Source organism: Schistocerca americana, chromosome 5 (genome assembly GCF_021461395.2).
Source record: "Schistocerca americana isolate TAMUIC-IGC-003095 chromosome 5, iqSchAmer2.1, whole genome shotgun sequence".
NCBI lineage: Eukaryota > Metazoa > Arthropoda > Insecta > Orthoptera > Acrididae > Schistocerca > Schistocerca americana.
The window spans coordinates 336,071,260-336,215,438 of NC_060123.1; the positions used below are offsets into that span (position 1 = coordinate 336,071,260).

Here is a 144,179-nt window from a genome sequence, read left to right on the forward strand (position 1 = left end):
CCTTCACTGCTTGCTCAATATACAGATTGAATAACATCAGGGAGAGGCTACAACCCTGTCTCACTCCCTTCCCAACCACTGCTTCCCCTTCATACCCCTCAACTCTTATAACTGCCATTTGGTTTCCATACAAATTGTGAATAGCCTTTCGCTCCCTATATTTTACCCCTGCCACCTTCAGAATTTGAAAGAGAGTATTCCAGTCAACATTGTCAAAAGCTTTCTCTAAGTCTACAAATGCTAGAAACGTAGATTTACCTTTCCTTAATCTAGCATCTAAGATAAGTCGTAGGGTCAGTATTGCCTCACGTGTTCCAATATTTCTATGGAATCCAAACTGATCTTCCCCGAGGTCGACTTCTACTAGTTTTTCCATTCGTCTGTAAAGAATTCGCGTTAGTATTTTGCAGCCATGACTTATTAAACTGATAGTTCGGTAATTTTCAATTCTGTCAACACCTGCTTTCTTTGGGATTGGAACTATTATATTCTTCTTGAAGTCTGAGGGTATTTCCCCTGTCTCATACATCCTGCTCACCACAGGGTAGAGTTTTGTCAGGACTGGCTCTCCCAAGGCTGTCAGTAGTTCTAATGGAATGTTGTCTACTCCCGGGGCCTTGTTTCCACTCAGGTCCTTCAGTACTCTGTCAAACTCTTCATGCAGTATCATATCTCCCATTTCATCTTCATCTACGTCCTCTTCCATTTCCATAATATTGTCCTCATGTACATCGCCCTTGTATAGACCCTCTATATATTCCCTCCACCTTTCTGCTTTGCCTTCTTTACTTAGAACTGGGTTTCCATCTGAGCTCTTGATATTCATACAAGTCGTTCTCTTTTCTCCAAAGGTCTCTTTAATTTTCCTGTAGGCAGTATCTATCTTACCCCTAGTGAGATAAGCCTCTACATCCTTACATTTATCCTCTAGCCATCCCTGCTTAGCCATTTTGCACTTCCTGTCGATCTCATTTTTGAGACGTTTGTATTCCTTTTTGCCTGCTTCATTTACTGCATTTTTATATTTTCTCCTTTCATCAATTAAATTCAATATTTCTTCTGTTACCCAAGGATTTCTACTAGCTCTCATCTTTTTGCCTACTTGATCCTCTGCTGCCTTCACTACTTCATCCCTCAAAGCTACCCATTCTTCTTCTACTGTATTTCTTTCCTCCATTCCTGTCATTTGTTCCCTTACGCTCTCCCTGAAACTCTGTACAACCTCTGGTTTAGTCACTTTACCTTAGTATCGTAGTGTTGCGTTTAATATTGTACATATAAAATAATGTCCGAAAATTTATACTCTAAGTACTGTACATCATGAGAAAAAAAGTTTAATAACGTGTTCAACATAAATCTGTGCTAGCGAGCGAGGCGGCGCAATGGTTAGCAAACTGGACTCGTATTCGGGAAGATGACGGTTCAAACCCCCTTCCGCCCATCCCGATTTAGGTTTTCCATTATTTCCTTAAATCGCTTCAGGCGAATGCCAGGGTGGTTCCTTGAAAGGGCATGGCTGACTTCCTTCCCTACTCCTATGGGATCGGCGACCTGGCTGTTTGGTCCCCTCCCACAAAACAACCAATCAATCATAAACCTATGCTGGTAAAATTAGTGTTAAAAAATTATGTAACTATGTATAATACAAGCCAAAATCTGACATGACGATATACGATCAGAAGATATGTAAAATGTATGATCTGAGACGAATGCAAATACAATACAATACAATAATCCATTGGCCTATCTCAGGTGGCGTTAGTAGAACAATATGTTGTTGATTAAGAAGCAGCATAACTTTAGTTTTCTCACTGATATTCTGTCATATCCAGAGGAGCTGGTACTTTCCAAGGGTCTGATGTTTTTTTTTTATAATTTCATTAGACTTTGCAGGTTTGAAGTGTGGTGTAATCGTCGTGGAATATTGGGAAAAATAAAGTAATTTTATGGTTCTAGTGGCGACTGGGTGTTTTGTGTATGATTTTCCTTATGGATGTATTGTTGAGCTCATTTGATGTAGTCAAACATGGCAATAAAAAGAGTTATCAACAGTTGACGCAGTATCGTTCGAAAATTATTTTCGAATGAATGAAACTAATTTTGAAATCCTTCTGAAATTTATTTATTTCTTCTTTATAAAAATGTCAAACACACTTATAGTTGAAGACAAAATTGAGGCATGCATCTGCAAGTTTTCAATGCCCCGTGGAAACTTGTATCCAATCATGAATCATGACAGCCACAGATAAAAACATACAACAAAAACACGCTTTACCAGAGATGTACATTGGTCAGTAGCGGTTGCTTAGCAACTGCGTCTGCTTTCAGCAATAGAGATTTGGGTGGACTGTATGTGCATTATGTTAGTAAGAACGTGTGTACCTTCCTTCGTTTTCGCGATTCTTAGCTTTGTTTCGGCGTTTGCTGTCGAGACGGACGAAAATGGATACATTCTTTATTGTCCGTGCATGGGTAAGAAGAAAACCGCTGTTGCTATGCTACCAGAAATGTTACTATACTGCAAAGATTCTTTTACTTATGTTAAATAATATGATTTTCAGGTAGATTCGGCAACCAGGCTGACCATTTCTTAGGAGCTTTAGGTTTTGCGAAAGGTCTGAATAGGACTCTTGCACTACCACCATGGGTTGAATACCGGTACGGAGCACCGCGATCGGTGAGTGCATGAAACAGGGTAAAGCTCCTTATGCGGATTAATTATGTATACCCATGCAGTTATAATTGCCCGCGCATTTCAGCAATGTATGACTGCAACCAAATTCACACATACTCACTAAACAAGAAAATAAGACACCTTATAGACAGTACATATGCGTTCGTATTATACGATTTATAATACAATTCCCTCTCATTATGAACCTACTTGGATGGAAAGCGGCCCATTTTTCTATTAGTGTGATTAAGAACTGTGGGCCTGATTCAATTTTTGGACTTTTGTAGTAACTATACTCTGTCCAAGCTACCAATTTAATCGCAGTTAATATTTAGTTGATTTGCTACCAAAGTTATTCGTGTAATGAGAACTGCCAGCAGATGTTACACAATGAAAAACATGTAAAAAAATTTTACAGATACAGGTTCCATTTGACACATACTTTGAAGTGGAGCCTCTGCGCAAATATCACAGAGTTATAACCATGGAAGAATTTATGGACAAACTTGCACCTAAGATCTGGCCTCCAGAGAAGAGAACAGGTTTGTTTTAAATGGAAATTCCAGAAAACATTCAACCCTTGACCTGTAGTAGCATCAGATTTCTTTAGTGGTAGATAGCCAAATTGTAACTGTCATAAAGTTGTCAGTATGGTTTGGGAGCTGTTGCGCTCATTTTACAGTTTTCTTGATACAGTGTGTGCATGGCACTTACAAATGAGCATTCAGCTGTGTTCTTGAATGTTCAAATTATTATTTGGAAGATAGTTTACTAATAACCACCAAATATCACACTTGTAATAATTTGTACTATTGGGTGTTATAATATTTATGTTAATAGATACCAGGTTTTGAATTCTCTCTCTCTCTCTCTACTTCTGCTTTTAAGAGAAATGAGAAGTGAATCAGCAGTTGAAGGAAGCAGTTATGTTCACTTTAGTGAACAACACATCCCATCAGTATTGTCTGGAGTGTACTGTTGTGACATAGATGTCATCTGGGATGTTTCTTTTTGTATGTTTTAGTTGTAGATATCTGTTAATATTAATTGAAAGGCATAAGCTGGATAAAATAATGGATATGTCACAACTTAAACAATGTTTATGGTACCTGCTGATCTGCAGCTGACATGAGGCCTAAGTTTGTTATGAGTTAATGAAGCCACAAATCTGTTTTCTGCTGTATACATTGTTACTTGCCATATGGTATTAGCTTCAACCACAGATTATTTGTAGATATGGTCGACTGAAGCTTTCTGTACCTATCGTCTGCTTTGACCTGTGACTTGACTGTGTCATGTTGTATATCATGGCATTCCGGCATATTTGAAATGGATCATGTTTGGAGAGGTTGTGTGGAGTATACAGTAGTGTGCTGTATTGTGGGGCGTTGGGTGTTTGTTTCTAATTATTTGTGAGTGCTGTTAGTGAGTCATTGGACTTTTGGTAGAAGAGTTTGTAACAGTTTGCTAGTGAGTCATTTTGATTTCGGCATTTATGGAAATAGATTCATTGTCGGGTTTGGAATTGTTAATGTGTTGTGTATATGGTTGGAGATTTAATTTGTGTTTTGTTTTTCATTATTTCTGATGTAACAAAGTTAACAAGTAGGTTCAAGCATGCCACAATGGGGGATGAAATCTTGACTGTGATTAAATACCTACAGTTGTTTGAGGTAACTGCAGAATATGTGAAGTGTTAAGTTTGTGGAGAAGGTACGAGACTGACGAAAGTTGCTGCATCTCGGACCACAGACCAGTACATGCAGCATTGTATCTGGAAGGTTCATGATTTGAGAACTGTGGGCTGGCCATTTGAGACTGTGTTGATGACACATTATTTCTCTTATTGCTAGATTTGTTGGCCTACTTTGGTTAGCAATGATATTTTTTTGCTTTTATTTCTTCATGTTGTGTTAAAGTCACCTCTCTGTGTTTGTTGATATGAAAAATTCTGAGTTGCACTGTGGTTCAGAATTCACTTTAAACCGTAGGTCACCCTATAACTGACGGGGGAAACCTGTTAAAAAGTTTTGAGGAAAGCATAGGTGAACCATCTCCAACTTGACCATGCCAAATAAGAACTGTAGTGTTTAAAACAAACTTTGGATTGACAACAACTTTATTTTATTTTTTGTGTATGGTATGTGTGTTTATTTGCATAATCGAGTGTTTCTTCTTTATTGAAACTGGTGTTAGTGCAATTTGTTTTATAAATTTTTGGTTTGTGTAATTATGTTGGATTTTGATTGGTAGGTATCACAGAATTTTTTTTACTCTCATTGGTGCAAAGATAAGTTTTTGATCTTAATTATATGCACAGGTTTTGATTTATTATACTGTGGACTTTGCTTTAGCTGTAAAGGTCAAATTGAAATACCAGGTATCAGTTTTGTCCCCCCCCCCCTTTTTTTTTTTAAATATCATGGCTTTAGTAACTGCTGAGGATGTAATTTGCTTGATTTTTGTGTTAGTATTTGTTTTGGTATCTTTTCTGTGACAGGTTTGTTGAATATTTAGTTAGTCCCGACCCAAAAGCCCCAATTCTTGTGAGTGTCCTGTTAGTTTTATGTTATTTCAACAATTAAATATGTTTTGTATTATTTTTGCATATTCATGTATGCAGTGGTTGACAATATAGTCACCATATTTTATATGCTTGAAATAAGGGTGTCCACCATGTTGATGATGTCACAGTCAGTCGACAAGTTGTACTACAATCTTCAGTTGTGTCCATAGATGGCACAGTTTTCTTTGGGAGTGAATTACGAACATAAAACTCTATATATCTACACTTTTAAAACTTAAGATTTCAGCCTGGAATGTAGACTGATAATCATCTCAAATTGCACTTACTGTAGCCACAAAGAAGTCTCAGGAGCAACAGTAAACATATCTGACAGAGTAACTCTGACTGTTTTTATGATCTGAATTCCATATAGGTTTGTTTTGTACACTACTCTACAAGTCCGAGTCCTAAAGGAGGATTGTTACTGAGGACAGCAACATCTTTCTAGTAACTCACAATGCCAGCTGTCATTCAGTGTCCTATTTTGGCTGTTGCAGCTTCTATTTGTGTAACTGTGGCAACAGTAGAGTTCACCAAGAGAAGTGCCCCTGTAAGTTCTGTATATTCTGTACCGAGGCTTGGAAGAGAACTGGTTGCTTTGTCAGGTGATATCTTATTTTTTCCTCTTCATTTGGAACAAGCAAGCAAAAATGCTCTGCCTTGTCTGAGAAGGTAATAAGGCACCAATTGGAGACTGGCATTTCATTTTCTGGCTGATGCAGTGCTAGTCAAGGATTTCTGTGATTGATTGATTTACAATTACAATTTACAATTGATTTACAATTTGGCATGGTGTAAGTGTCTTCCAGATAGAGTGTTCATGCCAAATTGTAGTAGATAAGCTGTTTTCTTGGTGGTTCCTTCTCCCATAATTCTCACTGCAGTGTTTGGTTTCAATGCCACATGAAGTTTTCAAAATATGTCTAAACCAGCTGTGACCTGTTGCTCTTAAGCAACATACTTTCTAAACTTCCACCTGTAAAGTGCATCTACTGAATTGAATAAAGGCCTTTGCATGATAGGCTGCTGGGGATATTGAAAGAACAGCAGAACACTTAAGTAGGAGCTCCAGAAATCTGTTTACTTTGACTGGTGTTGCGCGAAACAAAAAACAGAAAGGAAATGTATTGCTATTATTTTTCTTGTGTAGGACTGTGTTCAACGTTTGTTTGAAGGTTTACAGCATTTCTGTTGACATTTTGCACCTTGTAGTGTGCTTAAATAAAAGTTGAAAATATAACGTAGTTGGATGGATAAAAAATCTACTCACCAAGAGGTGGCAGGAGAACACACACATATAAAAGGTATTAAAGTTTGCAAGCTTTGGGAACCAGTGGCTCCTTCTTGTGGTAGAAGGGTTGAAGAGGAAGGAGGAGAGGCGAAGGAAAAGGCCTAGTGAGGTTTAGGGAAAGGGTAAAGTTCCGAAAAATCACCCAGAACCCCAGTCAGGGGAGACTTTAATGGACAGGATGAGAAGAGAAGATTGATTGATGGTGACTGTGCCAAACAAGATTTGAAAACCTGAGACTTAAAGATGGAAGATAAGGTAATATGCAAGACGGAGATTACCGAGCGAGGTGGCGCAGTGGTTAGTACACTGGACTCGCATTCGGGAGGACGACGGTTCAATCCCGTCTCCGGCCATCCTGATTTAGGTTTTCCGTGATTTCCCTAAATCGTTTCCGGCAAATGCCGGGATGGTTCCTTTGAAAGGGCACGGCCGATTTCCTTCCCTAACCCGAGCTTGCACTCCGTCTCTAATGACCTCGTTGTCGACGGGACGTTAAACACTAACTACCACCACCACCAAGACAGATTACTGCCAAAATGTTGTGCACGAGTTAATAAGATTGAAAAGCTACATGCATTGAATGTGATAGAGGTGTGCTGCAAAAAACAGACAGGTCATAAAATGAAAAATGTAGAAAACAGGAATAGTTACTGTGAAGAAATGCAGAGACCAAAGAAATTAACATAAATTAAGGCCAGGTTAGTGACAATAACTAAGGACATGTAGTGTCAGTTCCTGCCTGCTGAGTTCTGAGAAACTGGTCTCTGGGGTAAGTATAGAGCTGGTAATCTTAACTGAGAACTTGTAGATAGTCATGCCAACGTAAAAGGCTGAACAGTGTTCACATAATAGCTGGTATACGACATGTCATTTCACAGTTGGCTCTCCCTTTGATAGAACATGTTTTGCCAGTTACAGAGCTGGTATAAATGGTGGTAGGAGAGTGCATGGGGCAAGTCTTAAAGTGGGGGTTTGTCCTATGCACCCTCCTACCACTGCCTATGTGAGCACTGTAAGTAACAAATCATATAATAGCAATAGCCACCTGTGAAATGTCGTACACCAGGTGTTGTGTAATCACTGTTCAGCCTTTTACATCCGCATGACTGCCACCAGTTTATCAGTTAGCAGTTGCAGCTTTCAGTACTTCTCTGAGATATGGGGTGCATCTTTGTTCTTCATTATACAGACTAGTTTGACCACACTAGAGACATCTGTACCACGTAACCACTGTCATATGACTGTTCATTATCGCCATACACACCTGACAACTCAGCATGGATTGTTGCAGTGTTATTCCCCCTCAAATTCAAGAAATGAATTACCACACAATATTTCATTTTGTCATTGGGCTGTGCCATTTTGCTTTGGCTCCTCCAGTGGTGTGCTACAGTACTGTGATGTGTAGATTCCTGTGCACAGACATGAATCTGCAAACATGTAAAAAGTAGTTACATAACTTTATTTTTTCGAGTTGATGATTAAGATGCTATGACTTCCCTTGTAGACTTCAAGGTCAGCAATGAGTAGCATGGACACTTGAGTTTCAAAGTTGGTTATAGCTATTGGATAACAATATTGGTCCAGTAAAGCTTGATGTGTGTGTTGAGAAAGTAGACTGGGCTTGGTTAGCTGGCAATATTGTAATCTGCCTCTTCTCTGTGACAGTTCATATTTATGTTGATGTATTAGGGCTAGGTTGAATCAATGAAGGGACACATGTAAGCATTGTGCCTTCTGAATTGAGACAAAGTTGAGTGCTGTTTCTCTTGACTTGCCTCAGCTGCAGTTCTACTAATTTCCAGTTGCAGGCAGCCATGAAATGCACAGTAATCCTGTGCTGCCTGGCTCTTACCACAGTCCAAACAAATGCTTACACTCGCTGCAAGTGAAAGGTACTTGAGAATGAAAGTACATCATTGTTTAAGTGGAGTGAAAATATAAGTAACTGCATAGACAAAAAATCTACTTGCCAACTGTCGACAGGAGGACACACAAATAAAAGGTATTACAGTTTGCTAGTTTTCAGAGCCAGTGGTTCTTTCTACTGGCAGAAGGATTGAAGAGGGAGGAAGAGGGTCGAGGGAAAAGGAATGCTGAGTTTTAGGGAAAGGGATAGAGTTTGGAAAAGTCACCCAGAAGCCCAGGTCAGGGAGACTTACCAGATGGGATGAGAAGGAAAGACTCATCGGATTTGAAAACACGATAGCGAAAAAGTGAAAGATAGGGTAACATGCAAGACGGAGATTACTGCTAAAACATGTGCACGATTTAATAAAAGTGAAAAGCTGAATGCATTGTATGTGATAGAGATGGGTGGGGGATGACAAAAAATAGACATGTCAGAAAATGAAAGATGTAGAAAACTAAAAGGGAGTGAAGAAAGGGTAGTCTCTGTGAGGAAATTAATGTAAATGTAGGCCAGATGGGTGGTGAGAACCTAGGAAATGTACCACCAGTTCCCACCTGTAAAGTTCTGAGAAACTGGTGTCTGGGGGAAGAGTCCAGATGGCACATGTGATGGAATAGGCACCAAGGTCACAATTGTCATATTGTAAACTACGCTCTGCAACAGAATATTGAGTTTTGCCAGTATACACCCCCTGCCTATGCCCACTCATTCTAATTGATAACTTTGTGGTAATCATGCTAATTTAACACAGGGGTAGGAGCCATAGGGGAGGAAGATTTGTGCAGAAGGAGCATGGGGTCTGCCAAAGATATTGCAGAGATTGGGAGGGTGACGAAAAGCTATTCTAGGTGTGGTGGGCAAAATTTTGGACAGAATGAACCTCATTTCTGAGCATGATTTTGGGAATTCATTGCCTTGTCAAAGTAGCTGATAAATACATTCAAGACCAGGATAATACTGAATGAGAAGTAGTGTCCTTGTAAGTTTTTAAGGGATCAGCAATACCAAGATTAGATGTAGTGGCCCAGCAAATCTGTTTTTGAACTAGGCTTGTGGGGTAATTATGTCTCATTGAACGCTGGGGTGAGAATGTCTGCAGCTGAACAGATATGTTTGATTCAAATGCTAAAACTGTATGGGAAGGAACATTTGACATGGAAAGGTTGACAACTGTCAAAATGTAAAACACACGTGTGTGTGTGTGTGTGTGTGTGTGTGTGTGTGTGTGTGTGTGTGTTGTTCACTCACCCCACTTTAATATTGATTTTATTTCATTTTCGTTTTTCACTATAGAGCCTACTTATTCAGGTTGCACCTTTCTCGCTATGCTTCATCTATTTAGTCTTTTTATGATTTTTCCCATGAATTCATACCCAGTTGTATGTATTTTTATGTGTTATTTATCCTTTGTTATGGACCCTTGCACCATCCATCTGCACCAATACAAAGGACTTCCCTATCCGTTGACAAAACCTAGCACTGCATACTATTCCTGCATTGTTGCCTCGCTCATGTAATCTCCCCAGATGGCCTGACCATCAGATTGCCCACCTCTGGTTGCAACCCATTCTTCTCCAATTATCTATCTGTTCAAATTCTATCAGCCAATAGCCCTTACTAACCTATTCCTGTAAATCAATATAAATCAAGCCCAACCCACCTCGTACTACCTCCTCTCTACCTTTAAAATGCTTCTGCTCTGCAATCCTAATTCCTGCATCCCATCTCCCAGATTAAAACCTTTGCCATCCAGGAACTACAGCGGTACACACAATGACCCCTCAAAAAACTGTCCAATTTGTTCATCTCATACTTTTGCCTTGGACTATGATTATTCACCACCACTACAAGAACCTCCACGAAGCCCCCTCAAAACCCTTAATTGCCACCAAACCTGGCTTTGCAGACATACTGCATTTACCACACCCTCAGAAACTCGTTCCTTCCACCCTGCAGGACCCAGAGCTTAAACAGATCCAAAACACAGTTATAAATACTTTTGCACCACTAACCCTACCAATCAGAGTCAATCCAGAATCAATATTGAGCTCCGTCTGACTCAGTTTACTCCTCCATCTGACTGTGATTTACCCTCACAGACTCCAATCATCCCTTGTTAACTTACCAGAATTTCCTAACTTTGAACTTTGCCTCACAGTCATTCCCCAAATTCCTCACCATGGAAACGAACCTGACATCCACAGATTGAGCTGCAATCCACCACATACGAGGGGGGACCCAAAAATAACCGGAATTTCTTTCTAGAAAGCATATACTTTATTGTTTTCAAATACAACCTTAATCTCCTTCGAAGTACTCTCCATTAGCATTAATACACTTGTCCAAACATTCATTCCAGCGTTCGAAGCACCTTTTAAATTCGTCCTCTTTGCTACCTGCTAGCACTTTCATGACATTGCGTTTTACATCTTCCACATCCACAAAATGCTTCCCTCTCAAGTCTCTTTTCATCCTCGGGAATAGGAAGAAGTCCGAGGTGCTAAATCTGGTGAGTAGGGTGCGTGGGTCAAGGTAGTCGTCTACGTTGAGGACAAAAACTGGTGAATGCTGAGCCGTGTGTGCAGGAGCATTATCGTGATGCAGGAACCACATGCCAGAATCCCACAAAGCCGGACGTTTTCGCGACAAACTTCTGCGAAGCTATTTCGTAATCTCCAAATAGAATTGTTGGTTTACTGTCTGGTTTTCAGGGACAAATTCAGAGTATACAATCCCTTTGATGTCAAAAAAACAGATCAACATAGTTTTCGCATTCGATTTCATTTGTCGAGCAATTTTTGGTCGAGGTGAGCCAGGTGACTTCCATTGTGATGACTGTTGTTTACTTTCGGGATCGTACCCATAGCACCATGACTCATCACTTGTAATGATTTTGTTGAAAAAATGTGGATCATCTTTGAACGCATTCTTCATTCTGAGGCAGGCTTGAACACGACGATCCCTTTGATCACCGGTAAGAAGCTTCGGCACGAATTTTGCTGCCACTCTTCGCATCCCCAAATCAATGATCAAGATGCGCTAAATTGAGCTCCAGGACAATCCGGACAAGTTCTTGAGTTGGTCGATTGTCCTGCGTCGATCTTCACTGATGAGATCATGGATTTTGTTGATGTAGTCTTCGCTTCAAGCAGTTGAAGGTCGACCGGAACAAGGCTGATCTTCAACCACCATTTCTCCCTTTTTAAACTAAGAAAACCATTCGTACACTTGTGTTTTATTAAGAGCATGGTCTTTGTAGGCTGTCTGAATCATCGCAACAGTTTCTGCTGCTGCGTTCTTGCCGAGCAACTTGACTGCTGCACGTTCCATTTCCTATAGTCACATCTGCACTGTACGTACACTGAAAGAACTGCCAAAGAAGCCACACTTCTCATTGTTGGGTGACACTGCATGGCAGAATGACTCGGCAGAGCTCTGGGGGCGCAACCTGCTACAATGTGCAGCATTACGATTCCGGTTACTTTTGGGTCCCCCCTTGTAAAAATAGACCCCGACCTTATGATCACTCCTGGCAATAATGGTTTCCTACTGTGGTTATGGACCAAGGATTACCTGGTGGATGTACCCTCCCAGTGTTCACACATCCACATACAAGTTCTGCCACAGTGACATCCTTCCAGAAGCCCAGCATGATCTCAAGTCTCTCCTCACTCGAATTCTCAGGTCCATGTCAGACAACCCTCTCCCCACTCCCCTCCCCCAAGTCACTTCCCCTCCCTCCTCCCTCCCTCCCTCCCTCCCCCCATTCACCCCCTCTCCACACTCACCCCCCACCACCTCTCCTTATCCTCTCCACTCCCCACACTCATATGTTCGACATGCTTCCCAAAGTACATAAATCCAGCCAAGCAGATACCCTAATGTGGCCAGGTACTGTGCTCCCACATAGAATCTCTGTCCTTGTGGGCCAAAACCATCAGCCAGCTATCCATAAACTGCCTTCCTATATAAAAGGCATCAATCATTTCCTCCATCTACTCTCCACAGTTCCACCCAGGGCCCCGCTCATCAGTGTTGATGCCACTCCTACACTAACAGCCCAAATGCTCATGATCTTGTCACTATTAAACACTACCTTTCCCAATGCCCGACTGACTCCAAGCCTACAACTTCCTTCATGGTTAGTGTGACCAACTATAGACTCACCCACAGTTACTTTTCCTTTGAAGGCATCACCTACAATCAGATATGTGATACAACGTTGGGTGCATGGCATCATCCTGTGCCCACATATTCGTGGTCCATCTAGAGGAATTCCTCCTAACCACCCAGAATCCCTAATCTTTCATCTGGTTAAGAGTAATTGATGACATTGTCATGATGTGGACTGAGTGAGAGTACACTCTACCCACATTCTTCCAGAACCTCATCTTACTCATTCACTTCACCTGGCCCTCTTCAGCCCAACAAACCACCTTGCTTGATGTTGTTTTCCACCTAAAGGATGGCTGCTTCAGTATGTCTGCCATGTCAAACCTACCAGCCATCAATAAATATCTCCACTTTGATGGCTGCCATCCACTCAACACCAAGAAGTCCCTTCCATACTGCTTAACCACCTATGGTTGTTTGTTGCATCTGTAGTGATGAACAGTCCATCTCCAAATATGCCACGTATCTGACTGAGGTTTTTATAGATTGAAATAGCCTTATTCAGAAACAGATCTCCCATGCTTTTTCTCGTAGTCACCTACCATCCCCCACATACCCACTGTCCAGCCATAGAGGAGCACTCCACTCATGACTGAAGAATATTCTCTGTGAATGTTTCAACTGCATCATTGTGCTCTGGAATGAGGATATCCTCCTTGTCTCACCCACCCCTCACACAATGATACTCCTCTGCCCACTGAACCTTCACAATATCCTCTTCTGTCCCTACTCCACCCTGCTCGCAACCCCTTGCCTCATCACTCATATTCCTGTGATAGGCCTAGTGCTGGCCCAAGCCCTTGCTGGCCCAAGCCCTTACATTCTCCCACTACCACCTACTACAGTCCTGTCACAGCCACTCTCCTAACCCATCTACAAACTTAGATGTAATCTACAAACTTAGCTGCAACCACTGTGCACATTCTACTTCAACATAACTGCTAAGAAGCTGTCTGTCTGCATGAATGGTCACCACGAAACTGTGGCCAAGAGACAGCTGGACCACCCAGTTGCTGAAAATGCCATCAAACATGATTTGCTTCACCTTAAGGACTTTTTGCAGCCTCTGTCATCTTGATTCTTCCCACCAACACCAGGGAACTCTTCTTTGTTCCCATGAAACCCCTGGCCTTGGCCTTTGCTAGTCCATGTTCTCCATCTGCCTATCCCCATACCTACTCCCACTCCACTACTGCACATGCCTTCTATCCTGTTAAAGCACTTACATATTCCTTTCTCCTTGTCTATTTCTCTGCTCTTCCCTTCTGCCCTCAATCAGCCTGCAGCACAGCTGCACCCACATGCAACACGAATGTCTTTTCCCCTACCATTACTCTGTTATCCTTCACCCTCTCTGCTCCACAGATGTTCTGTATCCCGACTACCTACCCAGCTGAATTGCTGCTCACCTCAGACGCAATTGTATTCAGACCTTAATGCCTGGAGGTGGAAGTGAGCATGTGTGCGCGAGTTGTGCTTGGGTGTGTTTTCTACTTCTGATGAACGATGTAGTCTAAAAGCTAAATATTTCTGGCATTCCCTTTTATTGCGCCTGTCTGTGACTCAGTGTCTGTTTGGTATGTGATGAGTAGCAAATAAGTAAATAAAAGGTTGACGAAATCATCTTCACTGTAAACAAAAACAAAAAAAGAACTTTCAGACAGTTAGTAATTATATATGTATGAGCACTAAAGCCTAAGTTCCTGCAGAGCAGCCACAGATTTTTGAAACTGGTCATTTATAGATTCCCTTTGCTGTATGCACTGAAACAAACTCCACCAAACTACCAAGACTAGGATGTGTGTAAACGATGACTCCAGATTGCCACATCAAGGATGCCAGATTGTCTTCCTACATGAGAACCAATGCACCTAGTTACATATTGTCTTTTGCTGATGAGCATTTAGTTCTGTGCTGCAACTGTGGTCAGTAGTGCTTTGACCACCATTTCCACACATGCTGTTTACCCTCCTCAAATAGCGGCCATCATGGCAACTTGGATGATGACTCTGAAAGCAAGACTCTGGCTCTGCTATCAGGTATTCACTGATAAGAAAAAGCTTGCAGTAGGACGTATAACTCAGCTGGGCTATCTGAAAGTTGTGTAATGGGTTGAGAATTTAATTCTTTATATGTCAGCACTTGGTCTCCCACAATTCTTCTTAAATGTGCCTTGATAGATTTTATACTTGCTTCTCCCAGCCCACCAAAATGCAGGTCAGGAGGCAGGATAAAATGCCACAATATCGTTATTTTGTGATGCTTAGTTCTGAATTAGTGTTGCATGGAACTGAGTGCTGAACAGCTTGTGCAGCTCACACAGCTCATTCCTTACTACCACTAATGTTTTCTCACTGTTGCTGAACATGTCTGTGCAAATGGCTAGTCATAAAATGAATCTTTGAAGAGCAGCAATGAAAACTTGGGAGGATACCAGTGACCAGCTCAATGTGTACGGCCTTTGTTGCCACACATACAAACAAGGCAAAGTAGACTTTTGTCCTACTTCTGCTCCTCTTTCTTCTGTCCCTGACACATAGTCGTCCTCCATATTCAACCTCACAGCTACAGAAATGGCCATATTTGCTCTACACAAACCAGAGGAACTTGCTCAATGAGCTGGGTTGCAGTGGTTGCCTTTAGGTTATAGTAAGGCAGGCACATGTGAATTACTTTCATAATTATAGGTCTTCCATGGGGTATCCAGAACCTTTTTCTGAGGTTTGCTAAAGGAATAGATATTGTGTGTTCAACAACCAATTATGCTCACCCATGACAATTTAGTTACATGATGTTTAGGCAGAAGAATCTTCTGATTGTAAGAAGCTTTTGACTCGTCCAACCTGATGCCCATCCTTAACAACTGTTCTTCAACGAGAATGGAATTAAATGAGTTAAGTTTGCTTTCCTAGAGAAAGGTGTAACCGCTTCTTGCTTTCTATCATATCCATAACTGGCTTGTTTCCACAGGACTCTGCAAGGGGACACAAGAAGATGCATTTGTCTCCTTTTAAAATCTAAGTACATGTTTTTCATTCATTAAAAAATTCCCACAGATTCCTATCAAAGGTTTATCAGTGACTCAGAACTGCAATTTTAGTATTGCTGGGACCCATAGGAGCTACTGTGACTCTATCACTGTATATCTTGGATTTTTTGGTTGTAACCCTGTTCATTGGAAATTAAGCCAATTCCTATAGGCAGTGTCATTTTTCTCACTGTTCTGCAGTTGACAGCAATATACATGTCAGTCATCCATTCCCAGTTCCCATGAGGACACCCCTCCCTTTGCTACACAATGGAATCACAATACTGGTTTACTGCCTGTTGTGGAATGAAGATGATATTTGATGGCTTGCTCATTCTATTTACATTCAGTTATAACCAGCAGAGCTACTGTAGTAGGCTGTGATGAACACAGCCATGCTATACTGTAGGTGTGTACATTATACTTAATAATGGGAGCTAAATATATCTTCAGAAAAAATTCAGTCCTAGTTTATTAATTTCACTGGCTAATTTTAGGGCAGTTTTGGGAAATTTCCTTGATACAACCAGTCAGATGGTGGCACTGGGTTGCATCTTTAACAACTCACCCAAAAAATGTAGCTTTCAAAACAGATTTTATTCAGTTTTGGTTATGCTAGTCAACACTGAAAATAGGAAGCATGGGGCTAAAGCAATAAATCCATCAACGTGGTCAGATGTGAAGTTTTCTAAACAAAGTGTTAAAGATGTCATAAAAGTTAAATAATTTTTCTTTTTTTTTTTGAAGATTATTCCCTGTTTCTCCATTTCATGGAAGATTAAAGTGCCACTTTTTAATTGTTTTTGTTCATAGGCAACAGGGTTTTCTCAGTAAGTCTGAATTTTTATATTTCAGATTTTTAATTTTAGTGTCTGTCTAATATTATTGGAAAACAATTTCTTGTGAGGATTTTCTATGTACATAATTGTCACCTTGGTACAGCAACTGCATAGGATAACTTACAATTCCTGTTACTGAAAGAAAGATGTTTGAAAATATCTCAGAATTTTAAAGCTTCTCTATAAACAAAGTGTTCAGAAATAATTCTTATCTAATGTGATTAGTTATTTTGAAAAGACCACTACATTTAGATTTGTCCTGTTTTTTCCTATTGAAATCGATTTCTTTTTGTTAAAATATGAGATAGCTACTTCTTCACTGTTCAGATGGTGAGTTATGTACGTGTTCGTTCCAAAATCAACTAACTGCAACTATTGCAAAACCTATTTTACGTGCAATGAAATACATAGTAAGAATATAATAGAGGGAAACATTCCACGCGGGAAAAATATATTTAAAAACAAAGATGATGTGACTTACCATATGAAAGCGCTGGCAGGTCGATAGATACACAAACAAACAAATACATACACACAAAATTCAAGCTTTCACAACCAATGGTTGCTTCGTCAGGAAAGAGGGAAGGAGAGGGAAAGATGAAAGGATGTGGGTTTTAAGGGAGAGGGTAAGGAGTCATTACAATCCTGGGAGCGGAAAGACTTACCTTGGGGGGAAAAAAAGGACAGGTATACACTCGCACACGCACACCCACACGCACACGCACCCACACACATATCCATCCGCACACACACAGACACAAGCAGACATTTGTAAACACAAAGAGTTTGGGCAGAGATGTCAGTTGAGGCGGAAGTACAGAGGCAAAGATGATGTTGAAAGACAGATGAGGTATGAGCGGCAGCAACTTGAAATTAGCAGAGGTTGAGGCCTGGCAGATAACGAGAAGAGAGGATATACTGAAGGGCAAGTTCCCATCTCCGGAGTTCTGACAGGTTGGTGTTAGTGGGAAGTATCCAGATAACCCGGACGGTGTAACACTGTGCCAAGATGTGCTGGCCGTGCACCAAGGCATGTTTAGCCACAGGGTGATCCTCATTACCAACAAACACTGTCTGCCTGTGTCCATTCATGCGAATGGACAGTTTGTTGCTGGTCATTCCCACATAAAAAGCTTCACAGTGTAGGCAAGTCAGTTGGTAAATCACGTGGGTGCTTTCACACGTGGCTCTGCCTTTGATCGTGTATACCTTCCGGGTTACAGGACTGGAGTAGGTGGTGGTGGGAGGGTGCATGGGACAGGTTTTACACCGGGGGCGGTTACAAGGGTAGGAGCCAGAGCGTAGGGAAGGTGGTTTGGGGATTTCATAGGGATGAACTAAGAGGTTACGAAGGTTAGGTGGACGGCGGAAAGACACTCTTGGTGGAGTGGGGAGGATTTCGTGAAGGATGGATCTCATTTCAGGGCAGGATTTGAGGAAATCGTATCCCTGCTGGAGAGCCACATTCAGAGTCTGATCCAGTCCCGGAAAGTATCCTGTCACAAGTGGGGCACTTTTGGGGTTCTTCTGTGGGAGGTTCTGGGTTTGAGGGGATGAGGAAGTGGCTCTGGTTATTTGCTTCTGTACCAGGTCAGGAGGGTAGTTGCGGGATGCGAAAGCTGTTTTCAGGTTGTTGGTGTAATGGTTCAGGGATCCGGACTGGAGCAGATTCGTTTGCCATGAAGACCGAGGCTGTAAGGAAGGGACGTTTGATGTGGAATGGGTGGCAGCTGTCATAGTGGAGGTACTGTTGCTTGTTGGTGGGTTTGATGTGGACAGACGTGTGAAGCTTGGCATTGGACAGATGGAGGTCAACGTCAAGGAAAGTGGCATGGGATTTGGAGTAGGACCGGGTGAATCTGATGGAACCAAAGGAGTTCAGGTTGGAGAGGAAATTCTGGAGTTCTTCGTCACTGTAAGTCCAGATCATGAAGATGTCATCAATAAATCTGTATCAAACTTTGGGTTGGCAGGCTTGGGTAACCAAGGCGGCTTCCTCTAAGTGACCTATGAATAGGTTGGCGTACGAGGGGGCCATCCTGGTACCCATGGCTGTTCCCTTTAATTGTTGGTATGTCTGGCCTGCAAAAGTGAAGTAGTTGTGGGTCAGGATGAAGCTGGCTAAGGTAATGAGAAAAGAGGTTTTAGGTAGGGTGGCAGGTGATCGGCATGAAAGGAAGTGCTCCATCGCAGCGAGGCCCTGGACGTGCGGAGTATTTGTGTATAAGGAAGTGGCATCAATGGTTACAAGGATGGTTTCCGGGGGTAACAAACTGGGTAAGGATTCCAGGCGTTCGAGAAAGTGGTTGGTGTCTTTGATGAAGGATGGGAGACTGCATGTAATGGGTTGAAGGTGTTGATCTACGTAGGCAGAGATACGTTTTGTGGTGGCTTGGTAACCAGCTACAATGGGGCGGCTGGGATGATTGGGTTTGTGAATTTTAGGAAGAAGGTAGAAGGTAGGGGTGCGGGGTGTCGGTGGGGTCAGGAGGTTGATGGAGTCAGGTGAAAGGTTTTGTAGGGGGCCTAAGGTTCTGAGGATTCCTTGAAGCTCTGCCTGGACATCAGGAATGGGATTACCTTGGCAAACTTTGTATGTAGTGTTGTCTGAAAGCTGACTCAGTCCCTCAGCCACATACTCCCGACGATCAAGTACCACGGTCATGGAACCCTTGTCCGCCGGAAGAATGACAATGGATCGGTCAGCCTTCAGATCACGGATAGCCTGGGCTTCAGCAGTGGTGATGTTGGGAGTAGGATTAAGGTTTTTTAAGAAGGATTGAGAGGCAAGGCTGGAAGTCAGAAATTCCTGGAAGGTTTGGAGAGGGTGATTTTGGGGAAGAGGAGGTGGGTCCCGCTGTGACGGAGGACAGAACTGTTCCAGGCAGGGTTCAGTTTGGATAGTGTTTTGGGGAGTTGGGTCATTAGGAGTAGGATTAGGGTCATTTTTCTTCATGGCAAAGTGATACTTCCAGCAGAGAGTACGAGTGTAGGACAGTAAATCTTTGACGAGGGCTGTTTGGCTGAATCTGGGAGTGAGGCTGAAGGTGAGGCCTTTGGATAGGACAGAGGTTTCGGATTGGGAGAGAGGTTTGGAGGAAAGGTTAACTACTGAATTAGGGTGTTGTGGTTCCAGATTGTGTTGATTGGAATTTTGAGGTTTTGGGGGGAGTGGAGCTGGAAGTGGGAGATTGAGTAGATGTGGTGTGCAATGAGAGGAGGTTGAGGTTTGCTGGAAAGGTTGTGAAGGGTGAGTGAGTTGCCTTTCTGGAGGTGGGAAATCAGGAGATTGGATAGTTTTTTGAGGTAGAGGGTGGCATGCTGTTCTAATTTGCGGTTGGCCTGTAGGAGGATGCTGTGAACAGCCGGTGTGGATGTTGGAGAGGAAAGATTGAGGACTTTTATTAAGGATAGGAGTTGACGGGTGTGCTCATTGGCTGAGTTGATGTGTAGGTGAAGGATTAGGTGCGTGAGGGCAATGGATTGTTCAGTTTGGAACTGGTATAGGGACTGATGGAAAGAAGGGTTACAGCCAGAGATGGGAACTTTAAGTGTGAGGCCTTTGGGGGTAATGCCAAATGTCAGACAAGCCTGAGAAAATAAAATATGGGAGCATAATCTGGCTAGGGCAAATGCATGTTTGCGGAGGGAATGTAAATAAAACTTAATGGGGTCGTTGTGGGGGTGTTGTGAGGGTGACATGGTATTAGAAGGTGGAAAGTGTAACATGAGGCTGAAGTGAAAATGAAAATAAAAATATATGGGGAGAGATAAAGGTGAACTAGAAAGCAACTGGAGATCTGGTGTGAAAAAAGGCGTGAAAAAAGGCGAAAAAGTGTTGGTAAAAGCTGGGCTATGTTGCTCCTGTGGTGAACTTGGGTTGGTAGACAATGATGTGCACAAAGGTTAGGTGGTTGTGTTGCCGCCAAAACACGTTAAAGGGTGGACAAATTCTGGAAAATTTCGAAAAACCTGTGTGTAAATGTATTAAAAGGAGTGGTTTTGTGGTGGCAGATTATGAAAATGAGGCTAACAATTGTCTGACGAAGAAATAATGACGTTAAAACCTGTGGGAAGCAGCTAAAAATGATCAGTGATGTGGTAAAAACAGAAATGGAAATAAAACGAAAGTTATTAGAACTAGCCGAAATGGTTGTTAAATAGGTCAAAGGAACTGTTTGTGAATTGGAAACGGTGGATTTTATAGCAGCGGTAGTGTTGAAAACGGGGTAATTTTTTGTTTTTTTTTGGGGGGGGGGGGGGGGTTATGGTTTGGAAGTGGGTTACGCATTATTGAGTATATATAGGCGGCATAAAATTGTATGGTAGATTATGGTAAAAAAGAGAAGGTGAATACAAAGTGAAACTACTTGCAAAAACAGAAAGAGAAAGTAAGATGACAGAAAATATTTTTTTTTTTTCTTCTTGTCCCAGAGTGACAACAATGGGATTCAACAACTGCAAAACTTTGGATGTGATCCCTTGCACTATCCAAAAGTTCTGGCGAATTGATTTTTTTTTACATGGTGGTCCCTTTTGTCTTCTTCATTCGTGTTTTCAGATGTTCTGTTCGTTGCTATATCCCCAAAACCTTTACAGATTCCAAGTGTCTTCAAAAACCGTTTAAAGACATGGATTCATTTTGTTATCTTCTTGGCAACTAGAAAATAACAATCTAGTTTCTTGTTGAATTCACTCATGTACTAGTCTTTATAAAGATATGTCTTATTGTGAATAAAGTCTCGCTTGCTGTCATAAGTCTCTAATTGGTAATGTCTTAAAAAATTTTTCAGCCTTTTTATAGCACTTCCTTCTGCAGTAGTTTGGACATTCTTCTTTCATGCATACTCCTGGAAAAACACAGTTTCCTGGATGAAATGTAGTATTCTCACCACTGCATTCTGATTTTGGAAACGTTTCTAGTTCACTGCTCTGTATATTTTAATTTTTATTTAGTGTTGCTTGTTCTTGAAGGTGAGGGTGTTTGCCCCATATCTTCCAAATTGTGTTGTTTAATGAGCTGTACATCAGTAATGTCACCTTCAGTTGCTCTTTGAAACAGCACTTGTTCTATTTCATTGATCTCAGCTGGCTTTAAATGCTTCAAATTAAAACATGCTCTTCCCTGCAGCTATTGTTTGATTCATCATCAAATTATGATTGGTATTCCAAGATAGGAGGAGAGATACAGATGGTGAATCTGAATTAGGATTGTTGTCATTGGCAAGCAAAGTAGAAGGAAAAGTGGTTGATTTGGGTATTCCCCCCTCCCCCTCTTTCCCCCTCAGGACATATAAGAAGCAGTGCTACATATAGAAGAACAGAAACATGTTTTAGTATATTGTCTATATTATATTTCAGCGTAACAAACATAAGAAGCTAAGAAGATAATTTTGAATGTTTCCACTTAGTGTCTACAGAAAAGAAAGAGAAATAAAGCATCACAGTAAGATATCAAAACTACAGTACTGTAGTATTGAAATACAGACCAGCATGAGACTCTAAATTCTGTAGAACAGCTTCCACCATATTTTTCCCTCTGGCACTCATAACTAACAAATTATTATTATTGTAAGAGAGCTCTGAAATCACTCACACACCTGGTTTCTTTACATGTTACAAAATACACTGGAGAAATAAAATTCTCACCAAAAATTGTTGACAATCTAGACAGTATTGTTTATACACAGGCTGCATAAATATCTCAACATGTACTCTGGTTAAGTATTGCAAGTAGGTAAATCAAGGTATTTACTTCTAGCATCATAGTTATTTTGTCATTGGCAATTCGTGTTATAGCACAACTTGGCAACTCAAACTATGTGTAGAACAGAAATACTCTTTTTAATAGTTATCTGTTTGTTGAAACGTCTATTGTGTCTCAGTGGAAACCCTGAGAGAGATTCAGGTGTACCATTGAATAGAGCACATAAAGTAGGCAATAGTCAAATAGATAAATCAGAAAGGCAAAAAATTCAGTTACCTGGTCGTTATATTAAAGCCATGTTTCATGACTCACTGGTTAACCTGACTGTAATATAATTTCAGATTGTCAGATAAAAAAGGTAGCATACATACTAATAATATGAAAATATTGCATAAAATATTGAAATATGGCTTCTGTTTACTACTGAATGAATCTCCTTTAAAAGTACTAATATATGTGTGATATCTCTCCTTTCAGACATTTCCGAAAGAATGGGCTCCATTTTGATCCAGCAGCCATTGAGTACAGACACAAAGGAAATGCAGACATTGGCAGCAAGCAGCCATTGATTGAAATCAATGGGGAATGTTGAAAACTTATGTTGGACCAGGATTCAAACCTGGATCTCCAGCTTACTAGGCAGATGCTCTGACCACTAAGCCATCTGAACACAGTAATCATCACAGCTGCACAGACTACCTAGCTATTTTAGCACCCCTTGCCCATTACCCTCATTCACTGCGTGCTCATAGCCAATATCAGCAGTTCCTTTGTGTTGAAGATAATTAGCAAATTGTTTGAGATAAAATTAGATTACACAAAACGTATTGTCAAAGTTAGTTCTTGGTGTGCAATGTGTTTTCAGTTTCAGTGAACCGGTTACATAAAAAATGGCGGTTTTAGAATTTTGCTCCATCTTCAGTAAATTTCTGCAGATGCCCATGATTATTTCTTGTGCAGTAGTGTATTATGTGACTTCTCACAAATGTGGCAGCTGCCAACCTGGCAGTCCTTCTGCCTGTGATTCAAGCCCAGATAGTTGAGCTATAACCTGTGTGCTCACAGAGTCTGTTTTACTTGCAGTATCACTCTCTTTAGAACTTGAGACAATTACTTAGCCTGTGTGTCGAGTTACAGAAGTCACAGTTGGAAGTAGTGTTCAGTGAGAACTCTACCATTCTACACTGGTATGGTTTGTAGCCTGCTGTTGGGGCTGGTGCAGCATTTTGTCTGAATGAATAAACTCTTAACACCTGACAGCTGGTTTCTAGAAATGCAACCAGATCTTTCAGACAGGGAAATGAGGTGCCAGTTGTTTTGGATTCCCATTGTTTCCTCAGATTCACACCAGTGTGATACACAAATATGTGCTACGGTAATACCTCATGCAGTGAAATGCTGACCTCCCAAGATGTGCAACCTTATGAAATGTAATGCCAACCTGGATGATCTTAACTGTCTTCAGATTTCTAAGCAGCTTCATTTCTGGTGTTGGGGAGATACAGAAGTTCTTTAATTATGGGCATGGGGAAAATTAAGCTTAGTCAAGTAATAATGTACGGAATGTTCTGGCTGAGAATTACAAATTATTTAGCAGTAAAGGAGATGGCTTACTGAAAGGCAGATACGCTGCATCATCGATAGGTACACAAAGGTACAGATTTAGCTAACTTTTGGAATGGTATTTCTTTTTCAAGCTAGTAGGAGAAACACACACACACACACACACACACACACACACACACACACACACAGTCACATGCATACGCCTGTCTCCCTACATTGTGGTCAGTCAACTGCCAGCTCTTTCCTGGTCCACAATGAGTGTACTGCAGTGAGGTGGGGTTACGGGGTGGGGTGACGTGAGGGATGGAGAGAGGCAGGATGCAGGGAGGGGGTTGGGAGGACGTGTCTAGTGGTTCATGGGGGAGTATTGAGCCATCTGTGGGCTAGCTGGGGTTGCAGGTAGAGGGGCAGGTGGTAGACGACTGGGCATGCGATTTCACAGACAAGGGCGTGAGTTAGCAGTACACAACTAGCTGACACGAATTAGGTGGGGGTTACTGGGACAGGCGATGGTGTACACACACACACACACACACACACACACACACACACACACACACCCTAGTGGGTGGGGGTGAGGGGGACAGGGAGTTACTTTAGGTTTAGGACAGGAAGGTTACAGGAGCGAAGGATGTGCTGTAAGGATAGCTCCCACCTGCACAGCTCAGAAAAGCTCAAGATGGTGGGGAGGATCCAGATGGAATGGGTTGTGAAACAGCCATTGAAATCTCACATGTTGTGCTCAGCTGCACATTGTGCCACTGGATGGTACACCTTGTTTTTGGCAACAGGATGACGGCAGCCATTCATTCTGGTTGACATCTGGTTGGTTTGTCATACCAATGTGAAATGCTGTGCAGTGGTTGCAGCAGAGCTTGTATATAACATGGTTACTTTCACAGGAGGCCAGGCCTCTGATTGGGTAGGATAAGCCTGCGATGCGACTGAAGTAGGTGGTGCTGGGTGGGTGGATTGGACAGGTCTTGCATTTGGGTCTTCCACAAGGGTACGATGCCTGTGACAGAGAATTGGGTGTGGGAGTGGCATAGGAATGGACTAGGATGTTGTGGAGGGGATGGAAGTATCATGGGTAAGTTGACCCTCATTTCAGGGTATAATGCTAGATAAACAAAGCCCTGATCAAGGACGTGGTTCAGTTGTTCCAGTCCCAGGTGGTATTGGGTGACGGGGGGGGGGGGGGGGGGGGGCTTCTTTGTGGTTGGTTCTTGGTATGGTTGTGAGGAACAAGGGAATGTGGAGATATGGCATAGGAGATCTGTTTGTGTCTTAGGTCTGGAGGGTATTGCCTGTCTGCTAAGGCCTTTGTGAGACCTCAGTGTACTGGCCAAGGGAGTCTTCATCACTGCAGATGCGTCTACCATAGGTGGCCTGGCTGTATGGGAGTGGTATTTTGGTGTGGAAGGTGTGGTAACTGTCAAAGTGTAGGTACTGTTGGTGAAGGGTAGATTTGATGTGGACCTAGGTGTAGACGGAGGCATTTGAGAGAAGGAGATCTCAACATCTAGGAAGATGGCATGATGGTGGAGGAGCACCAGGTGAAGAGGATGGGAGTGAAATTTTTGAGATTGTGGAGGAATGAGGATAAGGTGTCCTGGCCTTGGGTCCAAATTAAAGATGTTATCAATAAACCTGAACCAGACCAGGGGTTTATGCAGGTGCTCTTGGCTGTGTCACTAATTTGTCTGTATACCTTCCCTTCATAGGCGAAGTAATTATGGGTTAGGATGTAGTTGGTTAGGTGTGCGAGAAAGGAAGTGGTGAGTTTGGAATCTGCAGAGCATTGGGAGAGGTAGTGTTCAATTGCAGCAAAGCCATGGGCATGAGCAATGTTGGTGTATATGGAGGTTGCATCTACAGTGACGAGTAGGGACTCAGCAGGTAAGGGTGTGGGGATGGCGGAGAGCCAGTTCAGGAAGTGGTTAGTGTCTTTAATGTGGGAGGCTAGGTTTTGGACAATTGGTTGCAGATGTTGGTCAACAAGCACTGAGATCCTTTCAGTGGTGGCACTGTAACCAGCCACAATGGTGCACCCAGGATTGTTAGGTTTGTGGATTTTGGGTGTTCTGCCACCCATCCAACCTCCACAACATCCTAATCGATCCCTATGCCACTCGCACCCCCAATACCCTGCCCTTGTGGAAGACCTGCCCAATCTACCCCCTCCCCCCAGTACCCCCTACTCCAGTTCCATCATAGGCTCATCCCACCCCATCAGAGACCTGGCCATCTGTGAAAGCAGCCATGGTATATACCAGCTCTGCTGCAACCACTGCACAGTGTTTTACATTGGTATGACAACCAACCAGCTGTCAACCAGAATAAATCGCTTCTACCAAACTGTTGCCAAAAACAATATGGACCATCCAGTGGCACAACATGCAGCAGAGCACAAAATGCAAGATTTCAATGGTTGCTTCACAATCCATACCATCTGGCTCCTCCCCATTACCAAAAACTTCTCTGGGCTGCTCAGGTGGGAGCTATCCTTCGCCCCTGTAGCCTCCCTGGCCTAATTCTAAAGTAACTCGCTGTCCCCCACCCCACCCACGTGTGTGTGTGTGTGTGTGTGTGTGCGTGTGTGCGTGTGTGCGTGCATGCGTGCGCATGCACCCTCCCCTGCCATCTCACGCCCTAGTCTGGGAAATCACATGCCGTCATTTGCCACCTGCCCCCTCTACCTGCACCCCCAGCTAGCCCACAGATGGCTCCTCACTCCCCCATGAACCGTTAGACGCCTCCTGCCTCTCTCCAACCCTCACCACATCCCATGCTGCATCCCCCCTGACTCTAGTAAAATCACTGTGGGCCAGAAAAAAAGAGTTGGCAGTCAACTGAGAGCAATGTGGGGAGACAGGTGTGTGCATGTGACTGACTCTGTGTGTGTGTGTGTGTGTGTGTGTGTGTGTGTGTGTTTTCTCCTACTAGCTTGAAAAAGGTATTTCATTCCAAAAGCTAGCTAAGTCTGTACACAGTTCTTCTGCCTTTGAGTGAGTCATCTCCCTTATTCCTAAATAATTCGAAGTTTAGTCAAGAATAGAGTAATGATCACATCATAGGTGACAAGGTTCTCCATATTTATTAACAGCTTTCATGAGGGATCCACTCTCAACGACATTAGACACTTACTGCTAAATACAAGTAAAACTCAATACCGCCACATCCACTCTCTGAGGTTAATGACATGGAAGATTCATTATGCAGCAGGCAGGGGGTCGTTTGAAGACTTGTGTTTGGACACGGAAAAAAAAAAAAATAAATAAATGACATTACTCCTGTCAAATGTTCTCTTACTTGCTCATTCCACAAGTTCATGCATTGCTTGTAAGATAAACATCCTAGCAATTTCATTGCCAAAATTCAATGATAGCATTGCAGAATTCACACATTTTTGTGATTCCTTTAGTTATTACTAATGAATTCTCAATTGAGGTCCAGTGATATTATTATTATTATTATTATTATTATTATTATTAATAGTAGTTGTCTAGTGTGGTGAGCCACGTAAGCTGATTGAGAATTTACTGATTGCAGAAAGTGATGTTAAGATTGCATGGGATGTTCAAAGATATAACAATCCCTAGTTAATTGCTGATTTACGTACAAAAGAACTTATGTATAGTTACATAAGAGAAACTTGTAATGCAAGATAATCTCAATAGAACGCACAGTCTCAGTAACTAGATATCTGTAATTCATAGTAAAGTACAAATAAAAGCACATTATTTTTCAGAATAAAATTTAGTCATCAGCTGCAAATATTAAAAATATGAAAATATAATTGCAACTGATGACTAAATTTTATTCTGAAAAAAAAAAAAAAAAAAAGATATGGCAGGTGCTGAAAATTACAGCCATGAATAACATAATGTTTGTGCTGGAACATGTTTGAATAATTTTATTCATGCACAGAGGATCAAAATTTAGGCAGCCGCAAAACACATTGTAATTCTGTGCTACATAGCTGTTTCCAGTCCAGACAATTGCTTACACTCATTACAAAGGAAAGGCAGCTGAAAATGAAAGCACATCATTGTTAAAAGGAACTATATATTCAGTGCAACACTGTGAAAGACTTACAGGTGTGACCAAGCTATGTGGCACTCAAAACTTAACTCCCACAGCTCCAGCCATCCCTTGGTGTCGATGACCAGGTAGCGAAATTCTTACCCAAACCAACAATGCCTACTCTCTGCTGTGCCCTCATTTTGTCTTGCACCAATGCAGAACACCATTGACAATGGTACCATCAGGACATACAATACCATAGTGCACTTGGCTATTAGTATAATTGTAGTCACTGAAGATCTTAACACTATTCTTCACTCCCCATTATAACCTCAGCGAGGAACATGCAGATAAAATTAACGCAATTACAGTTCGTAGGAGTTATGTGAATAGGTTTTCTTTCCACTGTCCACCACAAAATGCCACAGATACAACATTTGATATACAGTGTACTGGAAGCACTCAGTATCACTGGACCTCCAGTAGCTTGGAGATTATACACTAGTCATTCCACGTAATACCATCTCTCTTTTTGACTCCATTAAAATTTGTGTTTGACAGTTGCCTGTTTTTCTCTTTGGTATTGCTCTACATAATTCATTATTTTCTTCTATTTTTTTTCTCTCGTCTTACACATTTTATTGAGATTTGACCTGCTTCAGTATAGAAAAATTTTTTCCATTCAATAAAATAATTTTTATTGCATGATGCGGTTACATTTCCTTATGGTCTGGAACAAGTCAGTTTTACAATAACAGTACGCTTTCTCAGTGAAAAACACGGCAACATGCTGACCATGTATAAAATTGTCTTCTTCTTTATACGAAACACGATTTACTCATCACTGTGTTCAATATCTCTCTCCAAAAAGAGAGAGAAAAAAAAACTTTCATGGAGTAAGGGACAGTCCACGTGAAATCAACAAATAATTTGACTCTTGACATGTCAGATTTTTCATATTTTTCTGTACCAATAATAGATGTTCACATGAAAAATACCAAGTTGTTTTTTATTATTAATTTTAAATACTCAGAAATTCTGCAATGTTTGACACATTTTGAAACCTTGAAACAACCGTACCTTAGTTTCTTTCAAGCTTTCCCCTGTGCAGGTCCGGGGGTTAGAATAGGTATTCCTGCCAGTCATAAGAGGCGACTAAAAGGAGTGTCTCAGGTTTCAGCCTTTGTGATGGTCCCCTGTAGGGTTTGACCTTCATTTTTCAAAATTTTCCCAAAGAGCGAGCCAATTGGGGAAAGGGCGCCTTACATGGTGCATTGTGTCCTTCATGTGCCGACACCTATCGCATCCTTCATAGACGTGCATGTGCACTTCTGCTCATTCTCCAACTGTTGGGCGAGGTCACCCTCCTGGGTGCGTATTTTTCCATCAACTGTGCAGCATTGTTTTCCATGCTGACGATGATAATGGACTTGTTTGCTTGGTTGCACCTGATATTCAATACGGTAGCCAGTCTGTTGTGGTGGGGCCGCCATGTACCCTGTTGGTTGTAGCCCCCTGTCCACACAGGGATCGCTCTGCCGATGCCTCCACCGTTAACTCCCCATGTATGCCAAGGGGTAGACGCCCATCCCCCTGGGGCATCGGGACTCCCGGCAATGGACATCCTGTCAGGTGGCCTTTGCTGTGGCTGGGTGGCGCCCGTGGGGAGGGCCCCTGATCGGAGTGGGTGGCATCAGGGTGGATGACACGCAGTGAAGTGTAGTACGTCATCTTTTGTTGGTGGTTAAACACCAGCAGTCTCTAAGCATACACAAGTTCAATTCAGTGCACAGAAGTGCAACCCCAAATTGTTCCCCTCCCTGGCCACACCATGGGAGGAATGTCAGGCTAATGATGGCAGCGGCTGTTATTCACCCTGATACCTTGTATGTTCGAGAGATGATTGGGAATCTTTCATGATGAAGCCGCAGTTTTTTGTTGAACATTCAGAAGACAAGTTTTGGGAGGTGGAGGGCTTGTCCAAAATGAGATGTGGGTCAGTCTTGATCAAAACAGGATCCTCTGCCCAGTCACAGGCGTTACTCGCTTTTGACAAGCTGGGGGATGTTTCTGTAATCATCACGTCCCTATAAGCGCTTAAATATGGTCCAGGGTATCATACGTCACAGGGACCTTCTTTTGCAGACCTTCTTTTGCGCGCCAGTGTGGAACGGCGAGGTGTACATTTCGTTTGGTGGGTTCACCAGGGTCCGAGGGATAATCAGGTTGCCACCGGTGCCTTCATCTTGGCTTTTGAGGGTGATACATTTCCCAAGAAGGTCAAGGTGATGGTCTACTGCTGCGATGTAAAACCCTATATCCCTCCCAATGTGGTGCTTTAAATGATGTCTTCCTGCTGTACTTCCAGTGTCACATGTCGAGATTGCGGACGCCTATCACATTCCAATACTCCTTGTGCCCCGCCTCCCATCTGTGTCAACTGTGGAGAGCACCATTCACCATGCTCGCCAGACTGCAGAATTCACCAGAAAGAAGGGAAAATCATGGAGTACAAGACCCTGAACCAACTGACCTACACTGAGGCTAAGAGGAAAATTGAACGCCTACATCCTGTGCGCATGACATCATCTTAGCCGCCACCACAACAGTTCTAGCTCCATAAGCTCCGCCAACCCCAGTCACCTCTCAGAGCCAGAAGACTACACCTGCCCCCTTGATGGTGGGGGCACTTCCCTCCCTGTTGCTCCTGCACCATGCACTTCAGAAGGAGCACCCCCTCCCAACCATTGGGGACATGCATCCCCACATCTAAGCCAGAGAAGCGTACAACTTCTTCGGCTGCTCTTGCTAGGAAGGGGTCCCTTGGCTCACTCCCTTCCCAGGTTTCTTCTAGTGGAAAAGATGACACCTGCCAGTGGCTGAAGAGCCCAAAAGCAGCTGGTCACAGGGCTTCACGCTCATCCTCAGTCCGGGAGACTGAATCAGTGAAGTCCTCCCAGCCAGGGAAACCCAAGGAACAGCAAGAGAAATCCAAAAGGAAGGTCCCCAAGATCAAGGCCATTGCAGTGACACCCACACCACCGCTACCTCCAAGCTCTGTGTCTGTGGATGAGGTGGAGATCCTGGCATCCGCTGAAGACCTAGATCTCGCCGGACCCTCGAACAAAATGGATATAGACTGCTCGGTGGCAGCAGGTGACCCTGAGGCGTAAACTGCCTCATTGAATGTTCCATGCCTTCCCAGTCTCATGATGATGTCATCCTCCATTGGGATTGCCGCAGTTTTTTTCCACCACCTGGCTGAGCTACAGCAACTGTTAAGCTTTGCACCTGCTTTCTGCATTGCCCTCCATGAAACCTGGTTCCCGGCAATGTGGACCCCTGCCCTCCATGGCTATAAGGGGTACTACAGGAACTGTAGCGACTGTAATTGAGTGTCAGGTGAAGTTTGCGTTTATGTTCTAAGCTCAGTCTGTAGTGAACCTGTGCCCTTTCAAACCCCTCTTGAAGCTGTGGCTGTCAGAATGAGGACGGTGCAGGAAATAACTGTCTGCAATGTATATCTTCCTCCAGATGGTGTAGTATCCCTGAATGTATTAACTGCATTCATTGATCAACTCCCTAAACTTTTCCTACATTTGGGAGAGATTTTAATGCCCTTGTGGGGTGGCACCGTGCTTACTAGCTGAGGCAGTGATGTCAGAGCTTTACTGTCTCTGTTCAACCTCTACCTCTAAAATACTGGGGCTGCCACACATTTCATTGTGGCTCAAGGTAGTCACTCGGCCATTGATTTATCAATTTACAGCCCAGGACTTCTCCCATCTGTCCACTGGAGAGCACATGACGGCCTGTGTAATAGTGACCACTTCCTCATCTTCCTGTCACTGCCCCAGCATCAAGCCCATCGACACCTGCCCAAATGGGGTTTAAACAAGGCGGACTGGGAAACTTTCACCTCTGCTCTCACCATTGAATCTCCTCCATACGGGAACATCAATGTGATGGTTGAGCAGGTGACTACAACAATCATTTCTGTGGCAAAAAGCACGATTCCTCACTCTTTAGAGTGCCCCCAGCGAAAGATAGTCCCTTGGTGGTCGCCGGAAGTCGCTGAAGCAGTTAAGGAGCGTCAGCAACTTCTACAGTGGCATAAGCGGCATTTTTCCATGGAGCACTACAAAGCCTTTAAACGTCTCCGTACTTGCGTTTGCCAACTTATCAAACGACGAAACAGAGTGTTGGGAGAGATATGTCTCGACCATTGGGTGCCATACATCACCCTCCCAAGTCTGAGCAAAGATCAAACGTGTTTTCCGGTACCAGACCCCAACAGGTGTTTGCGGCGTTAACATAAATGTCGTTTTATCTACTGACGCAAATGCGATTCCCAAGCACTTTGCTGAGTTCTATGCTCAAGCCTCTGTGTTGGATAATTAGCCCCAGCCTTTCGCACTCTCAAACGGCGGCTGGAAGGAAAAGTCCTCTCATTCTCTAAATGCCACAGTGAATCCTATAATGTCCCATTTACAGAGTGGGAGCTCCTCAGTGCTCTTGCACATTGCCCCGACACAGCTCCTGGACCAGATCAGATCCATAGTCAGATGATTAAATATCTCTCATCTGACTACAAGTGACATCTCTTCGTCATCTTCAACTGGATGTGGTGCGATGGCGTCTTTCCATTGCAATAGTGAGAGAACACCATCACTCCGGTGCTCAGACCCGGTAAAAACTCACTTGATGTGGATAGCTATCGGCCGGTCAGCCTCACCAACGTTCTTTGTAGACTACTGGAATGTATAGAGTGTTGGCGGTTGGGTTGGGTCCTGGAGTCACATGGCCTACTGGCTCCATGTCAGGGCAGCTTCCGCCAGGGTCACTCTACCACTGATAATCTTGTGTATCAGAGTCTGCCATCTGAGCAGTCTTTTCCAGACGCCAACACCTGGTTGCCGTATTGTTTGATTTACAAAAAGCGTTTGACACAACCTGGTGACATCATATCCTTACCACACTATACGAGTGGGGTATCTGAGGCCCACTCCCGATTTTTATCCATAATTTCCTGTTGCTTCATACTTTACGTGTCCATGTTTGGTTTTCAACACCCGATTGACTTGGCTTCCTCACCCACATCAGCTTAAGCAGAAGTGCTGGCAGCACCTCAATACCCTCCACTGCCCAGTGCACCACAGTGGGGCTGCTGGCCAGTTATATATCACACATTCGTAGTTCTCCTGCGCATCCGAATCACAGTCTCCTTTTCCCATCCACAATGGTTCATCTCCCGCATCAGCAACCCAGGTCAGGGCTTCCAATTGCAGTTAGTGTCCGATCCTTTCTTTCTGAACTGGAGTCCTTGCCTTTACCACCTATACTTGAGGTCCATTCATGTACACCTCCATGGTGTACACCTAGGTCTAAGCTCCGCCTGGACCTTTGATATCGCCCTAAGGTCTCAGTTAACCCCGCGGCCCTCCTCTGCCACTTCCTCTCAATTCTTGACATGTACCGGGGCCACGAAGTGGTTTACACCGACGGCTCGATGGCTGATGCTCACACTGGCTTTGCGTATGTCCATGGAGGACATATTGAATAGCATTCCTTGCCCGATGGCGGCAGTGTTTTCACTGCCGAGCTCGTGGCTATATTTCGTGCTCTTGAGCACATCCATTCATGCCCTGGGGAGGCATTTCTTCTGTGTACTGACTCCTTGAGCAGCCTACAAGCTCTCGACCAGTGCTACCCTTGTCATCCTTTGATAGTGACCATCCAGGAGTCCATGTATGCCCTGGAACAGTCCGATCATTCAGTGGTGTTTGTCCGGAACCCAGGTCATGTCGGAATCCCAGGCAACGAACTTGCTGACAGGCTATGCAGAAACCACTTATGGAGATTGGCTTCTCTGTAACTGACCTGCGTTCAGTACTACGCCGCAAGGTTTTACGGCTTTGGGAGATGAAATGGCATAGACTCAGCACGCACAACAAACTGCATGCCATTATGGAGACTACGAATGTGTGGCAGTCCTCCATGCAGGCCTCTCGCAGGGATTCTGTGGTTCACTGCTGGCTCCACATTGGCCACGTTTGGGTGACACATGGCTACCTCCTGCGCCATGATTACCCACCTCAGTGTCGGTGCGGCACCCGGCTGACAGTGGCCCATATCTTAGTGAGCTGTCCTTCTTTGGATGCCCTGGGATGGACTCTTCAGTTACCGGACTCGTTGCTATTAATTTTAGCTGACGATGCCTCATCGGCTAATTTAGTTTTACATTTTATATGCGACGGTTGGTTTTATCATTCTATGTAAGTTTTAGTGCATGCCCTTTGTCGCTTTGTGTTCTCCACTCTAATGCTTTTAGGGTGGATGTTCAAATGTGTCGCAGAGTGGTTGGCTTTTCCTTTTTATTCTCGTGGTCGGCCAGTCATCTGCTCTCTTGTTTTTAACCCTTCTATCTGTTTCTTGCTTCACTCTATGGTTTTCTTTTCCTGTTCTGTGCATAGTAGTGTTTTTTGTCCTTCGGACATTCTTCTGGTTCTTCCTTTCTCTTGTTATTGTGCTGTACATCTCCTTTCTTTTCTTCTTTCCGGTGTGTAATTATTTTACTGGGGACAAGGGACGATGACCTCACAGTTTGGTCCCTTCCCCCCCTCTTTTAAACCAACCAACCAACCATCTTCCAAGCTGTTGCCTGACCATGTTCATAAAAATACTGAATTCTTCTTGAACCAAAATTTTTTGTAATTCATATAATTCCAAAATCAGATTTTTTTTTTTTGTTTTGAAAAAAAAAAAGTGTTAGTAATACAGCATTTGTTAATGTATGTGCCAAATTTCATGCTAGTATTCTAGTACAAATGCATTAATACAACTTTTCTTTTACTGACACATAGCCTGTAGAACTACAACTAAGTTGTAATTGAAACCTTAAATGACAAAACCAAATTAAGGCTGTCACATCTTTTTAAAATTGATGGCAGTCAGTTTATTACATTGTTAGAGTGGTACATTTAAATTTACAATCAAATTTGGCTTTTCCATGTTAACTGTGAAAATATTTTAACCAAAACCGTAATAACACACTCAATGAAGACTACGTAAAATTTAATTAATTTACTTTTATTTACAAGTACATTAATGTTAAATAATATTGCCCCGTCACAACTAGAATTTAGTCCAGACCTGAAGGCAAGGTCGTCAGTGAAGTAATACTTAGCACTGAAGCTACATTATAAGTACCGGCATACAGCCAAAACTTAATATAACTGGACTTCTGGACAGTGTGTGTACTGCTGTTCATACAAACATCAAATATTCAAAGATATACAAAATAAGAAATTTCTAGAACCATCCAGAAATGATACACTCTAAGGCCGTGCCCTACGTGAGCGACCGACAGCGAGGAATTTCTGGATATGCGACACTCCAGCAACAAGCAGCAGCATTAGGCAAAAAGCTCGGGTGTCCTACGTGCGAGTACCATGTTGCGCTACAAGACGGCTGTTTAGAGCCGACCACCTGTTTTTATAAAATGGCACCCCTAAACTCTAGAATGCTGTAACTGGAGAGTAAGGCTACAAAATTAGGTTTATTTAAGAAAATAAAGCGAAGAGGAATGCTTTGCATGAAATTTACAAAGGGACGAATCTCCATGGAGGATTTCATAAATATCATCAACTATGAAGATGAGCAGACAAATTCTTCGAATACACGTGAATGAGCAGAAGCGCATTTGACTTTCTCATCAATAAATTAAATATGAATATTTTTTACATGATCAAGAACAAATACACACATAAATAAAGAGACTGTTGGCTAAAAAAACAGCCAGCTGTGGGGTAGTGGTAGCGTTACAGTTTGTGATTACGTGCTTTGTAAAGCCCTGGGTTCGATTCCGCATTCTTCTTATATTTTAACTGACTCAGTTACAATGCTGTATACTAAGTTTTATTTTTACTGTTTATACTGCATCGCTAAGTATATTTTTAAGGTCTTGCCAAAGAACTTGATCTTTAAGTTTATACACACCTTTCCCAGTATGTCACACACATGAAATTCCTAATAAATTACAATGAGCCATGAAATTTTACAGATATTTGACACTGCGAATTTAATTCATCAGCAGTCAGTGTTAAGGTCAAGCGTTTCAATTAATCTAAATAATCTGTAAAAGTGAAGCATATAAAATTTTTGAAAAGGATGTCAAACATTTTGTGTAATGATTTGTTTAAAGTATGAAAGGAAAATTTTTAGGGAAGCGTTTAGTGCACCTCATTTTCTGTTCATGATTTCGAGCATCGTTCAAAGGCATGTAAAACATTTATCTGATCTACTTACTTCTTTTTCACAAATCATTTCATGGAATATTTGACTGATTTCTTTCATTTTTATTTTTTTTTTATTTTCAAGTTTTATTCAGAAAGCATGATCTTTGACTCCTCGTTTGTCTTCCTAACATACTTGATTCGAAGGAAGCCTTCTTGACATTTAAATACCGCACAAATGTATCTTTTTATGTGCAAAATAGCTAGGCCTTGAAGAGATGAAATTTTTGACACTTCATTTACATAGCTTGGCAGCAGCTTTTCATGAAATATTTCGATGTTTCCTCAACTCATTAATTAAGTTGTCATTAATTATCCTGATTACTTTCAAGTAGTTAAATATTTTCATGCAAAACTAGACCTCACGCTGGTCACATTGATATCCCGTTTAACTGTTTCTTTCCCTTTGTTTGGCTATGAAAATAAGGACAAAACCTAATGGAGTAATTTATAGGGAGTCTTGTTTTCGCTCTGCTCATGTGTTTACAAAAACATATCGAGTGTTAATCATACAATAAAATAATCCATTCTGTGTGCTTTCATTTCCAAAAATCGTCGTTTCGATATCTTGAACCATTTAAGAGGTAAGACGATTTTTACGACCAGTTGATTCCCAAAGAGCAGGAAAGGTTCAGATGCGCCGTGAGCGACCCATCCGTGGATATAACAACCAATATCTCAAGAATGAAAAGAAATGTCATTCTGGTCTCAACTTTAAATACAATTTAGATATATTGGTTACATTTCATATGCAATAATGTATGGCCTTAAATGAACTATACGGAATGTCTACACAATGTGATTTTTACCTCTGCAAATTCTTAAAAATTTCTGGCAGCCATGTACCCAATTTCATACAGCACAGTAACTATGATGAATAATGAAAATAAATTCAGACTTTTATCATTTAGGCATCGAGCTGTAAGATGCAGAAGAATCAAATTTTTTCACCGAATAGTTTTCTTAAAATCAGATGATAAGCATTACATAGCTGCAGGTGCATCCGCTCCACTGCTTTGCCGAGAAGACACGTGGCTGTCACTCTCTGTCACATATGCTGCAGCGACAAGATTCAAACACATTTGAATTCAAATGTTGCCAGTTGCAGCGGGGGACAGGCAGCAACACAGATGTCACTCAAGTAGGGCACTTCTGTAACTATACCTGCGGTTGTGTTTTGTCGCCTGAAGCTGTCACATGCTGTCAGTCACTTCTGTCGCTTACGTAGGACATGGCCTAAATAACAAATAGCTGTTGGTCAGATTTGCACTGGCAACCTGCAGCAAGCCAGTCAGTGATAGTAACCACTACATCACATTGCATGCAGCACAGCTAACAGCATTGCTTCCTCTCCTGGAGAAACTGTGTCCCGCTGTTTCAGAAGTTCCCATTGGAGCTGATTACAGCATTCTGGATCTAGATCTTGCCAGTGGTCCTTTGTATAGCAGCACTAGTGGATCCTCACATTCTGGCTGTGTTGCCACTTCTCCTTACCGTGCAATAATTGAATGTAGCCCTTCCATTGAGGATTTGTGAATCTCAAGATGGTCTTAAGTTTCCATGAACGAGAACCCCCATTACCAATCTGCGACTCAGGACTGTAGTAAGGTTTCACACAGAGGACATGGACGACAACTCAGTTTTTATCTTCTTGATAAAGGGTCAGAATCTTAAACTTCATATGTGATGCCTGACAAGTGTTGGAGGATAAAGTATAGCTGAAAGTAGCATTTTCTCATGGTCACCCAAGGTCCTTATGTGAGAAGTTGTCTTGTCTTTGGTACTGGTGATGAGGTGTTCCACATAATTGTCCTGAGTGTTTTCCAGTTGAAACGCAAATAGTGCATCCATTGTTATTTTGGCACCATGATCATGGAGCAGAAAGGATGGTGTGAAGCCTGTAGTGTCTTGCTTCACTGAGTTGCATGCGAATGTCACTACAAGCAGTATTGTATCCCAATCTCTCTGTTCAGCATCAACCTACACTAAGACCCAAGCTTTTGTTAAAGCATACTGTGAGACCATTAATCTGTGGGAGGTAGGTAGTTCTCATTCTTTAGGTGTGGTGTAACAACATGAAATTACATTTGATACTAGTCTCAACTGGAAAACTTTTCCATGATCAGAGAGCATCACACGTGGTGTCCCTTGCTTCAAAACAATGTCTTCTTTGAGGAACTATCAATTTCTGGAGCTTAGTGTTAATGGATCAGAAAAGACCTGGGCAGTGATACCTGTGTCTGATTCTGTATAGTCTTCATGAGTCCAAGGTGGCCAGAAGTCGGAGTGCTATGGAAAAACTTCGGGATATAGATGAGCTGGGAGGATGAGCAGCCATGTCCATGCGATCGGATCCTGATTCCTCTTACACAATGTTCAGTTTATTAACTGGAATTAATCTTTGGTTAGTTCCTCATTCTTCAAGGCTTCTGTTTTTAGCAGTGGTGGATTTTCTCCTTGTTCAGTACCAATGTCATTTAATGCAGTGATGACAAAGACTTCATCGACACCACTGTATTCTGGCAAAGGATTTCTTGAAAGGCAGGTGGTGTCCTTATGTTTGCATCTGCTTTTGTATACCACTGTGATGTACTGCTAAAGCCTCAGTGCACTTCTCGCCAATCGATCTGATGGATCCCTCAGGGTATTCAGCCAGCATAGAGGATGGTGATTTGTCACAGTGGTGAATGTGTTACCAAGTAAATATGGCCAGAGCTGCAAGGCACTCATTCTTAGTTGTAGAGTAGATCCTCTCAGACCTGGAGAGTATTGTGGAAGTGTAAGCTATCACTTTTCCGGGATCTTTTTGAATTGATACCTATTCCATAATTGCTAGCATCAAGTGTGGAGCTGTGTCTCAGCATCCTCATACTGCATTGCTAGGACTGGAGATGATTTTAGTGCCTCTTTAAGTACAAGGAAAGATCTTTCTTCCAGGAAAATTTAGCTTCTCGCTGCCTTGGTACAGAAGTCTTCTACGACTCAACAGTAATACAACCACCTTCCAAGAAAATTTCTCACACCACAAATGTGCCAAGGAATCAGACTATCTGGGACTGCTGTTACTTTATCTGGGTCAGGGCAGACTCCATTGCCATTAAGTAGATGCCCCAAGATTATTTACTGGGGTGGCAAAGAGGCACTTTTTCGAATTCAGTCAGAGGCCTGCAATCTGAACGCACTTCAGCATGTTTGTCAGGCGGCTTTGGTGTTCCCCAAATGTCTTTGTAAAATGTGATTATGTCATCCAAATATCAAGATATTGAGCAGGTTGTCCATCCATCGTATGCTCGAAGGTGACTGGAGCATTACTTAGTCCAAACGGCATTACTTTGAACTTGAACAGGCTATCAGAAGCAATGAAGGCAGGCTATTCCTGGACAGCCTCATCAATCTCAATTTGCCAGTAGCCTCTCTTTATGTCCATAGTTGCAAGAAATACTTTGCTCCCCTCAATCAGTGTGGGGTGTCATCAATTCTCAGCAATGGGTAGACATCTTGTTTATAATTTTGTTCAGTTGTCAGTAGTCAATACTGAAATGCCAAGTGCCATCCTCCACCTTGAAGAGAACACAGGAGATGATCAAGGACTTTCTGAAGGTTCAGTGATGTCGTTTTGCAACATCTTCTCCACTTCCTCCTGGACTATACCTCATTCAAGCGATGATGCCCTATATGAGTGCTGGGCCCTATATGAGTGCTGGCTGATGAGTGGATGCTCCCCAATGTTAACACGGTGTTGAACCATGGGCCGTTTGGTCCTTCTTTCCTCCACTCCAGATCTGAAAGCATTCAGAAATTGGTGCGGAACAGCTAACATTCATCAGCATCGTTCCTTGGTTAGGCCGGACTCTATTTACAGTTCGATGGTAGCTTCCTTCATTGAATTGTCTGTAGTGGTAGCAGAGCACAGTTTTTTGCCAATGGCATTAAGCTGCCCTTCCTGGAATGGTTCAACTATTCCTATGCACATAGCTTTAGGGAAGAATTGGGACTGCTCATGACAATTAGTGAGGCAGAGTTCATCTTGACCACCTAAAATGCTTATGATGTCACTGGCACATAGTTTTCCTTAATGAGGTTGAGTAACTTTTTGCAGCCGACAGAAGCTTCACAGTTTAACAGATGAATGGAACTAGTTTTGTTGACAGTGGCCGGCCAACAATGTCTTTAACAGCAAACATCCACCCAGTGCAATCTTTTAAGTGTGCTTCTTGAAATGTCTTTGCCAGTCTGGAGCTCCGTTCTTGCAGTCTGACTGGTTATTATACCTGCAAGAAGTCCCATCTCACAATAACATTGTGACTACATGCTGATAAAATGACAAATTGGAAGGGTTTCTCTTGTCGGTGAATTTCAGCACGATCACTTTTGTATCATAGAACATAATCTTCTATAGCTGGAGATGATAAGCATTAACAAATAAACAAGCCCCTAAGTCAACTAGTGCCCAGACAAGTTGGCCACTGATGATGTCAATGTGATTTCCTCACAATTTGATGACTTTCATCCATATAGGATTTTCATCATTGGTTGTATTGTATTGTATTGTATGGAACTGGGGACCTAGAAACGACAGAGAGGCTTTTTCCCTGCCATAGCCTTCAGTGGTTCACACCAGGCTATTGCAGTCCACTAGCCCCACCGCCGCCCCGCACTGAACCCAGGGCCAGGGTTATTGTGCAGTTAACCCCCCCCCCCCCCCCCCCCCCTCTCCCCCGTCCCCCTCGGGAACGTCTCACACCAGACGAGTGTAACCCCAATGTTTGAGTGGTAGAGTAAGTATGGTGTATGTGTATGTGGAGAAAGTGTTTGCACAGTGATCACTGACATACTGTAACTGGGGCAGAATAAGGGGAACCAGGCCATATTCACTGAGGCAGATGGAAAACTGCCTTAAAAACCATCCACAGACTGGCCAGTACACTGGACCTCGACACTAATCCGCCGGGCGGATTTGTGCTGGGGACCGGCATGCCTTTCCACTCCGAAAGCAGTGTGTTAGACCGCACAGCTAACCGGGCAGGCTTCATCGATGTTTACTTCATCTCCATAGATGGTCACCTTTCTTAGTTTACGTGAATTCAGCTGCTAGGCACATGGCTGATAACTATGTACAATGAAGGTGAATGATTATGTAGTGATGATGGGAACAGCCAAATGAAAACAGTTGATTCAGTTAGTTGTTGAAAAACAGTTGACTTACTTGGCCGTAATCTTTTATGTGTGGGTTGAATGATTAATTCATGCTTTTGAATGAAACCAGTCTCTCAGAGAAACTGAATGTAAACACTTGATGTATTCTGACACATTTAATTCCGAGTCGAAACATTTGAGAGTTTTGCCATTGTTAAATCACTATTGTTTACTGCGCTTTGTTATCTCTTGTCATCACTGTTACTGTTGTTCCAATATTTTCTTTTTATTGAGTGAGTGCCAATACATAGCTTTCAGTTCAGTTTTCCATCCACATTTATGAATAGTCATTTATTTAATAGATAACTTTGTCTAGATGAAAACAGTTGCATAGCAAACGTAACTCGCACCTGGGCTGTGACCCTTTACTCCCCCCTCCTTAGTGCCTGGAGGCCTGGAGTAAGACACTACACTTTATTGGCCTCCCATCCAGAATTACATAAAGTAATATAATGCACAGAATTTTCTACAGTAATATATTTTCCGGAAAATCTTGTTTGTCTCGGCGACCATTTGGCGCCCCTTTGCAAGTGGCACCAAGAGCATGATAGACTCCTCCTGTCCCCCACCCCACCCCACCCCACCCCACCACTCCCATGCCACTAGATCAAAATGCTGGAATGTACAGTGGCATGGGAATGGAAATCATATGACTGGATAAAAAGTTATCGTAAAGTTACTCAATGCGTATACAATATCTGCAAAGATGATCCTATTATGACACTTAAATAAATTCAAAGAAAATTAACAAATGATGACAAATATTTCCCACAAAAAATACTTCTCACGAGTAGCAGTATATGCTTAAAAAGAAAGCGATAAAATCACCAAACAATGGGAAGAAAGAGACAGGGCTTCAAAAAATTTAAACAAAAAAGTGACTGTATATTTGTTTAAACTAAATTTATACTGTGGCAACAGTTGCCAGCCTTTCAAAACCAACCAAAAACCCACATTTAATCCTAGAAGTATGAAAAATTTGTATAGAATCAAATAAATACATAAATTTTGAAAGTACTCATGCTTTTTATCCACTTTTTCTTGAAAAACAAAACATTATTTGTCTCTGGAAAAGTAGAGAACTCTAGTCATGCTTTGTGTATAACCGAAAAGGCTGAAAAAGTGTGTAAATGAAGTCAATCGAATCTGGAGACTGTTAGAAAACATTCATATTGCTGCTGTAGCTGCCAGTCTTGTCAGTTGTTTCATTCAACTGAACAAAAATCAGCTTGCCAATCTATAGTTAAAACCAGGTGGTTGTCCCATCACTAGGCTAAGTGTGTTGGGGAGTGACGTAGTCCAGGGTATGGCAATAAGGTTTGTCCTACAGGTCAACTGTATCATCTGCAGTTGATTGGCATTTATAGAACTGTTGTGATGGTTGACATCTGGTGCTATAGTGATCACTGATCAGGCACTAGGCCGTCATCTGAAAGCTGCAGCTTAAGTCTGAGTGTGCAAAGTCCCTTCGTCCTGGCATGTTCTACTGACGGTAGAGGTTGTTGTTAAACGAAAGGCTACAGTTCTTCTTCTTCTTCAACATTCTTTACTACCTCCTGCCATATGGGGTATGTCTACCTCTTCTCTTACAACCTAGTGCGTGAGAGGTAAGGTCATCGTGGTGCCCCACAAGCAGTGGCACCACTTGATGAATTTATCAGTGGGACATGTCTTCATGTCTGAAGTGACTGTTAATCAACTGTGTGATTTTATTAACTTCTGTCATGATCAGTTTCACAATGTGGCATGGAGCAAAAATATTTTGCATGTAAGACTTTGTAGTTCCTCATGACATTGGACATTGTTCTTCAGTTGTTGTGCTAAGTGGACTTATGCTGGTCGTTGCCAAACATTTTCATCAGTTCTGCCTGGAATTTATCCCAGTTGTTGGCTCCTCATCATTGTTCTCAAACCACTGAGAGCTGTGACATACAAGTCAAGGTACACATTTGATGAACAAATTATGTCATTCTACCTGTTGTATTTAGTGATTTGGGACAATGTACTATTTGTCGTCTGGTGCCTGTTGCTGTAGGCGATGGCCTTTATGTTGCCTAACTGGAGCCACAGTGACGTAGATGTTTTGAAGTAACTGGCATCTCCACCAAACGATGTCACGTCTTAACCAGGATCCTGCCCAAACCCAAAACACTTATCACTAAAAGTGCATTTATTATGAATACCAACATACAACCAGAATAGGAAAGAACTGAACTCCTTGACAGAGAATACTGTTATTTATAGAAACATAGAATATTCCAGAACATACAGAAATTACAAACAAGAAATTTTGAGAACCTTCCAGAAGTGATACACACTAAATAATAAATAAGTGCCGCTGGCAGCCCACTGCATGCCAACTAGTGTTGCTAATTGCTATGCCACATTGCATGCAACGCTGCTCGCAGCAACGTTATTAACTAAACATTGTTGTAGCTGTGACTATTAAACAGTAAGTTATTGGTGTGCTTTGCAATGAGAAATGTTCTACTTATCTTCAACAAGAAATGCATTGTTATCCAGTTATGATCTTATTAGAGATTAAGATTATATATCACAGTTTCCTTTTAAATGACATAATGTAGTCTTCTCAAAGAATGACGAATTATTGATATGGTAGATTGGTGCACAAGTTTGTAGTGTTTTTGTTCTGCATGTTGGTTTTCAAGTTGCTGTGGATTTATTTATTGATTGTCATTTTTTATTTTGTATTTCATTGTTGCTATTTGATTTCACATAGTGTCATTTTGTCTTTTGGAGAGTGTGAGTGGAACTGTGGAAGTAGAAAATGGAGTGCCAAGTGGAGAAATCAGAACATTTCTGACAAAGTTTTCTGTTTGAGTTCAGTAGAGGGATGACAGCACCAGAGGCAGCCAGAAATGTTGGGACAGATCATGGTAAGAAAGCAGTTTTCTCATTTAAGGAGGATTGCTTTGACATTAGTGATTTGTCATGTTCAGGAAGGCCTTCGGGATTTTTTGATGATCATTTAAATGCATTAATCCACAATGATACACATCAGTGTACTCAAGAACTGGCAAATGTGATGAACTGTGATCATTCCTTCATCGTGCAACATTTTCATGCAGTGGGAAGGTTAAAAATCGAAGCAAAAATCACAAAAATCTGTGTATGGCGTCTCTGCGTGCTCAGACATAAATCGGCTTGTGAACAACATTGACCATTCCTTTTCTGTATTGTTACTGGTGATGAGAAATGGTGTCTTTATGCTAACATAAGGAAAAGAAAGGAATGATTGATCCCAAACAAAGCAGCAACTCTCTGCACAAAAACCACAGAAGATAATGTTAAGCATTTGGTGGAACAGTGACAGTGTGGTGCCCTTCAAACTGCTTCCTCAGGGTGTAACTATCACTCCTGATATTTTTTGTCCATCTGAGATGTCTTGCAGACTCCATGCTAGAACAATGACCAAGAGGACTTCGTGAAGTGATGCTACTCCATGATAATGCCTGCTGGCTATCTGCTAGACTGAAAAACACTTACAGAAGTTGAATTGGGAAGTCATTCCATACCCACATTTTTCATCTGACCTTGCACCTCAGATTTTCACCTTTTCCACTTTATTGAACAACCTTCAAGGAACTTCCTTTCCAGATAAAAATGTGCTCCAAACATGGCTCGAAGAGTCCTTGCGTCAAAACCACATAATTACTAGAGTTGCGGAATCTGAAAGTTACCCCAGCATTGACAGACTGTCGTAAATAGTGAATGAGAATATATTGTTCATGATTAAAGTCTCTGTTGTATTTATTTAGGGAAAACACTATGAACTTAAGCAACAACGCAATAAAAACATGTTCTTTTGCAACATAATCTGTGATGATTTTTGCATCTCTTCATTTGATAGTCTATATTTTTTTCTAGTGGCAGTTATGGGCTTTGATTTCCAGAGTATGAAGATTTTTGGGACATGCAATTTGTCTAGTCTTTTTCGGTATGAAAAACGAACTCGTCCACAAGTATGCATAAATAAGACTTCCTCCTCCTCTTTTATTTCTTGATAACACACAAGCCATCTGCCATTAGTTGAAATAAGCACAAGCAAAAAATCTTGTAATCTGTTCAAAATGTATGCCTTCCGAATCTGAACCCACTTGAAATTTATGAACTTGAAAATCCTTAAAATTAGAAGCAACTGTGTCCCTGTAACTGCTATGGGTTCATAAGATCTTTTTTCAGAATTTCTTTCTTCTGATGCATGCTCTCACTTGTCACATAGAATAAAGCAACTGGTGGAATATTTGGTTTACTCCACTCAAACAACTGGAAGTTAATATTTGGTTATTCACTTGATTTTGCAGACTAGCTTCGGCAGCAGGCATTTGTATTATGCCATCAAAACTGTCTGTGTTGTTTGTCAGAATGCCTGAGATAAAAACAAAACATTTGTAGCTAAGATTTTTCTCTCTCATTGTGATTTTTTGCCTTATAAACAACACACAGATGCTCTGTGGCCAATGGAATCCTTGGGCTTCAGCTTGAAACACAAAGGAATAATTTTCAGCAAAATCACATAGTACAATAGCCTCTTTATGTGGTAATGCAGTTTTCTTTTCAGTGAAAAAGCATATTGCAGTTTTGCGATGAGAAATCAAACTCCCTCTTTTAACAACAGGAGTATAGTGAAAGTAACATTGAAATGCTCAGAACTCGTAGCATTTTAGCACACTTTCCATTTGAATTGATTGTAGATAATCTGCTCTTTTTATTTACCCAAAAGACATTTTTATTAAATCAATAGAACTAATGTGTTACCTGATGTAGAATGTTTTTGTGTAATTGATTGCTGTTATCATTTCAGTGTTTTGCTACTCTCAAAGAGGAAACAATGTTGGATGTAATGCAAAGGAAGGAAATCCCTTTGGACCATTTTGGGATACCTTTGGTGTTGATTTTGTTGCCTCACAGTATTACGGACCACTGCATTTTGATGTCTACCATCATGATATGGCAAATTCCTGGAACATGAAGTTCCCACCAAAAAAATGGCCAGGTAAGTCAGTGAGCATTCTTTTGCATATGGATTACACTTTTCCTTGAGGTTGTGATGTTCTGTGCTTTATTTCTTCATTGATAGCACAAAATTAGATCTGGTGCTATGTTCTTTAAAACTGAGTGCCAACCTTTCTCTTTAATGAAAATGCAGATTGTACTCATGTATGTTAATGGTAATTAGTTAAAAATGAAAAAAAAAAAAAAAAATTTGAAGGAGGCAGATGCCAAAACAAAATGGGAAGTAAAAGGATCCCAGCTTGATTATGTAACATATCAATACCTCAAGGATAGATTGCTACTCACCATATAGAGGAAATAGTGAGTTGGCGAAAGGCACAATGGAAAGACCACTTTATACTTAAGTATTTGGCTAAAAGTCCTTCTTTCATATTAGAAAACAGTCACAAAAGCACAACTTGCACACAAATGCCCACTGTCTCTGGCTGCTGTGGTCAGACTGCAGAGCCAGTGGTCTAAAGAAAATTCAGAAGTGGACATAAAATGTTAAGATAGTAAGGGCTGCTATTTGCCAAATATGAGATTGCTGAAATTTTAGGGTTAATACAGACTCAGTTTACATGACTAAGGATTCTCCTTCATGATGTGATACATGGAACAGAATACATGAATTAGTCAATGGAAGACTCAAATGTTAGGAGGATGCAAGAACATGGCTACATGTTTGGTTTTGTTTGTTTCTGCAATTTGACAGTATGTATTGTGCACAGAATTGCTCGAAACAATTATTTTTGTGAGTATGTCTTTATCTCTGAAACCTTGACACTTTAGGGTAGGAAGGATGTAACAACAGGTAGTGTATTCTCAGATTACTTCTATTTCATCTAAACTGAAGAGATGATCACTTACGCAATTTGACAGTATGTATTGTGCACAGAATTGCTCGAAACAATTATTTTTGTGAGTATGTCTTTATCTCTGAAACCTTGACACTTTAGGGTAGGAAGGATGTAACAACAGGTAGTGTATTCTCAGATTACTTCTATTTCATCTAAACTGAAGAGATGATCACTTACGCATTGGACAAAAACATCCTGAATGTCATATACTTCTTTTATACACTTTTAGCGATATTGTCTGATGAGGCACCACTCTGCCCCACAGTGCCTGGAATGCCCAAATCTTGCTTGGCAAAGAATGTATTACTTTTTTACCCAATCCGAAAGCTGTCGAATATGTCACTAATGGCATGTTCACATTGGTGCAACTTTCATTGCATATCAGGTGCATGGAGCTGTTGCACCAAGAGGCAAGGAGGCATTTCCACTGGTGCAAAGTGACACATAACTGTGATGTGCAAGCATGAACCTCCGTGCGCAGGAGTCTCCACATCTCAGAAGGGGAGACATGTGTAATAGTCGTGTGTATCTGTGGTTCTCTGGTTTGGTGCTATGTTTTACTACATCTCTTAAGTATCATCACTGGAATCAGACATCGGTACAGAGATGAATGCACTTTTGCCAGTTGCATTGGTGTATCCAAAGCTATCCAGTCACCGACGATTATACAGGGTGTTACAAAAAGGTACGGCCAAACTTTCAGGAAACATTCCTCACACACAAATAAAGAAAAGATGTTATGTGGACATGTGTCCGGAAACGCTTAATTTACATGTTAGAGCTCATTTTAGTTTCGTCAGTATGTACTGTACTTTCTCGATTCACCGCCAGTTGGCCCAATTGAAGGAAGGTAATGTTCACTTCGATGCTCGTGTTGACATGCGACTCATTGCTCTACAGTACTAGCATCAAGCACATCAGTATGTAGCATCAACAGGGTAGTGTTCATCACAAATGTGGTTTTGCAGTCAGTGCAATGTTTACAAATGCGGAGTTGGCAGATGCCCATTTGATGTATGGATTAGCACAGGGCAATAGCCATGGCGCGGTACATTTGTATCGAGACAGATTTCCAGAACGAAGGTGTCCCGACCGGAAGACATTCGAAGCAATTGATCAGCATCTTAGGGAGCACGGAACATTTCAGCCTATGACTCACGACTGGGGAAGACCTAGAACGACGAGGACACCTGCAATGGACGAGGCAATTCTTCGTGCAGTTGACGAGAACCCTAATGTCGGCATCAGAGAAGTTGCTGCTGTACAAGGTAATGTTGACCATGTCACTGTATGGAGGGTGCTACGGGAGAACCAGTTGTTTCCGTACCATGTACAGTGTGTGCAGGCACTATCAGCAGCTGATTGGCCTCCACGGGTACACTTCTGTGAATGGTTCATCCAACAATGTGTCAATCCTCATTTCAGTGCAAATGTTCTCTTTACGGATGTGGCTTCATTCCAACGTGATCAAATTGTAAATTTTCACAATCAACATGTGTGGGCTGATGAGAATCCGCACGCAATTGTGCAATCACGTCATCAACACAAATTTTCTGTGAACGTTCGGGCGGGCATTGTTGGTGGTGTCTTGATTGGGCCCCATGTTCTTCCACCTACTCTCAATGGAGCACGTTATCATGATTTCATACGGGATGCTCTGCCTGTGCTGCTAGAACATTTGCCTTTACAAGTACGACACAACATGTGGTTCATGCACGATGGAGCTCCTGCACATTTCAGTCGAAGTGTTCGTATGCTTCTCAACAACAGATTCGGTGACCGATGGATTGGTAGAGGCGGACCAATTCCATGGCCTCCAAGCTCTCCTGACCTCAACCCTTTTGACTTTCATTTATGGGGGCATTTGAAAGTTCTTGTCTACGCAACCCCGGTACCAAATGTAGAGACTCTTCGTGCTCGTGTTGTGGACGGCTGTGGTACAATACGCCATTCTCCAGGGCTGCATCAGTGCATCAGGGATTCCATGCGACGGAGGGTGGATGCATGTATCCTCGCTAACGGAGGACATTTTGAACATTTCCTGTAACAAAGTGTTTGAAGTCACACTGGTACGTTCTGTTGCTGTGTGATTCCATTCCATGATTAATGTGATTTGAAGAGAAGTAATAAAATGAGCTCTAACATGGAAAGTAAGTGTTTCTGGACACATTTCCACATAACATATTTTCTTTCTTTGTGTGTGAGGAATGTTTCCTGAAAGTTTGGCCGTACCTTTTTGTAACACCCTGTGTTCACACACTACTGACGTACTTGTTCTTGATTATTTCTCTTGGTTGGCTTGTTCACCTTTTGTTCATACATTGCTGAAGATGCTTGGCCTCATGTTTGAATACTGCTCAATTTGCCCTTTTGGATTTATTTTCAGTTTGCTATTGCCTACCCGGTTCTTTTCAGCCACTTACAGTTTTTCCTGAAACTGCCTAGTGACACTCCACCACCTGGGTAGTGTGTTATGACAGTGTCACTGTTACAGGACTCAGTTTTGCACAAGCATCAAAATTACCTTTGTGTTAGTTCTTTGAGCATTCTAACAAGAAACTTGTGGAATTTTAAGAGTATTAATGTATCATGCATTTCTTTTTTCTGGGTCGTTAATTCTGTGAATTATAAAGACTGAGTGCAATGAAATGACTGTCTACAGTTCCTCACAAGTAATAACCATGTGCAAACAGTTAAAGCAAACCGGAACAAAGTAAAAATTCCATTGTTCCTGCTGCCAACAAATATCTGTTAAACAGGAGTAATTCTAGGGTCTTTGATGTGCCAACACCATCCTCGTTCCTTTACAAGCTGCTTTGATTTGTAAATACTATGAAAAGGATAGACTACGACACACCATACAGAAGAGATGTTGTCACAGTCAGGCACAACAAAAAGACTGCTGACTGCCATATGTTACACACACATTCACACAAGCACGACTCAAACACACATTAGCACTGTCTCTGGCTGCAGAGAGAGAGAGAGAGAGAGAGAGAGAGAGAGAGAGAGAGAGAGCGTGTGTGTGTGTGTGTGTGTGTGTGTGTGTGTGTGTGTGTGACATAGTAGAACAAGAAGAGCAAGGAAATAAATGTTGGATAGCAATTATTCCAGGTTTACTCTTAGAAAAGATACAGTGAAAAACAGTGCTGCTGTCTAATACACGAACTGACGAGTAACTGTCAATGATGTCGACCCTGCAAATGACAAGGTCCTTACCCTGCTGTGCTCAGGGAATACAACTTCCTGAGAGGTTATGATCTTATTTCCTTTGCAGCATGTATTTTTGAAAAAAGGTATTAGAAACCTTTACAGCACATCTCCAGTCTCTAGCATAAATGCACATCCACAAAGTACTTTTTTATTTGTATATGGAGTTGGAAACCCAGCATCTAAAGACTGATATCTTTTCATTAGCTGCCAGCCAGTCGTTGTACATTGCAGATCCATATATTGCAGATACTGCTACCCTGCATGCTTCACAAATTTCAACTCCCAATATATCTGGCTTAGCCAGCGAATCGAACTCATCAGAGCAACAACAAAATATCTGGGGCTTTCAGACCTTTTTGGTGTGCAGCAAAAATATGCCTTCATAATAGAAACTGAAGGACTTTACACTTGTGCTGATTTGATGAGTCAAAAAATGGAAAAATCCAGAGTGGAATAACAATATTATGAAAAGAACAGATTGCTACTCACTGTACAGAGATGATGTTGAATCACAGACGGCGTAACAGAAAGATGATAACATTTAAGCTTTCAGCCAAATGGCCTCCTTCTAAAGTAGTAACCTAACACATATTCAAGCAAGCAAACACAATACAGACAACACACACACACACACACACACACACACACACACACACACAAAGCTTCTATTCCACCAATGCCACACACTAATCTTTTCCCCACCTCTACTTCTCTCTTTTTCCTCTTCCCTTCCCTCCCCCCTCCCCCCTCAAACCTCCTGACTGCACATAGCAGTCCTACCCTGTCCCCACCATGTCGCTGCATGCTCCCACAAGCAGCACCACACCATCCACTACCCCTATACTGCTATCCATCACCTTCTCTGCCCCACCCTCCTCCTTATCCCCACCATCCACAGATTGCTTCTCCCAGCAGATGCAGTTGCTCACAGTCCAGCCTCAATATGTGTGTGTGTGTGTGTGTGTGTGTGTGTGTGTGTGTGTGTGTGTACTCAACATCTCCTCTATATGGTGGTTTGTGTTACTCAACACCTTCTCTATATGTTGGTGAGTAGCAGTCTATCCTTTTCATAGTACTTTCCTGGTTTGAGGAGTGTTACTTTTTTTCTTAATGTAAAGTTTTCTCATGTATAGAATTCATCATTAGGATTACATGTTTTGTGAGATAAATAAAATATACTTCCTTGCATTTTCTTAACCTTGATCTGTACATATCGATTGGATCTGTCAGTCGGCTGTGTGGTCATATTGATGCGCCTAAAGTCAGAGGTCGTACTTGTTCCAAGCATAGAAAAAGACCTCTGCCTGTGCGCTTGTACAGTAAGCTGTGGGCGTCAACAGGAGAGGTTCCCTATAAGGTGGTTTAATGGAACAACATGCAGTGGACGCGGCCCAGTTGGGACTCGGCAATTGCTTTCATGTACCAGAGAGAGGCGAAAGAGGGCCAGTGAGGCGCCTCTGTTCAACTGGGAATGCACAATGAGTGCTTGAATTGTTACTGTGTTCTACTTTGGTCTACCAAATTAAATGCATATTAGAAAATTTTGTTTGCTCGTGCTTTCAGAAATATGGTGGGCACCTGTCTGTCATGCTCCAGTGTGGATTAACATTCCTTTCTGTTATCTGTTGTAGCAGCAGGGAGGTTTATATACAGGCAACAAAACATCTTGCTTAATGTTATTAGCTGATGGCTTGCTTTTACTGGCTGCCAGTTTCTGTGCTGATAGCAAAATATGCTGGTAATCGTTCTGCAATGAAATGGGTAATATAATTTTGATTCTTGAGTGCTGCAAAGATGGCGTTTGGCTCAAGGTACTGTAAGTGATCACGTATTCTTGTTTCATCATTTCCAAGAGTAAAGATGCGGCTATTGTCTTTGAGGACAAGTACGTAAAGCTCAAAAGGAATAAACAGTTATCGTGTTGCCTAATTGGTTGTGAGCTCAAATTGAAAGATCACTCTCCTTAGTAACAAAAACTCAAAACACCTATTTAAATGTTAAATTTTAAGGGACCCAACAGTTGTGGTGTTGCTCGATTTGGCTGTTGATTTCAAACTGAAATTATCTTTACTCTTGTTACTTACATAGTGGGCTTAAGGAAAATTGGCCTGTTAACCTGTAGTGCAAACTGGCTGAGGCTGGAGTTTGAGTAACAACATTATGCCATAGATTCAGGTTGCTTTCGGGAAAATTTCAAGGAGGGCTAGTGCCATTTACAGTCCGTATCTAAAAATATGTATTGTAACTCATCTTGGTTCAGTATTGGTCAGGTGTCTTGTAATTTTAAAAGGGTTAGATGCCAGGTCAGTTTGGAAAACTTGGTAAATTTGAGATTTAAATTTTCGGTCATTAATTCCCAAGGACTAATGTCCATGTTCATGCAATTTTTGTGTAAAAAGTTTTATTTGTCATAAGCAAATTGTCTTTAAACTTCCTGTGCTTTTCTGAAGGAGCTACTGTTCAGCATTGTACAACCATGGAGTGCATACTTATCTAGTTGCGTGCACTAATGGCTGTTGGTTTTGTATTTGGCTGAAGATAATACAGCGGGTGGCCACTTTGCAGGTCTGAAGCTGTACCCATTGGCCTTATGTCAAGATGTCATTATGTGATTATATGTTATTACCTTTTTTTAATATATGAGACTAGCATTTCTCAGTAAATTAAGAAATCTTGCTGGTTTTGTTAAGAACCTTCTAAGCGGCTTAGTGCCACCAAACACTAATGTTAACTTTCTTTTTTAAGGAAACAAGTTTGATTTGAAATCACAATATAAGTAATCCTGTTAAATGCTGTAAGTACCAATGTATATTCCTTAAATGATGTTAATAAATGTTTTGTAAATCTATCGTCCAGTGGCTTTCCATTAAGGGGTCACTGTATCCAGGCCATCCTGCTCTAAAGGTTTTAAAAGGATCGTTAGTTCCAAAGTAATTTCGTCTACACTGTGTGAACAAAAGTATCAGGACACCCCCAAAAACATACGTTTTTCATATTAGGTGCAGGACACCCCCAAAAACAAACATTTTTCATATTAGGTACAGGACATTTTCATATTAGGTGCATTGTGCTGCCACCTACTCCCAGGTACTCCATACCACCAACCTCAGTAGTCATTAGACATCGTGAGAGAGCAGAATGGGGTGCTCCGCGGAACTCACGGACTTCAAACGTGGTCAGTTGATTGGGTGTCACTTGTCGTATGTGAGATTTCCATACTCCTAAACATCCCTAGGTCCACTGTTCCCGATATGATAGTGAAGTGAAAACATGAAGTGGCACATACAGTATAAAAGTGCACAGACCGACCTCGTCTGTTGACTGACAGAGACTTCTGACAGTTGAAGAGGGTCGTAATGTGTAATAGGCAGACATCTATCCAGACCATCACACAGGAACTCCAAACTGCATCAGGATCCACTGCAAGTATTATGGCAGTTAGGCAGGAGGTGAGAAATCTTGGATTTCATGGTCGAGCGGCTGCTCATAAGCCACACGACACCAGTAAATGTCAAACAATGCCTCGCTTGGTGTAAGGAGTGTAAACATTGGATGATTGAACAGTGGAAAAACATGTGGAGTGACGAATCACAGTACGCAATGTGGTGATCTGATGGCAGGGTGTGGGTGGGGTGAATGCCTGGTGAACATCATCTGCCAGCGTGTGTAGTGCCAACAGTAAAATTCGGAGGTGGTGGTGTTATGGTGTGGTCCTGTTTTTCATGGAGGGGTCTTGCACCTTTGTTTTGTGTGGCACTATCACAGCACAGGCCTACATTGATGTTGAAGAGCAATTTGGGTATGGTGATTGCATCTTTCAACACGATCGAGCACCTGTTCATAATGCACGGCCTGTAGCGGAGTGGTTACATGACAATAACATCCCTGTAATGGACTGGCCTGCACATGCCGGCCGCGGTGGTCTCGCGGTTAAGGCGCTCAGTCCGGAACCGCGCGACTGCTATGGTCGCAGGTTCGAATCCTGCCTCGGGCATGGATGTGTGTGATCTCCTTAGGTTAGTTAGGTTTAAGTAGTTCTAGGTTCTAGGGGACTGATGACCACAGAAGTTAAGTCCCATAGTGCTCAGAGCCATTTGAATCATTTTTTGAACTGGCCTGCACAGAGTGCTGAACTGAATCCTATAGAGCATGTTTAAGATGTTTTGGAACGCCAACTTCATGCCAGGCCTCACTGACCGACATCAGTACCTCCCCTCAGTGCAGCACTCCATGAAGAATGGGTTGCCATTGCCCAAGAAACCTTCCGGCACCTGATTTAATGTATGCCTGCGAGAGTGGAAGCTGTCATCAAGGCTAAGGGTGGGCCAACACCATATTGAATTCCAGCATTACTGATGGAGGGCACCATGAACTAGTAAGTCATTTTCAGCCAGGTGTCTGAATACTTTTGATCACATAGTGTATCTTCACCAATCCTGACCCTCCACACCCCTTTTCCTACCAGACCTGTTTATCATAAATTTAAAGAATCTGACAAATGTTTCATTGCTCTCAGCAGACCTTATAAATTATGTTAGGTGGTACTCAGTGTTGTGACTCGCCGATATTTCAAAGTGTCGCTGCGCAGTTACGTGCGTCCTCTACATGCGGCGCTGTCTGCCAGCCATGCAGCAGCTACGCCATCTAAGCGGCCAGCCAGCCAGCGGCCGCCAGACTTGGACTCAGTGCTGATTTGAATGTTACCGTGTACACGTCTTACTTTGTGTACTTGCTCTGTGACTTACATGTGTTGTCGTTTTTGAAATATATGTGTTCAACTTGACGCTATAAGAATTGGTGACGAGGTAGTGGATTTTTCCTTTTCATCGTTGACCCACAGGTTTCCACGGCTACTGTAGAGCAACTACTGCAAGGTCTTACTGAACAACAAACGCTTCTCACATCGGTGATTCGCGATTTCGTCGCGGCATCGAACGCGGGACGTTTCTCGTCATTGTCTATACCTCCTTTTCCTCCTTACAACAAGGCGGCAGAAGATTGGTCTGATTATGAAAAATTTCTTCGACAGCACTTCTTGGCATTTCATGTCATGGACGAACAAACATGTAATTCTCGGTTCCTTTCCTGGATTTCACCTCAAATGTATCGGTTGTTGTCGCAATTGGCTCCTTTGAAAGATCCTGCGTCTTTGTCCTTTGCTGAAATGTGCTCACTTCTGTCCATATATTTTCATAAGCAAACACATGTGGTAGCCTCTCGTGTTGCCTTTTATCGTTGTCAAAAACAACCAAATCAATCCTATCGCGCTTGGGCTGCTGAACTTCACGGCCTCAGTCGCGAGTGTCAATTTGTTACTGACATTCACAAAGAATCCTATGCCGATTCCATGATACGGGATGCTATTATCCGATCGGCGCCCGACAAAGACGTTAGGCAACGTGCCCTTCAGTTGGCAAATCTGACTCTAGATGACATCCTATCCATCACGCAGTCTTTTGAAATTTCTCGCGCCGCTGGGGCACAAATAGAGGTGGGGGTGATGTCGGGGAAATACAACGGCTGTGCGCTGTTGACGATGCGTGCGGCATGTCCCCGCTGGCTGACGTGGCCGCAGTACGCTCCCACATGCAGCCTCGGCCTAACCGTAAACAACCCTCTAAGAAACTGCAGCAAAACCCCCGGCAACTTCCTTCATGTCCGTGGTGTTTTACGAAACATTCACAGGAGGATTGTCCCCAACGTTGGGCCGTGTATCACAATTGCAAAAAGAGGGGTCATGTGTCTTCAGTTTGCAAATCCGACCGCATACATGATGTTCATGACCGTGACGCTCATTCTGCTTCTGTGTTGTCTGTCAATTGCACTTTTTCCCTTTCAGGGAAGTTATTCCTCACTGTCCAAATACTTGGTCGAGATGTTCACATGCAGGTGGATACTGGTTCTGCTGCCACTATCATCAATTCTCAGACGTATCTTCAGTTGGGTTCTCCAACCCTATTACCTGTCACTAGGCAATTACAGATGTACAATAAACAGAAGATTTCTTTCTTGGGACAATTTGATGCTGAGGTATCTTACAAATCCGTTGTTCACACTGTTCCCATATTTGTGATCGACCATAGTAACGCAGAGAATCTTTTTGGTTTCAATGCCTTTCACGTTTTTGGGTTCTCCATAGATGACTCTGTCAATATCGTCTCTGATGCTATTCCGTATGCTCACTTGGATTCCTTGTCGACGACATTTTCGTCCCTTTTTTTCTCCTGGGTTAGGCCGTGCGAACGATTTTGAAGCTCATATCACGCTCAAACCCACTGCTTGGCCTAAGTTTTTTCGGGCTCGGCCCATTCCTGTGGCCCTTCGTGATCGGGTAAAACGGGAGCTGGATTGTCTCACTACTTCAGGGGTCTTGCTTCCTGTCACTTCCAGTGAGTGGTCCTCTCCTGTCGTTGTCGTTGCTAAGCCCAATGGCGATATTCGTCTCTGTGGTGATTTTAAAGCCACTGTAAATGCTCAGTGCCTCATAAACACTTACCCTATGCCCCGGCCTGAAGAATTGTTCACTAAACTTGCTGGAGACCAGTATTTTTCTAAAACTGACCTGTCAGAAGCTTATCATCAACTTCCTCTCAACACTGCTTCCAGGCAGTTTCTGGTCCTTAACACGCCTTTCGGCCTCTATCAATACCAGCGATTGCCATTCGGGGTTGCCAGTGCCCCTGCTCACTTTCAGCGATTCTTGGAACAATTATTGCTCCCTGTTCCTGGGTGTATCAATTACATGGGCGACATTGTTGTCACTGGCTCCACCACTGAAGAACATCTTCAGAATCTCCGCACACTTTTTCATGTCTTAAAGACTGCCAGTCTTAAGTGTAATCTTCAGAAATCACAATTTTTTTCAGGCATCTATCATGTACTTGGGGTTCCAACTCTCTCGGGATGGTATTTGCTTCAGCAAACTGTCGCTCCGATCGATGCCCTTCCTCGCCCTACATCTGTTAAGGAACTGCAGGCCTTCTTGGGGAAAATAGCATAATATCACAGGTTTTTACCATCTGCAGCTTCGGTGGCTCAGCCGTTTCATCGCCTGTTGCATAAAATCGTGCCCTTTCACTGGTCCACGTCATGCGATGCGGCTTTCCAAAAATTGAAGACTATGCTGAAACAGGCCCCGTGCCTGGCTACTTATCGACCTGGCCAACATCTTGTTCTTGCCACGGAGGTTGGTGCAGTCCTTGCGCACCGTTTTTCTGACGGTACTGAACAACCCATTGCTTATGCCTCCAAAACACTCACGGATGCCCAACGAAAATATTCTTAAATTGAAAAAGAAGCTTTGGCCATTATTTATGCTCGTGATATGTTTGGTGTTTTTCTTTATGGATCCAAATTTCATCTTGTTACAGACCACAAACCACTTGTTTCCTTGTTTCATCCATCAACGTCGCTTCCCGACAAGGCTGCACACCGCCTCCAGCGTTGGGCTCTTTACTTGTTTCGTTTCAATTATGAGATTCATTTCCGGCCGACGGCTCAACATGCGAATGCTGATCTCACAGTCTCACCTTCCCATGGGTCCTGATCTGGCATTTGATAGGGACGAACTTTTGTGTTTCTACCTGGATGTTGCCGAGCAGCGGGTTGTGGATGGGTTTCCCATCAGCAGGGACCAGGTGGTGGCTGCTACGGGTTCTGATCCTACCCTCTCCCTGGTTTTACGCTGTATTCAGAAGGGTTGGCCAGATCGTCCGTCCGCTAAGACCTCTGATCCATTGCGGAACTAATACACTTTGCGCTACTGCCTCACAGCTAGGGATGGTGTTATCCTCCTTTCCACCGACATTGCTTCGCCTCGTGTTGTGGTACCTGCGTCTTTGCATGCTTCGGTCTTGCGCCTCCTTCACCGAGGGCTCTGGGGTGTCTCTTGCACAAATTCTCTGGCACGCCGTCATGTGTACTGGTCCGGCATCGACTCTGAAATCGCACACATGGTCGCTGCCTGCGGCCCTTGTGCGTCACAGGCTGCCGCCCCGAAGTCATCTTTGTCACTGTGGCCTTCGCCTGAGAAGCCCTGAGAGCGTAGTCATGCTGACTTCGCGGGACCTTTTTTAGGTACTTATTGGCTCCTCGTCATTGGCGCCTACTCTAACTTTCCTTTCATTGTCTGTTGCACGTTGCCTACCACCGGGGCAACCACAAGTGCTCCGCTCGCTTTTTCTCTTTGGAAGGCCTTCCCTCTACTCTTGTTACTGATAATGGTCCGCAATTTGCCTCTTCTGAATTTGCGGATGTTTGTGCTCGTCATGGCGTCATGCATGTCACGGCCCCTCTGTTCCATCCACAATCAAACAGTGAGGCTGAACGACTGGTCCGCATGTTTAAGGCTCAGATGAGGAAACTCCTGACTTCTTCTGCTGCTGATGATGCGCTTCTCCAATTTCTGGCTTCTTACTGTTTCACCCCCATGGGCGACCACAGCACGGCTGAGCTCTTACACAGCCGACAGCCCCACACGCTACTTCATCTTCTGTGGCCTCCCACCTCACGGCCGCGGGTGCCTTTGCTTGGCCGGTTCACCACCGGTGACCTTGTATGGGTATGGGGATATGGCAGGTGGCCAAAATGCAGTCCGGGCCGCATCTTACGACACCGTGGCCAACGCTTATATGAAATCCAGATGGACACAGGTGTTGCAGTGCGTCATTCGGACCAGCTGCGGCCTCGTGTGCCGGCAACGCCTGTTCCAAATGCCGGTACACCACCTTTGGCTCTACCTGACACTCGGGATCTTGGCATCTCTCATGATTCACAACGCAGCCTTCTCACTGTCATCTCGGTGCCAGCACAAGAATGAATGCCACCAGGAGACGTGCCCATGCAGGAACCGGATGACCATCATCTGTCGGAGCAACTCTACTCGCCTCCTTCCCCTACGGATGCCGTCACATTGCCCATGTCTCCTGTTATATCAACCGGACTTGCCGCAATGGACAGATTGGCGCACGGGGCCCCAGCAGATTCGACCCCTACATCTCCTGTCATCTCGACCAGTTATCATCGGGTACACTTCCGTCCGTATGGGAAGCCTCCCCCTCAAGACTTTACAGCCAGTCAAACAACACCTATGGACGTTAGCAATCTACAGGCCACCTCCATCAAGACCAGTGCAAAAAAAATTCAAGGGGGGGAAAAGTGTTGTGACTCTCTGATCTTTCAAAGTACCGCTGCACAGTTACGCGCGTCCTGTACATGCGGCGCTGTCTGCCAGCCATGCAGCAGCTGCGCCACCTAGGCGGCCAGCCAGCCAGCCAGCGGTCGCCAGACTTGGACTCAGTGCTGATTTGAATATTACCGTGTACACGTCTTACTTTGTCTACTTGCTCTGTGACTTACATGTGTTGTGTCGTTTTTGAAATACATGTGTTTAACTTGACGTTATAACACTCAACTTGCCTTTGAGGGGCACATTAGAGCTGCAGCCCCATTTGTGCACATCACCAGCACACCTGGCTCTGATCAGCACATCCACTGCCCAGCTGCATAGGCGCATTAACATGCAGCTACAGTTTGATCACTGGAATAGTGTGCACACATCCCCCTAAGCACATATGTAGAGAAAGAGTCATTCACCTATACACATGCCTCATATTGCATATGGGACAAGCAGAAGACATGGCAACTGGGTGCAAGATGCATAGATGTCAGTGCAGTGTAACTGGAAGTAGACATATGGCCACTTGACAGCTAAACATGTTTCATCAAATATTGATTTTATATTCATGTTTTTTACTTTGGTCCAATATTTGGTTTGTTAACTTATTTCCCACTTGCTCTTAAAATGTAATTATTTTCTGGTGCGTCAATCATTGTGTTGAATTTTTCTACTTCAAATCCAACACCACTGCCTTTGACATTGATCTTCACCTCACTGTAGCCCATATCCAAACATCAGTACGTGTAAACCAACAAATAAGTAATAATATCTACATTTTGACAGCTGACACCCCTTCTACATAAAATGTTCCCTTCCATACAGCCTAGACATCCACAGCCAACATTTCTGTTCCACCATCAAATCCCTCAACACCTACACAAATAACCTCGTACAAAACAATCGTCATAAATCCTCAATGCAAACAAATCTCCAAGGTAGCATCTCCTTTCACCCTCTGACTAATACCCTTCCACTTTCAAGAAACTCAGATGCAACTCCATTGGCACCCAGTACTATCCAGGCCCTGCATGTCTCAGTACATTACTCTGCCAAGGCTATGACTTTCTTAAATCCTGAAGTGTGGATCCTCCACACAAATGAACAAATTGTACTGTGACTTGATCTCGTTTTTCTCGGTGGGTTGAATTAATATAAATATCTCGGGTTTTCAGCCAAGATCATCATCATCATAATCTTGGACAGCTTCCAGCCTCTGGCCAGGTCTGTTTGGAACATAGGCCTCTCCATCGTCTTCTATCTTGCCACCATCTCTCCAATTTCACCTTGGTCTAGTCTTCTCCTTTCTTCTGGACACATTCCTCCACTCTTTTTAGCCATCTGTCTCTCGGTCTTCCTCTTGGTCTCTTTCCTTCCAGTTTCATCTCGTGTATCCTCCTGGGTATCCTCTTCTCCTTCTGTAATCGTTCCACCTTCATTAACTCTCTGATCCTCTCATTTCTTAACCTGTCTATCTTTGTCACTCCAGTACTGTTCCTCAAGAATTTCATCTCACTAGCTTGTGCTTTGCTTTTCTCTCTTCCTTTTATAACCCAGGTTTCGGGTGCATACGTCACGATCAGGACATAGTATGACTGATATAACCTTTTTACTGATTTGGGGTACATCCTTGCTCCATATCAGGCTTCTGACACTCCTCTCAAATGCTTCTGCTTTTTCAGCCAAGATATTTTCTCAAAATGGTGTGGTGTTTCTGTGAATGTTACTCCCATCATCTTCTATCTAAGTCAAGTATTCATACCATGACTGTTCTAAAACTTGTGCTCTGACAATGAACTTTGCAAACAATGACCAGGGCGTACCTCACCTGCCATAAGCTATAAGGGACTGTTAACTTCAGTGATCTTTGGATAAAATGTTGTTAGTTGTCAAGCCTCGAAAGTGAACATAAAATTCTTGAGTTTTTTACTGCAATCGCTGCCATTGTCCTCAGGAGTTAAAACTTCTGACTGCTGAGATGGGCAGGGTGTCCACGTTAAATATGAAAGGAAGTGAGGACACATCAGTGATCCTGAAAACTTCAGGTCAGATAACAGTGTATGTTATTCCACAGTTTACTGGTGATTATCTAAGATTGGAACAGTCGAGATGATAAACAGGTGGGCCAATCGTGAGTTCATTTGAAAGAATGAACATTATCACCTGGAATAATGCATTTATTATTATTCATGCAAGAAATGTTCTGCATCCATATAGTGTAGTAAGTTTTCATTACCTGAAAATAATCCATCATTCAAGAAATGTAATGTTGGCAGATAGTGTGCTATTTATTTTATTCACTTATTGATCTGGAGAAATGGTTAAACAATAGACTTAAAGAGGCACTTCCTTTTACTTGATGAACTACATCATACTAGGTGCTAAGCAACCTATATTATAGTTCCTCATCTCAAACTAACTACATACAAGGCTCTCTTGCAGTAGATAAGTAAATAAAAATACAAAATTTGTTAAATGTAATGAATTATTTTATATTTAATTTTACAGTGATGGCATTCATGGGGGCACCAGCCAGTTTTCCAATTCAGAAAGAAAACCGAGAGCTCCACCAATATTTGTTCTGGAATGAAAGAGTTTTGAATAAAGCCAAAAAGTTCATTAAGAATGTCCTTCCAAGAGGGGGGTTCATTGGAATTCATTTAAGAAATGGTGTTGACTGGGTAAGGCAATCTTTTGTATATAATTATATAACTTTTTTAAAGACTACTTCAAGATCTTAATCATTTCACACCTTTGGATAATGCCACATGTTATAAAGAATTTAGTTTCTTATGTAGTAGATGTGTTGATGACAGTATCTGGCCAATGCTTCAGTTACCAAATGGCAGCCTGGGATAATGAATGGCACTGCCATCCATGACAAAAGTCAATTTCATATATTGCTCGGAACCTTACAATGACTACAAGATTCTATATTATGTAATTACAGGTATGTGGGGTAGCTCCATGAACTTCACTCCTTAACTCAGGTAATGACACAGTGATTATCGATCCATTGTATTGTAGCAACACTTACTGGGGTATGTTTGTGTTCTATGGAGAATGGAGACAAAACACTGTTGACGTTCAACTACTGTCTCACTAATGTTCTTGGAATACATAACAACCAGTTGCTATCACATTCAGGGGAATTAAATGACATCTGTGTGAAACACTCAAAAGTCAGAAACAGGTCTGATGTTGATTCCATTGTTCATAAAAACTGAAATCAGTGAAGATAGCAATACAGACAACAAAGCAAATGCATCACTAGAAAAATATGAAATGCTATCCGTCCTCCTTATACTCCTCTTCGTTTTGAGTAGCAATCTGCCATTTCATTATTATTATTATTATTATTATTATTATTATTCCATCCTGGATTTACCATTGTTAAAAGGGCATGAGACACATTCCTACTACCTACGTAATATACTCCAGACTTAAAACACTCAAAGAGAATTTAAGACTGTTTCATTGAGTTACTTTAGATTATTTAGGCATTAACTTAAAAACCACAAAGCTATAAGAAAATGTTTAAAAACCACAAAGCTATAAGAAAATGTTTCAGTAATATGCTCAAGTTTCACTTACAGATCAGTGAAACATTAAATTGAGAATAAATAGTTTTTCAGTGTTTCATCCTTTCCCAATTCAGAGGCAATATTCCCTCACCTTTTTGATGGTGTATTCACAGTAATATTCACCATGTTCATAATTAAGAGGGCCATTTTTTTGTATTTTACAAAAACAGCGAAAGAAATTTTTTTGTATGAATCAATGTGTATACAGGGTGGTCCACTGATCGTGACCGGGCCAAATATCTCACGAAATAAGCATCAAACGAAAAAAACTACAAAGAAAGAAACTTGTCTAGCTTGAAGGGGGGAAACCAGTTGGCACTACGGTTGACCCACTAGATGGCGCTGCCATTTACATATTCATGTAGTACGTAAGGAAATATGAATGTTTTAGTTGGAACACTTTTTTCACTTTGTGATAGATGGCACTGTAATAGTCACAGACATATGGCTCACAATTTTAGATGAACAGTTGGTAACAAGTAGGTTTTTTAAATTAAAATACAGAACATAGGTACGTTTGAACGTTTTATTTCTGTTGTTCGAATGTGATAAATGTACCTTTGTGAACTTATCATTTCTGAGAATGCGTGCTGTTACAGCGTGATTACCTGTAAATACCACATTAGTGCAATAAATGCTCAAAATGTTGTCCATCAACCTCAATGCATTTTTGCAATATGTGTAATGACATTCCTCTCAACATTGAGTAGTTCGCCTTCTGTAATGTTCGCACATGCATTGACAGTGCGCTGATGCATGTTGTCAGGCGTTGTTGGTCGATCACAATAGCAAATATCCTTCAACTTTCCCCACAGAAAGAAATCTGGGGATGTCAGATCCGGTGAATGCGCGGGCCATGGTATGGTGCTTCGACGATCAATCCACCTGTCATGAAATATGCTATTCAATACCGCTTCAACCGCAAGCGAGCTATGTGCCGGACATCCATCATGTTGGAAGTACATTGCCATTCTGTCATGCAGTGAAACATCTTGTAGTAACATCGGTAGAACATTACGTAGGAAATCAGCATACGTTGCACCATTTAGATTGCCATCGATAAAATGGGGGCCAATTATCCTTCCTCCCATAATGCCGCACCATACATTAACCCGCCAAGGTCACTGATGTTCCACTTGTTGCAGCTATCGTGGATTTTCTGTTGCCCAATAGTGCATAGTATGCCGGTTTACGTTACCGCTGTTGGTGAATGACGCTTTGTCGCTAAATAGAACGCGTGCAAAAACTCTGTCATCGACCCGTAACTTCTCTTGCGCCCAGTGGCAGAACTGCACACGACATTCAAAGTCATCGCCATACAATTCCTGGTGCATAGAAATATGGTACGGGTGCAATCGATGTTGTTGTAGCATTCTTAACACCGACGTTTTTGAGATTCCCAGTTCTCGTGCAATTTGTCTGCTACTGATGTGTGGATTAGCAGCAACAGCAGCTAAAACACCTACTTGGGCATCATCATTTGTTGCAGGTCGTGGCTGACGTTTCACATGTGGCTGAACACTTTCTGTTACCTTAAATAACGTAACTATCCGGTGAACCATCAGGACATTTGGATGATGTCATCCAGGATACCGAGCAGCATACATAGCACACGCCTGTTTGGCATTTTGATCACAATAGCCATACATCAACACGATATCAACCTTTTCCGCAATTGGTAAACGGTCCATTTTAATGCGGGTAATGTATCACAAAGCAAATACCGTCCGCACTGGTGGAATGTTACGCGATACCACATACTTATATGTTTGTGACTACTATAGCGCCATCTGTCACAAAGCAAAAAAAGTGGTCCAACTAAAACATTCATATTTCTTTACGTACTACATGAATATGTAATAAAAAATGGGGGTTCCTATTTAAAAAACGCAGTTGATATCCGTTTGACCTATGGCAGCGCCATCTAGCGGGCCAACCATGGCGCCATCTGGTTTCCCCTTCAAGCTAGACAAGTTTCGTTCTTTGTAGTTTTTTCATTTGATGCTTATTCTGTGAGATATTTGGCCCAGTCACTATCAATGGACCACCGTGTATATGTTTCAGAATATTTGCCTTCAACACTTTTCAATTGTTCAGACTAATTCTGGAAACATTTTTTGAGCAAATTTTGGTCCCTCTTGAACAGGGGCCTCAAAACCATTACTTTGACTTCAAAAGGGCCGCAAGTTCAAAAATATTGTGCCATGAGACAAGTTATTATTCCAAATTGGGACACCCCCCCCCCCCCTCAATTCCAGCAAGACTTAACTCAGAAGAACTAATTTCTGCAAGGACCTGCACTCTTCATTTCTGGAGAGAATGAAAAATACTTAAAAAATGGAAAAACTACAAAAACAAATGGTGAGAGGCAGGCCACCATCAGATCAGGCATGGGTTACATGTGACGCACAGGCTGTGGTTGTGCATCCTTGCTCTCAAACAGTTTTTTCTGATTCAACAGCTTCTTTCAGTTGTTAAAATCACTGCCCATGTATGTTTATTTTAATGTAAGTGAAGGAAAAAAGATTTTATGTGATAAAGTAGGTGGAAACAGACAATTAGAAATGAAATATTTTTCTTGGTAATATTAGATTACTTTGTGTGCCGTTTGGCAGCTGGAAACATAGTGATTTTTCATGGTTTCATAATAGATTTGTGACAAACAAATTATTGTATCTTATTCTGCATTAACAGTTCTTTGTTCCTTTAAAGCAGCGATAATCAGTGTGCTCCACTCTGCAAGGCCTTTGTGAGGTCTCTGCCAAAATATCATCAACCTAAGGAACAAAGAACATAAACTCTTGTCACACACTGACAATTCATATAAATATAGTATCAGCGTTGGTTTTTGTTAAAATTATTTTTTTCTTTCATTGTTTTATAGTAAAAAATGAGGTGACAAGCAGCCTAATATTGCTAAGAATTTAATAAAACCATGTGTGGCAGACATAACTCAAATGTATACTCAATGAAAAATCTGCAAAGCATCTTTCTAAAGCACCACTTTTGAAAGACACTGCTCCGTGTTGAATTAACGATCTCGCACACTATGTCAAACAAGCTTTATTTGGTAGCCTTCAATGCAACAAATTGGTCTTGCAAATGGATGAGTTGATTGATGTTGCTGGGCTTGTCATCATACAGATAACTATGTGATATCCATATAAACATGCACTCAAAGAAGACTTGTGTAAGTGTGCATCACAGTCAGCTAACACTACCAGAAAAGAAATTTGGAAAACAGTTAACAATTTATTTAAAAAAAAAACCATTTCAGTTGGGACGATTCTATCAATATTTGTGCAGATGGGGATGAGGTTGTGACTATTAAAGCACTAGCTATGGCATCACAAATGAAAAGTAAAAGTGCCAATATGTAGTTCTGGCCATTGTATTGTGCATAGTCAACCACTCGCAATAGATAAGACAGTGCTATATCTAAAATTGGTTATAGATGAAGCAATAAAAATAATCAGTTGAGTTAAATCACCCCTCGTCAGTGCTGACTGAAGATCATTGGAGCAGATATAAAACACTACTGCTCCACTCTGAGCTTAGATGGTTATCTCAGGGTAAGACTTAACAAAATTATTCAAACTGAGAGCTGAATTACAAGCTTTTACGACTAACATTTCTTTTAAATTACAAAACTGTTCGAGCAGTGTGACTTGGGTGTTCAGACTAGCTATTTCATCAGACATACTTGGAAAATTTAATTAATTAAATCTTGAAAAGGTAAACTGACAACAGTTTTCAGTACTAATAAAAAGCAAATGCCCTAAAAAATTAGGTTTTTGGATTATTTCTTTCAGCAAGAAAGAAGCAGACAGCTTTTTACCATTGAATGTGTTCATTGGCGAGACAGCAGAATTACCAAATGAAATATTTCAAGAACTGGTCTACTGTCTCTGTGAAATGCACTTTTCAAGATGCATTTTGCCGAAGAGCAGAATAAAAAACTGAAAATGAATTTGTGGATTCAGAATCCTTTTGTACCAAATTTGCAGAAGCTGTAAAATATGTCAAACAAAACTTGTGAATTGTTTTTAGAAATAACGTCCGATACAAGCATGGAATCACAAATCAATGTGACTTGATTTTTGGTGCTGGGTTAGTGAAAAATATCCATAGCTTGCCTCATAAACTGTAACTGTTCTTCTCCCATTCCCATAAACTTATTTTTATGAAATGGTATTCTCAGCATATGCAGCTGTAAAGGCGAATTACTGCACTAGACTGGATGCCAAACTTAATATGCGACTTCAACTCTCTTCCTTGAAGCCTGACGTAAAACAGTTGGTCAGAAAAAAAAGGTCATACCTCCCATTAAATGGAACAGAAACAATTTTGTCAATGTACGGTGGAGTCAATAGTGTTATTTTGTGTCTTGTGTATTGTTGTCGAAGTTGGTAATATATAATGTACCTGTTTTTGTAAGATTTTCATTAAATGTTTATAATTAAAGAGTGGACGTAAAACCAGGTTTTGGTTATTTTAGGACTCCGCAAAATATTTAGTATTTTAAATGAGTTCTGTCACCAAAATGTGTGAGAACCTCTGCTTTCAAGTATTGTACCCAAAGAGAGATGTGGTGATTTTATTGGAAGTGCTTCATATATTAACAGCTTCTGTTGGTTTTGTTCTATCTTTAAACACAAAGCAGTTGAATACTGCTTAGTGTCCAGTTCATACAAATATGAGGTGTGATCAAAATATAAAGGGAATTTTCGTTATTTCTTAAAAAATCTCTATTTATTAATTGACAAAATAATCCCTCTCAGATATGATACACTTGTGCCACCACTTTTTTCAATCTTGGAAGCACTTCTGGAACTCACTTTTTGTTATGGTGTTCAGATGCTCCAGCAATTTTGTTTTTATCTCATCAGTCGTGGCAAAACATCCTTCCATGGTTCTCTTCAGCCTCAGGAATAGAAAGAAGTCACAGGAGACCATGTCCGACAAATACATTGGCTGAGTCAACATAAGTTGTTTTTTTTTCCAAAATATTATGAACAAGCATTGAGATGTGGGTGGGAACATTCTCATGATGCAATTTCCATCAGTGGTTTTGCCAAAATTCTGATAATTTTCTTCAGATTGCTTCATGAAGACCATGCATAGCTTCCAGATAGTATTCCTTATTGACCATACAATGTAAGGCAGGAACTCATGATGCACTATCCCATTGTAATCAAAAAAACATTCAGAAGAACCTTTGGATGTAATCGAACTTGTTGAATTTTTTTCAGTCTTGGCTGTTCAAGCAGTTTTCATTGGGACAACTGGGCCTTGGGTTCATTGTCATACCTGTATACCCATGTTCCATCACCTGCTGTAACCTTCTTTAGAAGTTATGGATCATTGTAAACTTCATCCAACAGCCCCTGAGCAGTGTCTATCGTCATTTTTTGGTCAAAATTCAACAATTTCAGAACAGACGTTGCTGCTATGTATTTCCTAATCAAAACATGGGAAAAATGGCTTGGCATTACCAAAGGATATGCTGACATCATCAGCAGCCTCTCTGATGGTGATCTGGTGATTTTTTTATGTACTTCATCCACAGCAGTCATCATCTTCAGTTTCTTTTTGGACGTATTGCTGCATTGGCTCGCCAATATATGCGCTGGTTCAATAGAAAAGTGCAGGCAGCAAGAGGGTGGGGCTGTAATATCATCGCAGATGAATATAGAGGATGTTGACATCCAGAGCCCCTTGTCGGAGAAACAAGCCACGGTCTTAACATGCACTACATGGGAAAAGCGCAGTGTTGGCGTCCAGTTTAAGTGTCTGGACTCAGATTCCCCATCTGTGTTGACTCGTTGGATTCATTTGTCTGCACCTGATGTTGCCTTAGTACTACCAGTTCTGGTTCCCATGGCTTGCTAAGATGTAATGCCATGTGTCTATTGATCAGGTTGTTACTTATATGTGTTTCGACAGCTTCTTTAATGATGGAGTCCCAGTATTTGGAGGTGGACGAAAGAATCTTTGTGTCTCCGTAGTTTATGCTATGACCCATGTCAAGACGGTGTCAAGAAGGATCCTTTATTGTAAGATTATATGATAGCGGAACAAACACTGGTAGCAGTTACTTCTGTAAAATATCTGGGAGTATGTGTGCAGAACAATTTGAAATGGAATGATCATGTAAAATTAATTGTTGGTAAGGCGGGTGCCAGGTTGAGATTCATTGGGAGAGTCCTTAGAAAATGTAGTCCATCAACAAAGGAGGTGGCTTACAAAACACTCGTTCGACCTATACTTGAGTATTGCTCATCAGTGTGGGATCTGTACCAGGGCGGGTTGTCAGAGGAGATAGAGAAGATCCAAAGAAGAGTGGCGCGTTTCGTCACAGGGTTATTTGGTAAGCATGATAGCATTACAGAGATGTTTAGCAAACTCAAGTGGCAGATTCTGCAAGAGAGGCACTCTGCATCACGGTGTAGCTTGCAGTCCAGGTTTCGAGAGGGTGCGTTTCTGGATGAGGTATCGAATATATTGCTTCCCCCTACTTTTACCTCCCGAGGAGGTCACGAATGTAAAATTAGAGAGATTCGAGCGTGCATGGAGGCTTCCCGGCAGTCATTCTTCCCGCGAACCATACGCGACTGGAGCAGGAAAGAGAGGTAATGACAGTGGCACGTAAAGTGTCCTTCTCTAGTCACCATTAATGGACTCGTGGCATCTGCTGGACCATTGGTCGCCCCAGTTCCGTATGTGGATGATTTCTGTATTTGGGCTAGCTTCCATTCAGTGGCCTCTGCAGAACAACAGCTCCAGGGTGCCATTCTGTGCACTTCCACGTGTACGCACTCGCACGGTTTTTAGTTCTCTCCTCTTGCGTGGAGGGTCGCTGTACTAGGGGCCCCATCCGGATCCGGAGCTCTACCTCAATGCCCAACACCTGACCGTGGTCCACCAGTTCCGTTTCTTGGGTCTTCTTTTTGACAACAAGCTAACTTTGTTGCCCTTTATCCATCATCTGAAGGTTAGCTGTTTTCATAAACTCAATGCCCTTCGCTTCCTTGCCCACACCTCTTGGAGTGTGGATTATTCTGTTGTTTTCCACCTTTACCGGGCATTGGTTCTGTCCTGTCTGGAATGTAGCTATTCAAGTTTATGGGTCAGCTACCCCTTCCACATTGCTCCTCTTGGACCCAGTTCGCCATTGTGGTACCTATTTAGCCATCAGTGCCTTTCAAACGAGCCCTGTCGATAGTCTTCTGGTTGAGGCAGGGATCCCTCCCTTTTTGATTCGGCAGTCCCAGCTCCTGGTTTCTTATGCCTTCACTATCTGCTCTTCTCCTGATCACCCTTCCTATTCTGTTCTTTTTGTGACTTTGGGCCATTGCCCACCTGCTGCCCAGTGCCCACCCTCAGATGAGTTTACCAGTTGGGCTCTTCACTTCTCTCTGCCATGACTCCGCCTACCCTACTTGGTTAGTTTCTTGACCGTGGATTCAGCTGGATCTTTTCTTGGGACCAAAGCCCCCATCGCTCAAATGGTGATCAATGGTGTTCCAAACACTCTTACGGAGATTTCAGGATGCCATTCTTTTTACACCGGTAGCTCTATTTCCACTGATCATGTGGCATATGCCTTCACGACCTCTGTCAGCATGGAATACCACTTCTGTTAGCACCTAACACCATCTCTTTCCTGCCACATGTGGGGGCGTTTACTGCAGAATTGATGGCCATCTATCAAGCCCTTTGTTTTATTACACAGCCCTCCCTCACCCGAGTTGTATTATGTATGGACTCAATGAGTGGCCTTCAGGCTATGGCTTGGTGTTTTTCCCACCACCCGTTGGTCTCTGCCATCCACAACTTTCTTGCTGGTCTCAGTGATGCTGCTTATTTGGTTGATTTCTTTTGGATTCTTGCCCACGTAGGTATTCAAGGCAATGACCTTACTTATCATGTGGCTGGGGGTTTGGCCACCTACTCCCCATTCTCTGTGACCACTCCAGGGGCAGATTTACTGCTTTACATCAAATTCCTCTTTGCTCAATCGTGCATTAACTTTTGGGAGGCTATTCCCTTGTCTAATAAAGTCCACGTCATCAAGGATACACCCGCCAGGTGATGTTCTTGCATCTGCCTCTCCTGGTGGGAATCGACGATCCTCTGCCATTTTGATATTAGCCACACTTGGTTGACACATGGTTTTGTACTCCACAATGAGTGGCCCCTCCCTCCCCTTTGAAGTTGTAGGGCTCAATTCATGATGATACATATTTTGCTGCAGTGCTCCTGCCTTTTGGCACTTCACACTAAAAATGCTATCCCACCTTCCGTGTCTCAGGTGTTAGTGGACAACCCTTGTACCATTATATCTGTTCTTAGTTTTCTTCATGAAAGTGGTTTGTACTCTCAACTGTAAGTCCTTGAATTTTCCTCTGGAATTACTCCCTCAGCTAGCATAGGCATTGGTTATGGAAACCTTGACCTCGCCTCCACACCAGCCATGTTCTCCCTGCCTTTTCCCTACAGTTTTGCCTGGTCTGTTGTGCTGTTTTGTTTCTTATTTACTTATGTTTTCTTTGCCTGGTGTTGCCCCCTGTGTATCATATGGTATGGTGTAGGTGTTAGGACATGTCGGTTGCACTGTGGTGCCCCACTGCGTGTAGCGTTTTTGGGGCTCCGGTGCTCGCCCCATTCCCACCCATGCGTCTCCTATTCTTTCCTCTTATTGCTGCCCTGGTGTCCCTTTTCCCCCTTTGTTTGCACATTGACTGAACTCTCGTTTGTGTTGTTTCTTCCCTGCTTCTACCATCCTAGATTGTGGGACCGATGACCTCACTGTTTGGTCCCCTCCCCCCAAATCAATCTACCAGTCAATCAATCACCTTACTCTGTCACCAAGAAATGGAGTCCCTGGTGATGTTATAAGTATAAATTTAAAAAAAAATGCTAATGAAGAAACAGTTGTCTTGAATCAGACAAATTGTCAGCCTTTAGAAATGATGTTCATGCTAGGAGTTGGTGGCCAAGTACCCAGGAAAGAAAAAAAATTATAAATTATTTGAAATGGGAATGTTGGTATCATTATGTATCTAACTCAGAAGTGAAACATAGGCTATAAAATAGATTCTAAATGATAGAGTATGTCACTTGCTCTAGATTTGGGATATCAAATGCTTCATTCCAGTGGTTTCCTTCTTATAAATCCATTTGTATAAATTTATTGACTGGTTGGCATTTCATTACAAAATATCACCACAGAATGATTATATTGTGCTCTACATCGTAGACAGATAAGAAAGACTGGCAAATAGGAGTAAAACAGGATCGACTGAAATTGTTTGGAACAAGTCCAGAAGAGTTTCTTTCATATTTACTGTGCTGGTAATGTGTTATTGTTTTGTGTCAAAAGGAGGCCAGTTACTTGGAATTTTTGTTTCCAGGGTAATGCATGTAAACATGTTAAACACAGTCCCAAGCTATTTGCAGCCCCACAGTGTCTTGGGTACAATAATGAAAGAGGAGTGGCTACAAATGAAATGTGCATGCCATCAACAGAAACTGTCATTAGACAGCTTAAAAGGGTAATCCGAGGAATGAAGGATGTAGCATCAGTATTTGTGGCTTCAGATAGTAATCACATGTTGCCTGAACTGCGAACAGCATTGAAGAGGATGGAGGTTAGTATAACTTTTTTTTATGTTAACTGATTCTGCTGTCAGTTCTTGGTAGAAAAAGTTCATAATTATAAATGAAAACAACATTTTGTGTGTTCTACAGCAATATATTATTTTGCTAACCAATATTCAGCCAACAAGCATTGTAAGTCAAAAACTGGTTAACAAGCCATACATAATATTTTTCCACTTATAGTAACTTTTTTAAGCTAGTGTGGTAAAATAAATGAATTCACAGATGGAAAAGAAAATGCTACAAATCCCCCAAGCCATGAATATGTCCAAAGAAATGTATCATGCCATAACAAAAAGTAGTGGGACACTGCTCTGTTAGAGGAATCCACATTTGCTTGTGAAAAATCTCAATGAGCTGAGGCCATTTCATCTTGCATCCTGACATTGTTTGGTATATTATTAATGAAAAACTAGATACATTGATTTGATATCTCTTGTATATAAAATTTCTGTCACTTGCCCTTTATTTGAGATTTCAGATGCATTCCAAACACATATTAAGACACAACCAAGAGCATACTGGAAAACACTTACAACTGTTTCAAAGCCAAAGCTTAACCCTTAATTTTACAAAAACTTGTTATTACACAACTTGGAAATATGGCAAAATGACTTAGAGGTACCAGAAGTAGAGATCAACATAAACTGGATGAAGGTTCAGTGTCTAAAGTTCCTGGGCATTCAAATGGATAATAAGCTGAGGTGGTACCAGCATGTGGCGAAGTTAACCAAAAAACTGAGTTCTCCCAGCTGAAATGTCTCCCATTGTGTCTGTTGACCTACAGATAGGATTGTTAGCATACTTAGTGTTCCTTCATTCAATATTCTCCTGTGACACAATCTGGTGCAGAGAGATTAAAGTGAAAAGTGTCTTTTCTACAGAAGCATGAAATAACAATATTGTGTAAAGCTGATGACTGAGTATCTTGTTGAACCCTCCTCAGGGTCTGTGGGATATATATACCCTTATGGTATTTTTCACTAATAACAAGAGTTAATTTAGGATGAACTCTGCAATGTACAACCACAATAATATAAATAAAAATAATTTTCATGTAGACTATGCATCCCTCTGTAGGGGCCAAAATGGAGATTTATTTTGGTGCAAAAGTGTATAACAGATTGCCAATGTGAATTTGGCAGGAAATTGAAGATCTCCAAAAAATTAAGTAAAAAAAAAAAAAAAATTATCTCATTAGTGGCTCCTATAATGTATCGGAATATTTGGTTTGAGAATCGTGAATTCTGCTTCCTTTCCTCCTTCAATTCCTATATGTTTCCAAGCATCGGTGTCATGAATTCCACATAACTCTAATATTTGTATTAGATATATCTTGACTCCCAGCACATAGACAGCTGATAGTGGTCTTGGTAAACTTACATAAATGCTTTGTTTGAAATATTGGGTTTGTGAACAATAAATTGAATGATATAGTTTGTTGCCTGTAGATTCTTTGCTTATTCATATTATCTCTAAACTTAAACCAATTGATTGATATATAGATGTTCATTGCTATTTACAATTATGCAGTTTAATTAATTATGTTGAATAAATTGTATTTTCACATGACATTTGGTGAGTTCAAGTTCCCAAATTGCATTTTGGAATGTTAAATGCCATCTTATGTAATTTTTCACATCAACCATGTGGTGCAAAACTACTCATGAAAACTGCAGTACATAACTACACCTGGCACACCAAATCTACAGGATCTAGCAAACTCTGATTTACCAGTGATAAAGACGATCCTCGGTCCAATTGCACTGAAATCACCATATTTCTGGTTATATAATCCAATATTGTGGTTTCACAACTTACAAACCAATTTGTCATGGCCTGTATCAACTAGAACAAAACTTAATGTAGTTATGTAGGGCTGCACTTAATAAGCATATCACTAAAAAGACATCCTAGCTTCCTTGCCAAGCACTGAAAAATACACAGCCATCAAGCATGTTCTTGTAACATGTTTGTTGCAGTTGGAAGCCAAGAAACATGAAAAATTGCTACATTGAAGAACTCTGAAAACATGCACCATCCAAACTACTTCATTTTCTTTGCATGCTGGTTTGCAATGCTATTAACAGTGATATTCAGCAGAATATATGTCATATTCAGCAGAATGTTTGACTGTCATGCTCACCTGCAGATGCACAGAAAATACAGTTTGGGATGGTGACCTTGATGCTCTTGCTTAAACCCCAGATTGAATAGTTGAGATGAATCAGTCCAAATGTGTCACGGGAATCTCCACTAGGACAATTCTCTGGAAGCACTGCATGCAAAAGTAACTGAACTATCTAAGCAAGTAACAATCCTAAAAATCATTACTCCATATGTGAACTGTAGCAGCAACAACAGTCTTCCAGCAGAAACAAGCATTTGGCCACCAGGGAGAATATCTGCTGGTATCACAGAAAATTTGGAGCTGCAGCTTGGCAGTCTTGAATACTCTGTTGCAAGGAAAATACTGCCAGAAATAAGTAGCAATAGTGGCCGATTTCAAACTGGACAGCTGTCAACTGTTCATAACAGAGCACGCTACAAAGCTATAATTCCTTGTTGATGAAGGTGCTGAAGTCTTTGTTAACCCTTCTTTTTACCTTTCGTAGTGAAATACTGATGGTGGTCACCTATATGCTGTGAACGGATCTTACATCAAGACCTGCAGCCATGTCACCTTACATCTAAACTTCAATCATTGATGTGAATTTGTATGAAGACTCATTGCCACCGACTTGTTATACCTGATTTCTGGAGCAGATTTGTCACATTTTACATCCTCCTCCCAGATCTTTGTCTTCAATGCCTGCTTGGCTCTCCAAAACTAACGGCCAGTCGTAGATACCTACATCATGCCAACCACACTGGCATCAAAGTGATTGCTGGTGATTCACTATAAGACAAGCTGCTTCGCCAGCTACTTGTATTCATTGATCTATTACGTACTTTAGCACAGGTATAACACCCGGAGGTATGACACTCAAAGGTACATCACATTGTTACGATGCCAGAATCACCAGTCCGTGCACAGCCTCATTGTCTGCCTCCAGACAAACTCAGGATCACAAAGCAAGAATTCTCTTTCATGCCAGTGCATGGGACCTGTTGCCCTTCAGATAATAGCTCTGGGGCTACCACTCCATATTGTTCCTAAGAATAGCAAAGCACCCATGTGGTAACTGTCAACTATCATAAGCTTGATGCCAGAACGATATGTGATCCCCACCTTGTACCACATATTGAAGACTTTGCTATGCTTATTTTCATGGCAAGGCAGTTTTCTCCACAATAGACCTCATCCAAGCTTTTTATCATATACCCATTGCACCAGAGAACATATGTAGATCAACTGTTTGTACTTCATTTGGACTTTATAAATTTCTGCAAATGCCATTTTAACTATGCAGAGCTGCCCAAACTTCAGAGCAATTCATGGAATTCATGGATGAAATAACTGGAGACAGTTCCGTTAAGACTATATTGATGACCTGCTTGTAATGTTGTCCAGTGAGGCAGAGCACTTTGCACACCTACAGCAACTATTCATTGCACTGCTAGAGCAATTCATCAAAATGTGTCTTTGGAATAATGGAAGCAAAATTATAAGGATACCTCATCAATTCACAAGGAATTCTGACACCTCAAGACAGAGAGGAAACTATTTCTCAGTTTCGCCAACCCACTAAACCTGGACCCATGCTACAGTGTATTGATGAAAAGTGTGTCCTTCGCCAGAGTAAAGGCTGCTATTGTGGAGGCTGCAGTATTAGCTCATCCTCTTACTGATGCACCTTTCTCAGTAATTTTGGCTGCATCATTAACTGCCACAGGAGCTGTAGTATAACATATAAAATATGACTGGCAGCCTGTAGCTTCTTCAGTGAAAAATCCACCTTCAGAAGCACATTGTTCAGCGAACAACTGCGAGCTGTGCATGACACATCCCTCAACCAAAAATTTTGACACGTGTTTGAAGATACACGTTGCTTTTATTGCAGACCATAAGCTATTAGCATTTGTTTTCTGTCAGAAGCCAGACAAGGGAGCACCATGCCAGTTGTGGCATTTTGACTTCCTTATGAAATTTACTACAGATAGTCGACATGTTGATGAGCAGAATGGGCCAGCAAATGCACTGTCTCGCATCGACGCCATGACATAAGAACTTGACTTCATAGCGCTTTCCAATGCCCAGGAAGGAGACAACAAACTGAAGGTGGGCCCCAAAACATTGTAAGACTTATTGCTCTAAAGTGTTCTGATATCACATTCAAAAGTAGCACTATACTGTGATGTATTAACGACACACATATGAGTATTCATTTCAGCAGAGAAGATCAAGGAGTAAGGGCTACTGTGAGACTAGTAAAAAAGACATTTGCTCAGGCAAACATTAAGGAGAACTGGAAGGCATTCATCCGCCAGTACAACAAAATAACTCAGTGTGTTGCGGCTCTACTCAGAACTTTCACCCCACCAATTCAACAATTTGAACTTGTCCAGATCAGCATTATTGGACCTTTACCACCATCAGAAGGATATCAGTACTGCCTGACAGCAATTGATCATTTCTCTCATTGGCCTGAAGTCTGTCCAGTGAAAGATGCAATAGCACCAATTGTAGCTACAACCTCCTTTTGTGAGTGGACTGGATTGTTTGCTCCTGCATTCCCCTCCACATCACTACCCCCTTGCTCGCCAGAGTGCCCAGTTTTCCAGAAGGAAAGAAAAATAATGGAATAGAAGACCCTGGACCAAAATGATCTACACAGAGGCTAAGAAAAAGTTCGAGTGGTTAAACCCAGTCCGCATGGAAACTCCATATGCTGTAACAACTGCACACATTTCACATTCCTCAGTGACACCACTTGTGACTGGCCCTTTGGGCCACAAGACCACACCTGCCCCCTTAAGGGTGGGGGCTCCACCTATCACTGTTGATCCCGCAACTCCATCTTTTGGAGCAATGCCCTCCCGACCGTTGGGGCCGCCTGTCCCCACACCTGAGCCGAAGGAGTGCCCCCCTTCTTTGGCCGCTCTCCCACATACGGCGTCCATAGGGGCTCTACCATCCAAGGCCCCTCACAGTGCACAAGTGGAAGTTAGCCAGTGGCTCAAGGAGCCACAGACTGTAGGTCAAAGGGCTTCCTGCTCTTCGTCCTTACCAGATGCTGCTTCAGGGAAGGCCTCCCAGAAAGCTCTGAAAGAGCGGCGGGAGGATAAACAAAAGTCTAAGAAAAAGAAACAACCTGTTCCACCGAAAGAGGTTCCTGTGGTCCCAACACCACCTCCACCCATCAGTTCTGCCTCTGAGGATGAGGTGGAATTCTAGTGTCCCCTGAGGACCTAGCTCTCACCATTGCCTCTGAAACAATGCTCCTAGCCATTAGCCCTTCACTGGTGGCAGCAGCGGACCCTAGGGAGTAACCTGCATTCTAAGTCCCTTCATGCCTTCCCCGAACACAGGAAGCATTCTCCTCCAGTGGAATTGTGGCGGTTTTTTCCCACTACATGGCTGAACTAAGACAGATTTTAAGCTCAACACCTGCTCTCTTGTATTTCCCTCCAAAAAACCTGGTTCCCAGCAATGCAGACCCCTGCCCTTCGTGGCTATCAGGGATTTTATAAAAACTGGACTGACTGTAACAAGGCATCAGGTGGCATATGGCTGTATGTCCTTACCTCTGTATATTCTGAATCAGTGCCCCTTCATAAAGCTTTAGAGGCTGTTGCTGTGAAGATAAGGATGACCTTGGATATTATGTCTAGCTGCACTGTCTACCTTCCTCCGGATGGTGAAGTACCTCTTAACGATTTGGCTGCTCTGATCTCCCAACTCCCCCCAGTATTCCTGCTTACGGGGGACTTCCAATGCCCATAACCCCATGTGGGGTGGTGCCGTGATAGCTGGCCAGGGTAGGGATGTCGAGAATCTTCTCTCTCAGCCTCTTAAATACGGGAGACCCCATACACTTCATTGTGGTTTGTGGCACTTATTTGGCCATTGACCTGTCGCTTTGCAGCCCAGGACTTTCACCATCTGTCCACTAGAGGGTTCATGACAACTTGTGTGGCAGTGACCACTTTCTGATCTTCCTGTCACTACCCAACCATCATTCTTCTGGATGTCTGCCGCGATGGGCCCTTAACAGGGCCGATTGGCTGGCTTTCACATTTGCTGTCACTGTTCACACTTCTGCACGTGGCGCTATTAATGGGGTGGTCAAGCGGGTCACTGCGTCGGTCGTATCAGCTGGAGAACGCGCGGTTCCTCTTTCTTCCGGGTGCCCTCGGCGTAAAACTGTGCCCTGGTGGTCACCCGACATCGCTGAGGCCATCAAAGAGCGTAGGCGGGCCCTCCAATGACATAATCGGCGTCCATCGTTGGAATCTCTCAATCTTTTTAAGCGGCTTCGTGCCTGTGCCTGCCTCCTGATACAAAGATGGAAGCAAGAGTGCTGGGAAAGATACATTGCCTCTATTGGTTCTCGTACCCCTGCCTCCCAGGTGTGGACTCGGATTCGCCGCCTTAATGGTTACCCGACCCCGCTGGGGTTGCCTGGGATTTCAGAAAATGGGGCAGTGTGCACCGACTCAGGTGAAATCGCCGAGCATTTCGGAGTTCTGCCTCCACAAACTATCAACCAGATTTTCGTTCCTTGAAAGAGCAGGCAGAACGACAGCATTTGTCTTTTACATTGCACCGCCTTGAGTCGTACAGTGCACCTTTTACTGAGTGGGAATTCCTCAGTGCCTTTGCCCATTGCCCTGACACAGCTCCCGGCCCTGACCAAATTCACTCCCAATTTCTCAGACATCTATCTGTGGCCTCACTGTGTCAGGTTCTGTCTATCTTGAATCGCAATTGGGGCGAGGGAGTGTTCCCATCCCAGTGTCAGAACAGCATCGTTGTCCCAGTGTTGAAACCTGCAGCGTTGGACAGCTACCGCCCCATTAGCCTCACCGACATTCTCTAAATTACTCGAATGAATGGTGAGCCAGAGGTTGTGTTGGCTCCTGGAGTCTCGGGGCCTTCTGGCTCCATCCCAGGGTGGTTTCTGGCGAGGCCACTCAATGACAGATAATTTGGTGTGCCTTGAGTCTGCCATCTGGACAGCTTTTTCCAGACGCCAACTTCTGGTCGCCTACAACACGAGCCGGTGCCACCAAATTCTTGCCACGCTGCATGAGTGAGGCCTCCGTGGCTCGCTTCCGATTTTAATGCGAACTTTCTCTCCCTCTGTACCTTCCGTGTTCAAGTCAGGGGCTCCTTTAGCTCCTCCCATATCCAAGAGAATGGGGTCCCACAGGGCTCTGTATTGAGTGTTCCATTGTTTTTAGTTGCTATATAAATGGCCTAGCAATAGCAGTAGGGCCATCAGTGTCTCCCTCCTTATATGCTGACGATTTCTGCATTTACTTCAGTTCCTCAGCCATTGGTGTCGCTGAACGCCGACTGCAGGGAGCCATTCAGACTGCCCAGTCATGGGCTCTCGCCCATGGGTTTCACTTCTCTGACGACAAGACCTGTGTTCTGCACTTCTGTCGGCAACGGACAGTCCATCCTGACCCTGCACTTTTTCTTGATGAGTCATTCCATGTCAAATCAACACACTTTAAATAAAAATTTTACCTCACCCTCTTAGATTTTGCTGAAAGTTGGTATACTTATAGTGGGTGCTGAAACTAAGAAAAATACCAAATTTCAATTTTTTACCTCAAACAACTCTTGAAATATGGTCATGTAAACTTTTCAAAAACTGGCCAAAAATGTGTGAACAGACTTTTTAAAAATTGCCCTAGGAGCTGCCCTAATTGAGCTAGAGAACTGGGAAAGGTGTCATTTTGCAGCATTTTTCATGTTCTTTCCAGTGATAGACAAAAAAACATAACTTCTAATTAATAACCTTTTTCAAAATGGTAATTAATATTTTGATTTAATTTTTTTTACAAAAAGTACATAATTGAAAATTTTCAAAATATTTCCATAACTACTTCATACTGTTGTAAATCACGTGGCAAAATATAAATGTGGAATGATGATGGGTTCATTGTTAAAAAAATTATTCCGGTCTCTTGTTTTTCACTAACGGCCCTAGTTTGACCAAACTGACCTTTAAGGTAGTACGTCGGTAGAGGACCGTATACATAGGGCTTGATGTCTGTACAATAATTCAGAGACTGGAGCCAAATAGTTCATTTTCAAGTAAATCTATACATTGAAGGACAGTTTATAAGTGGTTTTTGTATCAATATGGAACCAAGTAAAAAGTGCAGTGCTGTAAGAGTGCAATGTTGTAATCCATTGAAGAAATCAAATCATTTTATTAGAAGCAGAAAAAAACTGAGAAATGTCACAACATGGCTGCCCAAATTATTTCCTCAGATACCAAGTGGTGCCAAGATTTGTGATAAATGTAGGAAAGATGTAACCAAATTGAAAAATACACCAGAGCCCATCAGTGATGAAAGTGTTGAAGAAGAATCTTCTGGATCAGAGATAATCATCCGAGACCAAGACCCTGACTTCACTCCAACTTCAGTGGCTGTTAAAACATTTAACACAACACTTCAAGAACTAGGTGGGTCCCCAATTGACAAGAGAAAACTAACATTTAGGCATTACGCCAAATCAAAAGTGAAGAAAATCTCATCAATGACACGTAAACTTTTTGTTGCTCCTGAAATTTCTTCGTCAGATGCTGATACTGATGAATCCGTTCTTGAAAATCTTAAAAGAAACTTTAAAAATTCTGTAAGTAGAACAAAAAAACGAATGATTCTTACAAATTTACCTGAAAAGTGGAGTGTAAGGAAAATAATGAGGGGAATTTAATGCTCCTAATTACATTGTTCGGCAGTCCAAAAAAATTTTGAAAGAGAAAGGATTCATGGAAAGTCCAAACCCAAAACCAGGGAAGTGTTTACCAACAGAAACTGTCAAAATGTACATTCATTTTATGAAAATGATGAAGTTAGCAGGGCAATGCCAGGTATTAAAGATTGTGTGACAATTACAGAAACAAGTGGAAATAAAAATATCAAAGAGACTTATTTTGTGTAACCTTAAAGAAGCTTACAAGCATTTTAAAGACAAGTTTCCTAACATAAAAATAGGTTTCTCTAAATTTGCTGAGTTGAGACCAAAACATTGTGTATTAGCTGGCTGGAGTGGCACACACACTGTCTGCGTGTGCACAACTCACCAAAACATAAAATTAATGATAGAAAATGCCAAACTAAATACAGTAACAAACAGCAGCTTAAACAATTATAAGCAGTGCATTGCAAAAATGCTTTGCAACCCATCATCAGTTGATTGCAACATGGGAAACTGTGAATACTGACCAGGAGAAACTGTCATACATAAAATTTTAAAAGACTCTTTTCATGAAAACTTAATTGAACAAGTTCAGTTCCGACAGTGGATGTCAGTTGACCGATGTAATCTGGAAATTGCTCAGAAAACTTCTGAAGAATTCATAGATTTATTTTGTAGTAAGATGTTGACTTTGATTCGGCATGACTTCATTGCCAAGCAACAACGAACATTCCTTAACTCCACAAGAGAAAACCTTGTGGAATCTGAATTTGTTGTCATATGTGATTTTTCAGAAAATTACAGTATAGTTCTACAGGATGAAGCTCAGAGTTTCCACTGGGCAAGACAACAGATTACCATTCATCCTTTTGTTATATATTACAAACAGGAAGACAAAATTGAGCATATGAGCTTTGTCACTGTTTCTGATTGCCTGGAGCACAATACAACTGCGGTTTACACCTTTCAAAAGAAGCTAATTTCATATCTAACAAATAAATTTCAAATGCCCCCAGGGGCTCAGCATTCATTTGCTGAGTACAGGCTTGGCGACCCCGGGGTCCTGAGCTGGGGACTGGTCAGCGCCGCCAGTCTCCTGTCACCGTAACCCCCGGACATGCTTCAGCGACCACCGTATGGCGCGGCGGTGGAATGTTGTGTGCTGCGGGGAATGGTAATCTTGGCTTGACCGCCTGGATTGCGAGGAAGGCCAACTTCTATAAAAAAAACCTCAATCTTACGGTGTGCTCCGCGCCTATGAGATGCATGGCTGTTGGGGTGGAACAGTCGCAAGCGGGCAACTTCTGGGGCACCTGCCACACCCCAGTTGTATACGGCTTACTCAGGCACGCGGGGCTCTGTCTGAGTGGACCTTTAGTTCCCTAGCTGCTCGTGGGACCGCAATGGGCCCTTCGACCTCTACATTTCCCCCTACCAGTGGATTGGGTGGGCCACTGGTAGGAAAACACACCCCATCGAAAAAGCGACTTTGTGCTGCGGTCCTCCAGCTCCTGGTGTTGCTAGAGATTTATCAGACTGCCGTAACAGAGCACATGCTGCTAATCAGAATGTGTTTTTGATTATTAAATGGAAGGAGGGTAGCTTTGAGAGGGTTTCTCCCTTTTACATCCACAAGGGTCTTGAGGGTATTGCAGGAACACTGAAATCTGTGAAGCGACTGCGCAATGGGACTCTGTTAGTTGAGACTTCTAGTTCCCGTCAAGCCGCTTCTCTTCAGAAAGCAACCTGTCTCGGAGAGTACGTTATCGAGACCGAGCTCCACTCCACTTTGAATTATAGTAAGGGTGTTGTGACATGTAGGGACTTGGTGGATATCTCCACAGACGAGTTAAAATCTAAGTGGCCTGACGAAGGTATTGTTGACGTGCAGCATATTATGAAACGAGTCGATGGGGACCTCGTCAAATCCGACTCGTTTATTCTCATGTTCAGTTGCCCGAGACTCCCAGAGCATGTTAAAGTGGGGTTCTTATGTTTGCCAGTACGACCGTATTTCCCCAACCCAATGCGCTGTTTTAAATGTCAGCGCTTTGGGCATACTACGTTGGGGTGCAATGGGATAGCAACTTGTGGTAAATGTGGTCAGCCTGCCCATGAAGGAGCCGATTGTTCATCGCCTGTGAAGTGCGTGAACTGCTCTGGGAGTCACCCTGTCTGGAGCCGGGTCTGCCCCATCTATCTCGAAGAACGGAAGATACAGGAGATCAAAACATCTAAGCGCATCCCCTAAGGTGAGGCCAAGAAGCTCTTTAAGGCCATGCAACCTCCTGTGTTTACGACATCTTTCGCTTCCGCTCTGAAAAAACCGGTACAAATGGCCACTGTTGCTACGCAAACGGAGGTTGCTAGTGTTAGCACTAATACCTGTGTTTGCCAGTGCACTTGTGCTGCTGCAGTTGTTTTGAAACCTGCGGCTCTCCCGGCAACGTCGGACAAGGCCGTGGTTGCTGACATTGGGGTACTTCCTGCCTCTTCCCATATGGCGCCTTCTTCCCAGGCGAGTAAAGCTCCAACTGCTGACAAGGCTCTGCATTCTAAGCCCCCCAAGACAAAGACGCCGAAGGTGAAGGTTTTGCCACCTGAGGAGACTGGTCAGGGTTGGTCCGATGACGAGGCCATCGTACTGTCTGACATCTCCCGTGGGTCGTCATCGGAGCTGATGGACATTGATGTCGACCGGGGGCGATCTTCTCGCCCCAGGAATAAATCTCTGGCCAGTACGGGCTCTCCTCCATAACACAGAGGCAGGGTGAAAGTTCAGCCGCCCTGATCACTGGCTCCCATATTACAGTGGAACCTAAATGGGTTCAGGACGCATGTGGCCGAATTACAACTCCTTGTACGAGAGTGCCCTTTGTGCTTATGTCTCCAAGAGACATTTTCGGGCCACTGATGCTCCTTCTTTACGGGGCTATACCGTATATCGGAAAGATGATCTGACGGGGGAAAGGGGTGGTGTTGCGGTTTTTGTCCGTGAAATGCACCCCTCATCTGAGCTCCCTCTCGTTACAGACTTGCAAGCAGTTGCAGTTGACCTTCTTGTGTGTCGGAGGCTCACAGTCTGTTCAGTTTATTTACCGCCTCAGGATGCAATAGACTCTGAGGCTCTCACAGACCTTATTAGCCAACTCCCCGACCCATTTCTTCTTCTGGGGGACTTCAATGCTCATAATGTCTTATGGGGCTCTTTGACTACTTGCCCCAGGGGTCGCATTCTGGAAAGCCTCATGATGTCTGAAGAACTGTGCATCCTCAACTCTGGTGCTCCCACTCATTTCTGTACTGCTTCTGGGTCATCATCAGCTATTGACCTTTCCTTTTGCTCTCCAGCACTTGCGGATTCTGCTCTGTGGGAGGCTGCTGCTGACCTCCATTCTAGTGACCACTTCCCCCTTTGGATTCGCCTCCTGGATGAGGCTATGGCATTACCAGTGCCACCCCGGTGGCACCTCAGCAGAGCTTACTGGACACTTTTCAGCCAACTGGCTGTTTTGGAACACCGTGCCAGTGTCCACGAATGGGTAGACCATGTTACAGCCGTGATCTCCCATGCTGCTGAATTGTCAATCCCATGGTCATCCGGTCATCCCAAGAGGCGTCCTGTCCCTTGGTGGACCACTGAGTGCCGCTCAGCCATCCGAGCCCGCCGTGCAGCTCTGCGCCGCTTCAAGTGCCGTCCCTCAGCTGACAATCGTGCGGCCTTTCGGGTGGCAAGGGCCAAAGCGTGGCGAGTGATTAAAGAGAGCAAACGACGGTCATGGCAATCGTTCTTGAACTCCATCTCCCGCTCAACTAGTTCTACGAAAGTATGGGAAGCCATCAGGAGGATTTCCGGGAAACTCGGCCAGCTACCTGTCACGGCATTGCTGCATCAGGGAAGTCTCCTCATGGCACCGAGAGACATTGCCCAGACACTGGCCATGCATTTTGCGGAATCTACCGCCACTATTAACTGTGATCCAGATTTCTGCCGCTACCACACTGCCATCGCGAGGGGTCACTTGGACTTCCGGTCTCCAAATTCTGAACCCCTTCACAATGAGGGAACTGGATTCGGCGCTGTCTGTGGCTCATGATACTGCGCCTGGTCATGATCAAATCCGGTACAGCATGCTGCAGCACTTGTTACTGCCTTCCAAGGAAGTTCTCCTGCATTGTTTTAATATGATATGGTTATCCGGCACGTACCCTGACTCGTGGAGGGAGGCGATTTTGATTCCCCTCCTCAAACCAGGGAAGGACCGAACGCATCCCAGTAGTTATCAGAGTATTGCTTTGACGAGTTGTGTCGGGAAGACGATGGAACGCATGGTCAACCGTCGCCTGGTTTGGCTGCTCGAGACCAGGCAGCTCCTTAGCCCCTCTCAGTGTGTCTTTCGGAGATGTCGTTCAACTATAGACAACTTGACCCTGCTTGAAGCGGCCATCCACCAGGCCTTCCTACGTAACCAGCATTGTCTAGGTGTATTCTTTGATATTAATAAGGCGTATGACACTACTTGGCACCGCCCTATCCTCAATCAACTCCATCAGTGGGGCTTTCGTGGCCATCTCCCCATCTTCATTCGGTCCTTTCTTTCCCACCGCCTCTTTCGATATCGGGTTGGTACTGTGCTTTCTGATTTGTATGTGCAGGAGAACGGTGTTCCTCAGGGAAGCGTTTTAAGTGTCACCCTCTTTGCCGTCGCCATTAACAGTATCGCGTCCACTATCCGGAGTCCTGCCCAATGATCCTTGTTTGTGGACGATTTTGTTGTTTTCTGTTCTTCCTCTAGTCTTGTCACTGCTAGTTGGCAGTTGCGGCTTACGATAAAGCGATTAGAGGCATGGACTGCGAAGACGGGTTTTACCTTTTCTGCAGACAAATGTGTGTGTGTTCATTTTAATCGTTCTCGACGTCTTTTTCCGTCCCCTGAATTGCGTCTGAGGGACACCATTCTTCCTTTTAGAGACACTGTGAGGTTCCTGGGCCTCACTTTTGATTCCAAGTTGTCGTGGTTGCCTCACCTTAAAGACCTCAAGGTGCGGGCCCTGAAGGCAATGAATATTTTGAAGTGTCTGAGCCATCGGTCCTGGGGAGCAGATCGGGCGCGTCTGCTGCAATTTATAGGGCTTTTGTCCGATCGCGTCTTGACTATGGTTGCACCGTGTATGGGTCAGCAAGGTCTTCGTATCTGAAGATTCTTGACGCAGTACACCATGAGGGTATCAGGCTGGCCACTGGTGCCTTCCGTACCAGTCCCATCCCCAGCCTGTGTGCTGAGGCAGGGGAACCACCGCTCGCCATCCGGCGGAATCTCCTCATGGTGCGACGGGTGTGTCAATTCCTTGCCTGTCCTACCTCCCCTGCGTACCCTACCGTTGCCCGACTGCCTACGGAACGTCTCTTTTTCCAGTCGTCCTAGGGCAACGAGATCATTTGGGATTGGTGCCCAGCATTTGCTCGCGTCCCTTGGTGTGGAGCGTGTGGCCCCCCAATGACAAGGTTTTACTCGTCTGCCTCCCTGGTTGCTCTAGAGACCCAGCGTCCTTTTAGACTTGTCGGAGTACCGGAGGAGCTGCACTCCTGCATTTGTTTTTACCTCCTTATTTTCCGATATTTTACACCAGCATCCGGCCATGTACCAGTATTTACGGATGGCTCTAAACAGGGGGACTCTGTTGGTTGTGCTGTTGTTTTCCCTGATCGAGTTCGTCAAGTTACGGCTTCCTGCGGCGTTTACCATCTTTGATGCCGAATTGTTTGCGATCTTGTGGGCGTTGGAGCAGATGAGATGTGTTCCCAGTCTTAAGTTCCTCATCTTTTCTGACTCCCTGAGTGCCCTTGAGACCATGAAACACTTGTACCCAGCGGCTATGCTCGTCCAGAACATCCATGATACCCTACTCCACCTGCAACGGCAGGGGAAGGAGGTTTCTTTCTGCTGGGTGCCGGGGCACGTGTATATTTGGGGAAACGAACTGGCGGATGTGGCTGCCAAAGATGCATGTTCCCTCCCTCACGTTGTTGACTGTGCCGTCCCCCTCCATGCTGTTACCTCCTTCCTGCGTTTTCGTGTTATGCATCAATGGGAAGAGGAGTGGCTGGCAGTCGGTGAAAATAAGCTGCGTCTGGTCAAGGCCACCACGCGGCCATGGCGTACGTCCTACCAGTCATGCAGGCAGGATGAGGTTCTCCTCACTCGCCTCCGCATTGGGCACAGTCCCTTAATGCATGGTTTTTTACTCCGGCGGGACGACCCCCCAATCTGCAGTGCTTGTGGCGTCCAGATTACTGTCCGCCACATTTTACTTGACTGTCTTTTATTCTCTGACCAGAGGGCGGTGGTTTCTTTGCCACCGGATTTGCCCTCTATTTTGCAAGACGACACGACTGTGGTTAAGGTCTTAAGGTTTTGTGTCCTGTCCAATTTGTTGCCTCGGATTTTAGGGAGAGGGTTTTAATGTGCTGCTGGGTGACTGGCTCACCCGGGTTTTAGGTAAGAGGTCAGCCAGTCACGATTACCTCCTCGTTTCCCTTCGGTTTCTGTTCGCTTTTCCTTGTGTTTCCTTTCCTTTTTTAGTGCGTTTCTTCTCGTCTTGTTTTGCTTCTGTCTGTGAGGATGTGGAACTGCATCAGGTCTGTGTCTTTTAGCCGTTCTCCTTGTTTGCTGTCCGTCTTAGTCCCTTCACTGCATCTGTTCCTGTTTTTATGTGTTTGGGCGCTGATGACCACGCTGTTTAGCGCCCGTAAACCTCAAACACACACACACACACACACACACACACACACACACACACACCTAAATTTCAAATGATTCCAAAAAAGATATACTATTATTCTAACAGTTCTGCCGCTCAGTATAAAAATAAGAAAAACTTCCTAAACCTTTGCCTTCTTGAGGAAGACTTCAACATAAAAGCTGAGTGGCACTTTTCAGCCACAGCACGTGGGAAAGGGCCTTGTGATGGAGTAGGGGGTTCAGTAAAGAGACTGGCAGCTTGTGCAAGTCTGCAAAGGCCATACCAAAATCAGATCCAAACCGCACAAGATCTATTTGAGTGGGCAGTAGATAATATCATAAATGTTGGTTTTGCATATTCCACTCAAGAAGACTATGCTGCTTCAGAAATATTCTTAAAAAGCCAACTTGAAGAGGCATTGACAATCAAATGAACACAGCAATTTCACGCTTTCATTCCCAACACTACATCAAAATTAATAGTCACATACTTCTCAGGTGATATGCAGAGTTGGGAGAGGGAAGTAACTACATCACCAGACAAACTGAAGTTACAAGATGTATCAGGCTATGTCACCACTGTATATGGCAGAAACTGGTGGCTTGGGTACATTTTAGAAAAAAAATGAAGAACTTGATGAAGTGAAAATAACTTTTCTTCATCCATGTGGACCAGCTAAATCATTCTCTTATCCTGCACATGCAGATGTCCTGTGGGTATCAGTTGTGGATGTTCTCACAAAAGTCAATCCATTTACTCTGACACGGAGAACATACATTCTTAATGAAAGTGATGTAAACCAAACCCAGTCAGCTTTATTAAAATGTAATTTGTGAAGTTCCAAGACAATTTATTGGGAAACTGCTTTCAACTCAAAACTTAATTTTTGTCTCAGGTTAGTGTTAATGTATATTTTATAGAAAGCTGTTTCAGAATTATTGTTAGTACCTATTGTGTTAAATTTAGCTATGTATAGATACCTGTTACTAAAAAAAAAAGCATTACGTATTTAATTTGTTTAATAGTTCTATTTCAAACATCATGGACCAGAACTATTATGTAAATACTTGTACTTATTCATACTTTATTTCAGTTTGTAGTTAAATGCTCAATTTCTTGTTTTTGTTATATCGGTTAATATACTGTTAGTGAAGTTGCATGAAATTAAAATAAGCAATCAACTTAATTATAAAATATGCTGATTAGTTTTGGTTTAATAAGGTGATGTTTTGATATTTCTAATACTTTTTTTTACTTACCTTTCAGTATATTTTAAAGAAATTCCTGTTTGTTAAAGGTCAATTTGGTCAAACTAGGGCCGTTAGTGAAAAACAAAGAGTCCGGAATAATTATTTTTAACAATTAACCCATCATCATCCCACATTTATATTTTGCCACGTGATTTACAACAGTATGAAATATTTTGAAAATTTTAAATTATGTACTTTTTGTAAAAAAAAAATTAAAATTAAATCAAAAATATTAATTAGTATTTTGAAAAAGGTTATTAATTAGAAGCTATGTTTTGTTCATATCCCTGGAAAGAGCATGCAAAATGCTGCAAAATGACACCTTTCCCAGTTCTCTAGCTCAATTAGGGCAGCTCCTCGGACAATTCAAAAAAAGTCCGTTCACACATTTTTGGCTTGTTTTTGAGAAGTTTACATAGCCATATTTCAGGAATGGTTTGAGATAAAAAATTGAAATTTGGTATTTTTCTTAGTCTCAGTGCCCACTATAAGTATACCAACTTTCAGCAAAATCTAAGAGTGTGAGGTAAAATAGGTGTGTTGATTTGACATGGAATGACCCTGATGGCCATCCACTACAGGTAGTTGAAACATATCACTGGACTGGTTTTCGACACCCAGCTAACATGGCTCCTCCACATTCGTCAGATTAAGTGAAAGTGCTAGCGGCATCTCAATGCCCTCCGCTGCCTGAGCAACACCACTTGGGGGGCAGATAGCTCTACGTTGCTGCAGCTCTACGACGCCCTAGTTCAGTCACGACTTGACTATGGGACTGTAGCATATGGCTCGTCAGTGCCTGATCCTGTGCACCACTGTGGGATTCATCTCGTGACGGGCACTTTTCGAATGAGTCCTGTGGCCAATCTACTAGTGGAGGCCGGAGTCCCTCCACTGCACATCACGTGCCGCCAACTGCTCACCAACTATTCAGCGCACGTCCATAGCTCACCTCAGCATCCGAATTACCATCTTTTATTCCTGAACACAGTGGTTCATCTCCCGGAACAGCAACCTCAGTCAGGGATAACAGTCGCTGTACATGTCCGTTCCCTGTTGTCTGAACTTTACAGCGTCCCATGTGGGTCCATACACATTCGCCTCCGTAGTGTACGCCTTGGCCGAAACTACAGCTGGACCCATCGCATTTCCATAAGGAGTCCATTCCTCCTGAGGCACTCTGCAGTCACTTCCTACTGTCGATCCTTGATGCGTCCCAGGGTTCCGAAGTCATCTGTGCCAACGACTCACTGGTTGATGGTCGTTAGGCTTTGCCTATGCTCACTTGGTGCATATCGAACAGCGCTCCTTGCCGGATGGCTGCAGTGTCTTCACTGCCGAGCTGGTGGCCATCTCTCGAGCCCTTGAGCATATTCGTTCCTGCCCCAGTGTGTCCTACCTGATCTGCAGTGATTCATTGAGTGGTGTACAGGCCATTGATCAGTGCTACCCATGCCATCCTCTGGTAGCAACTATCCAGGAATCGGTTTATGCCCTCGAGCGGTCTGGTCATTCAGTGGTCTTTGTATACACCCTGGGGTATATCGGAATTCTGGGAAATGAGCTCGTTGACAGGCTGGCCAAACAGGCCACTCATAAGCACTTCTGGAGATTGGTCTACCCAAACCTGACCTCTAATCGGTGTTACACCATAAAGTTTTTGGGATGCTGAATGGCGCAACTTAGTTATGCCCAAAAAACTCCACGCCATCAAGGAGAGCACAAATGAATGTAAGTCTCCTCTGCAGGCTTCTCTTAGGAACTCTGTGGTCCTCTGCCACCTTCGCATCGACCACACTTGGCTGATGCATGGCTATCTTCTCTGGCGTGAGGCCCCACCATGTTGTCGCTGCGGTTCCTGTTTGACAATGGTCCACATTTTGTTGGACTGCCCACATGTAGCCACTCTGAGGCGGAATTTTCATCTCCCTGACACACTTCCTTCAATTTTAGGTAACAATGCCTCCACGGCTAACATGGTTTTATGTTTTCTACTTGATGCCGGTTTTTATTCTTCGGTTAAGTTTTAGTTCCTGTTCTTTGTTCCCTGTGCTTTCTGTCCTAGTACTTTTCGGTTAGAGATTTTAATGTGTTGCAGAGTGGCTGGCTCATCCTTTTTTATCCTCGTGATAAGCCAGTCCAGGATATCTGCTCTACTGTTTAAGCTCTTCTGCCTGTGTCTTCTGTTGTCCCCAGTGTGTTCAGTTTCATGTTTTTTTTCATCCATCTAGAATTCCTGTGGTGCGTACTGTTTGTTTTCTGTTTTATCCCATGAACTTGGTTCAGTGGAACAAGGGACCAATGACCACGTAGTTTGGTCCCTTTAAAAATCATACCAACCATCAACCAGCAGTCTCTAAGTAGGCAAAGTCTAACTTCAGTGCTAAGAAATACAGCCGCAACTCATTCCCCTCCCTGGCCACACCATGGAAGGAATGCCAGCGTAGCTTATTTGCCCCGGTGCCTCATATGTGCAAGAGTTGATGGGGAATATTTCATGTCCATGAAGCCTCAGTTTTTTGCGGAGTATTTGGAGGACAAATTTGGGAAGGTGAAGGGCTTGTCCAAAATGCGCTCTGGGTCAGTCTTGATAAAAACAGCATCCTCTGCCCAGTCACGGGCATTACTTGCTTGTGACAAGTTGGAGGATGTTTCTGTTCCCATCATGCCCTCATAAGAGCTTAAATATGGTTCAGGGTATTATATTCCACAGGGACCTTCTTTTTCACTCCGATGACAAGCTGCACACCAATTTAGAGCGGCGAGGTGTTCATATTGTACAGCGCGTCTATCGGGATCTGAGGGATAAGCAGATTGCCACCGGTGCCTTCATCTGGCCCTTCGAGGGTGACACATTGCCCGAGAAGGCCAATATGATGGTCTATCGCTGTGACGTCAAGCCTTATATCCCTCCACTCAATGCGGTGCTTGAAGTGCTGCAAGTTCAACCCTATGTCTTCCCGCTGTACTTCCAGCATCACATGTCGAGATTGTGGACGTCCATCACATCCCAATACTCCATGTGCCCCGCCTCCTACCTTTGTCAACTGCGGAGAGCATCATTGACCTTGCTCACCAACTGCAGGAATTTACAGAAAGAGAGGAAAATCATGGAATATAAGACCCTGGACCGACTGACCGACACTGAGGCTAAGAAGAAATTTGAGTGCCTACATCCTGTGGCTATGACCTTCTCTTAGCCGCCACTACGAGAACAGATGTCGCCCCATCAGTTCATCGAATTCCTGTTGCCTCTCAGATCCGGAACTACACCTGCCACCTGGTGGGGGGCACTTCCCTCCCTGTTGTTTCCACACCACCTACTTTGAGAGCAACACCCCCCCACCATCGGGGACATCAGTCCCCACTTCTGAGCCGGAGAAGCATAAGTCTTCTTCGGCTCCCCTCACTAGGAAGGGGTCCCTTGAGTCACTCCCTTCCCAGGTTTCTGCTAATGGAAAAGATGACACCCACCAGTGGCTGAACAGACCAAAAGCAGCTGGTTGTAGGGCTTCTCGCTCATCGTCAGTCCTGGAGACTGAATCACTGATCCCCAAGACCAAGGGAATAGCAGTGGCACCCACACCAACCCTACCTACAAGCTCTGCATCTGAGGATGAGGTGGAGATTCTGTCATCAGCTGAGGACCTAGAACTCACCAGACTTTCAGCCACAATGGATATAGACTGCTCGGGTAATAAGTCAGTTGCAGAAGGTAACCCTGAGGCGTAAGCTGCCTCATTGAATGTTCCATGCCTTCCCAGTCTCACGATGGCATCATCCTCCAGTGGAATTGCGGCATGTTTTTTCTACCCCGTGTCTGAGCTACAGCAACTGTTAAGCTTTACACCTGCTTTCTGCATTGTCCTCTAGGGAACCTGGTTCCTGGCAATGCGGATCTCTGCCCTCTGTGGCTATAAGGGATATTACAGGAACCATAGCAACTATCATCGAGTGACAGGTGGAGTTTCTGTTTATGTCCTAAACTCAGTCTGTAATGAAACTGTGCCCCTTCAAACCCCTCTTGAAGCTGTGGCTGTCAGAATAAGGATGGTGCAGGAAATAACTGTCTGCAATGTATATCTTCCTCCAGGTGGTGCAGTACCCCGGAATGTATTAGCTGCACTGATTGATCAACTCCCTAAACCTTTCCTACTTTTGGGAGGTTTTAATCCCATAACCCCTTCGTGAAGTGGCATTGTGCTTACTGGCCAAGGCAGAGATGTCGAAACTTTACTGTCTCGGTTCGACCTCTGGATCTTAAATATTGGGGCAGCCGTACATTTCATTGTGGCTCAAGGTAGTTACCCAGCCATTGATTTATCAATTTGCAGCCCAGGCCTTCTCCCATCTATCCAATGAAGGGCACATGATGATCTGTGTTGTAGTAACCACTTCCCCATCTTCCTGTCGTGCCCCGGCGTCAGGACCACAGACGCCTGCCCAGATGGGCTTTATGCAAGGCAGACTGAGAAACTTTCACCTCTGCTGTCACCTTTGAATCTCACTCACACTGTAATATTGATGTGATTGTTCAGCAGGTGATTACAACAATTGTTTCTGCCTCAGAAAACACGATCCCTTGCTCTTTAGGGTGGCACCAGCGAAAGATAGTCCCTTGGTGGTCACCAGAAGTTGCTGAAGCAATTAAGGAGAGTTGGCGAGCTCTACAGCAGCATAAGCAGCACCCTTCCCAGGAGCACCTCATAGCCTTTATACGGATTCGTTTCCTGCGTTCACCACCTTATCAAACGATGGAAGCAGGAGTGTTGGGAGAGATCATCTCGACCATTGGGTACCATATGTCACCTTCCCAAGTCTGTGCAAAGATCAAACATATTTTCAGGTACCAGACCCCAACAGGTGGTAAATGGCATGTTACCTACCGATGAAAGCGCGATTGCCGAGCACTTCGCTGAGCTCTATGCTAGAGCCTCTGCATCGGAGAATTACCTCCCAGCCTTTTGCACTCTCAAACAGCAGCTGGAAGGGAAAGTCCTCTCGTTCACTGTATGCCACAATGAATACTATAATGCCCCATTTACAGAATGGGAGCTCCTCAGTGCCCTTGCACATTGCCCCAACAGCTCCTGGGCCAGATTGGATCCACAGTCAGATGGTTAAACATCTCTCATCTGACTAAAAGACATCATCTCATCATCTTCAACCGGATCTGGTGCGAGGCATCTTTCCGTCGCAATGGCGGGAGAGCACCATCATTCCATTGCTCAAACCTGGTAAAAACCTGCTTGATGTGTATAAGTATCAGCCTATCGGCCCATCAGCCTCACCAACGTTCTTTGTAAGCTGGTGGAACATATGGTGTGTCAGCGGTTGGGTTGGCTCCTGGAGTCACGTGGCCTACTGGCCCCATGTCAGGGCGGCTTCCGCCAGGGTCACTCTGCCACTGATAATCTTGTGTCCCTCGAGTCTGCCATCCGAACAGCCTTTCCCAGACACCAACACCTGGTTGCCATCTTTTTTGATTTACAAAAAGCTTATAACATGACCTGGCAACATCATATCCTTGCCACATTATATGAGTGGGGTCTACGAGGCCTGATCCCGATTTTTATCTAAAATTTCCTGTCGCTTTCTACTTTCCACTTTCCGTGTCCAGTACTTCCCCCGCCCCCCCCCCTGCCCCCCCCCCTTCCCCATCCAGGAGAATGGGGTCATGTAGGGCTCTCTATTGAGTTTATCTCTGTTTTTAGTGGCCATTAATGGTCTAGCAGCAGCTGTAGGGCCGTCCGTCTCACCTCCTCTGTATGCAGACGGCTTCTGTATTTCGTACTGCTCCACCAGTACTGGTGTTGCTGAGTGGCGCCTACAGGGAGCCATCCACAAGGTGCAATCATGGACTCTAGCCCACGGTTTCCAGTTTTTGGCCACAAAGTCGTGTGTTTTGCACTTCTGTCGGTGTTGTACCATTCATCTGGAACCAGAACTTTACCTTAATGACGATCCATTCGCTGTAGTGGTGACATATCGGTTCTTAGGACTGGTTTTTGATGCCCAGTTGACTTGGCTTCCTCATCTTCGTCAGCTTAAGCGGAAGTGCTGGCAGCACCTCACTGCCCTCCACTGCCTGAGCAACACCAACTGAGGTGCAGATCACTCAACGCTGCTCCAGTTCTACAGAGCCCTTTTTCAATTCCGCCTTGACTATGGGAGTCTGGTTTATGGTTCAGCGGTACCCTCAGCCTTGCATTTACTTGACCCAGTGCGCCACTGTGGTGTTCACCTAGCTACTGGAGCTTTTAGGACGAGTCCAGTGACCAGCATCCTGGTGGAGGCTGGAGTCCCTCCATTGCAGGTTAGGCGTGCACAACTGCTGGCCAGTTACGTTTCACACATTCATACTTCTCCTGTGCATCTGAATTACCATCTCCTTTTTCTACCCACAGCCCTTCCTTCTGAACTGGAGTCCTTGCCTTTACCACCTATTCTTGAGGTCTATTCACGTACACCTCCATGGTGTACACCTAGGCCGCTGCTTCGCCTGGACCTTTCACATGGCCCTAAGGACTCAGTTAGCCCTGCGACTATCTGCTGCCACTTCCTCTCAATTCTTGACATGTACCGAGGCCATGAAGTGGTTTACACCGACGGCTTGATGGCTGATGATCACATTGGCTTTGCATATGTCCATGAAGGCCATATTGAACAGCATTTTTTGCCCATTGGCTGCAGTGTTTTCACTGCCGAGCTGGTGGCTATATCTCATGCTCTTGACCACATCTGTTCATGCCCTGGGGAGTCGTTTCTTCTGTGTACTAACTCCTTGGATCCGAGGTCACATCAGAATCCCAGGCAACAAACTTGTCGACAGGCTAGACAAACAGGTTACGCGGAAACCGCTTATGGAGATCGGCTTCTCTGCAACTGACCTGCGTTCAGTACTACGCCACAAGGTTTTGCGGCTTTGGGGCACGGAATGGCATAACCTCAGTATGCACAACAAACTGTGTGCGATTAAGCTGACTACGAATGTGCGGAAAACCTCCACTTGGGCCTCTCACAGGGACTCTGTGGTCCTCTGTTGGCTCCACATTAGCCACGCTTGGGTGACACACGGCTACCTCCTGCGCTGTGATGACTCACCTGTGTCAGTGCAGTGCCTGGCTGACAGTGGCCCATACGTTGGCGAGCTGTCCTCCTTTGGCTGCCCTGCGATGGACTCTTCAGTTACCGGACTCATTGCCCTTAATTTTAGCTGCTACCGCCTCATCAGCTAATTTAGTTTTACGTTTTATACATGACAGTGGGTTTTATCATTCGATATAAGTTTTATCGCATGTCCTTTGTCCCTTTGTGTTCTCCACTCTAATGCTTTTAGGCTGGATGTTCTAATGTGTTGCAGAGTGGATGGCTTTTCCTTTTTATTCTCATGGTTGGCCAGCCAGTCATCTGCTCTCTTCTTTTCATCCCTTCTGTCTGTTTCTTGCTTCTCTCTGTGGTTTTCTTGTCCTGTTTTGTCCATAGTAGTGTTGGTTGTCCTTCTGTCATTCTTCTGCTTCTTCCTTTCTCCTGTTATTGTGCTGTACATCTCCTTTCTTTTCTCCTTTCCCTTGTGTAATTATTTTACTGGGTACAAGGGACCAATGACCTCACAGTTTGATCCCTTCCCCACCCCCACCCCCTTCCTTTTAAACCAACCAACCAACTCTTCCTTTTCCTATTTTAGTGGGTCAGGGGTGGAAGATCCATTCTTCTTGTCACGAGGTGATGGCTCTCCAATCTTGACATTGTAGATTCGATGAGTTGGCAGGGGCTTTAGGAGGCCAGTGTCAGGAGAAGGTGGGTGCAGCAGGATTGGGAGTGTGCATGTAAACTCTTTATTACTTAACGAGCTACAGCAGTTACAGGTGTGCACCCCATCTGATGGCATGGCCCAGTGTTGACCCTCACATCTACGTTCCACGAGTATAGGCAGGTTCTGATCTCGCGGCCTGTGGTGAAGCCAATCTGTGCTGTGGCATATTGTGTGGGCGGCAGTATGGTGACTCATTAGTGCTGATGTGCCTGGAGCTGAATCAGCCACTGGTGACCGAGGCCGCCATGGTCCGTCTGGCAGTGGCCGGCAAAGTCCGTGGCGCTGAGTGGCAGTGCAGAGAAAGGGCAGCAAGGCACCTCAAACTCTGGATATTGGTGTGCAAGTGGCAGGCTGGTTATGAAGCTGTCCAGTACATGCTGGAGTGGTCCTGCAGCCTGAAGGTCGCTAGTTATGAAGCTGTTCAGTACATGCTGGAGTGGTCCTGCAGCCTGAAGGTCGCTGGTTATGACTCATGGCTCAAATCTCAGCCTGTTATCTCAAAAGATGGGTGTAGATGATGTACCCAAATCACTGTATGTTTGACTGTCTGAAGGCAAAGAGATGCACCACTGGTTGGTGTTTGCTGCATCAATGGCTTGTTATGAGAGCCTTGCCACACACCGACATATTGTGTGGATGTTCTGCATGTCACTTCTGTCCACAGTAATATGCCTCCGGGATGGTAAATTGGAACATTGTATCCTGATTTTCCTTGACATTGTGGCAGGAATGCAGTACACCTTCCCTCTTCGGAGCAGTTTGAGCCCCGAATATAGCTTGGTGCTGCTCCAAATAATGCTAGATAGAACACATTCAGGCTGAATTAAGAATATCAAGTCTGTCTATATTTCATATAGTTCTAGTCGCTGGCTGGTACTGTAGACTGTGCACAAGTTCTGTAACACGGACTGTAGTATGTCTGATATAGTACGAATTTTCACTCTGCATCAGTGTATGCACTGACTTCAAATTTCTTGGCAGATTAAAATTGTATGGCACTTTGTCTTGGGTGGCCAAGTGCTCTACCAACTGAGCTATCAGAGCGCTACTCATGACGTGCCCTCACAGCTGTACCTCCACCTCTCTTACTTTCCAGACTTCACAGAAGTTGATGTGCATATCTGTACATGATTGGATATCCCATACAAACTTTCTGTGGGATGAGGCAGACAGTGACTTTATCATTTGGGAATTGAAAGTTTGCATGAATCGCTCAGCTTATGATTAGAAGCCAATTGAAGCATGCTGTTAACCAGATGCTGACTACCATTGCAAATGCAAAAATTTACAAACTCCCATGATAAATTGCCAAATGTTATTGGATACAAGGGCCGTAGGAGAACCCTCGATAGCAAAAACGACAGACAACACACGAATAGTTGCTGTCAACATTGCTTACATATGGGACACTAGACTATGCATTCACTTCCAACAACCACAAAATTCCCAAGAAAAGGCCCCACAAAGTCAACATGCACCCTGTCCTAAGGGTGCTCTGGAACTATCCAGAGGGAAAAACTGACATCGTGGCACAGCCTGATTCTGTACACGGGCCATGCAAGCTCACACGAAATGTTCAATGTTGCGATAGATAGCCAGCCAATTGACATGGCAGGACATGCCCCAATGTGACGAAAGCTTGCATACTTAAATCCACAGTAGTATGCATGTTCTCCTGGCACCACTTGGTGAGTAGATTTTTTAGCTATCCAATTGCATTATACTGTCAAAAATTGATTATTGTCGTTGTTATGTACAGGTAACAACATTACTAAACTACTTAATACTGACATTTCAACATATGGAAACTCCAGGTTGGAATATCAACATTGTTAGGCAAAGGATAGATGCTTCTCACCATAAAGATGACCCACTGACTCACCATAAAGATGACCCACTGATCTGCAGACAGGCACAATGGAAAGACTGTTTCACATTATACCTTTTGGCCTAAGCCTTCTTCAACAAACACACACACACACACACACACACACACACACACACACACACACACACTTCCACCGGCAACTTCGACTGGACTGTGACTGTCACATGAATAGCAATCTGGAGTAGACTGGGAAGAAAGGGGAGGGGTAACACACTATGGATGGAGGGAGAAAATAGCGATGTCTGGTGGGGCACGTAAGGACTAGATGGTGGCCTAATGAGACTGCCATGCCCAGGATCAGGAAGTGGGGTGTGGGGGAAAAACAGGGAGCAGAAAAGGAGAGACACAGGAAAGGGAAAGGACGGGTGGGTGCATAGGCAGAGGGTGGCACACAGTGAGGGTGAGGAGACATGAAAAGGGAGGAGGTGATAGGACAGAGGGCCGGAACTTGTTGGTTGGAGGGACAGTAGGTTACCAAAGGTTGAGGCCAGGATAATTTCGGGAGTGAAGAATGTGTTGTAAAGATAATGCCCATCTGCAAAGTTCAGAAAAGCTGGTGTGGAGGGGAGGATCCAGATGGTCTGGGTTGTGAAGCAGCCATTGAAATCAAGCATGTTGTGTTCAGCTGCATTTTGTGTTCCAGGGTCATCTACTTTGTTCTTCACCACAGTTTGGCAATGGCCATTTGTCCTGCTGGTTGGCAGTCATACCAATTTAAAAAACTGAGCAATTGTTGCAGCAGAGCTGCTTTCACAGGTGGTGGGTGGTGTGGCCTTTGATGTGGTAAGACTGCCCCGTGACAAGAAAGGTATAGCAAGTGCTGAGTGAATTGGGCAGCTCTTGCATCTTGGTCTGAGTTGGGAGTGGCATAGGAATGGACATGGATGTTGGGGAGGTTGGGTGGGCTACAGAACACTTCAGGAAAGCTGGGAACGATATAGGTTAGGATGTCCCTCATTTCAGGGCACAATGATCGATAATCAAAGCCCTGATGAAGGATGTGGTTCACCTGTTCCATTCGGGAGCATTTCTGGCTGATGAAGGAGGTACTCCTTTGTAGCTTGTTTTTGGAGGGGTAAACAACATGGGAATTGTTCGTGGACAGGGTCAGAGGGATAGTGCTTTCTCTGAAAACTGTTGAGACTTTCAGCATACTGGGAAAGGGGAGTTCTTGGCACTGCATATACCGAGCAAGGTGATGCAGTGGTTAGCAGACTGGACTCGCATTTGGGAGGACGATGGTTCAAACCCACATCAGGCCATCCTCATGTAGGTTTTCCGTGATTTCCCTAAAATCGCTTCAGGCAAATGCGGGGTTGGTTCCTTTGAAAGGGTGCAGCCTACTTCATTCCCCATCCTTTCCTAATCCAATGGGACTGATGACATTGATGTTTCGTCCCCTCCCCTGAATCAATCAACCAAACAACCATCTCTGCATATATGCCGTCTCTGGGTGGCAAGGTTGTATAGGAGGGAATTTTTTGGCTTGGAAGGGATGACAGTAGTCAAAATACACATACTGTTGGTGGGTTTAATGTGAACAGAGGTGTGGATGGAGCCATCAGAGAGGAGGTGATAAAAGTCCAGGTAGGTGGCATTCTGGGTTAACGACCAAGTGAAGTAGATGGGAGAGAAGTAGTTGAGGTTGCAAAGGAATGAAGATTAGGTGCCTTGGATCATGAAGATACAATCAATGAACCCGAACCAGACTAGGTGTTCGGCATTTTGGGAGGAAGTCTTGGACCAGAACTGGGCCACATCCAGTGCTTCCGGGGTGGCGTTCATCAAATCCTTCATGGTGCAGGTGCTTGGGCACAGCACACACTGCGTGAGGTGGGTGGTGGTTTGAGTGTGTCCACAGTCAAACAGCACTGGTTCATTTGAGAGGCCCCATTTGCGCATATTCTCTTTGGATCGTGTGACACCAGAGTGCAGCCTATTAAGAGATTTCCATGTCGTCCATCCTTCCATATGGCCGGGAGGGAGTTCTTCGTTTGGGACTAACCATTCCCCAAGGTGCGCGTTTTCTTATCGCCACATTGCCAGCCTCACTTGCTGCTGTGTCCCGACGATGTTTTCTGCTGTGTGCAAGAAGCTTTTTCTAGATTTCAGTCGACGGCAGGCTGGCTGGTGTTTGTACAGCGGGTGGGCTGATGAGGTCAACGCCTTTGTCTTTTCCTTCCTGGCCGCCACTTTCCTTCTAATATCTGGTGGGGCCATGCCTGCCAGGCAGTACAATTTATCAGTCGGGGTTGGTCTCGGACAGCCTGTGATGATGCGGCAGGATTCATTAAGCGGTATGTCCACTTGCTTGGCGTGGCTAGAATTGTACCACACTGGGCACGCGTACTCCGCTGTTGAATAGCACAAAGCAAGAGCTGTGGTTCTCACTAATCCAAGCTGTGCCCCCCATGTGGTGCCCGTTAGTTTGCGCACAATGTTGTTTCTCACGGCTACTTTGTGTTTAGTGTTCATGCAGTGCTTTTTATAGGAGAGTGCTCTATCCAGGTGACGCCTAAGTATTTTGGTGTTTCGCAATGTTCCAGGGGCACTCCTTCCCAGTTAAGTTGTAGTCTTCTTGCAGATTGTCTGTTCTTTATGTGGAAGACGCAGGTTTGGGTTTTCCCTGCGTTAGGTTTGAGATGGTTCCACTTATAGTAGGTGGCAAGCTGTTCGAGGGCTTCCGACAGATTCTGTTCAACAGTTTCAAAGCTGTCTGCTTGAGCGGTAATGGTGCAATCATCTGCATATATGAAGCTTTCGGTGCCTTGGGGGAGGGGCTGGTCATTAGTATATATACTAAAAAGTGTTGGGGCCAGTACGCTTCCTTGGGGGGAGGCCATTTTTCTGTATCCTCCACCGGCTTCTCTGTCCCTGAAAATCCACAAAGGATCTTGGATTCTGGAGTAGGTTTCCAATCAGTAAGGTTAGTCTGTAGTCCCTACTCATTGCGTATATTTTCCCCAGGAGCAGTCGGTGGTTGACTGTGTCGTAGGCTGCTGGTAGGTGTAGGAAGACAGCCCCGGTGGTCTTCCTGTTCTTGAACCCATCCTCTATGTGTTCCGTTAATTTTAGCACCTGTGACGTACAGCATTTGCCCTGTCTGAAGCCTGCTTGTTGTGGGATCAGGAGGGGCTCGATGGTGTCCGGGATTCTGTGGAGTATCATCCTTTCCAAAACCTTGTACATATGGCATACCAGAGAAATCGGCCTGTAGTTTTTAGGATTGTCACGTTCTTTGCCTGGTTTTAGGATGGCACTGAATCACGATTTTCTCCAGATTTTTGGAATTTTGCAGGATGTCATGCAGTTGTTCATCACATCGACTAGCCATTTCCTTGTTACAGGTCCAAAATGCTTTATTTGCTCGACGCATATGTCATCAAGGCCAGCTGCTCTCTGCATTTTGCACTTACTGATTGCCTTCTCCAGTTCCGCCAAGGTAAATAGCTTGGATAGTTCTTCGGTCTCCAGAGGGGGGGTTCGTTCTATGCCCCTCTTTTTTGTCTTTAGGTTGTCGTATCTTGGTGGATTCCCATTTGTGAGAAGCTAGTGTGCAATTTGGTCTGCTGTGACGTTCGCGTGTAGATTTGGTTTGGTGGGGTCATTGGCTAGGCGTTTTATGAGTTTCCAGGCCTTTTGACTATGTCTGCCAAGATGGACCATAAAGAGGTTTGCATAGGAGGTGCCATGCAGATGCCTATGACTGTGCTGTGGATTTGTTTGTTTACTTTTCCTTCAAAGGAGAAGTAGTTGTGAGGTAGGATAAAGTTAGTAAGGTGTATGAGGAATGAGATAGTGGGTTTGGAGTCTGAAGGACACTGGGAAAGGTACCAACACTTCTGACATGTACTGCTTTCTCTTGAGTGCTTTGGGTACCTCTAAGGCACCAATATTTTTGACATTTTCTTTGATCTTTAAATTTATTCAGGCACTAGATGATTAAATTTCAGTGTAGGACGAAAGGCGAGGCCTTTGGACAGTGCTGTAACTTCTGTGGGGCTGAAGATTTTGCTGGAAAGGCTCTGGATTTGGTGGTTGGTATGGAGTTTTGGTGATGTGGCAAATTAGTAAAAAGGTCTGCTAGGCAGGGTGTGGGTGCTATGAGGGGTTGATGAGGAGGAACACTGTGGGTAGGATAAAGGTTGGATAGTGATACCCCACAGTGACAGTAGGATGTCAGCTGGTTGAATAACTTAACGGAGGTGGTGTCTGGACTCTTCCAGGTGCTGGACAGCAAGGAATTCAGTTTAAGAGATGTGATTTATGTACATGTAATAGGGATTGCGCAATAACAGTACCTTGCTGAGGAAGCTGGTTCTGGGATGTCTCCTGTATCGTGTGTTTTTGCAGTAGCAAGTTTGTGAGGGGGCAAGGACTGGCTGAATCTGCGAAGGTGAAGGTCATTGTAAAAGGAGGGTGGGATCCAGAGAAAGAAATTTTTATGGTTAGACTGCTTGGGGATTCCTTTGAGACTGGGTTTTAGCCAGGGAAAGATGTAATTTTCTGAACTGCCGCAGAGAGATCAAGCATGAGCTCCAGTTTGTTAATATAATACATGACCACAAACTCGAACAATCATCATAAATTCATATATATTTTTCACAGACGAGTTAAAATTGTTAATGACTGTTAATTACTGCAGTGAGGTTACTCCCTTGTACTGTCCAACTGACTGTTCTCTCTGCTGTGTTGACAACAACAGCATTATTCTTATTTGCAAAAAGCTGAGAGATTCCCTCAGATGTTTATCCCATGTATTACAAATGATATGTCAATAAAACTTGTAATTTTAGGAATTTTGAAGCTTTTTAAAGATTTGTTGTGTTGTGGTCTTCAGCCCAGAGGCTGGTTTGATGCAGCTCTCCATGCTATTCTATCCTGTGCAAGCTTCATCCTCTCCCTGTACCTACTGCAACCTACATCCTTCTGAATCTGCTTAGTGTATACATCTCTTGGTCTCCCTCTATGATTTTTACCCTCCTCGCTGCCCTCAAATACTAAATTGGTGATCCCTTGATGCCTCAGAACATGTCCTACCAACCGATCCCTTCTTCTAAGTCAAGTTGTGCCACAAACTTCTCTTCTCCCCAATTCTATTCAATACCTTCTCATTAGTTATGTGTTCTACCCATCTAATCTTCAGCATTCTTCTGTAGCACCACATTTCGAAAGCTTCTATTCTCTTCTTGTCCAAACTACTTATCGTCCACGTTTCATTTCCATACATGGCTACACTCCATACAAATACTTTCAGAAAAGACTTCCTGACATTTAGATCTATACTCATTGTTCTTCAGAAACGCTTTCTTGCCATTACCAGTCTACATTTTATATCCCCTCTACTTCGACTATCATCAGTTATTTTGCTCCCCAAATAGCAAAACTCATCTACTACTTAAAGTGTCTCATTTCCTAATCTAATTCCCACAGCACCATCCAACTTAGTTCGACTACATTCCATTGTTTCCTTTACTGCTTGCTCAATATACAGATCGAATAACATTGAGGATAGGCTATAACCCTGTCTCACTCCCTTCCCAACCACTGCTTCCCTTTTGTGCCCCTCGACTTTTATAACTGCCATCTGGTTTCTGTACAAATTTTAAATAGCCTTTTGCTCCCTGTATTTAACCCCAGCCACCTTCAGAATTTGAAAGAGAGCATTCCAGTCAACATTGTCAAAAGCATTTCTCTAAGTCTACAAATGCTAGAAATGTAGGTTTGCCTTTCCTTAATCTTTCTTCTAAGATAAGTCGTAAGGTCAGTATTGCCTCACGTGTTCCATCATTTCTACGGAATCCAAACTGATCTTCCCCAACGTCGGCTTCTACCAGTTTTTCCATTCATCTGTAAAGAATTTGTGTTAGTATTTTGCAGCCGTGACTTATTAAACTGGTAGTTCAGTAATTTTCACATATGTCAACACCTGCTTTCTTTGGGATTGGAATTATTATATTCTTCTTGACATCTGAGGGTATTTCGCCTGTCTCATACATCTTGCACACCAGATGGTAGAGTTTTGTCAGGGCTGGCTCTCCCAAGGCTGTCAGTAGTCCTAATGGAATGTTGTCTACTCCCGGGGCCTTGTTTAGACTTAGGTCTTTCAGTGCTCTATCAAACTCTTCGCACAGTATCATATCTTCCATTTCCATAATATTGTCCTCAGGTATGTTGCCCTTGTATTGACCCTCTATATAATCCTTCCACCTTTCTGCTTTCCCTTCTTTGCTTAGAACTGGCTTTCCATCCAAGCTCTTGATATTCATACAAGTGGTTCTCTTTTCTCCAAAGGTCTCCTTAATTTTCCTGTAGGCAGTACCTATCTTACCCCTAGTGAGATATGCCTCTACTTCCTTACATTTGTCTTGTAGCCAAGCCATCTTAGCCATTTTGCACTTCCTGTCGAACTCATTTTTGAGACATTTGTATTCCATTTTGCCTGCTTCATTTACTGCATTTTTATATTTTATCGTTTCATCAATTAAATTCAATATATCTTCTGTTACCCAAGGATTTCTACTAGCCCTCATCTTTTTACCTACTTGATCCTCTTCTGCGCCTCTACTGTATTTCTTTCCTCCATTCCTGTCCATTGTTCCCTAATGCTCTCCCTCTCCTCTCTACAACCTCTGGTTCTGTCAGTTTATCCAGGTCCCAGCTCCTTAAATTCCCACCTTTTTGCAGTTTCTTCAGTTTTAATCTACAGCTCATAACCAATAGATTTTGGTCAGAGTCCACATCTGCCCCTGGAAATGTCTTACAATTCAAAACCTGGTTCCTAAATCTCTGTCTTACCATTATATAATCTATCTGATACCTTTTAGTATCTCCAGGGTTCTTCCATGTATACAACCTTCTTTCATGATTCTTGAACCAAGTGTTAGCTATGATTAAGTTATGCTCTGTGCAAAATTCTACCAGGCAGCTTCCTCTTTCATTTCATACCCCCAGTCCATATTCACCTACTACGTTTCCTTCTCTTCCTTTTACTACTATCGAATTCCAGTCACCAATGACTATTAAATATTCATCTCCCTTCACTATCTGAATAATTTCTTTTACCTCATCATACATTTCACCAATCTCTTCGTCATCTGCGGAGCTAGTTGGCATATAAACTTGAACTACTGTGGTAGGCATGGGCTTCGTGTCTATCTTGGCCACAATAATGCGTTCACTATGCTGTTGTAGGCAACGGTCTTGCCACAGTGGATACACCGGTTCCCGTGAGATCACCAAAGTTAAGCACTGTCGGGCGTAACCGGCACTTGGATGGGTGATCATCCAGCCGCCATGTGCTGTTGCCATTTTTCGGGGTGCACTCAGCCTTGTGATGTCAATTGAGGAGCCACTCAACCGAATAGTAGCGGCTCCGGTCAAAGAAAACCGTCATAACGACCGGGAGAGCGGTGTGCTGACCACACGCCCCTCCTATCCGCATCCTCAGCTGAGGATGATACGGCGGTCGGATGGTCCCGATGGGCCACTTGTGGCCTGAAGACGGAGTGCTTTATGCTGTTTGTAGTAGCTTACCCGCACTCTTTTTTTTTATTCATTATTAAACCTACTCCTGCCTTACCCCTATTTGATTTTGTATTTATTTATAACCCTGTATTCACCTAAAGATAAGTCTTGTTAAAGATTTATAGGTGTATAATGTAAAAGGAAATGCCCTGACTGACACATTTCCCAGCCCAAACTGCTAAAGATAGAAAGCGTTGATTTGTACCGGAGTCGTTTAAGAAGAGATTGTTGAAAACTCCACCCCTAAAGGGGGGGGGGAATAGAGGAAAGTATGTCACTATTAAGGCAATTTTGAAGCTAAAACTACGAAATTTGGTTTCTCAGTCAGAAAAATAAAATATGTGTTTCAGCATTTTTTGGAAATTCAGTCAGTAAGGGATAAAATTGTGGGTGAATTTTTTTAAAATAAACAATTATTAAAGTACTACTAAAGCATTTTTAAAGCTACATTTATGGAAATTGGTATTGGAGTTCTCAGTTATGAATAAAATATAGTATGTCTTGGGGGATGAAAGTTTCTATGGAAATACCGCCACAAGAACACAAAAGACGGGATTAACGAAAACCTCAGACTCCAGCTACAAGAATCATTTTTTTGTCAGTATATTCGGAAAAGACTGCCTTTTACAGCCTTCATTAAAATTTAGAAAGTTTGTGAACAGTATAAAAATTCAGTCAGTGGAAACCATAAAGTCTACGCGAGTGACGCAGCAGGCACTAAGCTAGTAGGCCTAATAAAGTCAAGCTAATAATTCAGTTCTCAACACTGGTGAATATGCAGTAAAACTTAATTCACTCCCATTCTGTATAAACAATTGTAACATATTTTCATTAAAGTAATAAACTGCAATAAACATTTCATGGTCTTTCAGGTGTTTCTTTTTACACTTGTATGAAAAGAAAAGATTATGATTACAGTAAATGTCAATGTGCAGCGGTCACCTCACTGATGTGGCAGAAACTGCCCCATAGCAGTCACGGCACACCCGATTCTTGTAATGTGGTGGCTGTGTGCCCGCACTGACGCAGTTGATGCCATGGCAATTTCGCAGCAGTGCAGTATTTCCTACCATGCTGCCACCCAGTCAATGTGGCTCTGCTGCCACATTGTACAAGTGTGAATTTGTTTTTGAACTGCACATTGGAACTAAAACTTTCTCCAATGATATTGAGGAAACTGGCTAAAAAAGTAGATTATTTCACATCTCCTTGTCTCACATCACTACTTGAAAATTAAGAATCTTAACAGTATTAGTAATAGTTATTATAATGATGGTTTGAATTTAACTAACCCACTCTTCGAGGGCATTGAAAAATGTAGTCATTCACTACTTTACATCAGGTTCACTTTAGATCATACACTGCTGCATACGAAATGTAGGTAACAATTAATGTTACTATTACTGCTGTTTCCATTACAGACTAAATGTGAAGGTATGCCACATCACACTGCACCCTAGAGTGCAGACACAGACTGTCGTATATTGTGTGGTATATTTATCTATATGATGGAATTCCACCTTGTCTACAACATAGAAGCATTGTTCACAAAATAACATTTAGTAATTGTTATTGCTAGCTGTATATTAACAGCAATTTATACACTATGTGATCAAAAGTATCTGGTACACCTGGCTGAAAATGACTTCAAAGAGTTCAAGGCACCCTCCATTGGTAATGCTGGAATTCAATAGGGTGTTGGCCCACCCTTACCCTTGATGACAGCTTTCACTCTTGCAGGCATACATTCAATCAGGTGCCAGAAGGTTTCTTGGGCAATGACAACCCATTCTTCATGGAGTGCTGCACTGAGGGGAGGTACTGATGGCGGTCAGTGAGGCCTGGGATGAAGTCGGCATTCCAAAACATCTCAAAGGTGTTCTATAGGACTCAGGTCAGCACTCTGTGCAGGCCAGTCCATTACAGGGATGTTATTGTCATGTAACCACTCCGCTACAGGTCGTGCATTATAAACAGGTGCTCGATCGTGTTGAAAGATTCAATCGCTATCCTTGAATTGCTCTTTAATAGTGGGAAGCAAGAAGGTGCTAAAAACATCAATGTTGGCCAGTGCTGTGATAGTGCCATGCAAAACAATAAGGGGTGCAAGCTCCATGAAAAACAGGACTGCTTCATAACACCACCACCTCCGAATTTTACTGTTGGCACTACACACACTGGCAGATGACATTCGCCAGGCATTCATCACTCCACACAATCGTCCAATGTTTACACTCCTTACACAAAGTGAGGTGTGATGTGTGGCTTATGAGCAGCTGCTCGACCATGAAATCTACATTTTTTTTTACCTCCCGCCTAACTGTCATAGTACTTGCAGTGGATCCTGATGCAGTTTGGAGTTCCTGTGTGATGGTCTGGATAGATGTCTGCCTATTACACATTATGACCCTCTTCAGATGTCGACGGTTTCTGTCAGTCAACAGACGAGGTTGGCCTGTACGCTTTTGTGCTGTATGTGTCCCTTTATGTTTCCACTTCAACATCGGAAACAGTGGACCTAGCGATGTTTAGGAGTGTGGAAATCTGGCATAAATGTGTATGACACAAGTGACACCCAATCACCTGACCACGTTCGAAGTCCATGAGTTCTGCAGAGCACCCCTTTCTGCTCTCTCATGATGTCTAATGACTTCTGAGGTCGCTTATATGGAGTACCTGGTGGTAGGTGGCAGCACAATGCACCTAATATGAAAATGTATGTTTTTGGGGGTGTCCAGATACTTTTGATCACATGGTGTAGAAAGAGTATGAGTTTAATAATGTTCAATACATGCACTGTCTAATATGAAAGTGACAATAGAAACACGGAGAATCGTTCATTTCTTTTATTGACATCATTTACAAAGCATTAATTCAGCTTTCAATTTTGTGATTGATATTTAAGTGATATAACATAATGACAAGAGGCACTTTGCTCATTACAGTTTGTATTCTGTTTACAATGTGCTCAACAAGATTCTAAACTGAAATAAAATAGTAAATATTAAACCGTTTCTCACACAAATAAATAGTACTGGTATTTTTCTTAATTTGCCACACTTTGTTCCTGGGTGTTTTTCTGATAAGTCTCCAGTATTAACAGAGAACTTTATGCTTACTTCCTCCTTCCACTCCTTGTTGTTTACAGTCAGAACTCATTCTGAACATTTTCCGCTGCAATCATACCTGAAGCAGCTTGAGTACATCAGTCTCTGCCTTTGCCATGTTTGTTACTCTCTTCATCTTCATTCACTTCCATCTTCAGTGGTACTGGTAACTATCCACTATAATGTGTTGGCCTTGTGGTGGATAGGAGTTAGTGCATTGTACAATTGGTTTCTTCTTTCTTTTTCTTTAGTTCAGCAGTTACACATACAAAGCATTAAATTACATGCCATCAGAGTAACCAAAATGCAGTGTGTCTAAAGATAAGATAGAGAATAATATATTGACAGAGAATAGGTTGATAAGCAGAAATTTATTTCATGTTTGAATACACAAATTCACATAAAACAGACATTTGCATTCATTGTGATAAAAATGCTGTTGACCAGTGTAATGGAAGAGTCTGGCCTTTGTAAGATGACATACGATTACGTCAGACTGCAATGACATTTTGTTGTGGCATCACAAGTCTGCAGGCTGTGGTGCCACTGCAGTAAATTTACCTGCAGTGTTGGATACCTGATGAAACTGCGCCACCATCGCTCTGGTGCTGCCACTGATCTGCCACGAAACTGTTGTAGCAAAGTTTGCCCACTGTGAAATCACATCAATGTGGCAAACTTCTAAGGATAGCTGTATTCTCGAGATTTTATATCTGCTACAGATTTGGCAATTAGCAGTGTTGTGTAAATGTCAATTAGCAGAGGTCTTATACAAATATGTTGTGAACAGATATCAGAAGAGCACATGAGGGAATGGTGAAGCCTTGCTTTCATTAAAACTTATGTTTAAATTAAACCCTAAACTCTATATTATTGTCCTAAGAGATGTGTGTTTCATTTTCAGATTGAAGTTCATAAACTGGAACCACCAAATCCTCATGTGGAGCTGGCAATACTTGGACTTTCGAACCATTTCATTGCCAATTGTATTTCATCATTTTCATCGTTTGCAAAGCGTGAACGAGATGCTCGTGGTTATCCTTCATCATTTTGGGCATTTCCACCAGAACGATCTCGCAATGCTAGTAAAGGACATGATGAGTTATAAGGAATCAGACAGGTGGTCACTGATAAGTGTTTCAATTTGTTCTTGATTGCCAAGTTTTACAGTAATACAGGATGACGACAAACATTAGGTGATGGACACAAATGTTCAGTCATTCCTTGTATCATTTGAAATACAGTAAGAGGACAAAAAAATGCTTGATGATAAAAATTTGCATCCAGTCATCTAAAAACTCATATCAAGGATAGAAATAGTGATGCTGCTGTTAAGTCTCGTGTATGTGTTTCCACCAGAGATTACCATGACTGTAAGTTCTGTATTTGTTATACTCTTCCAAGAAAGATGTTTCATATTAACGTGTTATTCTCACAACAGTATAGTGTGTTCTCACAGAATCACAATTGTTTTTGTGATTATGTATTAAGTGTTTCAGAGGGAGAGGGGGAGGGGGGGGGGGAGGGTTGCTCATCTTAGGAAAATAATTGAAATGGATTTCAGTACCATTAATTGAGGATGATGTCAATTAATATAAGTATGAACATTCATTTTTTATGACAGAAGTTGAGAGTATGTTTGATTAAAATCTGCTACATATTTTTGCTGAATTATTGATTTGTAATTTATTTGGAACTGCTGAGAAACTCATCATTAAATGATTGTTATTTAGTTAAAATGTTGTGTTTCATTGCATACTATGCCATATGATCTACATCATACTCTGCAAGCGAGCTAATGGTGTGGGGCAGAGGATACTTTTCATATCACTAACTGAGCTCTCCAACCCAGTTCCAAACATGACTAGTATGTGGGAAGAATAACTGTCGGTTAAGCCTCTGTATTGCTTCTAATTTTCTCCCCATGGTCATTATGTGAGACAAATGTGGGGGGAAGTAATATGTTGTCCGACTCTAGTACTATGTTGTCCAACTCTTCCTGAAAAGTGCTCTCTGGAAATTTGAAGAAACGTGCCACTCTTCATTGGATCATCTCCATATTTTCTATCAGTCCTATCTGGTAGGGATTCAAGAAAGATGAACAATACTCAAGAATCGGTTGAACAAGTACTATACAAAACATTTCCTTCGTGGATGAAAGTTTCCTTAAGATTCTTCCTATCAATCCGAGTCTGGCATCTGCTTTTTCCACTCTTTGTTTTTATGTGGTAATTCGCTCTGGATAGTTACTCCTAGATATTTTTTGGCAGATACTGTTTCCAGCTACAACTGTAATTTTTCCTGAGGGCATATAGCTCTGCTGTATGGTTAAATGATGATGGCATCCTCTTGGTAAAATATTCCAGAGATAAAACAGTACCTCATTCACAGATCTCTGGGAGGAGACTACTTAGGAGGATGTCGATATCAGGAGAAATAAAACAGGTGTTTTATGTATCAGAGTGTGAAATGTCAGGTCCCTTAATTGGGTAGGTAGGTTAGAAAATTCTAAAACTGAAATGGATAGGTTAAAGCTAGATATAGTGGGAATTAGTAAAGTTCAGTGGGAGGAGAGGCAGGACTTTGTCAGGTGAATACAGGGTTATAAATACAAAATCAAAAATAGGAATGTGGGTAAGCTATTACGAACAGCATAATGAATGTGTTATTGTAGTCAAGATAGGCATGAAGCCCATGCCTACCACAGTAGTACAAGTTGAGATGCCAACTAGCTCTGCTGATGATGAAGAGATTGAAGAAATGTATGATGCGATAAAAGAAATTATTCAGATAGTGAAAATCTAGTAGTCATGGGGGACTGGAATTCGACATACGAGAAGGAAAAGCAATAGGTGGATATGTACAGGGGATAAGGAATGAAAGAGGAAGCTGCTTGGTAGAATTTTGCACAGAGCATAATTTAATCATAGCTAACACTTGGTCTAAGAATCATGAAAGAAGGTCGTATACATGGAAAAGACCTGGAGACACCGAGAGGTTTCAGGTTGGTAATGGTAAGGCAGAGATATAGGAACCAGGTTTTAAATTTTAAGACCTTTCCAGGGGGAGATGTGGGCTCTGCCCACAATCTATTGCTTATGAACTGTAGATTAAAACTGAAGAAACTGTGAAAAGGTGGGAAATTAAGGAGATGGGACCTGGATAAACTGGAAGAGTGTTTCAGAGGGAGCATTAGGGAACAACTGACAAGAACAGGGAAAAGGAATACTGTAGAAGAAGAATGGATAGCTTTGAGAGATGAAATAGTGAAGACAGTAGAGTATCAAGCAGGTGAAAAGACTTGTGGATAGTAGAAATCCTTGAGTTACATAAGAGATATTGAATTTAAATAATGAAAGGAGGAAATATAAAAATGGAGTAAGTGAAGCAGGTGAAAAGAAATACAAATGTCTAAAAAATAGGATTGACATGAAGTGCAAAATGGCTAAGCAGCAATGGCTAGAGAAAAAAAAGTAATCCTTTAGAAGCATGTGTCACTTGGGAAACGACAGATGCCGCCTACAGGAAAATTAAAGAGACCTTGAGAGAAAAGAGGACCGCTAGTATGAATATCAAGAGCTCAGATGGCAAACCAGTCCTAAGCAAAGAAGGGAAAGCAGAAAGTTGGAAGGAGTACATAGAGTGTGTATATGATGGAGATGTACGTGAGGGCAATATTATGGAAATGGAAGAGTATGTAGATGGAGATGAGAAGGGAGATAAGTTGCTGAATGAAGAATTTGACAAAATACTGAAGGACTTATGTCAAAACAGGGCCCTGGAAGTAGACAACATTCTGTTAGGGTTACCGATAGCCTTGGAAGAGCCCGCCATGACAAAACTCTTCCGTATGGTGAGCAAGATGTAAGAGACAGGTTAAATACCCGCAGACTTTCAAGAACATAGTAATTCCAGTTCCAAAGAAAGCAGATACTGACAGGTGTGAAAATTACCAAACTATCAGTTTAATAAATCATGGTTGGAAAATACTAACACCAATCCTTTACAGAAGAATGGAAACACCTGTAGAATCCGACCTAAGGGAAGATCAATTTGAATTCCAAAGAAATGTAGGAACACGCAAGGCAATACTGATCCTACAACTTCTCATAGAAGATAGGTTAAGGAAAGATAAACCTATGTTTATAGCATTTGTAGACTCGGAGAAAGCTATTGGCAATGTTGACTGGAATACGCTCTTTCAAATTCTAAAGGTGACAGGGGTAAAATACAGGGAGTGAAAGGCTTTTTACAATTTGTGCAGAAACCAGATGGCAGTTGAGGGGGCATGAAAGCGAAACAGTGCTTGAGAAGGGAGTGATACTGGTTTGTAACCTATCCTCAATGTTATTCAATCTGTATATTGAGCAAGCAGTAAAGGAAATAAAAGAAAAATTTAGAGTAGGAATTAAAATCCACAAATTAAAACTTTGAGGTTTGCCAATGACATTGTAATTCTGTCAGAGACAGCAAAGGACTTGGAAGAGCAGTTGGACAGTGTCTTGAAAGGAGGATATAAGATGAACATCAACAAAAGCAAAATGAGGATAACGGAATGTCGTCAAAATGAATTGGCTGATGCAGAAGGAATTAATTAGGAAATGAGACACTTAAAGTAGTAGATGAGTTTTGCAATTTGGGGAGCAAAATAACTGACGATGGTCGAAGTAGAGAGAATATAAAATGTAGACTGGCAATGGCAAGGAAAACGTTTCTGAAGAAGAGAAATTTGTTAACATCGAGTATAGATTTGTCAGGAAGTCGTTTCAAGGGATCACCGATTTAGTATTGGAGGGCAGCATGGAGGGTAAAAATCGTAGAGGGAGACCAAGAGATGAATACACTAAGCAGATTCAGAAAGATGTAGGTTGCAATAGGTATCGGAGATGAAGAGGCTTGCACAGGGTAGAGTAGCATGGAGAGCTGCATCAAACAAGTCTTTGGACTGAAGATCACAACACTAACAACACTGTTTCCAGCAGCTTGTCGTCAGTAGTGGAGCTGTATAGTAGTGAATTTCTTTTCCTATGGGTGGCAACTGTTACATTTATTTATGTTCAGGGTCATCTGCCACCATTCATACATTCTCTGGAGGTCATTCTGCAAATTGTTAATGTCTTCTGGCATTGCTATTTTGTTATAGACAAACGCACTATCTGCGAACAGCCTTGGAGAGCATTTGATGTTTTCTGCTAGATCATTTATACATGCTGTAAACGGTAGCGGTCCTCTCACACTACACCAAAAATTACCTTTACATCTGTCAATTTTGTTCCGTTAAGAGTGACGTGTTGAGTTCTGCCTGCAAGGAAGTCGAATCCAGTCGCAAATTTGCTCAGATACTCGATAAGCTCATATTTTTTTCACAAAAAGGCAGTGCAGGACTGAATATTACGCAGTATGCTAAATATATAGCTTTCATTTGATATAGGCAAATTTTACCTGAAGCATCCTTTTCTACCAGAAAAGCAACACATGAGGCTTTCAGTGCCTGTCATAGTTGAGCCCAATTGCAGGCTCAACAAAAAACAATACTATTAGGAATTATGCCAATACATTAATTAAGATAGTCATCAGCAAAAAATTGATAACATTTATATACATGTAACATGCTGTAACCAGTCACTGTTGAGTTTACTTTTAATATTTACAATGAATTTTGTATTGAAACTTCAGATAGTAAATTATATCATCATCTACGTTACCACACCACTTCCATATATTCAGAATAACTATGTATCTGGAAATGATAGTTATTATAAATACTTGGTCTTTGACATTGTATTCATTTTTGCTTGGCTGGCGAACTATTCATCAGAAAATAGCTATCTCTCAGGGTAAACATAAGAAACCAAAGATTTTTGTATATCTGTTCTCATAATGATAATTTTCAACATTATTTTGTAGATGCTCAATTTAGTATGATCTTTCAATGCAATCGATAGGGATTTTTCACCCACTCTTGAGATGAGACACTGAGCAACAGAGGAGCACATAACAAGGAACTGAAATGGTAACTCAACATATTAACTTATGAGCTTCACACTACACATCGTCCTGGCACTGTAACCAGTCTGGCGCAAAGACTGGTGTCGAGTGAGACAGATGGGATAAACAAAGCGAAGCCAGGGGAAGGGAGGAACAAGGACTAGAAGAAAGAGTGACAAAAAGTCATTGTGCTTTGAAGAAGAAGGTCTTTTACTTGGCTGTCAAGATCCAGTTCTTGTTTATGTACCTATCTACTGTGATGTGTGTCTTATATGGTGAGTGATTATCCCTCCTGATATCAGTCACTATTCTACTCCATAGTTTTCAACATCATATTCATATGCTGATTGTACAACTACATTAAAATACTTCTTGGCTATTTGCCTGTTACTAATTTGGATAGTGGTTCCAAAATAGTGATTTTAGACCATGACCTTGAGTAAGTTGCATTACACCAGCTGTGTATGTATGAACTGAAATGCAGTGCATATCAGTTTTCACTTTTTAAGTCAACAAAATATGTCTACAATCCTATAAGAAAAAAAAAGAAAGTACATGTATTGCAGATTACTCTTTTGGTTCTGTGTGGGGGTCTACTTTTTTTATGCCTCCCCTTTCAATTTTGTAATTAAAATCTGTTTGAAGTGGCGCAGAGATTAGTACGCTCTTCATCCATAATGGAATGGCAAGTCACACCAACTATCCATCTTGCTGACATTTGCCGCCACCTATGAACTATTCAGTAAATACGAGGAACCACGTGTGTGTCATGATGATTCGAAGATGCTTCTGTAAAAAATTTTCAGGTACTCCTTTTCAATTTAGTAGTGGGGTATGTTTTTTGCACCTGTCATTGATTTTTCCATTGTGGCTTTTGAAATATAATAAGATAGTGATGTATGTCTTACCTCATGCTTGATGTTGAAGAGGTTATTATTTATTTCTACAGATCTGTAGTTTCAATAACCAAAGTGCTGCCATATGCTCAAAAAGTCATAATAGATATATGGCTTACACCATTACTTGCCAAATAGTAGAAATGCTTGAACAACAGACAGGCACATAGAAGGTTGATAAATTGTGCAAAAATTGAGCAATGCCCTTGGGAGGGAGGGAGGGAGGGGTGCGGAGGAATCACATTGTTGCTGCAGCCTACCTGGTTTGTAGCCATAGTGCAGATTGCATTAGCCCAATTAAAAACAGTTACTTGAGAAAGTAGGCAATCAATCACTTCTTATATAAGACTGTCAACAATATTCTGGCACAAATTACTTACAAAATAATGAAAAAACTGATACAAGTAAAGCTCAAGTAAGCTCCTTTTGTGTTCCAGAAAATTAAAGGGTATAGTGGAAGAAGTGGATACCCCCAAAAGTATACTTCGATATATTTAGCATTTTCAAATAACAGAGCACAGCACTCAGTTGTCCTTTTCTTTCAGGTTTTATTACACAAATCTGCCATCTTGCTGATATGTAGCAGCCATTACCATAGTAATGTACGAGCATGATGGTTATAATACTGAACCTACAGAATTTTCTCCAATATAAGTTCATTCAGATGCATGAAGGTTGTTAATAACAGCAGTTCAGTATATTGGTTTTATTGTTTTTTGTAATTAAAATCTGTTTGAAGTGGCACAGAGATTAGTACGCTCTTCATCCATAATGGAATGGCAAGTCACACCAACTATCCATCTTGCTGACATTTGCCGCCATCTATGAACTATTCAGTAAATACGAGGAACCACGTGTGTGTCATGATGATTAAATAAAGAGATAAATAGTATAAAAGATAAAAACATTTAAATCAAACCAATTCTAATAATCACAGCATACAGCATGTGCCTCCTTGTGATTTGTAAATATATTTTAAAAAGTTTTACCAATCTGACGTTACATATGTGTTTTTAAGAAATAACAAAACAGTTGCCTCACAAGGAGTGAATCTGGAATTTTTTTCCATCTTCTATGTTTCTTGTTAAATGTGGCAATACGTCAGGCTGAAATGTAAATAATTGTACTTATGTTTTATTTTGTGCTATTCCTATGCAAATTTAAAGTTTTTTACTAGAGACCATAGCTGCTTTTCTTGGAGTGTTATGTATTATGTAGTTCATATAGAGGGCGTCACATATTATGTAGTTCATATAGAGGGCGTCACACAACCAACCGACGTGTTCTCTGCAAAGCCTACCTTCATTATGCAGTAGTCTTGAATGAACTGTGACAAACCAAAACAGGGAACTGGGTAGTAGGATATGCATTGATACCATGAAATAGTGGTATGTAATCTACTGTATAAGCCATATAGATTGTAACTTTTTATACTATCAACTGATTATGTACGTTTTTTATTTTTTCGCATTGATACTGGTTAGGCAATAGCCAAAATCTAGATTCGGCAAATAAAACCTGAAAGAAAAATATGACTCACTGCTGTGCTCTATCATTTGAAAGTCATATCACAGTTGTTGAGTGCACCCACATTCCTAATGGGAGGTAATTTGATTTAGTATTTTGTTAGAGAGCCTGTAACTTATATAAACAGAAAGTTTTATGGATTCCTTTATGTGGGTACTGTATTAACTTGCTGAAAATGTGGGGCAGAATACATTGATTATTACTGGAAAAAAGCCTTCACTTGACTAATGACTATAGATGATATTGTAGACACAACACACATTTTCAAATACAATAGAAAAAATAACTATACATCATTTTCACTAACACACTAAATAACAACACATTCATTATCTCTTCTATGTCATTTCCACAGTCCAATTTCAAATTTTGATATAAGCCATGGTGGACTGGAAGTGCACACTTCAATGCTGACAATATATCACACAGTTTAGCATCTTCTATTGGCCTACCACTAGGATACTCACGTTCCAGAACAGTGTCATTTATTTTCTGTGCCTTATATTTACCCTTCTGCACATTTACAGTAATATAGCGGCCTAAATCACTGTACGTGAACCATACATGGATTTTATGCCCTCGCTGGAAGTCCTTGCTTATGCCAGAAGGGTTTTCCCTTTTGTTCGCTTTTTTTATGGTCTTAGTTTAACAATCCTCTTTCTGCATTTCCACTAGTGGGTTGCCAATTCTTGTTCACTGGTTTGTGCCTTCTTCTTCCTATATCTTTTCACTTAATTCTGGATTTTTCTTCCTCTTTTTGTCTTCACCCAAGGCATAAAGCTGCTCTCCCTTTGTTTGCGTAAGTAATCAGTTAACCTGTCAGAAACCAGGTATGAGAGAGACGTGGGGCACCCCCTTATTCCACTCAGAAGTTTGAGACTGCTTTATAAGACCTGTTATCTTACCCTTTCTAGTATTGACACAGAGCTATCACACACAGACAGAATTATGCTAGGTATACCCAACTCTCATAATATGCACCTAATTCAACTGGATTTGGGAATCAAAATTACTGACAGTGACCAAAGTAAAGAGATCTAAAATTCAGACTGGCTATAGGAAGTAAAACTTTCTGAAAAGACATCAATTTGTGTTAACAACAAATACAAATTTTAATGTTTAGAAGTCTTTCCTGAAGGTATTTATTTTCAGAGTAGCCTTGCACAGAAGTGAAACATGGACAATAGACAGCTAAGATAATAAGAGAAAAAGTTTCTTTAATGTGTTGCTACAAAAGAATGCTGAAAATTAGATGGGTACGTCGAATAACTAATGAGAGCGGTACTGAATCAAATTGGGAGAAAAAAATTTATGCCACAACTTGATCAAAATGAGGGATTGCCTGATAGAGGGAGACTAAGGTTTGACTGCTATAAGCAGGTTCAAATCAATTTAGGTTGCAATAATTATGCAGAGATGAAGCGGCTTGCAGAGGTTGGATTAGTATGGAGGGCTGTATGAAGTTGGTCTTCAGGACAACAACAACAACATTTATGCATTTCGAGCTTTCACCCACCTTCAGCTGGCGTAATAGGTGAAAGCCTGAAACATGTCTTTGAATAAAGAAAGTGGCTGGTTACTGTACTACCTACAAAGTTATTTTGCCCACAGCTATGGAGGGCCAGTCACTATGGATAAATTAATGTAATTAAAACTGGAAAAGTTAATGTAAGTAAGGTTGAGTAAAGGCAACATCTCTGAATAGTCGAGCCATTGAACTGCCAATAGGCAATTAAGCAAAACTGTAAACTTCTCTTTTGGGTGAATCCTTTTTTGGGCTAGAATACATGTTGTGGGCTATCCAGTGAGTTACTCCAAATTATTTAAAATTTTCCAGAACTTACCATACCATATTTAAAAGTTAATCTAATGTGCGCAAAGAGCATTAGATACATTTTTGAATGGGCGAAACAATGAATCTGGCTGTGCAGTATGTTTGGGACTTCAAAATAAATCATAAATAATGGCATTCTGATTCACAGAAGAGCTACAGAATGCTCAGATTAATCCCATGTCACAGGCCCATGGTTTTGATGCCCAGTCAACAACTAGTACATGTCTCTGCCATCAGACCATAATAATAAAAGGAGAACAACTTAATATTTCACCAATGGAATGGTAGCTCACAAAGGTATAAATGCAGAATCAGGAGAATTTGTTACATGGAGAGAAGACAGAAGGGCAATTTGAATTCCAGGTTAGAGCTCAAATACGTTCTGAACGTCTGGTCTTTAATACAATTTACCATGAGAGAAAAAGTTTTAAACTGTCATCACGGCTCCAGTTTCTTGGATGTGAGGCCAGACGGTCGAAAAGCAACATCAGCAATGACCAAAGTGTACAGTTCAAGGACTGAATGATAACTGAAGCTGCAACTATGGAGAAATTGTGATTGGTTTCATGATTGAAGAATATGAACTTATGACCAAGTATAAGTGATAAGTAGTAAAGAAGATGTTAATAAGGCATACTTGGTTAAATTTCCTCATAGCTAATCACACACTCATTATAGCAACAAGAGAACTGTAACAATTGTAATGTGTGACCAAGTCATAACTGATAAAACTACTGACATTTCAGTTACTGCTGCAGGCAGCCTTCATCAGAGTTACTACTTGTGGCTAAAATTCCTGTATTATATATATTATTAGAAAATGGCTGAACATCCTGGCATGCTTTGTTTTAATGTGTTGCTAGGATCAAGGGGAGGGGAGATATTAAATTCTTATTGCTGGAAATTCTTTTATATTAATTTTTACTGATTGTAATTTGTGAATACAGTGGAAGCTGCCATCACAATGCAGTGCTACTGCTACTTAGTTTTAGCTGATGGCACCTGAGACCTATCAGTGTTTCTTGTTGTCTTCAGTGTGGCATGCAGTAGGGTAGCCATCAAAGCACAGTAAGACAGCAGTCCTTGGTGCCCATGTACCAGAGCCAGCACGATTTGGCCACAAAGATAAAACAAACTTCAGTTTCCATCTGTATCTAAACCAGCTGTAAGACACAATACAATTCACAGTGAAAATTGAAAAGGGTGGTGTGCTTCCTTTTTGGATGTGGAAATCTATAGGGCAAATGATAGTGGAAACTGGGACACAGAGTGGTAAGGAAGCCAACAACAATAGACAGGCATCTGACCACATCTCACGACTGCTAGAAACCGAAGAACTCTGTGATTAATACATTCACCACAAGAGTGAACCAAACTTGTGATACCAACAGATTTGGGAGGGGGGGGGGGGGGTGAACTATTCAAGCTACTAATCATTTTGTGGGCAAATGGTTATAGTGACTGTACCATACAGAAATCTATGACAACAAGGGACAAGATCAAGAGCTCCAGGAAGAATAGCAAATAACAAACGGCCCACCAACTACATAAGAACAATGTAAGATACAAGTTTCTACAAGCAATAGTAACCAAAACATTCATAGGTTTATCTATCTTATCATGATTAGGTCACACACACACATCCAGAAGAATTTTATTGAAGTGGACTCCAGCCATGAAAGTGCATGCCCTTGTTGAAACAACTTCATAGACTTCACATTTTCACGATGAATGTGGTGAGTGTAACATTTTGCTTATTTTAGAAGTCCATGTGCATCATTGAAAACCATTTATTAGGACAATACTGATTTGGATATATAAAATTCCATTACCATATTTTACAAACAACTGTGAAGTCACCGAGCGGGGTGGCGCAGTGGCTCGCACACTGGACTCGCATTCGGGAGGACGACGGTTCAATCCCGTGTCCAGCCATCCTCATTTAGGTTTTCTGTGATTTCCCTAAATCGCTCCAGGCAAATGCCGGGATGGTTCCTTTCAAAGGGAACGGCCGACTTCCTTCCCCGTCCTTCCCTAATCCGATGAGGCCGATGACCTTGCTGTCTGGTCTCCTTCCCCAAACAATCCAATCCAATTGTGAAGTCATAACTGCTGTTACCAAGTGTTATTGTCCAATTTTATGACCCCTTGTTTCTTATACGTGTGATATATGATAATGAGATATCACATCTCAAAACCAGTAATCTGTTAATAAATGGTTCACAATGGTGGCTACTGAATAAGTTATTTTCCAAGGAAACACTTTGTATATTGCTGCTTGCAATGTGTAGTAGTGCTAAGTGTCAGTGGCTGGCATGCTATAGGTCACTAGCAACTATTTGTTATTTAATTTTTATCATTTCTAAAAGGTTCTCAAAATTTCTTGTTTGTAATGTATGCATATTCTGGAATATTTTATGCCTGTATAAATTGCAGCACTCTCAATCCAGACAGTAGTTCTGTTCTGTTTGTACTTTGGTTAGTGTTGCACTTCACTGACAACCCTGCTTTCATATTTTGATGTAACTGTGGTTACAATGTGACAGTATTAATGTACACTCAAAAAAAAAGACACCACAAAGGAATTATCCAAATGGGAAAGAAATTGATAGATGTGATCTACATGTACAGAGAAACAAATGATGACAATTTCAGAAAAAATGGATGAATTATTCAAGAGAAAAGGCTTCACAAATTGAGCAAGTCAATAACATGTTGGTCCATTTCTGGGCCTTAAACAAGAAGTTATTTATTTGGCTTGGCACTGATTGATGGAGTTGTTGTCCTATTGAGTTCTTAAATGGGGAGAGATACAGAGATCTTGCTGGTGAAGGTACGGTTTGGCAAGCAAAAAGACAAGCAGCAGGAACTCTCACCATGTGTGGGTGGGCATTATCTTGCTGAAATGTAAGCCCATGATAGCTTGCCGTGAAGGGCAACAAAATGAGGCATAAAATATCGTCAACATACCGCTGTGTTGTAGTGATGCTGCAGATGACAACCAAAGGGGTCCTGCTATGAGAAAAAATGGTACCCCAGACCATCACTCCTGGTCGTTGGGCCATATCGGGTGGTGGCGATCAGGTTGGTATCCCACCACTGTACGGGTCATCTGCAGGCACATCTTCCGTCTGGAATCTGATTGACTGGAGTAGAACTGTCTTCAGTGATGAGTCCCGCTTCTAAGTGAGACCTAATGACCAGTGAAGACGTGTCTAGGGATGCCTCAGACAGCAGCTGGAGACTAATCTGACTTGTTGCCTGCCATATGGCATGACAACCAGGTGTGATGGTCTGAGGGGCCATTTCTTCTCGCAGCACAACCTCTTTGTTTGTCATACACAGCACCCTTGCAGCACAGCAGTTTGTCAACGATACTCTATGTGCCATTTTGTTGCCCTTGATGGCAAGCCATCATTGGCTCACATTTCAGTAAGATAATGCCCACCTGCATATGACAAGGACTTCTACTGTTTTTTTTCGCGCTTGCCAAACTCTACTTTGGTCACCAGATCTCCCTCCAATTGTAAAAGTTCGGAGCATCATGGACAGGGGCCTCTGACCACCTTAGGATTTTAATGATCTAATGAGCCAATTAGACAGAATTTGGCACAATATCCCTCAAGTGGCTCTTAGTTTAAATATGCCATGCACTGAACTGGGTCCACTTTTGTTCTTGAACCATATAAATGATTTTCTAATTACTTTAAAAGATGTTAAAAAAACTAAAATGATTGCTGCTGATACAATATATTCATCACGGGCCCAAACTACACCTCACCAAGCACAGCTTAGTGATAGGGGAACAGGTTTGTAGCAGTTTGTCATAATCTCAGAGAGGTCTTCATTATACAGTTTCAAACAGCCAAGAAGGCTTTTTAGCATTCCTTGGGCTTTAACTACAAAAGTTGAAATATAATCAGCACATGGATGAACTAATAAAGTAGCTCAGTTCACCATGTTTTACTCTCATAATTACATGAGGGAATTAGTTTAGGAAATGAGGCGCTACAAGTACTAGATGAGTCTTGCAATTTGGGTTGCAGAATAACTACTTATAAGCAAAGTAGAGTAGATATGCATTGCGAACCAGTATAGCCAGGAAAGCTTACCTACAATGGGAAATTTCTTAACACTAAATGTATATCAGATGACTAGTGGAGAACCATGAATCGAATTGGGGGTTAAAGAAATTTATGGCACAACTTGAGTAAAAGAAGGAATCGTTTGATAGAACATATCCTATGGCATAAATACATTACCAATTTCAATATTGAAATGGGGAGGTAAAACTTATAGAGGAAGACCAAGGCTTTACTACAGCAAGCAGGTTCAAATGGATGTAGGCTGCAGTAGTTACGTAGAGATGGTGAGGCTTCCACTGCATTAAAACAGTCTCCACACTGAAGACCACAGCAACAAAAACATTATCTCATTGTTGACTGAAAGAGTGGAGCACAGGCTTAATTTTCATATATTTGCAGTGTTCTCTTATGGAATTATCTTGAGCGGCATTGCATCTAAAATAAATATTTTTTCAGCAGAAGCAAAAGCTTCTGTTTTAACAGACTGTCTTTCAGTGCTTGCTTATGTACTGTTTGCCATATTCTTATTTTTTTTTATAAAGGAAACATTATAGTGGAAGGAGGTAGAAATTACATTAAGAGAGAACTCCAACATACTAATTCGTTCAGGTAACTGTGCTGTTGTCGTGCTCTAAATTGACAAGTGAAAATTAATGAACATGCAGGACCCAATGAAATCAAAATACTTTTCTGTGCCAATAGTGATGTTCTCCTCCTTCATATAAATGTACAATCTCTTGGAGTTAAAAATCAGTGAACTGCAATATTGGCTTGAAAGAATTGACATCAGTGTTTCATACTTGCTAGTTACTAGCTACTGCAGAACAAGCATTTCACATGGCGAGGCCTCAATCTACATTAAAAGTAACATTGATTTACATTTATTCAGTCATAGATCTTAGCAGAATTTGAGTCGAAAGTACACCTAAAGTAGCCGACATTTTTATGCACGTGCAAAAAATGTTAACTGTCTCAAGTTCTTAAACTCCAAGCTCTGATAAGAGACCGTATTAACAGCAAAAATTAATACATTAATATCACAATTGTCTGTCTATAAACAGCATAAAATTATAGCTGTAGCAAATATTGACATAGATGTAAGGGCAAAGGGAAAGATGTGAATAATTGATAAATTCTCTGAAGCCCTTGAACTACTGATGATGTCTCAAAGCAAAGCCCACTAGACTACATGCATCTCTTGATAACATATTTACTAATGTACCCAGACTTTCTTGAATGTGATTTTATAGAAATAGGAATACTGGACGATGTAGGACTATGACTTAAAATAGAAAATTCAGTTCTCGATAGTACATGAGGATAAGAGAGAAATAGAATTCAAGGTGAATCTAATGCAAACAAACTACAGGAGGATAAGAGACAAATAGAATTCCAGGTGAATCCAATAAAAACAATATGATAAACCATTTAAAGAAAATGGACTGGTTTCATATAACATATATTAATAAAACCATTGATAAATTCTTTTCCATTTTCCTGACTGATATTAAGCAAAAGACATGCTCCATTGTAAACAAGAGATATCATACTAATATTGCACATAAGCAGCGTCATACCAGCATATGGTACACTGCACAACTTAACACATTCAGGATACTACTACTCATTCTGAAAGGCCAGTGTCAAAACTGTTAGGGATAAGAAAAGTACATAGATATGAGACAAGTCCACAGATGCCATATCGAACTGCTAAGTACAATGCAAAAGACCATACGGACACCCATAAATTATCTTTACAACTTAAGACTTTAATACCTTCAAAACTATACTACATATTAACAAACGGTTTTTGACATGTGATAAGATAATTCATAGTTTTGTTTCCTCATTCATATGTGTCAATGTGTGCACTCTTAGTGGCATGAATAATGTCTAGTCTGAATTTCATTTCTCCCCATGTACAATTCAAGCTCTGCACAATGACATGTTCAAATGCATTCCTTCAAGTCTTGTAGGTCTCTAACCTTGGTTTGGTACACTATATCCTTTACAAATCTCCACAGGAAGGAGGTCAGAGTACCATGGTGGCCATCGGACTGGACCATCTTGTCCAATCCAACTATTCACAAACTTTTCACTTAGAAATAGATAGCCATTTAGAGACCAGTAGGGTGCTGCCCCATCCTGCTTGAATATCACATCAGGTTGCAGGTATTCCAATTGTGGCACAGCAAATTCTTGCAACATGACCACGTAAATACCACTGTTGACGGGATTCTCAATGAAAAAGAATGGACCAATGATGCATTTGTGTTTCAGTCCGCACCAGACATTGACCTTGGGACTGTCTCTTTCCATTTCAAGTGCAACATGAGGATGCTGTGAATCTTACGTACAAACATTATGAAGATTCAGTCTGCCAGATACATGAAATAGTGCCTCACTGGAGAAACAAATCTTTTCCAAAAAGTCATTGTTTGTATCAGTATTGTCTATCATATCCACTGTAAACTGTTCACGCTGAGGTTTGTCTGTTAAATAAATACCTAAAGCAGCTGCACCTTGTAGGTATATAGCCACAATCTTTTATGCAAGACATTGCACAAAGTTTATCATCTAATTTCCAACTCTCTGGTTGCCATATGCATCGATTTTGTCGACTCCCTGAAAACGACGGAGAACATCACTTGTGATGACGGTTTCTCGGGACTCCAGCCGGGTGGTAGCGTTGATATCTAGTAACGTTTCGAGAAGTGTCATACCACCCATCTTCTGGCGAAGTGTTGAGATTCGCGGAGGGTGGGCTATTTATATACACGGTCACCCCTCTCCACTAGATCTCGAGTGGCTGTGGTGGACCAGCGGCATGCGCGCGGTGGTGGGGATAGCAGTCACCCCCGGCGGCCGCGTTCGGTTCTCGGTGTAAGCATTCTGTCTGCGTCCGCGGCGAAGGACGTTGACGGGCACGGTCCCAACAGATTGCCGCTATCACAGTGTTCCATGCTGCGCTGAGTTGGTATCCCTCATATCTAATGGATTCTTTGATAACGCTTTCCCAGAAGCCAGATGCTCGGCACAGTACCTTCATTGTTTTCGAAGTTGAAAGTGTGTTCTTCATTTATGCTGTGTTCTGCTATGGCTGATTTTTCTGTGTGGCCTAGTTGCACACATCTGATATGTTCTTCGCAGCATTTAGATATACATCGCTGTGTTTACCCGATGTATCGTTTACCGCATTCACATGGTATGCTGTATACTCCTGGTGTGTTAAGGTGCAGCGCGTCTTTGGCAGAACCTAGGGATAATCCATAGAAATAAGGATTCACGACAATCTGGTCAACAGAGATGAGCGATACCAAGTCAGCGCAGCACGGAACCCTGCGATAACGGCAATCCATCAGGAGTGCGCCCATCAATGTCCTCTGCCGCGGACGCAGACAGAAGGCTTACACCGAGAACCAAACGCGGCTGCCAGAGGTGACCGCTATCCCCACCACCGCGCACATGCCACCGGTCCACCGGAGTCACCCGAGGTCTAGTGGAGGACACCTCTACAGGAAGGAAATAGTCTCCAGCTTCAAACGGCTGCAGAAAGAACACACCAAGAAAGTGAAACTTAGCACACTGGCTTTCCTACAATGCTGCCAAGATGAGAACATCTTACCAAGGTTTCAACACCCAGTAAAATCTAAGAAGACCGACTGGGTATTACGACGAGCAGGCATGGCGTTAGTAAGGGAGTGCATTCATTTCACTCGGAAGGAGCTTGACAGGAATGTGCGCACCCTCCTCACATGCCACCTACAACTGACAAGAACATTACCAGCCGATCTGTGGGAATGGGCCGACTGCAGCATGTACTCCAACAGTGAGGTGCAAAAACGGGGCTCTACATCTAAACAACTTGGCAAATTCGGCAGACTAGCCAGGACTCAGATGACAAAAAAGGAGATGAATGACACCAGATACACGGTCAGTTTGACTGGAAAAGAACTGGACGTTGCCGCAATCGCAGAAAAGGGCTGAATTTTGCCCCCATCCCCAGAACATTCCCGAAACGAGACATTATCAGCGGCATGGACGAAGCAGTACGAGGGCTTCCAAAGGAGGAAGCAGAGGAAGTCAGGTGGGAAACTTGCAGAATAATCAACAGATCTTGATTACCTAAAAATAACATATCTGCGGAAGAATGAGCAGCTCTCCAGTCCCTTAGAGATGACCCCCGATATAATGATCCTACCAGCGGACAAAGGGAATGCTACAGTGCTATTAAGCACTGCCGAGTACCAGCAGAAAATAAACCTGCTGCTACAAGACGAGGCTGAAGAAGGATCCAACCCTGACGATGAGTAGAAAGACGATAACTCTGCTGAAGAAATCTGACTTACCTGAGCCAATGAAGAAGCGGCTGTACCCCAGAGGGCCAGTGATACCACGCCTCTACAGACTCCCCAACATCCATAAGGAATGGGTACCTCTGAGATCAATTGTGGACTCCATCAACTGTCTCAGTTACGGACTTGCTAAATATCTAGCAACACTGCTCAAACCCCTTGGGGGACACTGCAGCCACCATGTGACAAACTCGGCCGAATTCATAAAAATACTCTTGGACATGCGACTACAAAGGGAGGACCTACTCGTGAGCTTCGACGTGACTTCGCTTTTCTTGAAAGTGCCCTTTCAAGACTCCTTGGTACTTTTAGCCCAGAACTTTGAACCACACACAGTCAGCCTCTTCGAACATGCACTAACAACCACCTACTTTCAGTGCAACGGGGAATTCCTGCGATTGCAAACCTCTATATGGAAAATTTCGATGAGAGGGCCCTTCAAATTGCCACACAGAAACCAAAGGACTTCTTCTGCTATGTTGATGACACTTTTGTCGTGTGGGGACATGGCAAACAGGTGCTAGATGAGTTTCTGGAACACCTCAACAGCATCCATCCGAACAACAAATTTACAAATGGAAATGGAGGAAAATGGATGCCTACCCTTCCTTGATAACTGAACTAAGAGGAAGGCAGATGGTTCACTAGGCCATGCAGTACATAGGAAGAAGACACACACAGACCTATACCTTCATGCAACAAGCTGCCACCATCCAGCACAAAGACAAACAGTACTGACCACCCTGGTACATAGGGAGCGCCGACAAAGACAGCCTACCATCCGAGCTGCAACATCTAAGGGAAGTCTTCCACCAAAATGGCTACAGTGAAACGCAGATCAAATGGCTCTAAGCACTATGGGACTTAACATCTGTGGCCATCAGTTCCCTAGACTTAGAACTACTTAAACCTAACCAACCTAAGGACATCACACACATCCATGACCGTAGCAGCAGCGCGGTTCCGGACTGAAGTGCCTAGAACCACTCGGTCACGCGGCCGGCAAAACACAGATCAACAGGGTGCTTAAAAGGAAGCATTGAGAACCCCCAAAGGAAGAGGAGGAGGAGGAGAAGACGACGACGACAAATGACTTGCATTCCTTCCATACGTGGGTCCGTTCTCGGCCAAAATTGCATGACCTCTGGGCAAATACAATATCAGAACTGTTCTCCGAGCACCACTGAAAACGAGGGAGCTCCTAGGTTCTGCCAAAGATGCGCTGAACCATAACACACCAGGAGTATACAGCATACCATGTGAATTCGGTAAATGATACATTGGGCAAACACAGCACTGTATATCTAAACGTTGCGAAGAACATGCAGATGTGTGTGACTAGATCACACAGAAAAATCAGCCATAGCAGAACACGGCATAAATGAAGAACACACCTCAACTTCGAAAACGTGAAGGTACTGTGCCGAGCATCTGGTTCTGGGAAAGTGATATCAAAGAATCCATAGAAATAAGGATTCATGACAATCTGGTCAACAGGGATGAGGGATACCAACTCATTGCAGCATGGAACCCTGCGATAGCGGAAATCTGTCGGGGGCACACCCACCAACGTCCTCTGCCACGGACACAGACAGAATGCTTACACCGAGAACCGAACGCAGCCGCCAGGGGCGACCGCTATCCCCACCACCGCACGTACGCCGCACCACCCGAGGTCTAGTGGAGGGGGGGTGACCACACATACAAATAGCCCACCCTCCGCAAATCTTGACACTTCACCAGAAGATGGGTAGTATGACACTTCCCGAAACGTCGCTAGATATCAACACTACCACCTGGCTGGAGACCCAAGAAACCTTCAACAACAGTTTATGCCGAGATGCCGAGAAAGCCTACAGTCACAAACATTACTTGTTTCCATAAATGATGTATGCCTAGCTCGATTATTTGCTCAGGACAGTGGTTGCCTTTCATACCATGTTTGAAAGTTTCATTGCACTTGCGTATCTGGTATTGTGTTTGTATAAACCAGGCTATATAAAGACCTTTCTCCTGTGGCATCCATGTTTTATCATGTTTTCAAGTTCCATCTTGTGTCAAAACTGTGTCACCTTGAAGGTGGGGGGGATTTTGAGTCACCTTATCACATGATGAAAATAATTTATTAATAGCTAGTAAAGTCTTAAGGTTATTAAAATCTTAAGTTGGGAAGATAATTTACGGACACACACTGTACTTACCAAAATAGAAATTACTAATTTCAGTAAAGAAAACAGTATCCTTATTGGTTGTGATATTCTCACTGATTATTTTGTAAATAATGCCAGCATCAACACCAAGGGCTCAGTAGTTTGCAGAGAGGACTACACTTAGGTATATGAAGAATTTTTAATATTCTGGAAGACAAATGCCAACTTCTAATAGCCATAAAAAGGAGTCTTAGTTCTGACCCTGTTAAAAATCTGCATAATACCAATTTATAAATCATTTTCTTGAAATAAAAATAACTTGCTATATTTTTCCTTTCACTGAGAGTTTGAGACATAGCGGGCAGGCGGTGATGAGCGATGATACACCCCTCTCGCCGCCACCCCCCTCCCCCCCCGTCTGCCACGGGTATGGATGCCCTTGACCACCACTCCTCTCAATAATTCTACCTTAGACGCAGAAGCCCTGCTCTTTCATGCAACACAGACAAGTGACAAAATTACTTTGACCTTAACCCCCTTAAATGACATTTACAATCAATAAACAAATTAACCACATCCAAAACAGAAGACTATACTGGACTCAGTAATTTCATCATAAAGTGTACAGCACAGGAAATCAAAATGCCACTTCTCACACTGTCATAGCACTAGAAGAAGGAATTTCCCCAGAATGTCTTAAGTTCACAGTTGCAGTGCCTTTGCAAGGAAAAAAGGTGCTAAAAGACTACAAAAAAATCTACAAGCCCATTTCAACTGTACCTGTCATATCCAAGATAATAATAAATGTGTGCTTGAACAGATATATAGCTATTATAAATGAACAACAGTTTAGATACTGATATCACCTATCAACTGTAAAAGCAATTGAAGCTTTGGTGAATAATGTTATGAAGCATATGAAACTTCGGCTATGGTATGTATGTGACACTTATTGAGTTAAACAAAACAGTAGACTCAGTGGCACACAACATAATGGTCAACAAGGTATAATACTATGGCAGTGAAGATAACACACTTTATTTATTCAAATCTTATGTAAACGATAGGTTACAGTTTGTATACACACATAAGTGGAGTTCAGCATTACTCCTACTAAAAAGAGGTACCCCAATGCTTTGTTGTTGGACCTTTAATGTTCACTGTCTATGTCAATGACCTTCCATATTATATATCGTGTAAGAATAATCCACAATACATGCTGATGATTGGCAGTAATAACCTCAGGAGTGAATCTGGAAGTTATACTAGACAACAATAGTGAAATGCAAATGACAGTTTACTGGTCTCAGGCCAGTCAACTCTTGGCAAGGACTCACGAATTATCTGTTGCCGCAAACTAGCTTGTGTACTGTATAAATTAAGAAACATTGTGAGCAAACAATTGTTGCTCCACTCATGTATTGCATTCTTCCATTCCCATCTGCAAAAGGCCTATGGTATACTGCTTTGGGGGAATTACCCAGGAGATAAATGTATTTTCAGGTGACAGAAGAAAGCAATCGCATATCTGGTAGGATTAGCAAGCAGTGTCCTGCAGAAATTACTTCAAATGACCGGGAATTATGACAGTACCTAGCGTGCGTGTGTGTATATATATATAAACTGTTTAATATAGACCACTGAAAATATGGAAAATTCAACATGAGGTGTAATGTGGATATGTACTATACCATTTATAAACAGTCGCTTGTTTGATCTGCCTTCCCTAACACTTGGTATAGCCCATAATACTTAAGTATAAAATTGTTCAATATGTTATCCTACTTGGCTCTTACAATACTAGGGCCTACTAAATAAATATAAGAATGCAGTACTACTGTATAAAGTTTGGCTCCACCGTAAACTTTGATAAAGCCAATTGCAGGAAAAAATACTGAAAGGAGACTAAAGATTCTGATTCTGTGGGAATATTGTGTGTAGTGGATAACTGAATAACTTGCAGATGTTGTTTAAGGACCTTGGAACTCTTCCACTCCATTCACACTTCATTTGTGCCTTACATGTTTTCATTGTTGCTGATAAAAATGTTTCAACTGAACTGTGACTTTGACAATTGCAGTAAAAGACACACAAATTAATGCAAAAATCACTGCATCCTCATCTATGGTTCACTGAGTTAGTGCTCTGCTGCAAAGGTGCCCAGCAAGTTTCTGTTTCACATAAAGCAAGAAATTGGGAGTCCTAACCAGGTCAAAAGAAAGTAACTCATTAATCACATCTAAAAATTATTTGAACATTTAGATTAGAGGATTAAAAAGTTTTGTTTGCTATATGGCAAGTAGCAATGTTTAATGTAAAGCTGCACAACAAGTAATAAACAGTAAAACAGGTTCTCTCAATTTACATATATAGATACCTATTTTGTTTGAAAAATGTCATTGCAATCAAGCAAAAATTTATCTACTAATATGGCACAAACAGCATCTACTTGATGTAACTGAGGAGCAGCAGCTTTATTCAAAGTAGTTGTTTCTTTCTAATTTACTAGCTTAAATTTAGCTGGCACAAGTACAAAATATTGTTGTTCAGAAGGTGATAGTTTATTGACAATGCAGTATACAGATTAAATTTCCACAACTTTCTTGTGTTTTGTTAAGGCTCATTCAACATTCTTGAATGTTCTCCTTTTTAATGGAATCTACACCTACAAATTCACTTTGCAAATAACTGTAAAGTGCTTGGCAATCTCTCTCTCTCTCTCTCTCTCTCTCTCTCTCTCTCTCACACACACACACACACACACACACACACACACACACACACACACACACACACCTGTGGCCATTTGCCGTTCTTTGTATACATTCAATAATATTCTCTTCTAGCAGAGTTGCATCATACATCGGAATGCACATTTAATTACAGGCAGACTGGGTAATTCAGCTATGGTTGGAGGAAGCCAACAGCAGCTTCCCAGTAGGGCCACACCTAATAAACCACTATAGCGTACAAACAAACCTTAAGAGTTAGTGACAGCTTTATCTTTTTTAGTCCTGTCCGGTATCCATCCCACACCCTTTTTAGCAATATTCTAAGATGGGACATGCAAGTAATTTGTAAGCAGAATCCTTTGTAGACTTGTGGCATTTTCCAAGTGTCCTCACAATTAACTGAATTCTGCCACCTGCTTTATCTACTGTTGAACTGATGTCATCCTTCCTTTCCATATTCCTACAAACTGGTACGAGTTAACGGATTCCAGTTATGACTCATCAATATTGTTGTCATAGGACACGACTTTTCTGCATTTTCTCGCATGCACAGTTTCGCACTTCTGAACATTGAAAATGAGCTGAAAAACTTTGCACCACTCTGAAATCTTAATAATATCTACCTGAACATTTGAGCAGTTTTTTCAGGTGGTACGTAATTACAGATAGATGCAATTATTGCTAAAAGTCTGTCATCAACATTGTCTGGCAGATCATTAAGGTACACTATGAACAGCATGGTTTCTAATATATTTATTTGAGGCACACCCCAAAAATACTCATACTTCTCTTAACGGCTCTCCAAAAAAGATAACCCACTGCATCCTTTGTACCAAGAATTCATTAATCTTGCCACAAATTTTATTGGACATCCAAATGATCATACTTTCAATAATAAACATTGGTGTGCTATTAAGTTAAATACGTTTTGGAAGTCAATAAATACTTCTGATTCCCTTGTTCCATCACTTTCATGATTTCATGTGAGAACTTTGCAAGTTGGTTTCTGCATGACCTATCTGAAGAACATGATGATGAATGAATGAATAAAAGAAAGCATGTCACTATATCTAAAAATCTATTAAAGCAAATTTTAAAGGAATATAGTAAGAATCCATTAACTGGAGACAGTGGCTAAACTGCTGCTTATCAACAAGTATCCTAAACTTATTGAAGACCTGACCAGAAAGCTAGTGTTTACAGATAAGTTCGCACTTTGATTCATTCAATAAGTGTAATGACAGGGGTGAAACAAAACACAGACAACCAAACTGTCAAGACAGGTGAGACTCCATAAAAGTAGTTCCCAAAACAAAAGATTAATCTTGTTCCTACTATTCAGCAGCACTTTTATAGATATGTAATAATTGTTAATGATCTACGACAGAATGCTGTCACTGTGGTAACTGTCTCCATTCAGGAATTAATTTTGGAAATATGACCCTGCAAGTCCTACAGTCATTTATCAAGATTCAGACATAGTGCCTATACTACAACAAAATTAAAGAGCTAATTTACACACTGCTCAAAAACCCAGTATGTAAGTAGAAAGTATGACTCATGGTACATATATAATCAACATATCCTCAGCACTTGCAATACCAATATTTCTCTCAGCACTCAACTCTCATGTAACTGTGTATGGTGTGATAATTTTTCCTACCTGATTTTGTAATTCAACAAGAGGTAGCCACAACAAACATGCAAGAGACTTAGCTAACAATTTATATAGAGTATGGAAACATATAACAGCATTAACTGTTAAGTCATTCCTCCAAAAGACTGGAGCATTATGCACAGATAGTTTACAGGTGCTAGGTGTGTCTACCAGAACTTAGTCCAAAGACATCGTATTCCACCAAGGCTCTCTCTGTTAGCTAAACACGCATTTATTTAATCACTATTGGCCACTTTTTTTCTTTCTTTCCAATAGTGGTTAAATAAATGACACTTGTGCCAACAACAATAGCTTTGGCTGATGATAGTGATTTATTTCAAATGAGTAATATGCCTTAGTTACATTACAGGAACCCCATACTGGTGAAAAACTTTAAACTGCATTAGAAAGGATCATTTTTTGCCAAACATTCTGTGTAAATTTTAATTTAGTAATGTCCTTGTACCCTTGTACATCACATTAATTAATAAAAAAAGTGTGAACCATAAAAAACCATTATTACGTAAAATTTTATTTCAACAATTTTAGATTTTAATAATTTATTAACAATCGAGCTGTGTTGATGGGAATAGCAGAAAATACATGAACAAAGGAAGCTTCCTATTTATGTGGTTTTCTTTTTCAGTGAATGATCACTTTTGGATGAATATACTCTTTAAATTATTTGTTTGTCTTAATGGGAATACTGTTGTTTCATTTGGAATTGGACTGCATTTGTTCACCTTCGTGATAGATTCAGTATTAGCCACTACAGTAGCTAGGATAGTTACGTGCTCATAGGTTTGTAAGCATATATTTCCTCATTCCTACTAGAAAATTTCTCAACTATCAACGTTTTTGTCAAAAATTAAACTTTATAATCTACACACTGGAATAAATATTTTATTAAACTAACAAGTATAATAAGGTAGTAACATTTTGTTTTTGTGTTGAATGAGACAGTCTAAAAGCCTCTGCCTAACACAATTTTGAGCTTGTTTGGTCTCCCTGACTCATAACATGCATAAATGGCTATTCTGTTAGTTATCACTATTATCAATATCATTTGTGATTCTTCTCAATTTCCATAAATGGACAAAGCTTAAATGATTTCAATACAAATAAGAATTAAGCCATGATTAAGGAAAACAAATGAACTGCAAAGTAAGGAGCCTGTAAGTATATGTGCTAAAGTTTACATCATTTGGTTACATAAAGTTATTACTCCACAAAAGAAGATATTGTATTAGTAATCAGTACTGTGTTACACTTACAAACTGGGGTGACAGATGCTCTGACAAAGAAGAGCTTCCTGCAGCTTCTATTTTCATACTTGTTTTGGTGGCATTTTAATTTGATCACTATCTCCAGCAAAAAAAGGTAACAGACTGCCTACTGTAAATGCAAATGCTACTTTGCAACTAACTTTCAGGTTGTCATTTACACTGACATAAGAAATAGATGAATACATTCCATATGATCATCTCCAACACACAAAGTTCTACTAGAGTTGTAATAAAACGAAAATCTAAGTGCAGATTAGAATGACAGTGTTTATCACATGTATCATCCACTCCACTAATTATCAATTAAAAAAGTTAAGTTAAGGAGAAAGTGAAAATAATTAGGCATATGAAAACAAAATCTAGTCGTTCATAATACCTCAACAAAAACAATCTTAATTAAAAATGCAGTCGGAAGGAATTTATCTGATATTTCGTCTTCTGTGCGCTACACTAAACGATGTCTTGGCACTGCCTCATTTCCCATAGATGTACAATGACAAATCGGTATCACTGTCCTCAGTATTTAAGTTTGGAGCAAACGAGGGGCAATTACATTGTCCCTTCTCTTTTAACATATGTGTATACCATCCACTGTACTCATATCCCTAAGTAAACAGGCCATTCTCGACTGGTTAACTGTTTTTAATACTTTTATTGCATACCTCACATTATAACCTGATATTCCTCTTTCAGAATTATCTGAATAACAACGTTCTCTGCTGTTATATGACGACTTGAAAGTAATTTAGTGATTATTTAAAGATTTTTTTTTTCTGTTTCTCCTACAGGGTCGCTTTTCCTTAATGTTGACTGCGATGAATGCATTACGTGGCAACCCATAACGGAAAGAAGCAGCTACATTCGTATAATACCGCCACTGACAAATGTCTTCCTTGTATTGAAACACTGAGATACTACAAGAATACTTACTACTTACACTCAGTTGGCCATATTCATCTAGACTGTTAACTTTGAAAACCATGAAAAAGTAGTATGACGAAGGGCTCTTAACCAGGCGAATAAAGACTATCAGACTGTGTAGTACATTGCAAAATATTTTTGTGGTAATGTACCATAGAACGTAGTTGTGTATAACACACACAGCGAGTCACATGAAGCTGAACTATACTCCCTTACACGACCCCAATTACTTAGTTTCCTGGGGGACTGATGACCTTCGCTGTTTAGTCCCCCTTAAACATCCAACAACCACCACCACCACTTAGTTTCCGCCTTCTCCAACTTAACGCACAACGCCAGCGAGTCTCGGTGTAGCTTACGGATCCTGCCGCTAGAGAGCAGTCGCGTCGGTAACCTGCGGTTTCTAAAAGGCGAAGGACGTCCGCTGATTGGTTGATAAGTAGGCCGTGACGTCAGGACAACGGAAGCTTACTTATATTGGTGTTGGTGACATCAACAGCCATTCCAGTGAAGTCTTTCGTCGTAGGTGGTTGGAGCGGGAAAGCTGTTAGAGACGCTGTGCTTGGGAATTCGCAAAGTTTCATTCAGCTTCAACATTAAGATTTGGAGGGCGGACAAAGTGAAGTGAGTGCTGTCGGTAATAAGTTTTGAAGTTGTTTGTGCCTTGTCATGGCAACAGAAGCTCAAAGACTAATCAGCATTTCGCTGACGAAGATTGCACAGTCGAGAGCACAGCGTGGGGGAGTTAGCCTACACAAAAATTTGCTTGTTGCGACTGTCCTGCAGAAGGCTCGTTACGTCTTCATGGAGGAGGCGTATCACATGGTGCATTCAACAGGCGGTATTTACACGGCTACGGTTTCGAGTGCCCAGCAGCAGAATCAAGCAAGTTACGAGCAAAATTACGACGACGACAGCAGTCAGGTGAGTCTGTCACCAGAAGCTACTACAGACCACATCCATTCAGAAGACAGCGAAGGATCGTCGAGTGACAGCCCTCTGCAAGAGTTCCTTGACCAGTCGTGCATACGTTGCACGGATTCGGCAGCGGCGTCGAGTGAAGAGGATAACAAGGAGAACCACGCGCCTTCTCATTGTCAGAACCCAGTGTCATCTCATACTGTTACAGATTCTCCCACGTATTTCGATTTAGACAATACGTCTCGCAGTGAAGACAACAAAGTGTTCAGGGACAGATCTAATAATGCGTCACAACCATCTTCTAGTAGGTGCCTCAAGAGGAGACGGGCCGTAGCTGAGTGGGAAACGGAAGAGGCGGTGTCTTCAATTTTGCCCAAGAAAGCGAAGACTACGGAGTGCAGTGACACCGAGGGTGACGACTCGGTCTTCATAGACGATGCGGTCTTGTTCACGGAGTGCGGTGTGAGTGACGCGGACAGTGACGATGCAGAAGATGCCGCGCGCACAACTATGGAAATTGACACAATCACGAGTTTGGTGTCAATCTTCAGTTTTGGTGGACTGGCGGCGAGTGACATGTCAGCTGCAGGTGGTGTTGCTAAGTTGACGAGGTCTATGTCAACCCCAGATCTGTGTTCGGCGCAAGCAAAGGAAGGAGTAGATGTTCTTCAGCAGAGGCCTTTCCTGGCGATGACGGTGTGATGCAGCCACGGTCATCCGTTTGCTGGTTGGAGGTCCGGCAGAAAGTGTAGATTCGGCCACTTAATGGAAAGTAACATACGAAGATACAATCTGTGTATCGGTAAGTCCAAGGAACCAAACGATTGTTAAAATGAGGGCGATCGTTCGTTCGCTGAAATTGTCAATTTTAGTAAAATTGCCTCCCAATGAAAGCAAATGTAATAGTTACTTGTGATCTCATGTAATATGAACTGAACGCGATTCAGAGTTTGAGATTGCTGAAGTGTGAACTTGGCCTAATGTGATTTTTGTCCACTAGTATTCCTGTACAGTGTTGCCCTTTCCTGTGCTGTCAGTTAATAGTTTCGTTTTATGTAAGTACCAAGAGTATGGTTCATTGACATGAAAGCGGCTGTTTTTTCTTGATAGTGGCATTACGTTGTTCTGAGCCCGTACCACTGATTTTGCAGCAGTGTGAACTTATATTTCTTGTGTAATTATCAGTATTTTTTCTGCTCTTTGCACATAATTGACAGTTGTTCCAATAATTCTTGCTGCATTTGATGCCCCTGGGGCCATAGTCAAAATTTTGACGAACCATTTTCGTAATCTTTGTACAGCTTGCTTTGAGTTTATTGCTGCAGGATATTCCCTTTTGTATATATTTTATATGGTCGTTTAAAATTGTAAATTGTGTAAAAAAAGTTATGACTCTGTTTTAAGAGTTGTAAAGAGTATATTTTGTAATAAAATCGAATTGAAAAAAGTTGTTACTACTCTATTACCCACGTCCACTTCCTTTGCAACCTATTTTCTAACTTTATTTCAAAAAGAAGATGAAATTTTATTGGAAGTAATACTGTGACGCTGAAAGGATGTGATTGGTGGTAACATGCGTTGATTAAACGATCATGTCATTGAAAAGTTTGTAAATTAACGATATTTCATCACTGTTTCTTGTGTAAAGCAATTTAAATTCTGTGCACACTGATATGTTTTATTAGTGATAAATGGATGTGTTGCTACTGCAGTTATTTGGTAGGCTATGCTTGTAAGCCAGATGTAATTTCAAATTTGATAGTGGTTACTTTACTGAAAAGTACAGAGGCAGATTGTTTTTGGCTGAATTATCAAAAAAAATTGGAGGTGGCTGCCTGCAAACTCGGGGATGCAAATCATGGACCAGCTTTTTTTTAGTTGACACTGTCATTGCAGGTAAGATGATTCTTTGACTATATTCTGGGAATGAGAGTTCATATGTTTGAAGAGAGGCATCAACGCATATAACAAAGCGCAGTTCCTCAACAAAGACGTAGCTTAATGCATTTGACTGTACTAGTAACTATGACGGGTATCTATTGAAACACGCATTGTGTAGGCTGGTTGGAAAAACGTTACAATTGTTTGTGCCTTGGTTCTGATGTTAGAGTTAAAAAGTACAAAACGGTTAAACTAAAACTGTAGTTAGTCCAGATGCAAACAATGTAAATAACAGGGTTGCTAAGTCATGTGAACATAATTTACACTTTACTTTGGAACGGTAAATAATTAAATGTTGCTCTTGTCGTTGAATTGTTGTTATCCTACAGTAATACACAGGGTTAATTAGTGTAAATGCTTAGAGGTTGCTTTGTAAAGTAATGTGGTTCCTTGCAAAAAAAGTCATAAAAACGAAGTAGCGCTACTTTGAAGTCAGGTTAACTGTAAAAGATACACGCAGTTTTTCAAAGGTAGTGTGATTCTTTCCAACCAATATCCCAATGGAGAACAGGTATTTGTTACCCCAATAAGTATTTGGGTCTGTATTAAATTGTCGGAGTTCACTGGTAAGGTTTTTATAAAGCTAGGCCTACTATTTCATTTAGATTAATTAGAGCCTCAGATATTGTGAAAGAAATTATGAAACGACTTGTATAAAAGATACTTGAGTTTTTATGGTCTAATAGAAGCGTTACCTAGAAATATTGCAAGCTACAGTGAAAAAACAGAGCTTTGTATGTTTCGTCCACTTCTTAAATAAAAATACGGACGAATGACATTTTAACAACTTTACATCTATAGTTACTGAGTGCCTGGAAATTTGAAAATTAATATTAATCATGATTTGAGTAATATTTCAATTTTAGTACTGGTGCAAAGTCACACTGTCATTCAGGTTAACACTAGACCAGTCTTGAAATCATAGTATTTTTTTCTCCATCTAATACCATGGGTAACTTTAGCCCCGCCAGGAGGAGATAAGACTTTAATAAGTAGGAAAAACAAAGTGTTAAATCAGCATTGCATGTGTACTCCGAAATATCAACATAATTTGTCTAACTAAAGAATAATAAGCCTAAGATATTTTAAGGAAATGAAAAGACAACGGAAGTACAAAACAAAAACATCAGAGGTAATAAAACTGTTACTATTAGTACAAAATAATGCAACTAGGTGGGTCAACAGTCATTTAACCAGAAGTAGGAAGTGGTAGAAAGATACTGGACTGGTAAGACGTTACAATGGTTGCACTTTGTTGCCGCCCAGCCATTCATGTGTTCAAACGGTAGCAGCTGGACACAGGCAGAAGAGGCAGCTATGTTTCCATCACTCTGCTCCTCTCTTCATTCTGTTGCTGTAGCGAGGTAAGTTTTGTCTGCTGGATTCCCCCTCCTGGGGCTCTACTAATCGATCTGGCCAGCCGCGTACCAGCAATACGCTACAACCAGAAGAGTCTTACAGCTTGCGCGGTACATTTTAACGCGCGCTATCACCAACCTCCCCACTGCAGAGTTCCTGGTAGTGGCTTTGGCTTCTCAGAGATCACACTTATTAGAAAAGCCAACTGTAACCTGGTATACACTAGATCAGTATTTCACACTAAGCGATATTCGTTCTTTACATAGTGCGTCGCATTATTAAAACTGCCGAGCCCTGGTGATATGGAATATACAGAAGCAAGTAAGTGATACTAAATCACATCCCGTTGCTTGCTATCTACTGTGTCCCCCCGTCGCGACCGGTTTGACATCCTATCCCTCTTAAAATAAAGATAAACTCACAATTAGTAGTGAGTGGGATCATTTGTGACCGGGAGAATAAGAACTCTTCAGAAAATCTGCACTGTTTATTGCCTATTAGTTAATGACTCTCTCTTTTGTGTGACATAAAATTAAATATAGGAAACACAAAGCCGTAAAGACAAGAGACAATCTAAGTAGTAAACATTTCTTCAGTCCTTAGGCCCCAGCGTTACTTTCTCTCCAATCTTGCAACAGCTCTCACGGCGTGCTTTCCTTTCTGCGAAAGGATCTATTACCTCATCAAGGTTCGTCAAACGTTTTGCTAAATGAAAAATTAAAATATATCGTTGTCTAATACTGAAAAAGCTGTTCATATGAATATTACTCAAGAATTGTGTGGTTTCTCGATTTGATACGTCCCTGCATGCTAGATAAAACGAAATAGGCATTTCTAGTATTATACAAATTGTAATACGCACCAGATAAGGGAGTCTGTTTTTACACACATGTTCATTTTTATGTATCTCAATTACGTAAATAACATGACAGAATATAATTCACGTAGTACCAGTGTCAAATGCCTATTATTCCCACTACAAGCAAAAAGTTTTGTGTCTGGAAATAGTTTCACATTTAATTCACACGATCCAGTTTCTCAAGCATGAGATCGAAAAGTGGTGGTACGAAATTTTTTATATAAATTTGGAATTGTCATATTCTTCCATATAATTTGTGAGATGTACTCGATTCTTCTCATTCCTCGTTCTGACAAACAATCTCGGCCTTGACTAATTCTATAACTATTCGTGTCATTGTCAAAACTTGTTCTCCGGTTAATTATAGAACAGAACTTTAAGCGGATGATGACAAGAGATTGAACAACTTGTCCTTAGTAGTGTAACGATCTGGCAAAAATTTTCTGTCAAAATTTCATTTTCTTGGCTAGACCGAGAAGATAATATGTAATCTTTCTTACCTGTAGTTCCTGTTAGTTGTTTATTTTCGCACTGATAGTCTGAATCTACGGATTTCGCTAGTAATCATAACAATGCTGATCATTCGCAAACCCAATCAACCACATAAAGAGCGATTAGGCATTCACCCGTTCGGGTTTATTCGGCTCACACCGCATAGCCCAGCCCCCCTTTGTCTGTGGGATGCGGGAATGAATTTTAAATTTCTAGATGCGACTGGAATTCCCCTGGCAGCATTCGAAATCAACTTACGATTCGTTCAGAAATCATGTTAGAATGTACAGAAAAATGTTCAAAAACCAACAGGGGTGCGTTTCAAAATCATATGAGAAATCAATAGACAAACTTTCGCTGGATGCTAGGCGCTTTGTGAAACAAGTTTTTTTTTATTTTTTTTTATTTCAAGAATACGAATTTGGCACCCCCTGAAATTGCCGCCTGGGGCAGATACTCCGGTTTGCCCATCCCCCCCCTCCCCCCCCCCCCCCTCTTCTGGCTACCGTTTTAAGCGATATCCGCGAGAAGAGGCGACACGGCAGAACAGATGATCATTTTATCGCTTCAAGACAAATGAACGCGTTAACCAATTAGAGGTATTTTAATGCTCTGTTATTTAAAAATATGTAGTATGAAAAGCCCTGACCAAAACAGGAATGTTCCTAGCAACTCAAGTCTAATAAACACTTACAACTGCTACGTCGTCTGCAGTTCCATAGGAAAAAAAGTTACACTAACTGTACCAAATCCATCAATTTCGAATGAAGTGACAACGAACTGCAGATGAACGAAAGTCTAAACAAGTCCACGATTATGAGGAAAGACTGGGAAAACAAATGAACTACGGTTCAATACGATATTGATCGGCAACGACTTTGAGTGCGAATGTCTAAAGTGTGTGAAGTTGTCTTTCAAATTTTGGATTTTAGTTCTACGTAAGCAACAAATGGGAATAGTGCAATGTAAAAGATTTTAATTGATTTCAACTCAGACAGATATTGTCAAAGCCAAAAAGTCACTGCTGTGTTAGCGACGTAGCATACAATTTTGCTGTTTGGCGGAAGTCGTGAACCACAGTTCTTCAAGGTAATGCTAGACTGCACGTTTCTCTCTCTAGTTGGTTACTCAGTATTCAGTCGATCGATTACATCTAAACAATTAAATATGAATTGTGTCAGTTATGGGTAATATGTTGTTGTTGTTGTGGTCTTCAGTTCTGAGACTGGTTTGA

General features: G+C 42.1%; 2 protein-coding genes across 2 annotated transcripts; both read left to right on the top strand.

Moving 5' to 3' along the window:
- The first annotated feature begins 2,287 nt into the window (after positions 1-2,287).
- Positions 2,288-111,483, top strand: LOC124615728 (GDP-fucose protein O-fucosyltransferase 1). The gene is made up of 7 exons (XM_047143797.1): positions 2,288-2,472; positions 2,562-2,677; positions 3,093-3,216; positions 46,098-46,289; positions 62,045-62,217; positions 72,537-72,773; positions 110,847-111,483. Exons 1-7 carry the CDS (start codon positions 2,352-2,354, stop codon positions 111,048-111,050), a joined length of 1,167 nt encoding a protein of 388 aa, XP_046999753.1. The 5' UTR covers positions 2,288-2,351; the 3' UTR covers positions 111,051-111,483.
- A 26,383-nt stretch (positions 111,484-137,866) lies between these two features.
- On the top strand, positions 137,867-139,704 carry LOC124615427 (immediate early response gene 5-like protein). The gene has a single exon (XM_047143307.1). It carries the CDS (start codon positions 138,043-138,045, stop codon positions 138,994-138,996), a length of 954 nt encoding a protein of 317 aa, XP_046999263.1. The 5' UTR covers positions 137,867-138,042; the 3' UTR covers positions 138,997-139,704.
- Positions 139,705-144,179: the final 4,475 nt, after the last annotated feature.

Coding starts and splice junctions, on each gene's coding strand:
- LOC124615728 (XM_047143797.1), top strand. CDS start 2,352: ATGTGCATTATGTTAGTAAGAACGTGTGTACCTTCCTTCGTTTTCGCG. Junction 2,473..2,561: donor TCTTTATTGTCCGTGCATGG/GTAAGAAGAAAA, acceptor TATGATTTTCAG/GTAGATTCGGCAACCAGGCT. Junction 2,678..3,092: donor GGTACGGAGCACCGCGATCG/GTGAGTGCATGA, acceptor AAAATTTTACAG/ATACAGGTTCCATTTGACAC.
- LOC124615427 (XM_047143307.1), top strand. CDS start 138,043: ATGGCAACAGAAGCTCAAAGACTAATCAGCATTTCGCTGACGAAGATT.